Consider the following 143222-nt stretch of genomic DNA (forward strand, 5'->3'; position numbering starts at 1 on the left):
AACATCTGGAGAGCCGCAGGTTCCCTACCCCTGTTCTACCAGATCTCACTGCTCCCCCAATCTTCAACAGATCCTACTGCTAATTGTGGGCAGGTATGTGACAATGGAACTGATCGTCTCTTGAGAAGAGCACCTGGGCTAATTTAAACATGCCATTCAGCCTCTCAAGACAGAGCAACATTGTACTTGCAGAGAAGTATTAGAACAGTACTGATGACTGCTGAGGAAGAGAGTGCTTGGACTGAATCTAGGTAGCTTCCTCCCCCACCACAACACTGCTGGCCCAGGAGCTGAAAAATTAGGCATGAACCTAAAACACTAATCAAGTGGCCAGCCAGTCTAGCTACAACCCATCATGTAATTGTGCTGCTGCTTGTGTCTCAGGAGGATGGAACAGAAATGGAAAGCAGGCTGAAGACGATTACCTGCAGCTTCTTGCTCTTCAGAATGTTCTGGCTCGATGGATGCAATTGCATTATTTTGGGGTCACATGATTACTCTTGGGTGCTGTGTGGTTTCCGGGCTGTATGGCCGTGTTCTAGCAGCATTCTCTCCTGACGTTTCGCCTGCATCTGTGGCTGGCATCTTCAGAGGATCTGATGTTGGAAAAGCAAGTGGAGTATATATCTGTCCACTTGCTTTTCCAACATCAGATCTAATACAAACAACGTCAGGAGAGAATACTATAAATACAACCCGATACTCAGCTTCTTTGATCCGGCCGATGAAAAGCCTTCGACAATACAATGATTACTCTTGTTTGGAGATAGGTCTGGATTGTTTGCAAACATTTGTAAAAATGTTTAGGATTTGCAGTGTATATATTATTAGTACAACAGAGATAGGAGATCCAGGATCTTTGCTCAGATAAGAATAACTGTGCCAAGGCACAAGATGATTGTGAATTGAGATCTATATCTATTCTTTTATAGTTTTCATCTGGGGACAATGCATCTGAGCATGATGGATTTGCTTGGGACCCAATTATTTTTAACCTTGTTAGTTATAAATTGGCTCAAAATAATGCCTCTTCTGCAAAAAGATGGCAGAACACTTGAACTGTGAAGCTTAATAATATTACACAAACTTATATTGATGGAACAGTTTTGAATTACTTCACATAAACATGTATTATATTAAAAGATAAATCAATACTTCTGGGCCCCCTTCCAACATCTGGAGGTGTACAATGTACTCCATTTACATCTTCACTGCTTGCTTTGTTATTATGATTTTTGCTAGGTTTTCTTTTTGGGAGTTTTTCTATAATACCACACTAAAAATGGCAAAATTTACATCATGCTGTATCAGTTTTGTACCACTAATTTAAGAAAGCATACCAGTGTGTGAGGCACCCTTCAGGATTACTTATTACAGGGCAATAACTAATTAGCTTCGATTAAGACGCAGCAAACACACACACACACAGCAAGACATTTGGAAATGTGCCCAAATCAGAGATGTTGATGGGTGGTTCTGATATTGCTCTTAATTGTGCATGGATACATATCACTTTGTTTTTATTAAAAAATAAGAAGTTTACAAGGCTCATGATTTATTCCCATGCCTCTTTTACACAAAGGATGAGGTGGTGACACTAGTTATTCTTTCTACTAGTGACTGTCTTAATCCTACCATCTTTCTGCCTGGTTAAAGTTCATTCTGTTATACATTGGCCCCATTCCTGGGTCAAATATAGGTAAATACCATACAGAGAAGGTTCTTCCCTCCTGACTTCTCTGATATTACATATGTGGCTTCAGAGGCAAGCCCAGAAGAGTCAGCCAGAAACTGTCCCAATGCTTGCTTATATGATGTTATCACGATTCCTTGGTTTGCTTCAAGCTCTTATTTATTTATACGGTCAATAAGTAAATTCATATTTGGGATTAATAATAAAGGAGATCTTCTGTCATCTCAATGGCAGAGCAAGTGCTGTGTAATGTAAGGTGCTGGGGCACAGCGCCATTAAGTTAGGAAAGCCCTGTCCAAAACAGTGAACAAGAGAATAAGGCTATAGTGCTTTGGTATTTTCTGTGTTTTAAATAAATCAGTGGTGAGGTAATTTGTTCACAATACCAACAGTACAGTCCAATACAGACTTATTTCAGTATGATTACGCTGAGCTAACTGCATATGATTGCATGATGCGTTCAGTTACCAGCAGAGGCGTACCGGGGGTAAATGGCGCCCGGAGACAAATTGTCTCCAGGACGCCCCCCAGGCTCTGCCCCCCCAGCTCCACCCCCTGATGCCTCCAGGCTCCACCCCCACTTCCCTCGACCCCGCCCATGTCACCATGGACATGGGCAAGGTCTAGGGCCATGGTGGCGAACCTTTGGCACTCCAGATGTTATGGACTACAATTCCCATCAGCCCCTGCCAGAGGCGTACTGGGGGTAAATGGCGCCCGGAGACAAAGTGTCTCCAGGACGCCCCCAGGCTCTGCCCTACCACCCCAGCTCTGCCCCCTGATGCCCCCAGGCTCTACCCCCACTCATGTCACCATGGACATGGGCGAGGTCTAGGGTGCCCACCTCCCCCTGCCAGCTCAGCTCCCAGCTGGCAGCCCGCAGTCTCTTCTGACCTCCCCTCCAGGCAGGCCAGAAGAGACTGCAGTCCCAGCCTCGGAGACCTGCTTTTATAAGCAGTGAGGCTGGGGGATGGGGCTTGGGGAGCAGGAAGGGGTGGGACTTCCTGCTTCCCAAGCCCCCCCTGGCCTTAGTGCTTATTAAAGCAGGTCTCTGAGGCTGGGACTGCAGTCTCTTCTGGCCTGCCCGGAGGGGAGGTCAGAAGAGACTGCTGGCTGGGAGTTCAGCCGGTAGGGGGGGAAGGAATGGAGCGGGGAGTCCAGGGTGAGATTGAGGGCGCTTGGAGGCAGCAGGGAGTCCTGCTGCCTCGTCGTTTTTGTGTGCCTCAACTGACACGGATGGGGTCGAGGCATGCAAAAACGACAAGGCAGCAGGACCTCCTGGTCATGTGAGGGGGGGGGGAGGGGCTGATTTTGCGCCCCCCACGTGACTAGAAGAGTGGCGCCCGGGGACAAGGGGTACCCCTTGTCCCTAGGTAGACACGCCACTGGTTACCAGCAACAGCAACGTACGGTAATTCATTCTAAGTCTGCTTCTACACAAGTGAGCAAAAACATTTCCCTGCCATGGCAGCAAGTGATATGGGAATGGGAGGGAACAGCTAGCATCCATAGAAACAGCATCTGGTCATTTTTCTCTTACTGCTGCCCCCACCCTTCATTCCTGCCTCCATATCATGGCAGTGCAAAAGTGTAGACAACCCTCCCCCCAAAAAACAATTACTCTAGGACCCCCTCCAATGGCCCTGTAATCCCCCTCTCCCTTCAGGTTTCCTTTCCCTGCTAAGCAATGCTACAATTCTACAGTTCAGTGGGAAAAGAGAGAAAAGTCCTTTAAAGGGCTACAAGGGGGGGGGGGGTTGACCTTTTCCATGCTATTTTTAAAATGTTACTCTCAACTCACTTTAGTGGTGAACTGAAGGAGTGTCCACATGTGTGCACCCCTGCAACCACTCTGTAAAGTGACCTTGGTACTCCTTGGTGATCTCTCATTTAAATATTAGCCAAGACTGTCCCTGCTTAGCCTTCGAGATCTGACGAGATCAGGCTAGCCTGGGCAATCCAAGTCAGGGATGAGATAGTAATTCTTATTTAATATATGTTCCGATAATTGGAAACTAAAATTTCCCTACCTGCATGGAGATATAAATTTAGCAAAACCATGCCAAGTCTGGGTGACTGTAGAAATAACATTCACTCTCCTCTCCATCCCATAATCATAGTTACTAATTATTTTATTGTTTAGGTTCATACCTCATACTCACCGAGATGCTCTATGGTGGCGCTGCTTAACTATTATTCCCTACCTGCTGTTTTTTGCATGTTTGATTTATGTAAACATCTCTTCTGCGTTGCTTTCACCATATTATATAGTACACCATTCTTGATGTTATTCTTTGATGCCTGGGCTGCTTCTACACAGAAGTTTTGATCAGCACCCACTCTTAAACAGCAGAACAGCAGTGAATTTTTTTTGTTTTGGAAGATCCACATGGCATTGTCCCTCCCTGCCAATTCTCTTTCTATCACCTTCTGTAATTTACCTTCCTGCGCCCTAGATTTTTTCTTAATTTGAATACATGGAGATTGGGAGTAGAAGAGTGTAACTCAGTTCAGGGCTGCACTGTTGGGTTCAGATATGATTTATGCTTGGAGGGGGAAATGATTTGGGAGATAATATGAACCCCCTCTGTTATGGAAGGTAATCCCTCCCCTAGCACCAGACTCCTTTTATCTGTCTCTGCTGCTGTCAGAAACGATGCAGGGGAAAGGACAACAAAACAGATGTAAACAGCCTGTTAAAGAATTGAAAGGTGGCAATCAGATTCTCAGTTAGGTACATTATTGTGGAGCTTCATCTCCCTATGGGAAGGACAGCCAGCTCAAGGTTCGTTGCAGAATTGTGTGGAATAACTGGCAAGCATCCTTGAGGCTCCTTCTTCAGCTATATTCCATACATGTGCATAATTACTTGCCTACCTGGAAAACAGGGCAGAAGAATGGTTAAGAGCATAGGCTAGAGCAATGGGAATGAGAGAAGATCTTTGGGGTAATGTATTTGGGTTCAGCAAGATCAGATGGAACTCCCATGACAGATGGTTAGTGTTGCCTCTGGCAAAACTGGGAGCTGAGCTGGGTGTCATAATCCAAAGCCTTCTGTTATATCGGGCTCTTAAAGTGTTGGATGAATGCAAGTGCTGCCTTCCTGAATGCTCATTTGAACTATACTTGCTCAACCAGTTTTCCACAGAAGTTTGTTACAGGGAGTCCCTACCCTTTTTATGTCATGCGATGCAATCTCATCTTAATATAGGACATGCCTTTAAGCTGTGACACTCGGATCACCTTTACTTATGCATCACTTCCTGGCACTGGTAGCTTGCATTATCCTCAGATCTGCCCTCAGAGTTTACTTGTTCTTCTCAGCTGAGACAGCTTTCAGGATCCAGCTGGGATTCGCAGCTAATCTCTACCCACAGCAGGATAGCTTCGTAGAATGAAGCAGGTTCTATTGTGGTTTATTGCCTTGCAAAACCTATTGGAACTACTGACTATCATGAACAGCCTGTAGTCACATTCTTCCCTGTTTATTGACCTGTTAAACTTAGGATTTCTTGCACGGATGTTTTTTAATAGTTTATGACCGTGGGCAGGAATCTCATGAGTGTGTAGTAGTCTATAGAGCTAGCATTCAATATAGTTTTCTCAGTAGAGTTAGGAATTAATTTTTATTCATAGGCCTATGCCGGGGGTGGGGGAGAGTAGATTTTTGTTTTACAATGCAGCTGTCTTCTCTTTTTAAATCTATCTTTAACATGGAAATTTCATTACATTCCTATCGAGTTCTTCCACACCTTCATCCCTTGTAATTAACTTTACTCTTTTTTCTCTTTCTCTTTCAGTTTAGGGGGCAATCCTAGCAGCAAATAAATGCAAGGAAGCTTTAGTCACTCCGTCTGTAGATAAATGCAGGGTACAAATTCATAATTTATCTATAGCTGGGTTTACTGTACAGTTTGGTTTACTCTGGCCAGTTAGCAGGGCAGAGCCTGGTGGATCAGAGGGTAGAAATATTTTTCCTATTAAAAATGAAACACTTCAAACTATCTGGTTAGTCAACAAAATACCTGATCGTTAGTTACTCTATGTGGAATCGTGCGGGATGCCTCTATGGGTTTCAGCCTTCTACAGGTTGTCCTTTGTTGGGCAGAATACACCAAGTCAGTAAGAGAACTTCATAACCAAGAGACTCACAAGGATTTATAGGGCCATCACATTTCCCATCCCTCTATATTTCCTCTATCCCTTTCCTGAAAGCCCATATATCTTCATTCCTTTTCCTGCTTCTTTTTATCCTTCCCACTCACCAGCCAACTGGTTTTACCTGCTCTCCCTGGGAAAGTCTGGCCAAGTTGCATGATGCCAGCTGCTGGGCCAGTCCCAGTTGCACAGTAGAGAACCTGTTAAGGGAATCTCTATTTCCCTCTGTATCTCCATCTTACTATTTCTTATTTCCCTCCTCCTGGCAACCCCCAAATCCTTCTTTTGTTTTCTTCCCATCTGCCTACTTTTTGTCTAACCTCCCCATCTTCAGATATATATATTATATATATATTATATATATTATATATGATATATATATTATAGTTTATGACCAATAGTATATATATAATGTATTTACTTCATATTTACTTCACCTTTCTTCCCAGTAGAGACCCCAAAACTTGCTTTTTACTGACAGAAGGTAAGGCTTGAAGAGTGGCAGTACTGTAGTGGTTGCCTAGCAACTTATGCAATGGCCACTGGGTTTTCCTTCCTTAAAGGTACAGGCACTACTTCTATTATTTGGGAAACTAGTAACCTCAACCCTCTCCTCCACTCAATGCACTGACTTTTAGATTTCAGATTTTTCTGCAAACCTGGGGCTTTACTCAGGTTTGTAGAAAGAGAAGTCTTATTTGTTCATGGCTGATCTACATATTTATGTATCCAAACATTTGGCCACAATGAGAATTATTAGAGAACTTACATTTGACTGTATTTATTTGACACAGTCAGTTTTGAGAGTCCTTTGCTTATTCAGTTTAAAGGCCACAGACCCATACTGTGATACAACCAGGTATCAGTGAACAGAACAGGTTGTGCTAGGAAAAACCTATTCCTGGTCAGGGAATATAATCAGTTGTGCATAACATGGGCTGAATCAAAGGACTTAACCTACTAATTTTGTTAATTATTTCAAGGAAGATAGAATTCTAACATACCTATAGTGGCATATATCTCCATTTTATTTGTTTATACTACCAAAAGTTGCCTCTGAGGCTATACATTTCAGCCAATGAATGATGGCCTGTTGGCCATTATTCTAGCTGCTCTTCGGTCTGGGGGAAAAGCAAGTGCAAAGGAAGATGCGGAGCAGGAAATATGGCCAAAAGGTTTGTGACCTTTCTCCCTCTTGCCCCTCATTCCTCTGTTGCAATTCACAATGTTGGAAGCAGCTTTCCATTTAAAAATGAAAATTGAGGGCAAAAGGCATATATAGCTATGTATAATAAGCAGTCAGGTCTGAAACCCATGACCCGTTTTCCTGCATTCTGATATATGCAATATATTATTGTACAGAGCACTTTGCATATTCTCTTGTATGAATGTTTTGGTAATTGAATTCATTGAATTTCATTGCTATAAGGAGACAATGTACTGGAATGGAGAATTGCCAGATTTTTTTCTGTAAACTACAAAAAGTAATCACATCAATGTATTGCCTATACAAATATGTGCACAAGTTTAATTATTCAGTTTAGCTTAATTTTGGCCTTCACTGAAAGAAGCTAGGCCTTGAAGAGACAAAGTTAAGTATAAACTTTGTTTATTGTTTATTGTACAGAATATTGTACAGAAACCAAGTTAAGTATAAATATTGATTTTTACAAAAATGTACATGAACGAGCCCATGCAAATATACCTAAATTATAAAGTGGCAGTGCACAGTTTTGAAACATACATAGATACAAAATAGTTTGGGTCAAGATTAGAAAGAATAATTTATTTAAACGTACGAGATTAGGAGAAGGAAGGCAGCATGGTATAGCCCAATCTCATCAGATCTTAGAAACTAAACAGGGCTGGTACTTAGAAGGGGGCCACCAAGGAAGACTCTGCAGAGTAAGCCAATGGCAAACAACTTCTGCTTCTCAGTTGCCTTCAAAGCCTTTTACCCGGGTTACCATAAGTTGGCTGTGACTTGATGGCACTTTATACATTCACATGAGTTTCTGTTGCTTCAGTGGCAACTCCAGCCAATGAAATCTACCTTGAAGCCTGGTGTTAATAGAGTTGCCTTGAGCATGCCAAACATATTGATAGAAAAAATGATGATTCAAGCATAATTGCTGCAAATCCTCATAAAAGATGAAGGATTCATGGTATATATTTTGGCAGAGATCCCTGCACATTTGAATGAGAACCAAGCAGCATCAAGAGGAATCTTCATCTCATAGCTTTTCCATCATCAGCACCTCTCTGAGTCGGAGTTCTGCATGGGTTGCAAAAGTATAGTACATCCTATTATAATTAGTGTGTAACAGAAGTGCTGTAGTATGGCAGGAGGCAACCTGCTTGATTAGATGAATATTACTTCTTTGTTCCAAAGGCAAGGCTGACAAAATTCTCTACCAAAGGAAAAACAAACCATGTAATTACTACATGTGTTAGTGCTGATGGGGCAGATACAGGTGTAGGTGTATATCCCCTTCGGGGATAGGGTGGTATATTAAATAAATAAATAAATAAATAAATAAATAATTTATACAGGTGCTATGCATAGTAGGTGGCCACTGCTGTTTCTTAGATCATGTTCAGTGAAATTAGAACCATATCCCACTTCATTTTAGTGTGTGCACTGGTTGTATGAGGCTGTCTCTCCCTTGTGGGGATGAGGCTCTCTCTCCCTTGTAGGATACTGCATTGTGGCCAAATCTAAACCATGATGTACGAAGAAATGGCATTCTTGCCACTTTCCTCACAGATATTTTTTTTCTTTTGATATTGTTGCAGTGTGGGAAGTCAGTCTTCAGTCATGTATGTACCATGGGCTTTTGATGTGAATGGTGACACATTTACCCCCTGAAAAGAATCTTGTGCAGATTGTATTCTGCTCCTTTCTTGTTTTTATTTTCCTTTAAAAAAACAAAATTTGTTTGCAAGCTATGTAACATTTGTTGCATGTGGTACAAATCTTGTTCATCAGCCCTTATCAACAGACCTTTGAGAATCCTTTTAGCAATTCTGTTCATCTAGCTATATTAAAAAAGTGAACACTGGTATACAAAAAGTAACATTCAGATTTGGAGATGAGTTGTATGTTTAAAACAATTATACAGTTCTAGTATTAGAATTAAAGGTAGCCATTAGGAATTTCTAACAGGAAATCAATGGTAGGAAATCAATGTTTCTGTTACTTCTGTTAGTTTCAGTGGGGAATGTATTTCTGTCTATAAATCCCTCCCTTCCCAACTGACATTAAATTCTTAGGGATTCTGTAACCAAGACATCCTCCTTCCCAAATTTCCAGGAGCTAGAAGAAAGCATCTCACTTGCTGAGCAGGCACGAGCAGGCATGAACTGATGTATGATTAAACTTTCTGAATCCTTTCCCACAATTCTTAGGTGGGAGAAAGTAATGTGTCCAGTTTTTAAAAATACAAATCAGGTATACATGCAAGGGGAATGAAGCACTGTCTCCTCTCATGCCTTATCTGATGCACTATAACTTCTTTCAGCATTTTTCTTCCCATGCAACTGACTTCCTGCATCAGTCTGACAAGGAGAAAAATGCCTCAGACAGCAGATTAAGATACTGGATGGGGCAAGAGTTATCTTAATGACCGGCAAATTCTGGTTTTGTTTGATAAGAACCCCCCACCTTGGAGGGTTTTTTTGTTTTATAAGAACCCCACCACAGGTGGAGTTGCCTGTCTTTTTTCCATACAAGGTCTAATAATAACTACCCCGTATATACTCGTGTATAAGTCGACCCGCATATAAGTCGAGGCACCTAATTTTACCACAAAAAACTAAAGTTGAGGGTGGGAAATGCAGCAGCTACTGGGAAATTTCAAAAATAAAAATAAATACCAATAAAATTACATTAATTGAGGCATCAGTAGGTTGAATGTTTTTGAATATTTATTTCAAATAAAAACAGTAAACTAGCTCTGTAAGTGGAAAAGAGGGTCAACAAGAACAATAGGGTCTCAACAATAACTGTTTATGTTAGCAGTACCAACATTTTAGAGTATCTTTAGGAAACCCTCCTGATGATACCACCCAGGTTTGGCGAAGTTTGGTTCAGGGGGGGGTCCAAAGTTATGGATCCTCAAAAGAGTAGCCCCATCTACTATTAGCTGCCATTGGAAACAATGGGGGATGGGCACTAGCACGGTCCATAATTTTGGGACCCCTGAACCAAACTTCGCTTTCCTAACTGGCTGGTATCATCAAGAGCGTCACCTGATGATACCCTGAAATTTTGGTGCTGCTAGCCTAAAAACTGCACCCCCTGGCAGCCAACAAAGTAAAAACCTTAAAATATTTTTTAAATACACCTCACTCGTGTATAAGTCGAGGGGGGCTTTTTTAGCATGAAAAATGTGCTGAAAAACTCGACTTATACACGAGTATATATGGTATGAAAGGCATGGCTGCTCAATGTTTTTGAATAAAGATGTTGATAAGACCTTGATCAACAGTTTTCATCTCAAACAGAGAGTAGATCTGATTGTTCCTTATAATCAGTCTGACTTACCCATCTGGTTGGGAATGTTTGGGTGAGTTTTAGTGGGGGGGGGGGGAGCAAAACCTGAGCCTTGCCCTCTAACTGCCTTGACTGAGAGTGTGGCATAAAAGTACATTAAAGACATAAAATATCTCCTGTCTCATATCAATCTGCAGAGCCAGCGTACTCCCTTTTGTTGAGGGAACAAAAGTTGGGTGTTTGCCCTCTGTACATCCCAGTCTGCCTACTAGCAGGTGGAAGCAAAATTTTTATCTTTGTCCCCCAGAAAGCATGCAGTCTCTCTGAATACCTAATTATGTGTGTGAAAGCCATAACCTCTGTGTCTTTATAGTCCCTCCATATTCTGTGCACCCCTTTCTTCCTACCAACAGGAACAACAAGCAAAGCTTCTGTCAAGTTGGGAGAGTCATATCTGCTGTGCCCTCCTCTCCCTTTCTTACCTGCCCAGCCTATCTGTCAGCAGGTAGACGGAAAGCCTTGTCCTGCCTGCCTAGCATTCAAGTAGCCCCACGTAACATAACATTTCAAGAAATCTTGTTTACACAGAACCAAGAAATCTCCCAAAATTAATGACATGGTACAGTGAACAGTGGAAATGCTGAGGGTGGGGGGGTCAGTAAAGATTCTGTTCCTTATGTCCCTGTCGTGCATATCTCTGAGGCTGAGCCATTCCCTCCCACTGCCCAGGATACTGAAACAGTGGGGCGCTGGAATAACTACCAGGTCAGAAGATTTCTGAGGCCGTTTCCGCACGGCCCATTCATGACGACTGGGCGCAAAAAAGCCCCCAGGCACTTTCCCACGATACGAAGCCGCTGCTGCAACGCAGCAGCGTCAAGGCGGCTAAACAACAACCCTTGCCGGGTTGTTGCAGAGAAGGCGTCTTCAAATGATGCCGAACAGCTACCGCCAGGAAGACACTGTTTCAACCCCACTCACGGTGTCCTCCTTGTCGCCTGCCGGAGCCAGCACCCCACACTGTCCTCCGACCTCCAGGTCGGAGGGGCATGGCGAATGTGACGCCAGGCGGCAGGCCCGTGAACAAGAGGAAAACAGAAGAGCGGCTCGTCGCGGAGCCGCCTGCCGTCTACTCGCCCCTCGTCGCATGCTTGCATGCGAACGGGCTTCCGCCCCCACGCCGCCCGCACTCTTGGCGGCGTGGGGGCGGAAGGAGGCCGTGCGGAAACGGCCTGACTGTTAGAAATACTGTGACTGAATTTTTAGCATATCCAATATTTATAAATAGAACATTAATCAGACAGGACCATGGTCAGGAAAGTTCTGACAGCATGTTCCCTAGTGTTCTCTACCAAAGCTTTGTCCTCCCTAAGCAATACCCTCTTGTTAATCTTGTACTTATATAAGTTATTTTATTTTTGGTAGCTGTGATCTTCCTCTTTTTTTGTACTGGAGAACACATCTATTTGAGGTTTTTTTAAAAAAAAACCTAGCATGTATATGTAAAAAAATTACACAGCTACCTTCTTATCTAGGTGCAACTTTGAAATGGTGCTATTGTCCTTGAAAAAGGGCTTCAGAGAAAATCTTGCAAAGGCTTAAATGCAGTTGGAACATCCTTTAACTCATTGTATGGAATACCCATAGGACATGCAACTGTCCCTTTTCTTTCTGGACAGTTTAGTTGCTTCAGTAACTTTCCCACAGTAAAACAGCTGTAAGAGGCAGAGATGAAAAGATGTAGAGAAGTAAAGAGGGATGCTAAAGTTTTCAAAATCTGATTTTGGAAAGCACAAGGCAGGTCCAGAGCACTGGCAAAGCTCTATCTATTCTCTTCTATTGGCCTTCCCCCCTCCCCTCCCTTGTTGCAGCTTTGTAACACAGCTTAAATGGGATTCTAGAAATGAGGGGTGATGGGGGGGGGGGGAGAGTGTCGAAGTATACAAAGACAGCTCCCTTTGGTTCTTATAGATACTGTCAATGCTTTTCACTCTCACAGACACTGAAGCGTCACATGACCTAAGGCTGAGTGTATTCTAGCCCAGGGGCCTGATTGGCCACTGGCTCCTTTTTTGAAAGCCTAGGTGTCCGTGGCAACGAGAAGCAGGTCAGCCATACTTTCCTAGCCTCCCACAGAAGTGCAGCAGGGACAGAAGGAAGATCAGCAGCACACAAAGCAAGAAACACCACAGAAGCCAACAGGACTTTTTTTCAGGTACCTACCAACTGTTTGGGTTTGGGTTGGTGTTTTTCTTTTTCTGGTCGGAATGGTGCACAGCAGATAACTTTATGTGTGTGCTAAAAGTATCAAATGAGATGCTGTCGTTCTTGTCAAATACTTTGCGATTATGAGGCACAGCAGTTATGTGTCCCCACTCTCCTCTCTAAGGGCAGTTTTTCAGGACATCAGTGTATTCTTGGGAATTGCACCTGGACCTAAAGTCTGTGATGTTGAAACTCAAATGCACGTGTACATCACTGAGAGCATGCCAGCCAGGCACAGACTGGCTTCTACAATTTTACCTTGTTCACCAAAAATAAAATGTGTGATCATATATTGCACACTCATTATATTATCTAACTGATAATTAGGCACTGATGTCACTCCCAGTGTGTTAAAAACGTAGCATGAGAAATGGTCTGAAGAAATCTGATGTACATCCTAATCTGCAGCATATTTAATTAATCTGAAAGTAACTCTCATTGATTTCAGATGAATTTACTTCCAGGGAGCATGATTAGAATGGTAGCCTTGATATATCTAAAAAAATATTGTTTTTGATGGCCTCTTGAAACAAGCCAATCTGTTATTTACATAAATGAAAAGGAAATTTGGCCGCTTCAGTGTAAGGTGCATCTTTAAGTAAACTTACTGGAGAGTATATCTCATTGGATTTAATGTGGCTTGAGTCTGAGTAAACATTATTGGAGTTCTTGCTGTAATAATCTAATCTAAAGGTTCCTTGGAAGCCAGTTCTATTGATAAGGTACCTTTACCCCAGCCAGCGATCTCATAATGTTTCTATGTAGGATGCAATTCTCCAGTACTAGTGGAAAGTGGTTTTGCTTAGCTCAAATCTATATCCATGTCCCCAGCTAGCAGAACAGCCTTGTTCCAGGCAGACATGCATATCTATGGTGATTTACTTGGAAGAATAGAAAACTATTCCAAGCAGACTCCTCAGAAAAGCATGTTAGCATTTTTTTTAAAAAAATACAACTGATTGTATTCAGTTACAAGGGAAAATTATATATGGAAAACTGCAGTTTCTAAAATAATCTCCGGCCTTCAGTAACAACTAGAAAGAAACTCATCAGCACAAAGCAGTACTGTTCCCTGGCAAACCAGCAGAGGGATGAAGGGCTTTGTCAAAGCAAGGACAGGCAGTTCTTGCTGAGAAAAAGACTCTGGGATCTGGTGCTGCTGTGTAGAAATGTGAAAGTTAATCAAGAGGAAAGCAGTATATACTGAACTGCAGTAAAATTGAAGTCAAAGCAATGCTAGTGGAGAACAAGTGAAATTAAATATTTAAAAATGCAAAAGTTATTCTGGAATGTAAAGGTCAAATCACATAGTTTGCTTTCCTTGCTGCAAGAAGCATGAGTCACCATCCTCTTGTTCTGAGCAACTGCTTGAGTAACAACAGGCTCACACAATGGACTCCAAAGTAATCTTGGTAGGAGAGAGAGGGAGGCAAGCACAGAAGCAATGATATCATACCAACAGCAGGATGTAACTTCTGGTGAATACTTGGAAGTGACATCATGTCACTGCTGTGGCACCCTAGGATCTGGACAAACTCTAAGGTAGAACTATAGAGCATTTTGACCAAATGCTTCAGTGTCCCATCAGTATAATGATATCACTTCCAGGTATTCACTGAAAGTTACATCCTGCCATTGCTGAGATGAGGGCATTCCAGAAGTTTCTACCACTATCAACTACTGGAAGCAAAGGAGGAGGCCTGCTGCACCTTTGTGCCTTTGTGGCTGTCTACTGGGCAATTCCAGGTGAAGTGAGGCAAGGGTGGAAATAGAAGGGAGTTCCCCCTGTGGATGGTATCTCACCTGTCAGTGTGCTTTTGCCCACTGATTCACAGCTGCTCAGCCACACAACCTACCAAGTAAAATCGGAGGGAGGGCTTGGACACTCAGGAGGTGTGGACTTTGCTCTCCTGGGAGGGTTGTGGTGCAATAGGTCAGCCTGCGGTGCATAGTGCCAGCCTATTATGCGAGGAGCCAGCCCAAGGTGCAATTTTAGACTGACAGGACAAAGTGCTGGCTCGGAGTACTTGAATGACTCATTGAATTTGATTTTAATTTGTTGCTTGTGATCCTGCTTTCCATTTGTTTGTTTGATATAAAGGAGTCCTGCAAGTAATGACTATAATAGAAGTATGTGTAGTACAGTGTTTGCTCCAGCAGTTTAATGATGATGTGGTGTATCGATTAACTTTGTAACAGTTGTAGGTTTGCAGCTGAATTGACTAGAATGCAGTGATTTAAAAGATAAAGAGAGAACTGTCAGTGATGAACTAATGAATTGAGGAAGATTGGGTTAACCGAACAATTCCCCCCTCTGCCCCCCACACTCTTAATAACAATTTTGAGAGCACTGCTAAAGCACAGGAGGACATGCTTATACTTATGTCTCAGTTCAGAGCAAAGCAAGTACTGCTGAAACATTAGCAGTCCAAATTTCAAAGATTATCTATACAACTACATGTGCTAAAGGCTTGGTTTGTAAAATTAAATTTGAAACTTCATACATGTTCCTCCTGGTACAGTCTTGCTTATGGTGAGTAAAGTTTTCAAACTTAGAAATAGATACTTTCAAAGGCTTGAAACTTCAGAACTATGTGGTGCTGCTGTAGCAGCAGTGCACACACAGTGTTAGGCAGAACATAGTTACTAATAGACTTAATTTCCCAGGGCAGTCCCTTTAATTGCACATTTGTGCAATCCTCCAAAGGTGCCTCAACACCTCAGTTTTGTCCTGAGATTTGCCTTCCTGTATAAATATTTGCACTGGTTGTTCATAGTCAAACACTGCTTTGCTTTTCTCCACCCTGTGATAGTCTTGGCCAAGCAACACCAGAAGAGGTCAAGGTAGAAGGCAGCAGAAGCCCTTCCCAGGAGAAAACACCCCAAGACCCGCAGGAGCCGCTCCTATGGCCTATGCCACAATTATGGCCAAGCTGCAAACAGCTGAGCCACAGATGGAGAGCCTTTATGGCTGCAATGGCAGAGGCTGGTTGGAAAAAGAGGAAGGACCTGAAACTAGGGGTTAGGTCAAGGCCCTGGGCCACTCTGAGGAGCCTGGGGTAGGTGAAAGGGAAGGGAGCTCAGCATGGAAAGTGATGGAACTTTCCATGGAAGAAAGCCAGTTCCCCAAATAAGAATTGCATTAAAACCTGACTCCAGGCTACAGAGATCAGCTCCCCTGGAGGAAATTGCTGCTTTGGAGGCATTATACCCTGCCCTCCCCACGATCCCCCACAAATCTCCAAGAATTTCCCAACCTGGAGTTGTTAACCCCAACTGCGCCTCTGTGTCCAAGTATTCTTCCGAGCAGTCGAGTGGGGCATGGATAAGTAACTAGCACCAAACCTGTTGCACCTTCCAAGACTCTCCCACTGCCACTGAGTTCAGTAGGGTGTCCCCCTGAGTGAGATTGCAACCTTTACATCAGTGTTCTTGAAAATATCAGTTCAAAGAAATGTTCATTATTACAGCTAAACAATCTGAACTGTCCATATTGTGTTACTTCTCATTATTGTGGTATGCTATTTCACTTACCGGTATATGCTCTATATGCACATTTTTATAATTGTGTCAGCAATTTTTCTACCCCATCTAGTGATCTGTCACTGCATTTTCATTTTTTCTTGCACAAAACTGAATCATAGAATTATAGTGTTGGAAGAGGCCACAAGGGCCATTGAGTCCAACCGCCCACCCCACATGTCCACGTGGCCGGTATACCCCTGCACCCAGTCCCTGCATCCAGCTTCTGTTTAAAAACCTCCAAAGAAGGAGACTCCACCATACTCTGAGGTAGTGTATTCCACTGTCAAACAGCCTCTACTGTCAGGAAGTTCTTCCTTGTGATTAGGTGGAATCCCTTTTCCTGTACTTTGAATCCATTACTCCTTGTCCTAATCTCTGGAGCAGTAGAAAACAAGCTTGTTTCCTCTTCAACATGACATCCCTTCAAATATTTAAACATGGCTATCATGTCACCCCTTAATCTTTGCTTCTCCAAACTAAACATCCCCAGCTCCCTAAGTCTCTCCTTGTAGGGCATGGATTCCAGACCTTGGACCATTTTGGTCACCCTCCTCTGGACCCGTTCCAGCTTGTCAATATCCTTCTTGAACTGTGGTGCTTAAAATGACACAGTATTCCAGGTGAGATCTGACCTATGCAGAATAGAGAGGTACTATTATGTCCCTCAATCTAGACGCTGTACTCCTATTGATGCAATCTTGCATGACTGGCATAGACTGACTCTAAGATTAGCTTCCAGGTAATCATCTTCAGGAGCTTGTTTTCTTTTCCTTGTGAATGTACATTCCTAGTCATGGAGACATCAATATGGTTTGTTTGCATAAGTTAAAAATATGGATACTTTATGTTCCCAAAATTTAGTACCTGATAGATTATGGAATTTCTGATTTTTTAAAGAAACAACATTGTACAAGCATTTTCAATGGCTAGCAGTACATATCGATGGGAAATGTGCAAAGATTATCTGGCAACAATGAGAGAAGTTAAATTGAAACGATGTATGAGAGTGTTGGTGCAAACATATCCATCAGCTACTTTGGGTACAATCAGTGATCAACTGTACATACTTGCCTCGACTCCCTAGCAGCAGTGTCAACTGAAAATGCATTTTCTCTAAATGTTTTTCTCATAAATTTAAGCCGGCAGCTGAACGAGTCATCTGGAAAACTAGGTTGCAAACCTCACCTTCTCTTCTGAAAGCTTTCTATCTACAGAGTTTCAAGTTCTAACTAGCTTTCTTGGCTTCTGTCCTACATTTGAACGTGACTAAGCTTCACTGCACAAAAAGATGGCAGATGATTTCCCCCTCACACTCCTCATTCCCAGTAACTTTCATGGGAAATAAAACTGCATTAGAAATTCATTCCAGATTTCCAACTGTGAACCCAAAATCTGCTTTCCCATTGTCAAAGGGGTGGGAGGACCTTTGATATAATTTGACAAATGGGAGCAGTTGATTAACAAAGGTAGCAGCTCTTTCAGTGTATTACCTTTCATCACCTTTCCCTCCACACATGGCAACTTTCTAGAACAAAATTTCTTTCCGGGATTACATCACGGTCATCAAACCAGGTTCTGATACTAAACCACTGTACTAAAAATGCTAAAGAGGCACAAAAATTACCAATTTGAGGTAAGCATCACTCAGGTACAGTGTGCAAGAGAGAGCAATCCTACCACGTCAAGACTCTCAGGATACACCTGGGAGCCACCATGTGGCCACATTAGCAAAGCTTGGGCTGATAACAGCTTTTTATCTTGAGAAATGCCACAATACTCTTCAGCCATGGGACTCCTGTTAAATAACTCAGACATTGTGCTCTTGGAAAAAATAGCAACATTTATCTTAAAAGTGATGGAACTGTAAGTAACATCTAATGTTAGATACAGTTCTTCTGCCTTTGTCTTGGGGCCACTCCCCACTTACCTCTTCTAAGCGCAACGCCCCAGCGACCCCGCGTAGAAAAGCCTCCGCAGCTTTTGACCACGGAGACATTTGTTCCCCACTCATTTGCCATTCAGGAAATAACACGGGGGAGCAAGAGGAGGAGTTCCGTGGCAATCGAGCATTCTGATTGGCTGGCATGCTTGTGTGTCATGGACACGTGGAAGTGGGCGCCATACAAAGTCACATGGCCTCCATTTTGATTACTGGCTGACACGAGTAGTTGTTTTCTGATAGGCTTGCAACGCGCGACGCATCAATATCCCGCCAAGCAGCTTAATTCGATTGGGCAGAAAATGAAAGTGAAAATCAGTTTCCTGGTTTCCACCGCCCAACAACCTCGTGCGCTTCAGCTGCACTTTGCCGTGAATGTATGCTGCGCTGGCCGCAAAGCTCGAAAGTATAAGGGAGCAATGTTGGCATGTCATACAGTGCAATACCGCCTCAATTTCCGCGAAGCTTAATATCATTGTAAAAGAGGATGTGTCGCCCGTGTCTACATCATCACATAGCTTCATGTCGCCCACTTTCTGATGGGGACACCCTCCCTAAACAAAATGGAGGATCCTTTTTCCTGATTGGCCGGGAAGCTTTGTGTCACAGCGAATCAACCACGCGTAAACAGCCGAGGTTCCCCACCACCCCGCGGCAACCGCAGGGTTTTGGAAAATGTTGCTCTTTGAAGAGGACCCAACTTGACGCGCGGCAAGGAGGTGGGAGAGCGGCAAATTCTGGGCACCTGCGCAGTGGCTGCTGGTGATGTGGGGAACGTCCAGGATCCCCGTGTCTTATCAAGAGGTGACCCCGCGGCTTATGGTGAGTGGGGAGTGGGCCTTGATTACATTCTCACTCTGTACATCAGAAATTTTTTGGTAATGTTTTTATTTTATATGCCCAATAAAGGTTGCTGCTGCTATGGCTTTCAGCGTTCTACTCTTTTCAAATTCTCCTGTCCTTTCCACCTTAAAAAAAGTCTTCCACAATCTGATTGGAATACCACTTGCAGTGAAACAAAATGAGGGAAAGAAAACGTTATGGTGAGAACACTAAAGGGCCCAGTATTCTTGCCAATTTAGTCAGTGTTGCAGCTAATCAGGCAGCTCTGACCCCCTCTGATTGCTGTAGAAAATTGATTCATTATTTGCAATTATCCACATAGACCTTTTCTACTTCACTTGATTATTAAGAGGAAAGGAAGTATTCCTTTTCTCTGCTTAAAAAAGTGAGATTTTCCAACCTATTCCATAAAAGTCAGGGCTACAAATAAAATAAATGCAGAAATAACCTAATAGGATCGCAGAGAAAATATTTACTGCATAACGGTGCTGGTTGCTACTTAACTATATATGTCATTCTTTAACATCACTGAGTCCAAAATTTTTTGTTTATTTATCTGCAAACTGCTACTTTTGATTTATTGTTTGTTAAGTAAGATTGTTTGTAGGTTATTCCCATCTCATACATTTCATTTTATTTCCTCACATTTCCCCATGATTTTCTATCAGCTGTTTATCAGCACTTGGGGCAAAGTCTGCGCAGAATCCAGAGTAAACGTACCACCCCACAAGTTACTCCATCTTCCTTCAGACCTCCCCCCCCCTCATGACAATAATAATCAGGGTCCCCTTCCCCTGGAGCAGCACTTTAAGATGATCCATGAGTTTAACGGAGTAGAAAAGGCAGGGAAATTCCATTCTACTATTGGAAAATGTAATCTGGATCCAACTTTTGGTTTTTTAAAAATGTAAAAAGTAGGGACCCAGGAAACTCATGGGGGGTCCCATTTCCTCCTTGTGGGGGATTTCCATCCCCCGCTACCCCAACTGCTGCTACTGAGCAGGCCATGGCCTCCTCTTCCCCAGTCACCACTACCAATGATCCTGAGTCCAGAGAGGCTCTCAGCCTCTGTTTTGAGCCCATGTGGCTTCTTTCCATTCCTCACTTCCTCCCCCACCCCACCCCTAATTGCTTTCACTGTTGATCTTGGAACATCAAACCTTTTATTGGCATAATAAATAATACAGATTAATAATGTTCACAGAGTAATACAATCATGGTTGCAACTTAACGACATAACAGCGGTACTTAGCCATCGTTTCAGAGATAGTAGAAGAATCATTGTTTAAAAGATAAGAAAAAATTTGTTGGTCTGATAGACCTTTGTTATTAATGAATAGAGGGGTCAGCAAGTTGGACCTGATTGTCTTATAAAATGGGCAACGTGGAAGCATAGGAGTTACAGATTCAGTCTGTTTCATGCTGCAATCACAGATTCTGTCCTGGTATCTCCTGTCTGGCAACTCTTGAGTATAGGAATCTCTGAATTGGGTACTTTTTTGACATGTCTTTGTGGTACAAACCAGTAATCTGAAGTGGAAGCGAAAAACTGCTGAGTCTATTCTTCTGGCTTTGCAAAACAGCTCCTCTTCATTCTGCCCTTGAGCAAACTGACTAGTTCATTTCCTCCCCCCACCCCCCACCCCCACCTGCAAAAGGATAATATAATAATCAAAGGAGTGATGCAGAAGATCAGTTAATGAGATACTTGTGAAAATGCTTTCAAGGTGAATAGAGCAACAGAAAGAATAACTAGTGTATAAACTTAATATTTCCATTGCTCAGTAGCCTCCTGCTTACAGAAGGGAAAACACAAGATAAAAACATCATTGCATATGATATATAGGTGCAGCATTACTGAATCTTATTTCATAGTAATAAGACTTCCATATCTACCCCATCCTCTTTGTTTTTGCTGTTGTCGTTATGAACAGTGGCTTACATTCAGAGACTTACAACACCTCCATTAGTAAAACCAGAGAGCTACAAAGTATCATCCAAAAAACAATCTTAATTCCCCTGCCCTTTACTCACTTGTCCCTCAAGCATTGGAAATTTAAAAAACAAACAAACCAGAGAACTTTCTGACCTAACCACTATATTTTAGTATTCTGGAGAGTATGCTTTACAAACCTGGGATTTTTGTCTTATTCAAGGCAGCTTTTCAAATGGGCTGGTCTAGCAGAATAGACTCCCATTGAGTTGAATATGTCAAGATGCTGTGATTTCTTGCCAAATTTTCCTTCAGTTATGCCAAAATTGATGTGATCAGGTGATCAGATGACAAATATTTGATGGGGGAGTTCCCCATGTGAAAAAAAAACCCTAATAAGTATTTGTTTCTTCCTTGGGAATCCGTAAGCCTGTCTCATATACTGCAAAATGCAAATGTAAAAATATAGTTTTGTAGGATTGGTTGTATGGTTTGGAAATTCCCTTTTGCACCACTTCATTCATTCCATAAAATAAAATCCAGCACTGACAAGTATATGTAAAAGCATGTTACTGTAGATACTTAGGAAAATGCATGTATACTGGAGATATGTGTGTCAGTTTCACTTGGGTCCAGAATTACTCTAAGCCAAGTGTGTGAGAGAAATCTCTTTTCTGCCTCCTCTGTAACTAAGGAAGCTGCAAGTTTATGTCCTAAAACCCAGACAATGACAGAATAACACACACATGCACACTTCTAAGGGAGCAAGGGGATGAAAATCTGAGACAGATTTAGAAATCAAAATTGAGGAAATCAGAGTAATCGAGATAATTTATTGAAGAGGAGCAGGGCTTCTCCACACTAAGGAAGGGGAAAGGTTTTGAAACAGAGATGAAGTCCAAAACTGCTGCTAAAATATGCAGGAATTCACTTTCTGAATTTATCAGAACAAGTGGACTGGTTATAGGCCAAGAATGCCAACAAGTAATGCCAACAAAATGGATGCTGAAAAGTAATGGCAAGGGATGTGCAAGATCATATTTCCAACAACCTGCTGTAATACTGTGGAACTGTTGATGTGACCATATGCGAAAGGAACTCTTTGTACAAAAAGAACAAGTTTTAATATGGACACAGAAGAGATGGGATTTTGACCCAGGTAAATCTTGTTTTGCCTCTGTTATCTGGATTTGTAAAATGAAGACTATCTTAATTATTCTTTCTTGTGTTAGAAAGCATAACATCAAGGGATCAGATAAAGATCTATGTTCGCAGCTTTTTATGGTCTTTATAACATAGCAGGTAAATACCCTCCTTGGTTAGAAACGCCAAGGAGTTTGTCTTTACTAAAAATTGGCCAGGAAACGGGGGCATCTTGTAGAATGCATATACTATGCTAAAGACCTGCCAAGTGTGCTGTTTTCTTGGAAGCTTAAACCAAGATACTTTCATATACATAGAAAGGAAGCATCAAATACTACTCTGAGGTTATTTTTCTTGGACCAGTTCCAGAGGGATTGCTGTGCGATTCTGTTGCAGCAAAAATAAACAGAAGTCTAGTGATACTTTAGAGACTTAACACAATTTTATTCCAGCGTAATTTTTTACAACCCCTTCAGATGTGTTCAAAGCAGTCCATGGTTGCTTATGCGGGAATGAATTGGTGTTAGCCTTTAACATGCCACAAGTCTTCACCTGAATAGTGGCTTTTAAAAAAGAATTCATCCTTTTAATGAAGGTTTAGAGATAATTTGATATAGCATTGGGGGAGAGGCTGCTTCAGATCAAAGAGAAAATTCCTAAGTACACATCCTTTGGGTGAGCACAAACTCTCTGATACTCCTAAAAGAACTTTCTAGATTGTGACCACAGTGATCCAGCTTATTTGGGTTTTTTTTTTTTGCTGAATATACATACACTTCTGACAAAGGTGGTTCAAAGAAAGGAAGCAATGGCATCTTGTGGGTGTTCCTTCTGTCTTGATTGCTCATACAAATGTGACAGAGAGACAAACACTAGCTCTTTATGAGCAGAACATTGTCCTGTGCCCTGGGGAATCTTTCATGAAAGCTGTATATTTATTGCATCCTTTCTGCAAAACTGGGAAATAATTCTCCCAAGCCACTCTTTCTGTCAAACAGACGCTCAAGTCAGTGATGGATTGAGCTGCTCTTGGATAGAAATGCTATTAAAATGGATTGCAAGCAGCCGCACCTCCTTTATTTCCAGCTCTTATCTTCTCTGTTTCTCACCGTGTTGTTCAACGGGTTTTTGCTTATCTATAGACATGAGAATTTGCTTTCTAAAGCAAGAATTCTCTGTTGCCTGAAGGACCAAAAATGCATGCCTCAAGCAGAGACTGTGGCCTTTTCTGCATTCTGTTTCTCCTTGTCCCATAGTTCCTGATTCTTCGGGGAGGTGGGAGGGGGGGTTTAAAGTTCCACACATATTTTACTTCTTCTAGTGGTCCATTGGATTTAGCAGAAGAGTAAATCGAGCTTATTTCTCTGCTGATTTAAGCAGCAGCTTTTTACTACTGATAAAATCAGGTGTAATAGTGAATTGATCATTAGAGGGAGCAAAACATGTGCCGAACGTTTAAAAAATACTGATGAAACAGGAATTTAGAGACGAAGAAAAAGAGAATGCGGAAAACTCCTGTGTCAACAATATGGAAAGAAGCACTGACCCTTAAACCGGTCTTTTGAAAACTTTTATGTGTATCTAAGTATCTCTGCCTCGCAAGACCAAAGCCTCTTAAAGCCAGTGAAAAGGAGCATGATGTGTGGATTGTTCAAACGAGACCTTCATTGCATTGCATTGCCTGGTAATTTCTAAATACAGAATTTAAAAGGCAGTTAAAAGGGCTGCAAGGCCTTTAATTCGTAGGATGCAAATCTACCTAAGTTTATTTGGAAATAAGTCCCATTGAACCTATTGAGACTTACTGCTGGAAAAGCATGCATAGATTGAGCTGCACAAAATTAGGAGGTCATTTAAAAGCAGAATGACTGAGCGGTATTCAAACCGAATGGTAAAGCATCAGAATGAATTCAGTGTTAACTTATACAAACAAATGCACTTTGGGTCCGTTGGTCCCAACCACTTACATTTCTTCTGCCTTGGGTTGCCAGCCTCCTGGTGGTGCCTAGAGATCTCCTATTACAATTGATCTCCAGATACAAAATCAGTTCCTCTAGAGAAAGTGACCACTTTGGAGGGAGGACTGTATGGCCCTATATCCTGCTGTAGTCCCTCCCCTCCCTAAACCCCACGTTCCCCAGGCCCCAACCCCAAATACCCCCCCCCCCGTATTTCCCAACACATAGGATTCTACTTAACCAGTGTAATAGTTGCCGTGAAATTCACTGGGTGATCTCAGGCCTGTCATTGTCTCCTAGTCTAATCTTCTGCACAGAATTATAGAGATAAATGAAAGAGGGGAGAACCCTCTCTAGTCTAAAGCAAGTTCTTCAAATATTTTGATATTTAATAAGAACAAAGTGACCTCTTTCTGCCCCCAATACTGTTGAAATCATAAATGTTGGCCTCTGCAGAGTCTTGTTGCTTCTTTTGGACACAGCAACTTCCAAAGCATCCTGAGGTGCATGGGGTAGATTAGACTAGGACTATAGCCCTAGATTTCCAAAGTGAGTGGTATTGCCCACCTGGGGGGTACTGGAATCATCAAGAGGGAGAGCAGAGAATATTGGGGCAGTAGGGAGGTGGTGCAGGAATTCCTGGGCCAGCTAGTGGGGGGAAAAAACTCTTGTCTTTCCATTCTGGTGAGTCGTGAGTTTTAAAGAAAAAGCCTCAGCACTCTCCTAGCTGTGCAGCCGGGGGGGGGGGGGGCAAAAAGCCAGGGAAGAACCAGCAAAAGCATCTTTATTACTCAATTTCTGTGCCCTGTTTACATAGGTCGCTCAAAAAGACCTTCCTGACTGCTACCCTGCACTGTGGGACAAAGTCAAGATGTACTTTTGATAGCGGAGCCAGAAGTAAATTCGTTCCACTTCTGGACTTTTGTTTGACTAAGGATTAAACTATGTTTCATTTTTGGGTTAGTTAGGTAGAAGCCAACTGTATTAGATAGGAAATAGGATTTATAGTTTTCTCTGTATCTGTGACTGCGTGGAACCTCCTTGGCCCAAGGCAGGAATCCACCTCGGCCCCACCTGAGCTTGTCCTTTCACGTGTAAAGGTCCCTGATGGGCGCACACAAAAGAGGACCTCGGAGAAAGCGCCTGCGCCCTGCCAAATCCCGTCAGCAGGCAGATAAGGGGCCATAGACATCAAGCTCCATTTCCTGACCCCGAACACCTGAAGGACCCTTTGTGATTCTCCCGCCAGGGCATCACCGGCCATAGCTCCCCGCCTCACTCTACTCCAGCGGCAGAAATCCAAGAAGGGGATACCCATCGGACTCTGATTGGTTCCTGTATGTTGCAGATGCATGATTGGTTGTTTTGGATTCTGTTAATGAATGGTGGTGGGCTGTCTTGGGCTCTCCCGGACTCCCGACGGGAGAAAGTGTATTTAAGATGTTGTAAGGCTGCTAGGCAGCGCAGTGGCTGTGTGGAACGGAGGTGCTGACACTTAGGTCAGCATCTCAATAAACCTTCCTTTTTTATATATACTTGCTGTGTCGGGTCTTGCTTGGGTTCCTGGGCGCTGCCGAGAGCTGGGTACCTCGGAGTTTGTAAAAGTTACCAAGAGCGGCGCCGTAACACTTTAAGACTTCTTCTCAGCCCCTTGCAGAATGATGTTGAGAAGCTAATATCCCTGCACCAAGCACATCCATCGCATTAAAACTGTCAAGACGTAATGGGTGAGATGCAAACATACCCTTTCATACTGCTAAAATAGCTCAGTAAGTTTTTTACTTTTGCTAGGTCCTATTTTATTTGTGAAATATATACATATATTCAATGTTAGAAGTTGTTTTGAATTTGCAGTACCAAGAAAGAGGTGTGTGTTCATGTGTGTGTTTGTGGTGGTGGGGCACTAGGGATGTGGCTTGGGAGCCAAGCGGGCAGCAGCCCGAAAAAGTTTGGGAGCCACTGTTCTAGAACATAACATTTCATGTCTGTGAGAGGTAAAAATGTTGCTTTTACATATACCAAAGAGATGCTACTTTTATAAACATAAGTATACATGGGACAATGACAATGATTGCCTTATAAGTTATAAAAGAAGGTATCTTTAGGTGTTTTCATAAGGTGTAAGACTATATTAAGTTATCTACACACATAAACGTATTTTAGTGCACAGATATGGGATTTAGAAGTCACAGAGAATATACCCTTCACAGAATCACAAGATTTGGTAGGTGAACTCTGAATATAAAGTTCATGTATAGTATCTACACTTGAATATAATGAGGTTGAAAGCCTGTTAAGTTGGATGGAATCCAAAGAGAGATGGGAGTATGATGCTTAGTATATTCCATTTGACTTGTGTATTTCTTATCATATCCCAATTAAAAGCACACCTGCTTTAAAATAATGAGCTAGCAGAAGAAGAAAGGTCAAGGGTTAGAGGGGAATAATAGGTGATGTGGTGATGTAGTAGTTTTATAATCATGTTTCTTGTATATTTTGAATTGCTTTCTTATTGTAGCTAAATAATGAAACTTAAAGAATATGTTAATCACTCATGTCTTCAATATATATGTATCCTAATGCTTTCATGTGTAATGAATCCTCTTGCTATAAATGTTATTCTCTCAGTTTAAAGTGTAAAATAGCTAAAACAGCTTGCTTCTCTAAATCCTAATCAGTAGGTGTGCTATTAAACAGAAACTCCTTATCTCAGAAGCTTCTTAAAAGCCTCTAGCTACAAAGTCTTTTCTAAGATGCTTCTGAAGCTTGGTTTCTAATAGTCATAAATAATAAGGGAACATGAGTTCTTGTGCCAAACAGACACCCAAGCTGATAAGAGGGCCCCTAGCAAGCTTGGGATAGTGTCTTCAAAGCAGGGGAGTGGGGTCAAGAAAACCCAGATTCTTATTGTGCCAAGAAGTACCCGCTTATAGGAGGCTAAGATCCTGTGCCAAGATAGCAGGCAACTTTGGATTGAAGCGGGTAAAAATATGATGGTAAGTCTTCACAGTAAGATAAAGGGAGACCAAAGACGTGGCAGGTGCATCCAGAGAAGGGCATCCAGAGGAAGGATATATATCATGAAGATATATATCATGAAGACAAGGCATGGATATCTATCATGAAGGCACTACCGAAGGGTTGACAGTTAAGAAGAACCAAATATTAATTACAGGAAATGACCATATAGAGATGTATTAATTGGAGGAGATACCACCTGGTATATGACATAGATATGACTAGATAAATTGTGTAATAGGCTATGGCCCTCATCTCCTAGCCAATGGAGAAGTGAGGGAGGGATTGGGTGGTCCTGAAAAAGTAATATAAACTGTTGTAGAACAAAGGAAGGGTGTGCCTACTACTGGGTAGGCACCCGATCTTGCAAGACCGTAAACCAATAAAAGCTTTGTTATCTGCTTCACCAACTTTGTCCAGATTATTTTGAGGGTCCTTGGACCCACGTTTCTAACATGTCTGACAAGGATTGGGGAAACCTGGGTTCAGTCCTCATTCAACCATGAAGTTTACGGGGTGGCCTTGAGTCAGCTACTCTCATTCTTAGCTGACACTGCCTCAAAAAGTTGTTTTGTGGGCACTGGGGAGAATTATGTATACCACACAAACTCCTTGGAAGAAGGGTGGGATAAAAATGCAATGGATACTCTCGGGACTAAAATTATAATACTCAAGATACACTGCAAACATCAGCCAGCTGCAGTATAGAAAGAAAATGTCTTTTAGAAAATGGAAGTCCAGTTTGGCTGATGAAGAATATGAGAGGGAACACAAATGGTGGCAAAAGAGAAGCAAGTTAGCTGTAAGGGAGGCAAAAAAGGATTATGAGGAACGCATGGCTGCGAACATCAAGACCAGCAACAAACAGTTCTTCAAGTACATCAAAAGCAGGAAGCCAGCAAGGGAAGCGGTAGGCCCGTTAGATGACAAAGGAACAAAGGGTGTGCTAAAAGATGGCAGGGAGATTGCAGAGAAGCTGAATGAATTCTTTTGCATCTGTCTTCCCCACAAGAGGAGGTGCGAGGAGAGGAACATTCCTCGCACCTGAACCAAGCTTCTTAGGAGGCCGAATCCTCGAAGGGAACCTAGCAAAAGATAGTGGTAGACAAGGAAGAAGTTCTGGCAGCCATTGATAAACTAAATGTTACCAAATCCCCCCTGGCCCAGATTGCATTCACCCAAGAGTTCTTAAAAGAGCTCCAAGCCATGAAATTTTAAGTTGATCTTCTCACTTTAATATGCAACTTATCCCCTGAAATCAAGGCTCCATCCCTGAAGACTGGAAGATGGCCAATGTCACACCAATCTTTAAGAAAAGCGATCTAGGGGGGACCCGAGGAAATTACAGACCAGTCAGTTTGACATCTGTTCCTGGTAAAATTAGGTAGGAATCTATCATTAAAGATAAAATTATTAAACATGTAGAAAAGCAAGACTCTGCTGAGAAAAGAGTCCCAGCATGGCTTTTGCAGAGGCAAAATCCTGGTCTTACATGTAACTTACTAGAGTTCTTTGAGGGTGTAAACAGGCATGTGGACCGGGGTGAACCGGTGGACATTGTCTACTTGGATTTCCAAAAGGCTTTTTTGACAAAGAGTTCCCTCACCTCAGAGACTGTTGAGAAAACTCAGCAATGAAGGAATAAGAGGGGAAGTCCCTCCTATGGGATTAAAAAACTGGTTGAGAAACAGGGTGAAACAAAGAGTGGAGGTGTAAATGGGAAGTTCTCACCAATGGAGAGATGTCGGAGTGGTTTGTCCCCCAAGGATCCGTTTTGGGACTTCAGTGCTCTTTAACCTATTCATAAATGACCTGGAAGTAGGGGTGGAGTGAAGCGTGGTGGGCCAAGTTTGCAGATGATACCAAATTATGCTTAGGGTGGTGAGAACCACCACAAAGGATCATCGCGAAGAGCTCCAAAGCGGACCTTGATAAATTAGGATGAGTGGGCTCAGAAATGGCAAATGCAGTTCAATGTGGTAGCAAAATGTAAAGAGTATTGATGCACACAGGGGCAAAAAAATCCAAACTTCACATTACACACGCTACAGGGGTCCAGTGCTATCAGTCACTAGACCAGGTAAAAGGGGATTTACGAAACGTCTTTAGTTGGATAGTTCCATGGGAATACTCAACTCAATGCATGGCAGCTGTGAAAAAGGCAAACTCTATGCTGAGGATCATTAGAAAAGGAATTGATAATAAAACTGCAAAGATTGTCATGCCCTTATATAAAGCAGTGGTGCGACCGCACTTGGAGTACTGTGTCCAGTTCTGGTCGCCGCATCTCAAAAAGGATATTGAGGAGATAGAAAAAGTGCAGAGAAGGGCAACAAGGATGATTGAGGGACTGGAGCACCTTCCCTATGAGGAGAGGCTGCAGTGTTTGGGACTCTTTAGTTTGGAGAGGAGGCGGCTGAGGGGGGATATGATTGAAGTCTACAAAAATTATGCATGGGGTAGAAAATGTTAAGAGAGAGAAATTTTTCTCTCTTTCTCACAATACTAGAACCAGGGGGCCTTCATTGAAAATGCTGGGGGGAAGAATTAGGACTAATAAAAGGAAACACTTCTTCACGCAACGTGTGATTGGTGTTTGGAATATGCTGCCACAGGAGGTTGCAGTGATGGCCACTCTCAACCCTTTATAGCTTTAAAAGGGGCTTGGACAGATTTATGGAGGAGAAGTCGATTTATGGCTACCAATCTTGATCCTCTTTGATCTGAGATTGCAAATGCCTTAACAGACCAGGTGATCGGGAGCAACAGCCGCAGAAGGCCATTGCGTTCACATTCTGCATGTGAGCTCCCAAAGGCACCTGGTGGGCCACTGCGAGTAGCAGAGAGCTGGACTAGATGGACCTTGGTCTGATCCAGCTGGCTTGTTCTTATGTTCTTATGTTCTTAGTATGCAGTACCAGTTAGACAAAATGAGAGTTAAGATTGAGAAAGAGAGTGAAAATAAAATAGCAAGTTTCATAATGTCATTATGTAAGTCTGGTGCATGTCCATTTTTAGAATAATATGTACGAGCCGGGTCATGTTCATTCTCTCTGTATCTCCGTCTCTGTCTCATTCTCAAACATGTGCAGCCCTCAAGGTTACTAGAGAAGTTTCTGATAGGAGACTAAATTGATTATGGGCTGGATTATGTTGTTGATGAAGAAAATGTTAAACCGTTGGGGGCTTTTTAGCCAAGAAAGAAGGTGATTGACAGGGAACGTAATAGAGATTTATACAATGTGAATGGTATAGAAATAAATCATGAACGGAGAAAATTAGTCATTGCTGCAGATGGTGAGACTTACTTGCACAATAAATACACCACGACGACAGGCTGGAAAAGGAATGGGCCGCAGCCCGTTTATTGAAATATCAAACATAACAGCAATAACTATATACAAAAGAGCTGGGCGGCAAACGGGTCACACATCCCATCCCATCATATGGGACTGGCGGGAAGGGAAGCCCCAGAGATAACACTCCTTGCTTCCACCCTCTTCCCACGCCCATGCTGAGGGAGAGACGGGCATCGGCTAAGTTCCCGTCAAGAGCTGCATCACAGCCCGTCCCTCCTGGCCTTGCTTGCTGGGGTGTCCGGGCACCGGCTAAGCCCATGGCCGCCTACCGGCCCGACTCCAACCCCCCCACTCCCTGGGGTATGGCCGGGCAGCGGCCCGGCCTGCCTGCCTGCCAGCCTGCCCGCGCACCACCCCCCCGGCCCATAACAGGGCACAAGCCTGGGAGCCCTAGCCGAAGGCTCGTTCTCTCCCCAGATGTGCGTATGGCTAATCACCGTTGCAAACTCCGCCACGAAAGGCTGCCCTCCCTGCGCATGCCTTCACCACTCAAGCCTCCCTCCAAAGCCTTCGCTCGAGGCCTCGTCCCCTATTCTGCAAATCCATCGGAGGAGAGTAAGTTGAATGGACTGAAGCCACATGTCCAAACCCCATTGCTTAGGATTTCCAGGCCGGACGCCATCCGGCTCGAAGAAGTCTCTGTTGTCCCGGGAGATCTCGGAGGTGGTCTCAGCCACCGCTCCCCCAAGGGAGAGGACCACCTTGGCGGCCGCCTTGTTGACCTTTCTGCAGGCCCTGTCCTCACGGTGCAGGTGGGAAGTCCAGCAGCTCCCCTCCAGTGGACCCAGGCTGCAGCATCTCAGAACCAAACCAAGGTCATACCAGGCCGATGCCTGGCAAAGTTCCGAAGTGTGGTGGCCATGCGCGACACCGCCAGGTCAAGGGTCCCGACCTGGGCAGGGAGGTCCTCCTCCCCCACAATGAATGACCAATAGGTCCGGGTGTGTGCCCGACTTGGAAAGATATATTCAATTATTATGGGCTCCAGCTCATGCCACAGCATGTGCCCCTGCCCCCATCCACACACAATCCCTCTCACACGTGCGCCTACTCGAAGTCCGAGATGTCGTGCCCCAGTCCGGAAGGTGCAGGCGTATTCTTCAGCACGGTTGATTCGAGGCTGTGCCCCACTCTAATTCCACACCTGTCGATAGACAGTCCATGCGGCGTCCCTGGAGTAAACACCTGTGGAAAAGAATTAACAAAGTCGGGTGTGGGGCGGACTGTACGTCACCGAAGGCCCCGGACCGCCATCTGCCCCAAAAGCACAAATGTCTTCCCAAGTGCGTCCTACCATCCTGTGCCAGCGGCCGTGGGCGGGTAAACTCCCTATCCTGAAGCGAGTGCAGGCCAAATAAAGCTGCCGGCAGCGCCCAGCCCGGGCCAGGGTGCATGCCCGGAACACCGGGCCAGGAACTGGAACCTGGTGAGGGGGGGGACCCATCCTCATGCATCTAAGAGACATGCCACCGACCTTCGTGGCCTGGCTCCAAGCCGGAGCCACGTGATAGAGTGGAGGGATTGGGCAGGAGGCGTCGCCTCGGTAGGGCTGGTGCATGGTGACCCAAGCACCGCGACCCTCCTGGTCGGTTTTTCTTAAAGAGCCAGCCACGCACAGGACCATGTCCCCAGACATTGCGACCTCAGAGGTGCTCCCTTTGCAAGCCCGGTGCTGGAAGGCCCGATCCTCCCTGGTGGGGCGGCATCCAGTGCTCCTCGGGCCTGAAAGCCCCATGCTGGTGTGCCAGGTGGAAAGCTGGCTGTGAAGAGCAAGCCAGCCATAAGCTGCTGAAAGCGCACACCTGCCGCCAGCACCCCGGGTGACTGCCCGAAGCGCACCTCCCTGGTGACTGGGCGCCTGAGATCCCCTCTCTGCCTAGGGCCGGGCCACCCTGCGCCAACCAGCTACCAGCCCCGGCACGGCGCCGACACTCTAAGCGCTTTGGTAAACGTCCGGAAAACCCGAGACCCTGCAATAGAAGGCGATGCCCTCGGCCAGCTGCACCCCAGCCATGGTGCGGGGTGCATCCCCTGCCCATGGAGCCGGACAGGCACTCGAGGAGGAGGCCCGTGGTCCCACCCCCGGCCGCAGGGACATCCCTCCCGGTGGTTTCACGGGCGAAGCTCCCACCAGGGAAGTCCCGAACGGCTCAGTCACCGTACTGCCTGCATGTGGCCGGGTGCCAGTTCGAAGTTCAAAACACCTGTGATGACTGCTCGCTGCCAAGGTTCCAGAGGGACCGCCGGCACTGTCGCCGAACAGTCTCGGCCCCGGGGTGTAGTGTGGGTATACTACGAAAACGATCCACCTGCTGGCGTAGATAAGAGGCGTCAGCAATCTCATTCTGCAAACCTGGGAACGAAAAGCAGCTTAAAAGGAAATGTTAAAAGAGAGGCAGGTAAGAACCAAATTGCGAACCAAAGCCGATGACCCGTACGCCTTGGAGGACTGCCTGTTCACCTCCACGTAGACCACAGCCTGGTTATCACACCAGAAAAGCACCCTTCAATTTTGCCACAGAGGTCGGTACCCAGACGGCACCGGGCCACCAAGATGGGAAACAGCTCCAGAAAAGTGGAGATCCCTGGTGATAATTCCCACTGTGAATGCCCGGCCGGGGGCCAGAGGACCTTGAGGCCCACCGGCCCTGAAAGTAAACCCCAAAACCAAAAGGCACCGGAGAAGCGCCCAAGAGTGCACCCTGCAACTCCAGAAGCCCGGGGTTCCAGAGGTGCCTGCCACAGGGAAATGCCGTTGAAGCCCCGAAGGAACGCATTTCAGCCAGACCTGCAGATCCTCCTTCAGACCCCGGAAGGATACCCTGATGCGGTGATCCAGGGGCTTCGCAGCCCGACAAAAGCTGACCTAGCCAGCCGAGAGCAGAACAGCCCTGCCAGAAGCTGCCTACCACCCTGCAAAGCGAAATAACAATAAAAGGTGGCCCAGTAAGGGATTAGACCTGGCATGAACCCTGCATGTTTTTCTTAAAATGGAGCACGGAGTTGCAGCAGGGTGGTGAGGGCCAAGGAGCTTATCCGCTTGAGGGGAGCTGCAGGGGAGATGCCTTGAAGGCCGAGTCCAGGTGGAAGCCCAAATAGCAGAGAGAGAGAGGAGGCAGTGGAGGGCCCCTCTGCCTTGTTGGGAGCCAAGGGGACCCCAGCTCAGCCCGGCAGGGGCCTGGAAAGCCTGCAAAAGCAAAAAAATCACATTCCCTGGTGCCCTGCCCACCCGGATGTAGAACAAAAAAATCACCCAGATAATGAGTCACCCACCCGAGGGCACCCTCTGCTGAACGCCCATTCAAGGAACATGCATTGAGAAAGTCTCAAAAAAGCTGCATTGCAGGCAAAAGAGGCAGCCCATGGGCAATGGCCTTTGAGTCCACAAAACCAGCTCGCCTTTGGAAATGGATGCCCAGCAGCTCGCCAAGTCCAGGGGTGGAAATGGGCAGGAGCCGGGAAAGCAGATGAATGTCACATTTGCCAGAGAAGGGCACCTGAAAGAAGTGCCAATGTGGTGAGGACCCTGAGGCTGAGGAGGGGCGGGTGGCTGAAGGGGCACGCCATGTCACGACCGCCCCTGATTTTCTTGGCAAGTTTGTCAGCCACCACGCCAGGGAGTTCTCGGACCGACTTTAAGTTGTCCGCCTGGTAAGCCCTGCAAGGAGCCTCGGTAGGGGATTCGAAAAACCAGAGGAGAAACCTGCCCCCAGCAGGCACGCGGCACGCCTGTCTGGGTAACGCTGCAGCCACACCCAGCAAAGGCTGAAGGCTAACAGGTGTGGGAGCCAGCGACTGCAGTTGGGAAAAGTCGCCAATGTTTTATGGGGTCGGGGCACTGCTTTGACCAATCGAACTTTTTGTGTGGCCCGGCGCCGGAGACCGGGCCTGCCGCAGGGAGCGCCTACCGCCTTGGGGCAGCTCGCTCTGCCATGACTGCCAAAACAGTTGGAAACAACATGCTCAAACCTGCACTCGGGCCGCTGGCAAGAGCCCCGGTTGAATTCACAACAACGCCCTTTTGGCCCCGCCTCGAAAGCTCTGGCGGATTTTACGGGGGCAGATGGCTCGACGGCCCCTTTCACGGCCGGCTGGACGACGACCATCCAGGTTTGGTCGTGGATGAGATCCCAGCGGAACCGGCTCTTTGTGGGACGCGTTCTTCCGGATGGCATCATCGTGAGGGCAACGGCTGCTGGCTCGCCGTCAGCGCCCGTGCTCGCGAAAGCACGTGGGACATGTGGGCCGCCAGGTGCCAGGCCCGCAGGGTAGGCGGCCCCGATGAGGGCCAGGAATTCAGTGAAACCCTGCAGCCAGTTGCTAAAAGTACGCTCGGCTGCCGCCGGGTCCCGCCGCTTGTCCGCTTCCGACAAGCCATATACGCCCTCCCGCCGGGGAAACTTGAATGTATCGACATAGAACCCGCCGAGTGCCCGCTCCCGAGCTTCCTGGGAGGTGGGACCCAGGCGGGTGCCGCGGTCGCCCTGAGCCGGGCTGGGAAGGGTCGCCCGCGACCCCCCAAGCGCCTGCATTTTGCGATCCAAAATGGGAGAGCGGGCACGGTTCCCCTTGGAACCAGAATTCCCCAACCTGGGCATCGCTGCCCTCGGAGGACTCACCCGAAGATGAAGAGCTGGGAGACCGCCTGGGAGGACCCGGGAACGCCTCGACGACGCTTCCTCCTCCTGCTCTCCCGAACGGAGGGGCCAACGGATCGCGCCCACTCGATGTGGGACGCTGCTTGGACTGGCGGTGGCGAGAGCTGGAGGGCTCTCCGCCGCCCCAGCTGCTGAGGTGCTCGGGCCTCGGCCATTGCGCCCGGCAACCCGCTGACGTGGGGGGCTCCGGCTCCCCTGCCACCCAGCTGGGGACCGGAATCGCTGGCCACACCGCCGAGGGCCTGCGAGAGGTGCATCAGCGTGATCCGCTTAAGGTGCGTACCAGGAAAGGGATCAGTGCCCGCGTCGCTGGCCGGCCTCCGTAGAGGCCGCGGGAGAGCCCTCCCCCACTGGGAAGGGGTGCTCCACTGGGCCAGCGTGGGCCTTGCCCGCCAATGGGGGACAGGACTCCAAAGCCGCGAGCCAGCCAGCTGCCGCTGCACCTAATCCGCCTGACTTCCACCGGGCCGCCTTCTTCCGAGACCCCTGGGCCTGTCTGGACCCGAACCCTGGCTATTTAAGAGGGGCCCTCGAAGAGCCTCTGGCCCGAAGGTTCCTTGTTCTTTGGCCCTTTGCAGGACCCAAGCGAAGGCAGGAACCCGGTCACGACCAGCAAAAGGGGAGAAAGAAGGAATAAAAGTGAGAACAAAGCAAAGGTGAGGAAAAAGTCGGAAAAAAGGAAAAGAAAAGGCAAGTTTTAGAGGCGCGCAAACCAGTCTCCCTTCCAGGCCGCCTCTATGCAGGACGCTTCAACCAGCACACCCACCATCGCTTCTTTGCTGGGTCTACTTTACGCCGCCGAGGAAGCGGCGCGCTGGACCTGGAGAGAAGCGCCTATATATACCCAGGCTCCTCCCGCCAAAGCGGCTGGGAGCCAATCAATGCACCCGGTTCTGCAGCATGCAATTCCTACCTTGCAACCCCTTATTTTGCTGCGCTGCTCACCCCAGCAGCAATGGCTGCCCCTGGTTATTCAGGTGCATCTTATTTTTGATAATCTTGAATTCTTCATTCAATGCATAATAAACCAAGGGGATTGATCTCATTAAGACTAGCATAAAAATCGGAGGGCCACTTTGATCTGCTGCAGTGGCCAAAATAACAGAGGACCATTGTGCACAAGGAGCTTAACATGATCAGAAGGTAGCCTTCACCTGGCAGCCCTTGTTTTGGGGCATGTTTGTTGTAATTACCCATTGCCTGTTTTCCCCTGCCTGCAGCGCAGTGGCCATTACACTTTAATCCAGGCTCCAGCAGTACTTCCTGTTGCAGGGCTGAGACATCATGTTTTCTGGAAAAGACTAACAAATTTATTGTGGCATTGGCTTTCATAAGCCAGAGCTCATTTGGTCAGATGTGTGAATTGTTACATTTGGTAGGGAGATTATACAAACACAACAAATAGCAAGAAGGCAGAGTCACTACAAAGAGAGATCAGAATGTTTTTTTCCTCTGGACAATATATTACAGCAGGGGTCCCAAGTGTCTCCCCCTTGGGTTCCATGACACTGGCTGACACCTTTTCTAGTGCCTGGCAAGTGTTTTAGGAAGTGAGTGGGGTCAGAAAGGGCTGATTGTCTATTGGAGATTTGATTGGCTGTACAGATTTTTTAAAATGTTGCTTTGGCAGTAACAGTACAAAAATCTGCACTGCGTTATCAAAATTAAACTCTGGCAATCATTTTTTGGCTGGCTCTGCCTCCCATGGAAGCCATTTTGTGGCAGCCATTTTGTTGCTGTGCTCACCCTGCCATGTCAGAATTACAAATGTGCTTGCAGGCTCAAAAAGGTTGGGGGCTCCTGCATTGCAGAATACAACTGAAAATACAACCTAGTCAAAAACTATAGTCTCAGAGTGGATATGGGCTGCACCCAGCTATTGATTAATTGTCAAAGTAGAAGGAATCCTACATAAACTTGAAAGAAGATACAATTACTTTCTGTAGAGAACTTTCTCAATTCTTTTATTGCGTCAGATAGTGTCAAACCTGCTTATGAATGCCAAACTCAGCAACTTCTGGAGTCATCCTTTCAGATTTAAAAACAAAAGAACCACTGGTCCATCTAGTCTAGCAAACCTTCACACAGCATCTAGTCTAGCAAGTCTTCACACAGCAACACTTTGGAGAGCCATACAAATAGGGCATAGTGGCTAGCTTGTAGCCACCGATTTACCTCTCCTCCATGAATCTGGTTAATCCCCTTATAAAACTTTCTACACTTGTGGCCATCACTACCTTCACTGGCAGTGAAATCCACAGTTTAACTAGTCATTTGTCCATTATGCATAGAAGGCTACCTTGTGCCTCTTCTCGGTGCAGTGGGCTAGTTTGTCTGTTTACACATGAGGAGGCATTCCCTTCTGGATGTGCACTTTTTCTGGAAGGAACTCTCCCAGCCTGGTTCTCTTAACTCCGCCCATCAATTTATTCTTAAAGACACAGATCTTAAAGGCACTTATTCTTAAAGGCACAGACCTTACTACACTCCGGAGTTAAAATTGCTGGCTTAGCTTTTTAAACTGCACTTTTATCCATATTATTGTTCCAAAAATAATTCCCCCCCCACACACACACATAAATGAAAGAGCGAAACAACTCCCTGAACCACACACTGCCAAAGAAGGGGACATTGTGCAATATTCTTTCCCACCCCACTTCCTGCTTCTGTTGCTGGAGGACAGAGAGGCTTGTTATTTCCAAGCACTCTCTGTTCTTATTATGTCAAGATATCAATCTATCAATATGAAATGCAGAGGTTGGTGTGTTTTGGTTAAGTCCACGAGAGTGAGCTTCTTTTCTTTCACTTGAAGGAGCCGGCAACATGGAAAAGGGCTGAAGGCATCAATGGCAGTGGGAGGGAGTGGGAAGGCTGGCTGTGGGCAGAGGGAAGATGTCTGGGGCAAATCTGTGCTCACTAGCAAATCTGCCCACGCTAGCAGCAAAGCAACATTAAAATCATTCTAGAAGTAATCTTGCTTGCCACAGAGAGAATGAAAAGCGACAACAGGGCTTGAAAAAATATGTCTGAACAAGAAATCTTGCTGCAGTGGACATTTCCCCCCACCATGCAACAAACATGTTATACATAATTGGCCATCCAGAATTATTTCCTTTTGCCTCTCCTGAACCTATCTTCCGACAATTTCATTGGGTGCCCCTGAATTCTGTACTACGGGAGAGCAACTTCTATGCTGAAGTACCATAGCATTTAAGTCTATTCTTGAGTGTCCAGGGAGGCTGAAATAATTCCAACTGTTTTCTGAGCGTTAGAAGAAGAAGAAGAGTTTGGATTTATATCCCCGCCCCCCTTTCTCTCCTGTAGGAAACTCAGAGGGGCTTACAATCTCCTTGCCCTTCCCCCCTTACAACAAACACCCTGTGAGGTAGGTGGGGCTGAGAGAGCTCCAAGAAGCTGTGGCTAGCCCAAGGTCACCCAGCTGGCGTGTGTGGGAGTGTACAGGCTAATCTGAATTCCCCAGATAAGCCTCCACAGCTCAGCCGGCAGAGCGGAGAATCAAACCCGGTTCCTCCAGATTAGATACACAAGCTCTTAACCTCCTACGCCACTGCTGCTCCTGTTTAATGAGTGATTCGTGTCCATTTATTTTCTTATGCAGAGTCTGCCAAAGTGGCAGAAGGGCATTGCTGGCACACAATAATGTATTCCATCAGAGGGTGTGCAGGTGAGTGAGCTCTTGATGGATCCTTCAAAAAACTGACAGAATGGACTCATGGAATCTTTTGCCAAATAAACTGATACCGCCGAACATTTACCTGTGAAGGGAAGGACAGCATATAAAACTAATGAAATAAAACAAAATAAATAAATACTAGCATAAATATGTTGTTCGAAAGGAGCAGATAAATACACAGATTATAGGTTTAAAAAGAGGGAAATGTGTAGGGGAGGGGAAATCCTCTTGTTGCTCCTCTTCCCCACTGCTGCCTTTCTCCATTTGCTTCCTCTGTTGCAGGCCCCCTCTTTCCATTGCATGTGGTGCCCCCTACTCCCCATTTCACCTCTTTCCCAGTGCGATTCATGCCATTTCTCAATACTCTTTCTTTCAGGTCCCATTAGTAATAGCTGTGATGTCCAATTCAGAGAAGGCATTTTCACCTTTTTAATATTAGATCTTCTCTGCTTGCTGAGTAATGCTAAATGGAAATTGCTGTAAACAAATTAGTCATGTTTTTGTGTAAGGAGCAACATTACTACATAACCCCGCTACTGAACTGAAATAGCTACCAAAAACGGGTGTCTAATCTAGAAAGCACTTCTTTTGTTGGAAGAAGAAATGAAGTGAAATTGTTGGAAATAATGTAGCATAGCAGCAAAGGTTATATGCTATCTACTAAGTTATTAATAATACTTGCCTATCGTAAAATATAATAACAATAACATAACCCCTAAATGCTCAGGTTGCACCTTGCATTACATAATGTTGAACAGTGTAATAAACACTTCTTTTCTGGACACACCCATTTAGTAAGGTCAATAGTGTATCTATTTTTTGATGAGGAAACTGACTCACACATCAAACAGTCTTTGAGATGACCTCACTCAGCACTCCCTGCCTTCTGTGTGTAAACCCCTTCCAACATGCTCACTTCACTCTGTTCTATCTTGAAAAATCAATGCTCCTGGACTATTGCAGTCTCTTGCTCTCTAGTCTTCTGTTGTTGTGCCTCAGACCCCTCTACTCTATCCAGTATTCGGCTGTCAGAATCATATAGTGCCCTTCTTAATATCTCTACTTCTCAGATCCCGTAAAAACTCCTGATTCTTCAACTACTTCCCTTTGGTCTCTTTACTCTCATATCCCAGTACATCTATACTTGTGTCCTTTGCTCCAATGTCACCACCTTCAACCAACCAGAGAGCTCGTGCTTTCTCAAAATTCTGATCTTTATTACATTCTGGTCTTCATGCCTACATCTGCCTACTTCTTTGCTGCCATCTCCATCACTTGCTTCAGATCCATCCCCAGAAACCACGTTTTCCTTAGAGTTTATAGCAAATGGTCTCTTATTGCCTCCTTCCTACTAAAACCATGTGTAAAGGAAATGAATGCATATCCTCTCCCCTGATTATCCCTGCCTGTACTTCCCTGTCCTCCCTTCATTGTCTTCCTTATGACAAACTTTAATTTGTGAGTACCTTTGGCCATAAGCCTGTCATCTTGTTTTCTGTACATAAAGACAACACTGTATATAGAAGAAGAAGAGGAGGAGGAGGAGTTTAATTTATATCCCACCTTTCTCTCCTGTAAGGAGACTCAAGGTAGCTTATAAGCTCCTTTTCCTTCCTCTGCCCACAACAGAAACCTTGTGAGGTGGGGGGTGGGGTGGGGGCTGGGGGCTGAGAGAGTTCAGAAGAACTGTGACTGTCACCCAGCAGAAATGTAGGAGTGTGGAAACACATCTGATTCACCAGATAAGCCTCAACCTCTCAGGTGGAGGAGTGGGGAATCAAACCCGGTTCTCCAGAGTAGAATCCACCTGCTCTTAACCACTACACCACACTGGCACTTTAGTAAGACTTTAGTAAGAGAACTGATGCAGTGTCTTATTTTCTTTATTTACAAAATGTATCCCACCATTCTGCTCTCACCAGGGCCACTGAGGTACCTAACAATTTAGATCATGAATGATAAAATCACATTAAAGTGTCTTACAAATAAATGCCAGAAAATTTAAATTAGCCATGGTGTTTACAAGTTCAACCACAAAGAGAATAAATAGAGGTTTATTTCTATGATGTTTCTTAAAAGCTAAAATGCATTGTGGCACATTAGGACAATTCTGTTATGAGTCAGCAGATACCACAATCTCCCTTAACAGAGTATCCAAGAATTACAATCTGGTTCTCTGAAAACCTCTCCCTAGGCACATTTCTTAGCACTCTTGTATTCTTGCTTGGAGCTTTCAAACCTACTCTCTACATAACCAAACCCACCTGTCTAATACACCCAAAGAGATGACATAAGCATCCCCAAGAACAGTGGCGTACGAGGCCTAAATGGTGCTTGGGGGCATGATCGGCTCCCCCATGTCCCCCCCATGCCTGGCTCCCCACACCCCACTTTCAGGAGCCAGCAGGGAGGCTGGGGGAGGTCAGGGTTTGGGGGTGGCTCAGACAGGCGTTGCAGCAGCAAGCTGGCTCAGCTCCACCTGCTGCTGAGCCCCCTCAGCCTCCCTGCAGGCCAGCTCCTGCCCTCCCCAGCCTCCCGGGGGGAGGGGAGCCAGCCTGCAGCCGCAGCAAGCAGCTCGGACTGGTGAGCGACGTGGCCCAGTGGTGGGATTCAAACATTTTAAGAACAGGTTCTGATGGTGGTGGGATTCAAATAATGACTCTTAAAAAGTATTTTTAAAAATATTTTTCATATCACTTTTTTATTTTAAGTATTAAAATATTAATACTTAATAAAAATATTTTAAGTATTAAAAAAGTGAAAAGGGAAATTTTAGGGGGGAGCCACCAAGCGCCGGTTGGGTCGCCATACCACAGGAGAGGCCGGGCACTGGGATCCACCCAATGCCCGTCACCCCCCCCACACATACACACATGACAAAACGGCATGCGCCTGGGGATATGGGTTATCACATGTCCCCATGGGTGGTATGCCTCTGCCCAATAATCAAAATTGCCAGATCAACAATACAAATGTATCGGTCAGAAGTTTCACAAAAATGTTAAGGTGTACAATTGACTGCTTAGGCCTGGGCGGTAAGAAGCCACAAATGAAAGGTGAAGCCAAGATGATTTCCTTGGACCACTTGATGTTAATTATATAAAAAATAAGGCATTCATTGGTTACAGTCTTGTGCATCACAATCATGCTGCCACTCTCCTAGCTTTCTGAATCTCCCCCACCTACCTGTGATGAACTTACTGCATTCAGTTGCATCCGTCTTCTCAGTGGTGTGCTAGCCTCAGCAGTAATTCTTACCATTTTGTTGCAACAACCTTCCTACTGCCTGACATCTCTTATGACTAAGGTTGCCAACATCAGCTTGCATAATTCCTGGAAATTTGGTGGCAGCACCTGCAGAGGGGGTGGGAATTTGGGGTGGGACTTCATCTGAAAAATTACAGTGGATCGTAAAGTTCACCCTCTGAAGCTGCCGTGTTCTCCAGGGAATTGATCTCTATAGTCTGGAGAGCAGTTATAATTCAGAAAGAACTTCAGACTACACCCCTGATTATGGTCCTGTGGATACTGGCCAGTCATGGATACTGTCTGGCAACAAGATGAAATGTGCATGGAGGCTGCCTGCACTGTCTGCAGCTTCTTCTTGCATTGAAGTTCCACAGTGGAAAAAGCTACACAATTTCAGACAAGAACTCCTTCTCCATGGAATTCTAACAAATACCCTAGCAAACCTTTATGCGGTAGGGAATTTTCAATGTACCCCTCAAAGAAAAAAAAATGCTCTAGAGAGAGATATTTTTTAAAAACCCACAGGTTTTACTCCTACATTGCCATGGATTGGATTTATAGTGTGTTCTTGATGAATAGCGAATTATGAAACTTTTATGGGAGTTGTGTAGATTTCCTCTCAGAGATTCCCACTCGCTGTAGAGAAGAATGGTAGAACAAAAGAATGGAGAACAACTGTCACTGATTTCTGCCCCGTCCCCTCCTCGTCCGCATAAATGTGTAAAGTTTTCTGTGTTAGAGAGATGGGATTCCAAGTGCCATCTCCTGTTAATGTTTTGTTTTGTTGTACTCATCCCACTTCCACGACTGATAAGTTACAGGGGCATTTCCTTGGATGGGAGAATACTACAATTTTATTGTGTGTCGGTCTTTTACAAATATACAAGCAGATCACAGGACAAGTGGAAACAAAGAGGCAAAGGGCAGCAGACTTGTCACCTCCTATCTCCAGAGAGAGAGAGAGAGAGAGAAAGAGAGAGAGAGAGAGAGAGACTCCACTGTGTTTCACCTCTAGTCAACTCACTGAACCTGTCTCTTTGGGGTTATTTTCTCACCCCACCCCTCCACCATTCTTTTTCTCCATAATCTGGTTGTTCTTAAACAAGAGTAAGAAAGCAGTCAGATTACCTTCTCTTGACAATTGGCTCTCATTAAGGAAATAGCTACAGCCACTGTTTTCTCCCAGGCCTGTCCCAGGTATGTCTTCAGGCCAAACAATAGAAATGACCCATTCACAGTAACCAGTCATCAAATTCACAATATTGCTGTTACCTCATGTATTCCCTATGGCTTGCCCATATGCAGGTAAGGAGCTGAATATCCGTATGAACAGTAAAGTGAGGTAACTGACCAAACTGCAACCCTGTGCAGTGTTTCACTGACAGAGGATCAACAGTACCTTTTGTGTTTCAAAATAACTGTGAATTGCTTTTTACTTTTTGTTTGGGTGCTAATTTTTTTTCAGGGGCAGTTAAAACAGCATGGCTGTCATGGAAACATCTATATAGCTAATCTGCATCTATATAGCTAATTTCTAATTTCCTAGGAGTTCCATAGACCCCACCTGGAGGGTGACAGCCTTAGAAGGAGAGAAAGGAGGAGGAAACAGGGAGATATTATGGAGGCTTTCAAGAAAGATTAAAAAGAAATGGGGGGAGGGGTGAGATGTCTCCCACACGTTCTTGTGGTTTTCCACTTGTTACACTGATTTTCACCCATTTAATGGGTTAATATTTTACTCAGGTTCTTAACTGTAACAGGTTTTGAGTTTTTACATTGCTGCATTTTATCTTGATTAGTAAGCCTAAACTGCACTGCTGCCTGGTCAGTATGTTCTATATCTTTTGTTCACATTTGGCATTTTGTCTTCTGGCCTCATTCTGTCCCCTTGCAGGATTGTCCAGCGAAAAAGTATTTCAGGCATTTTGGGATGGTGCCACAGGTTGGGACTTACCTTTGTCTATTTTGTTCATTTTAAAGGCTATGATCAAGTTTTAATTGTTTGTTTTTGAATTTGATGACAGAAGGAGCAGTGCTTGAATTCTAGACAACCACAGTCTTTGGGTAACATGAAATATCACTTCCCCTAGTTATATGGTAGATGAAGGGAATGCTGTGGATGTAGCATACCTTGATTTTAGTAAAGCTTTTGACAAGGTGCCCCATAATATTCTTTCAAGTAAGCTAGTGAAATGTGGACTAGGCAATGCTACTATTAGATGGATTTGTAATTGGTTGACTGACCGAACTCAAAGGGTGTTCATCAATGGCTCAACTCATCCTGGAGAGAAGTGACTAGTGGAGTGCCACAGGGTTCTGTCCTGGGCCCAGTGCTATTCAATAGTTTTATCAACTACTTGGATGGTGGAATAAAATCAGATTTGCAGATGACACCAAAATAGGAGGGGTAGCTAATACCCCAGAGAACAGAGTCAGAATTAAAAATGGCCTGGACAGATTAGAAAACTGGGCCAAAATAAACGAAAAAGAAATTCAACAGAGATAAATGTAAGATACTACACTTAGGCAGAAAAAATGAAATGCACAGATAACAGGGTGACACCTGTTTTGACAATACTACATAAGAAAGGGATCTGGGAGTCTTAGTAGACCACAAACTGAACATGAGTCAGCAGTGTGATGTGGCAGCCAAGAAAGCTAATGAGATTCTGGGCTGTATCAATAGGAGTATAGTATCTAGATTGAGAGATGTAATTCTACCTCTCTATTCTGCATTGGTTAGACCTCACCTGGAATATTGTGTACAGTTCTGGGCACTTCAATTTGGGCACTTCAATATCCTCAGCACAGTGCATCTGCAAATTGACAGCTTTTTTCATTACCTCACTTTGGTTCTATAGTGAAAATCTGATTTATTAGCTCCATCTTAATGTAAGATCTGATAGCGGATAAGTGTTTAACAACCAGAGATGGAATCTGAGAGAATGCAAAACAGTCTCATTCTGTGCTGCTATTAAGCAGCTTCTTTATGTTTAGAGAAGGGAGGTCAGAGCTAGAGAAACACTGAGGTGGTTCAATGGCCTCTGTCTTCCCATTCCTCTATCACTAGGGAGGAAAGAAAAACACTAGCAGCTGCATTCTGCATTAAAACCTAACTATAACAGAGCGGGTCAGTGGGTCACCAATGGCAGCACTACTAGGAATGAGGAAGCTTCTCTTAGAAAGTCTTTTAAACCCTTAACTAAATTAGTGTGACAGTATTGTTAACTGCTTGAGAAATCCAGATGGCTAAGGTCACAGGCTCCCTTGCAGGCAGAAGCATTAAAAGCTGTTTGAATTCCCATACCCAACAACATAATAAATGGTGCTATATTCTAGGAACTAAAAGAGAGAGAGAGAGAGAGAGAGAGAGAGAGAGAGAGAGAGAGAGAGAGAGAGAGAATAATTGCTGGTACCTGTGAAAAACAAACACCAGTGGGCTTGGAATAATGCAGAATTTTACCAACTGTGTTGCTGCAGCTTTCTTGTTTTCACAAACTGGCTTGATCCTAAACACATCTATGTAAAAGTTGAATTGTACTGAAAGTAGTGAGTTTTATATATTACGTAATTTCTAAGCCACGGCACAGTCCACAGAGTACTTTAAACCAATTATCTTCTTCATCCATGTGAGGCTGGATATTCAAATAATATACGCATAAAATATGCAAGTTGCAGGTACTGTCCATTTCCCCCAGCAGAGATTAACTGCAGCTCATGGGTGGCTTTCTGCAGCGGGAAAACAGCAGGGGAGCAAAAATTAAAGACCCCCTACAACCTACATTGTCCCCTATCCTTGAAAAAACAGTCCTAATAGCTGTTTTGGAAAATGGAAAAATAAACTTTTTTTAAAATTATCAGAGAATAATATATATCTCTGGCTACCTAATTTGCAATATACTTCCAGTATGGTCTTAAATGCTTGAACAAACTTCTTCCACTTACTAGAGATAACCACAGAATGGTAGAATTCCTGATCATCACCCTTGATATTTTGGTACTTGGGTTCAAGGTCTCCAGTTATGAACATCACATCAATTGTAAAGAACAAATTTGTATTTGTCCCTTTAAGGTGCCTTGAAGAAGAATAAACTTCCTTTAAAAATCCTTAAAAACCCCTCAACATAGCTTTTCACGACCACAAAGTTTTTGGGAGGGATTCTGTGAATACAATTTGTCATCTATGTCATTTTTTTTGACCAGGTACAACCTCCGACAGAAACAGAAGACTACAGCCCTTCACATAGATGCCCTCAGGGAGCATCTTTAGCCACTTCGCCCAAATAAACTTTCTTTTTTTCTGAAATGCAGCATTACCATCAGAATTAGGCCCTAACATTTACCCTGAATAGAAATATAAATAGTGTGTGGTGCATAGATAGTCTCAAAGTGTCAGCAAGTACAACACAGTTATTATTTTTTATACAGCACCATCAATTTACATGGTGGTTTACACAGTTTCAGATGGAAAGCATCCTTGACGTGGGGACACGGTGAGCAAATCCATGAAACACTGTGCTTACCTAGTTTATGCTTCCTATAATATTATATTCCAATAGAAGTTGGCAAATCTTTGGATATCTATGACTGGAGCTGTCAATGGGCAAGGCAGATCTTTCTACGAACCTGAAAAGAGACCCAGGTTAGCAGAAAAATTGAAAATCTAAAAAAAATATATTGGGGAGTTTTTAAAAGCCAAAAATGATAAAAGGAGCTTCTGTAGCTTTAAGCAATAGATTCCCTCACTGGCTGTTGCTAGGTAACCAATGCATTCCTAAGCCTGGCAGCAACTTCTGAGTTATTTGATACCACCTGACTTACATGACCGGACTAGACTTGGCTGCTTACTACAGTTCAACTGCAGTCACCCTATGAAGGCCAGTGGGATATAGCACTTAGAGGTTCTGTGCAGGGTCTGGGATACCCAGGTTCAAACTTCCACTTTGCTGTGAAAGCTCACTGGGTGATTATGGACCACTCGTATATTTTCAGCCTAGCCTACCTTACAGGGTTGTTGTGTGGAGGACAGAAGATTAATTTCGCTGCTTTGGTCCCCGCTGTGTAATTTTCCATGGTATAGGCTGAAAGGGGGTAGGAGAGGGAATGTAAGACAGAAGGACAGATATATGTAGGTTGGCTGTTGAATCACAGAATCAGTTGGAAGAGACCCCAAAAGCCATCAAGTCCAACCCCCTGCAATGCAGGAACACACAATCAAAGCCAGCGGGTTACCATTTGTAACATCTGTTTACCTGAAACACAATGGCAGTTTAATGACTGTTATTTTTTAATAAAACTCAGCTGCAAATTCCTTCTCTTATGTATTTTACCCAAAAGACTATGTAATTTACCATACCATTTTAAAAGAAAAATGTTGCACCGTGAAGAATAATGAATTTTGAGAAAAGGTACTTTTGTGAAAATTATTTCCATGTGTATTCTAAGTAATAAGATAAACACTTAGAAATGTTTGCTATTTGGCATTGTTGGATGACCCAAGCTAGTCTAATCTCATCACATTCAGATAGTACTGAGATGGAAAGCTATGCACAGGCAGGCAATGGCAAATACCTCTGAATGTTTCTTGCCTTGAAAACCCTACAGGGTGGCCATAAATTGGTTGTGAATCGATGGCCAAAAAAGAAGTGTGTATCTTCTAGATTACATATGCTCCATTGCCTTTCACCTTGCCTTCTGTATTACTGCATATATTATTTAACAGAAATTAACAAATAAAGAGTAAAGAGAATTAAAAATGAAAGTTGTTGATTGACATTGAATATATATATTGCAAAGTAAGCATTTACAACAGAGACAGTAGCTTTCTGCAAGCAAAGTATAAGCCTGATGTTGCCCCTACAATAAATAATTTTTTTCTTTAAAAATATTGCATGTGTACCAAATGTAATAATCTTAGAAAAAAGTAACCTAACCAGTTATCTAAGAAATGGAAGCAGAATCATTAAAAAAACAGAAAATTGCTGCTTCTTTTTCTTGTTATCAGGTCACTGGAGGGATTCTGCCTGCAAATAGCCAGTGAAAAACTGCCCTCCTGCAGACCATTTCTTTGCTGCTTATTTATCTTGATACTTTTTCAGAGAGCGCCAAACAATGACCTTGGGGTCTCGGCATTCTCTCATCCAGCTACTGGCCAGGTTCTGTAAGATTATGCTAACATTTTGGCACAAAGAAGTGGGGGCTTTGGGGGCTGCTTCCAAAGACAACACTTCCTTTGTGCATCTGCCAATCAGTGCCCAATAGGAAGCTCTGGCCTCCATCCATTATATTTATCACTTGTGCTGGCAATCAAGGGTATAGTCCTCAAACTGTTCCAGCCTTTTTGCTTCCCACATGTTTGGAGTTTATGTAGACATGCCCCTATTTTTGAAGGGTGCAGCATGTGTAGTCAAAACATTACACATTTTAATTAGATTGAAGCATGGCTAAATAAATCCAAGTTCTTTTAAGGTGGATGTGCTGGCTCAGTGTCTTGCAGGTTCTGATGTAAGAGTCTCAGCTGGAGAAAGAACACAAGGTGCTTGCCTTGAGGTTTTGAGATATAACATGGCCCCTCACCCCAGCACTGGAACGTGTGGCCAGCCTTATTGTTCAATAAGGTGAGATGGACTGTCTCAGGTGGAATACTAAGAGTACTATTAAAGGGCAGTGGGTGGTCAATCATTTCGATTACTACATGTTACTATAAGTGTGCTTTGGGTTTTCCTCCACAGGAATTAAAATATTTTGGGCAAAATTATCTGCTGGCATGATACAAGGCTGCTAAATGGGGAGGAGGGGGGGGAGGAAGGGGGGAGAAGGAGGATCTACATTTTCGGAAACGTGTTTCTCCTGTCTTCCGGTCTGGGTCTAAATGTCTTTCGACTGCTTGATTCCAGAATACCTGGAATTAAGGGCCAGCCCAAAATTGTTTGAGTTAGGGCTCAGCTTCTTTTAAAACCCTAATCCTTAAGGGCTTTAGCAAAATTACTAGAGTTTAGAAAACATCAAGTAGACACATTTCATTCCAGGCAGTCCTCAAAATAGATTTTCCCCTCAAAACCCCAGGTTGATTGCTGCCAAGAAAGGCAACAGTTTTATGGCAAAGCCTTATCATCACTGGAAGAACACAGGCTTTTAATTATTTGTATAAAGCAGTTTTATCTTGATGCATTCAACGGAAACTCCGCATTGGCTTTTCCTTTCATTTATAATCTAAATCTAGAGGCAGCATGGATTTCCCCTTTGAAAACCAGAGGTTATGGTTTGTAATTAAGGAATCTAAAATCTTGCAAACCAAAAAAGATTTAATCATCCTGACATTTTGACACTGTCTCATTCAAGTGGTTTTTCTGAAGTATCCTGGCAGAGCAGGGTGACACATTACTCCCTCCACGGAAATAAATAATGTGATCCAATGAACCTAAAAGGAGGCTAGCCTAGCCCTGATCTGGCATGTGTATTATATACATGTTTTGTTTTAGTAGCATGAGTGTTTCAGTTGTAGACAAACATTAATAGTGCTGATGAGTTAAGCCCACTAGTTTGTTATATATCTGAGAATCACAGCTGCATGATTTTTCAGTTGTTCAAATATATATACTATAAGGTAATTTTGGAATTCCAGGTACAAACCTCAAATTCAAGGAAAGTGAGGAAAATCTGGGGCAAGAATTCACAGCTTCCAAACTTCTCAACCATTCTCAAGCAAATAAAAAATTTATTCTTAAGATTCATCTTTCACTAGTGGCAGGAAATCATATAATTACACATGGCACCTTAGCCAATAATTGCTTAGAAAATAGCTCTGGATAAGTCACTGGATCTGAACCAACAAATACTTTCATATGTTTGCTCCCGAGATGATAGATAGATGATAGATTGATAGATCGATAGATGATCAAACTCAAAAAGAATAACCTGGCCTCCGGAGAGGGAGCAGGAATGGAGGTGTCAGTTGATTAGCTCACAGAGGTTCATGGGGCATAACAGGTTGTTTCTTTATAGATACTGTTAGGATTACAGCAGACTGCTCCTCTTGTGTCAGGTCACATCAGCTTCAATGTCATCTGGTTGTCAGTGGCATCCTTAGCCTTAGCTGTATACAGTGGACCTTTGGCATTGGAACCAGTTATATAGAACCAGTTGGGGGTGAGGATTGGCAGCACCTATATAATCATTTGTACAAAATCATTAGGTTAAGTGATGTTTAGATGAGACAAAATTGTTAGGTTAAGTCTGTCTAGATGAGACAAAAATATAGCTGGGTAGAAAAACAGTTTTTGAGGTGTTGTGGGGTTTCCGGGCTGCGTGATCATGTTCCAGTAGCATTTTCTCCTGACGTTTCACTTGCATCTGTGGCTGGCATCTTCAAGATGGGGAATTATGTATACCAGGAAGATGGGGATAAAATATTTGAGAAACAAACTGAATTATGTAAAATGAAAAGCAATAAAAAGTCACATCATAATAAATTTAAAAGTGGCTCCTTTTTTAAACAAGAAATGTCATTTTAATTTCACCTCCCAATATTTTCACCCTTATTACAGCAAAAAAGAAAGAATCCATAATCTCTCCTTAGCATTCTCTCTTGCCTATGTAAAGTTTCATTCAATTCCTTTTGATTTCATTGACTCATTCATTGGATAAAAACCAGGTTGTTTGGTCAACTTTAAAATGTGTAACAGATCTATCATTCTCCTCTTCCAAACAGGGTTATTGTTAAAATCAAATAACTGAAGTGAAGAAACATGATGGTTGACCCAAAAGATTTTTTTAAAAGAATCATATTATTTTTATTTTTCAAGAGAGTGAATTCCTATGTATGTTTACTTAGAATTAAGTTCCACTGTCCTCAGTATGGTTTACTCTCCAATAAATCTTGAGACTCGCAGCATGAATTGTTGCCAGCAGATATTAGTGACTTTTTTTGACTAATTCAGCTTGGTCAAGAAATGTAGATTGCTGTTCATTTAGGACACTGCCCAGGTAGATGTTACTGTTATGCGTCTGATTTGTAAAGTAGTTTCAAGATGCAAGAAAGGTTCAGTTATTAGAAGGTAAGAAGCTTGTATTTTTGAGCTGATATTATGGTATGGTTATCTAAAAGATGGATATCAGATGTTGGAGGGCACAATTTAAGAACATGCCCTGGGTGCCATTTTCTAGAGATAACCCCCTGCGAGCCTGCTGCAGGCTCACCAGCTGAGGCAGCCCCCCCACCCCCCCCCCCCCCCCCCCCGGCCAGGCCTGACCCAACCAAGTCATATTTATGTCATATCCAGCCCTTGTAACAAATGAATTGGATACCCCTGATTATGCAGAATACTCTGCAAAACTGAATGAGTGCTGGGTTAAGCTAGTATCAGATAATACCTTTGGCTTTCTGAAAGGGAAAAGGTGAAAATAATGGCAGTATCCAATTGCAATAATAAAACCCAATAGTTAATCAAATGTCTAACATGAAATGAGACCCTTTAAAAACTCATCAGCAGAAGTTAATCAGCAACCTAATAAAGAGTTTTGGGAAATCAAAAGCTTTCATGTTGGTTTGTGGAGCTTTGGCTGATCTCAGTTACATAACTTTTATTTTACTTTTGCTTTGAACCGGTGTACTACCTGCAAACGCTGTCTATTTTCATAGAGATTCTAGAAATGTGGGGTTGATAAACTAATCTTTAATGATATTGAAGGATCAGCATTCTAGGATTGTATTTCTTTTTAAAGTTTTTTTAAACACTGTTTAGTAATATTAAACAAAACTGAAAAGCAGCAATATTTGTGCCATAAAAAGATTGGCAATTTCATCCAAGCAAAAGAAAACTTTTAAAAGATGGGGGGTTTGAGATGCCAACAATAGGCTACAGCTAAATGTAATTAATATTTGCTAGTATGAAAATGGCACTGCTATAATACAGGGGAAGGAAATTATTGATTTCTGTTTTGGTTCTAGATCCTGGCCTAGAATATGTTTGAGCAAACAGCTTTGTGAGTTATTTTGACTGCTTGTAAACTACAGAACAATGGAATGCAAGTTTGGATTGCTTTTCCAATAATTTCCCTGAACATGCTCTTAGACTGTATGTGGAGGAAAAAAATAAAATGAAATATGACTTTTTGACAAGCACAAAGTAGTGATTTTACTTAGATAATTTAGGAGTGAGGGCCCACCACTGCTGCACCCTCATACCCAGACCTCAGCTTAAATGCAGTGGGTATTATAAAATGGTGTCCTTTACAAAACACAGAGATACACATGTAAAATGTGAATTAAACCAGTTTGTTCATAAGACACTTGGATCAAAAGAACTCTTCACATGACTATGTTCAAAACTGAGAGAGCACAAAACCCCCTTCTCAAATGAATTAGGCTTCCAATCAAGTAAGCCACGCTCACTCCAATCTAGGTGCACCTCTGGGCATCACCTTTTCAGCTGAAGGTGGTCACAAACTCAGCAGCAGTACTAGAAAAAAAGACCTGTTATTCTGGAAGTTTGGAGATTCCAGTGTATTGTCAGAAGCTTTTATGGCTGGAATCAACTGGCTGTTGTGGGTTTTCTGGGCTGTGGTACGGTAGTTTTTGCCCACATCTATGTCCGGCATCTTCAGAGGCATGTCACAGTAAGATGTGTTTCTCTCCATGTGTTTCTCTACTGTGCCACAGAAACATATCTTACCATGACATGCCTCTGAAGATTATTTATTTATTTAATTTGTATACCCTCCTCCCCTCCCTTGCATGCCACCCCTCCCTCCCCCTCCCATAGTTTGGCCTTTAATGTTGACTCTGCTGGCCCAGGTCCTGATGCTAGACTTCCACACCAATGTTCTTCACTATTCCCTATCCCCCTCCCTTCCCTCCCTAGCATGTCACCCCTCACCCCTCCTCTCCCTCCCTCCTCTTCCCTTGCATGCCACCCCTCTTCCTCCCTCCCCTCCCCCTCCCTCCGCTAGTGTGGGTGGGCCATGTCCAGATGCCGGGCCCCCTCCCTTGCAATGCCACCCCTCACCCCCTCCCTCCTCTTCCCTTGCATGCCACTCCTCCCCTTCCCTCCCCTGCTAGGGTGGGCCATATCCAGATGCTGGACCCCCTCCCTCCCCCCTTCCCTGCCACCCCTCCCCTAGGTGCAGGTGAACCATTAAGAGCAAAACCTACCAGACCACAGTCACACAGCCTGGAAAACCCACAACAGCCAGTTTGCAGGGACCAATGGTTTTGTACAACAGTTGCTACCCCATTCTCCTCCCACATGCTGAATTTCCTGGTAGATTTTAAATAAAAATGATGACTACTAACAACACCCTGGTCTTTGGTCTCTCAGCATGCTGGCTGCCTACAGGTGTGCTAGGGTCACCGAAGAAGAGGTCAGAAGCATCTTAAGGTGCCACACAGCAGGAATTTATTGTTGTTGCTTCGCTGCTTCAGAGCAGCCACATGGACTGTTTGTCCAGCTTTCTCTTGACTCACTCATGAAAATTTTAACACCCCTGACCGAGAACATGGCAGTTATTTGACCAAACCCTGTAGAAGAAATCCACCAACGTTGTGGTCCAGATTTCCCACGCGACAGGGAAGTCTTTTTCATCTTGGCATTAAAAAAAAAACTGGTTCTGAAGTAGGCCAGGCCAATTCCCACGTTGGTGCTTAAAAAAAGGCCGAGGAAAAAAGAACTTGGAACACCTGGCCGGGCCGTGCGATGTTGGGAAAAACTTCTGGTGCAGATTTACATGAAACACAAAAGGAAACAAACGAACAGGATCCTCCCCCCAACTGGGAAAATTAACTGGCTGGCAGAGCCCGGGAGGCAAAGAGCGACGCTCGAGCGCTTCCTGGTTCTGCTGTGGCTCCACCCCTACCTGGCAGGGCAGGTCTGGAGGAGGAGCTGAGGTCGGGGCGCGGCTGACCAATGGGCGCGCGAGAGCCGTGCGCTCCGGCCGGTGTGCTGAGGCGAGGCTGCAGGTTGCCGAGAGAGGCGCGTCGCATTCCAGCCGGGAGTGGAGCGCGTAGGGGCGCGCGCCTCGAAGCTGCTCTCGAGGCCGAGCGCGCAGGCAACTCGGTGCAGCGGGGCGCTCGCTTGGCCAGAGGAGCCGGGAAGCGGACGCGAAGCTCTAGGCGGCACCGGCGCAAGTTCGGGGACCACAGGGGAGCTGTGATCTTGTGCCCCGGAACACGGCAGCAACCGCGAAGAGCAGGAGGAGCGGGTCCTCGCAGCAGCTCCAAGGGGAGCTGCAGTAAAGCAGAACTGAACTGGCCGCTGTCTGCAAAAAGGATTTTCTTTGCTCTTTCTCTCCCGGCTTATGGGAGTGGAGACTGGCCCAGGTAAGCCTTAAGGTACTAGGGAAGGAGAGAGTGCAATGGACTCTGAGGCCGCTTCTGTTCCTCCCTTGACCGAATGGTCCCCTCGAGCAAGTCTGCGCCGCTATCGTTTACTCGGATTCTACCCCAAAGACGTCTAACAGCCTTCTTTTGCTTGCCATTTCCCCTTCGTTTAATAAGCCCCGGCCAGCCCGCCGGCTTTCTGCGACCCACAGAGTAATGTTTTGGATTTCCCATCGACCCACCTGTCCGCTCCACTTGTGTGTCTTGGATTCCCTCTTCTTCTTTGGATCAGCATAGTATCTAGTTACTGTTAAGACAGGGTCACCTCTTGGGAAGGGCTCTTTCCACAAGTTGCAAATCACTCTTTTAGGAAAGAAGTATTCGTCTCCTGCCAAGGGAGGGTGGGGCCATCTGGCAGTCCTCCCCCCCCCCCCCAACTTCTTTGGGGAGAATCTACTCACTCACTCTGTGGAGTGGCTCAGCTCGTTGAACCAGCTTGTGGCTCTTGGTCCCTGTAACAGTTGTACATTCTAGTGATTATGGGAGGTCTGAGTCCCAGTTTCATCTTCTGTTCATTGACTGCTGTGTTCAGTCAAGTGTAAAATCAGCTTATCTGAACTTCCTGGTTTATGACAGCAATGTGGAGTCTCCCCCCAACTCTCTGACACATACATAGAAACCTGACAAAGGCTTTGTAATAACGTTGAAATTGTGGTATAGGTTAGCAGCCGAGGCTGTAATTGCACAGTGTTTACCACAGTGTAGTTGTGATTTCCGTGTGGCCCAGTCAGCTGAGACTCAGATATTCATGCATCTTCCTTGTTGCACTTGGTTTATAATCATGGAGCCTTTTCCTTTAAGGCTCAGCAAATACATCAGTGGTCAAAATAATGTAGTGTTTAAAGCATGTAAAATCTGTTAGAAATTTTTAAACAAGTATCTGACTCTGTTGCCGGAACACAAAACTAGTAAATTAATGTTCATCTTGTTGCTCCACAAAGACTTTATCAGATAGCTACCAAGATGTCTTTCATTAGCAAATTAAAAGGCTACATTCATGTGCATGCTTACTTGGGAGTAAGTCCTGTTGAATTTGATTATTCTTTTGAGTAAATATGCTTAGAAATGGGCTGAAATGCTAACTAAGCAAGTCCAGTGGAATGTACTTCTGAATGAAAATGTCATGTGGACAAATCCAAAACATTTGTCTTTCCTCTGCTGGAGGAAATGCCAGTTCTGGTTGCAACAGGTTTTTTGTTAATCACATACCTGCTGAAAACTGAACATAGAAATGTTTTGCTACTAACTTTTAGTTTTCAGCTTTTCTCAAAGCGTTAGGTGGGATGTGACATTGAGTAGGCACAGGCGATAGCAGCAGCTCAGTACACTTAGTTTTCATAGCATATGTTGTATTTACTTACACTAAGCTTGGAAACAGGATTTTCAGCCTTCCCATTGCTCCCTCTAAAGTTAGAGATGAAGCAAACATACTTTTTATTATGTAACTTTATCTGCTTCTCTGTGTTCACAGTGCCTTTTGTACTAGTGCTGAAAATCCAATTGCGTTCTATTTGCTCTGATATTTGGACTGGGGAAGTTGTCAGTACAAGGGGCGCATTTTACGAAGTTGAGCTGATGCGGTAAAACCTGGGCCTTTTCAGTGAGGGCTGCACTGCATGGGATGTGTGTTCTGTAGTTTTTTTCTAACATAAGGTCTTTGGTTGTACTCCAGGGGTGCCACTACTTTGTTCTGCTTCCTGTGTGGAGGTTATCTCTGTAGGATCTGTAACACAAGGTGTTAAGGAGCCCAGGGCTGTACTGCTAGACCTGTTACTTAAATCTGGTTGCTCCCTCAGGACTTGTCCTATGTTTACCCCCTTTCCCTGGTGATTTTCTGTAATTTGGCATTGTTAGGGCTGGACCTGCTTGTTTCTGATCTCACTCCCTTCACTGACTTAGCTTGTGTCCTCAGGCAAGATTACAGTGCCAAAGTAATGTGCATCAAAAAGGTTTAGTTTGAATTGCTCATACATTTTATTGAGTTCTAATTATAATCAGCTTGAAGAAGGAGGCTTGCTTGTTGCTATGGTGGTTCTATCAGCAAAAGCATTGGTGCAACCTGCAGTGGCCATTTTTAAAGGGTATAAGAGTTTGAAATTATATACATACATACATTCATAGTGTGTGGACATCCAGAAGTGAAAGAAGTATGATTACCAGGGAGGTGTAGCACTGGAATGTATCCCAGAAGTCTCTGCTTTCTGAGTTACTCTTGTAATTGTTTTCAAATAACAGTTTCCTGTTAACTTGGTTGCAAATGAATACTAGATTCATTGGGGTGTGGAAATCATATCAAATTTCAGTCTTATTTGTGTTCTCCAATTATGAACCATAGACTGTGGAAATGGGTATATTTTCTGTCCCATTTTTTTTAGTTTGGGCACTTTGGTATGTCTTTTGGCTGAAAATTGATGGTATCACACTAGTATAATAATGAATTCTGGCCCTAGTTATTTAAGAATAATATATTTCAGTTAGTCATTCATGAATTAAGGTACAGAAAGCAAGGCTACATCAATTACGACAGTGCAGTAGTGGAAGGTTAATGCAAGGGAAATCTTAGCGCCAACTGTCCCATTTTTTACAATTTGATGACTTTGATAGACCTAAGGATCAGGCAGAGGCAGAAAAACCTGAATCTAAATCCCTCACTGAGCTTGAGTGTGTGAGTGATAGGCTGAGTGGGTGGAGTTAGGAAGGCAGTCAGAGTTTCTGACAGGATTAGGAGTTCAAGTTTAAGCTGCAGAGAAAACAGACTTGTTTAGTATCTGGAAAGATCTGTGGTGTTGGAGGGAAGAAAATATTGGAGGAAAAGGGACCTTACTCTAGCCTAAAACAAAAATTTACTTCTAGGGAGAGGAGAATTCCTAGCCCTGGTTCTAAGAGCAGAGCTAGGTCCATTCTGGACAGAGTGGGTATAATTGAGGGAGCTGACAGTGAAAGAGTTTATGTCAGAGAGGGACCATTTTCTAATCAAAAACTGAATTTACACTGCATATAGGAGAATTCCCATCCCTAATTCTTTTGAAAGATTTATTTCAAATGCTGAGAAGTGAACCTAAAGTTTGGGAAGTCTGAGGGGAAAGTGAGTTAGAAGAATACTTTTTTTCCATTTAGTTTACAGGCACCAGAGTCAACACCTGAGCCTCTGAGTGCTATCCTGGGTAAAATCTGTGAAACTTCTTGAAAGTCTATCATATGTTAAAGTGTTAAGAACTCTAAGTCCAAGTGAAATCTTAACAAACACCATCTATCCTGAACTTTGAAAACAACTTCATGTATATTGAATTGCTTCTTTCCTTATTGCCAATGTTTCCCTGTTATCCTATTCCCCTGAAGTGGGTATTAAAATTTTGCTGTTTATTTGTTAAACTTTGAAAAAGCTTCTTGCGTGGTTATCTGAGGTCAAATAGAGAGTGGGAAGGGGAAATCTAAGCTGCTTCAAATATACATCTATTTAAAGTGGTACTGAGAGGGATGGGGAGAGAGGAAGCTGACCAGCAGCAAAGTTCAGAAGAAAAGAAGATCCTAGGAGAATTGGGGAGCATTATTTGCCTTTGGGTATAAGGGTGGTGGGAGTTTTACCCCTTGTAATTTCCTACCTTTACAATGCAGTAGTGAAAGGTAAATCTTAACTCCAAATGTCTCATTTTTAGAATATTAGAATACATAATGAATTTGCAGAAATATTTAAATTCTTATGTACGTCATATATAAATGTATTTGTAGAGCTGGTTGCTATAATATATTGTCAAAGAAGAAAACAGGGAAGTCGTGGCAACTATTTTTAAACTTCTGTATGCAGCTACTGTGATAAATGAGAAATGTGTTTTCTACTAGGAATGAGAAGAGTCATAAGGGAGGATGCTTATGGCGGGACAAGATAAAACCGCTGGATGACTAGGCTGAAGGGCAAGGCTTGTATCAGATTGTACGTATTGAGCATGCTTAATAGGCTAATGCATATTAACTTTTCCTCCTGCTCTGACGACAAACTGTATTATAATGAACATACAGAAAGTATATGGGAGGGGGCCACATACTACAGAAAAACATGTAAATAGGTGGACTGGAAAGTTGTGACTCTAAGTATCCTTAGCCAGTGGGGAAATAGAGAGGATGTGGTAAATTTGGGAGAAGGAAATAAACATGCTGTGGATATACAGTTTCGGCAGAGTCTGCCTATGTGGGGATGGTTCCCCTTTCTTTGCAAATAAATCTACTTAAAACTCTCTTCTGTTGGCTTGATATTTGGTAAAGAAATATTGGGCACTACACTACTGGTTCAGGTCCATTTGGCTCAGTGATAAGAGTATCTGCTTGACACAGAAGCTGCTAAGTTCAACCAACAGCATCTCCAGAAAAGGATTCATGTAGCAGGTGATATGAAAGGCCTCTGCTTAAGAGTCTGGTGAGCCACTACCAGTCTGAATAGACCATACGAATATTCATGGACCAAAGGTCTGATTCAGTATAATGCAGCTTCATGTGTTTTCAAGATCAATCAAACCATGTGACTAGTGAATAGTTTGCTCTGAAAAGAATTGATAGTTCATGCATTTATTGCTGATCATCAATATGGTTACAACATCTAGCTCTGTATTGCATTATCTAAATACTATGGGGAATCTGCTTGTGTCTTGAACCAGTATGTGTAAGTCCAGATTGAGTTGTGAGGGCTAAGGAACAGAAACTGCATTCAGAAAAGATGGTCATAATGGGCCAGTTTAACTGAACTAACTTTTCTGTAGTTGCCATGAAAAACCGTTATTCTGCATTGCTATGAAACGGGGGCAGTGCATGGAAAGAGAAGTTCTCTGGATACTCATTGTGTATGGATTGTCAGTATAGAGAGGAACTTTCTAGAAACAACCATAGAAGCCGGAAATTGTGGTTGACGTGGCCTGATGTTCAGAAGGACAGTGAGGTTTTCTTGGAAGGTGAATTTGATGGATTACCTTCTTGAGGAAGTAGTCGATAGATATATAATCCCTAATTTGGCTTTACTACTAAATGAATAGGTATGTGCCAACTGATGACATTGTCTCAAATTCCTAGGTCCATGGCCAACATAGTTCCAATGAGTCTCTTTCAGCAGCTTCTTCTTGAGATTTGATTTGTCTCACACTTTCTACTTATTAACTATTACTGAAATTTATAAGAATCGGTGCCCTTTATCTTTATGGAGAAAGTTACAAGGTGGTAGTTTCTTATTAAGTTAGGTCCTTTGGAATGTCTGTTAATGCAGTCTGAGAATTAAAATTCTACTGAAACCAAGTCAAATGATGCCTGTTATTCTTGCTTCCTGTAATACCTTGTTCTACAGGTTTTAATTGTTCTTTCTAAAAGGAGCAGTAAGACATTTGTTTGGAGAAGTTGCCTATTTATCTGGTGTTTTATCTTGCTCAGGATAGATACCAAACTGCTTTTAAAAGTAGTTCTAGTTAAATCTTGGTTGCTAGATGTCAGCACAAAGAAGCACCCATGGTATTGTGGCTGATACTAGTGGAGGAAGAGCGTGATAGGCTAATAAACTGCCTGCGAATTCCTGTTGTGTGTGCTTGGCGTGAGCACTGCTCTTGGTCAGTCTTAGAAATTGCAATTAAAAAGGACGGGAAGTGACTTACATGTATAGATAACATGAAAGCAACTTATTGGTCATTGTATACTTTAAAATATTTTAATATACTGCTTGCAGGTGTTCACTGCACTTTACACAATATATGTTATTTCAACAGTGGCCTTGGAAGCTGGATTGTTGTTATTCCTGGCTTGCTAATCATGTAAAGATGTAGATTGATTTGCTTTCGCAATACTTGCTGTCAAGGGATAGCTTGAGCTAGCAACTGCTGTGATCTTCTGCTAAAGAACTAAGTGAACACATATTTATGGAACTTTTTTAGCAGGTAGGATACCAATAGAATACCTGTTTCTGTAGAATACCAATAAAGTATTTAGCTATTCTTAGTCTTCACTTGCTTAACAGAAGTCTATGATAATGCTGTAACATGATAGAGTTGAGAATGTGTCCTTAATTACCATCTGTATAGTGTTTACATTGAATGTTTTGCTCGGGCATATATAGACTTAACTATGCTGTTTATTACAGGTTCTACTTATTCATGGGTGAATTGCAATAGCTCTTAGATTGAGCCTTTAAATTATGACAACAGTACAGGGTATTGTCCACACCAGTGAAGAAGCACTTCCTGTCAAAAATGATGGAAGAGTGCAACTTATCTACCCACTGAGGCCTCAAATCTCCCCCAGAAAAATGCTGCTGGGGGGGCACCAGGGGCAGATGGGGGGTGGGAATCAGAGGTCTGCTGCAGGAGAGTGGAATCCAGTCATTAGGAAACACCTGCTCTTTGCAGACAGAAATTACCAACCCACATTCTTACAAGCCTACCATGTTGTGAAATAATGTTAAAATGAGTATTCAAGACATTTTTACTAGCATAATCATAGCAGTACCTTTTAGCCTTTTAAATACATTTCTACCTTTAAATACATTTCTACTCTTTATATAGGGGTGTCTGTATTAATATTTTGCAGATGTACTAGCACTTGAACTATACTTTGTATAGAACAGTGATGGCGAACCTTTTCAAGACCGAGTGCCCAAATTGCAACCCAAAACCCACTTATTTATTGCAAAGTGCCAACACAGCAATTTTACCTGAATACTGAGGTTTCAGTTTAGAAAAAACAGTTGGCTCTATGGCACATGTTACTCGGGAATAAGCTTGGTGTAGCAACCATGCAACTCTTCGAACGGGTGAATCATGACCCTAGGAGGGTTTACTCAGAAGCAAGCCCCGTTGCCAGCAACTGAGCTTACTCCCAGGTAAAGGATCACACTTTAGTTCTTCTCCCCCCCCCCCCACATGACAAACTCTGTGCGCGCGTGCCCTCCCTCCTCTTCCCTTGCATGCCAAAGAGGGCTTTGAGTGCCACCTCTGGCACCCGTGCCATAGGTTCGCCACCACTGGTATAGAACTTACCTGTCCTGTGCCTTAATAGTGAGAGCATATTTTCTAAGAATAATTAGGTCTTTCACCGATCCAGTTTTATTTTCATACGAACAGCCTGATCAAGTCATATTAAGACTTATCCATGATGCTGGCATAAAAGAAACAGCATTCTGTGCCTCTTTCTGGTCGGCATGAGAGAAGGCTATGCTAATTTACTCCTAAAGTCTTCCTTATGATTCTGTTGAGCTCTCTGTAAAACACATTTTTATTTCTAGAAGGAAAATAAATTTTGAAGAACCTTCAGAAATGCAAATTATGTACTACTGTATTGATGGGTAAATGTTGAAGCTGTTAGTGGTGTTAGATCCCTTTGAGTGAAAAAAATACATGGCTCTCCCATGAGATAGGGGTGAGAGCTATGTGGTGCCAGCAGTTGTGCAAGGCCAGAGGGCAAGGATGAAAGCTTGGAACTTGTGCCTGCTGGAATGCCAGGAATTCTGCTCTGTACACTGCTGCTTTCCCTCCCTCATGGACTTGGTTGAGATATCTCTCAAAATTATCCTTCTCTGCACAGAGAAAGGGTATTTGTGTGGGTTTTCGGGGTTTTTTTTAGAAAGAACTGTGAGTTGTAAATGTTTTCCTAGTCACATTTACAAATAATTAGGCTGTGGTCTTTGTGACTAATTACATAGCTGTGGAGTTAAATGAGTGTGGCATTAATATGCAAATCTGTTAAGTTAAAAATAGTTAAATAAGTATATTTTGTGCTGTGGTCCCCCATTTCATTTGCACGCTTTGGCTTTGTAGTCTGCACACTGCAGTTCTCCTTGGATAGAAGTCCACCTTTTTTGGATATGCAGAGTTGTGGGAAATAAGTGTTTATCACCATTGGCATCCTCTTTATGCAGTGATCAGTGTTTTGCAAATGTTCATGTATGAAAAGATTGAAAATCAGAATAAAAATCCCCCCTCCCCCAACTGAGCAGCGAGTTGGAGACAGTTTCTGTTTATGTGCTTCTTCTGCAGAGCATGCAGGTTTGATCAGTTTGACAATTTATCTGTTTGGAAGAGTGGGTGCAACTTAGAAATGGTCTAATTACATAGCTGTGGAGTCAAATGAGTGTGGCAATTCCAACCTGGGGCTGGAGGACTGTACAGATATTGCAAATTGATCTGTGAATTCAGGTGTGTAGTAAGTATTGTCATTTTGCTCTTTCTGTCATTTTTTCTATCAACAAGTATCAGTAGTACAATTATTATTGTGTGTGTCGAGGGGGTGGTCTACAAAATGTTTTTGGTATCAGAATGGGTCCTCATGCACTGGTCTAAATCATCTGAAGCAGCAGTAACCTTTACTTCAGGAAAAAAAGATAAAATTCTGGACTTTAACTGGTCAGTCATAATTCATAATACTGATGAAAATTGCTCCATTTCTGTGTGATTATCCCCTCATCTCCACCCCTTCACTACCAAAAACTTCTGTGTTTGCAATATGTTGTATTCATTTACTTGGAAAAATGACCAACTTTCGTTATTAATATCTGAAGCAGGATATGATCATGAACTGACCATACATTATTAGAGTTTTTTCTTCAACAGTTCTAGCTGCACCATAGTTTTACCTCAAAAACACTCATGGCAACATTTACTGGCAAGGCAGTTTGGGGTTATGAAAGGGAAGTAGCACAATGATTTGTGTGTGTGTCCATCCATGCAGCTGATATTTGATTGTACTCTAGTTTGGATTAATCTCCACCCTGGTTAGAGTGAGACCCAGGGAATGGGGCTGAAACCTTAATAGAACTTTTGGCATCCCCAAGATCTTTTATTTCTTTTCTCAATGGACAATTATATATAAAATAAACAAATAAACAAACAAAATATATAATAAATACATTCGTTCCCTAGTGAATAGGTATGCTTGGAGCATAAACATCTGTGATCCTGCTGCCATTTTTTTTTCTTTTCCCCCTCTGTCATCGATTGCTAGGGAAGGTGCAAAGGGTCAGAAGTGAAGCCTTGTGCAATAAGGGGACAGATTAAATTCAAAATAGCTCCCTCTGGACAGTTAGTTGTAAGTGCTGTTGTAAAAGTCATAGCCAGGTTACATGAGCAGAAAGTGTCAAAGATAGAGGAAAAATAGGGTGAAGTTAAGTGCCCCCCCCCCCCCCCAATCTTTGGAAAGATTGCTGTAAAAGACTTTCTGGCTGGCTAAAGCTGTTGTGGAGAGTGAGATAATCCTTGGTGTTTTCCCTATGAACAAAATATCCTGGGATAGACCCAAGATCATATATCCCAGAGTGTTTTTATCCCGGTTTCTCCCTTCGCACGGCTGCCCATCAGTGCTTTCAGGTCAGGAGGAAGAACTCCAGTGAATTATGCATAAGTCCCCGGTTTATTTTCATTTTCCACATGAAAATTTATGTTTACGTAGATTTTGTTTTTCCAATGTTCTGATTGGCTGCAGCTAAGGGGCAGGGAGAGCAGGTGGTAAAGCCAGAAAAATAAACGGGCCCAACTCCCGTGGTGCTAGTATGGGAGTGGGAGCGGCACCGTGGTGTTTGCATGAGAGAACCACCAATTTCATCATTTTTTGAAAGCCACGGGATAAGGGAAATCTTGCGAGGCAGCCTTGAGTTAGACCCGGAAGCCATGCGGAAGCTATGCCCAAATGGGGATATTTCACCTCCTTATCCCAGGATATTTTGTCTGTGGGGAAAACACCCGTGAGCTTTTCTGAAAGTTAAGAGTCTGAATTGCTTAACTGTGTGAACAGTTCGCTTTGAAATTTAGAAAGGAGTTATTATTGTGTGTGTGTTGTCAGGTTTTGTATTGTACTGCCTCTTGACAAAGAACATATAAAGTTACAAAATATGCCAGAGTTGTTATCAAATATTTCAACCTGAATTAATGGTTAGCCCCTTGTTTTATTGCATGTAGGCATGGGTACAGTTTCTATTCTGTAAAAATGTTGAGGCATAAGTAGATATTTGAATAAATATGAATGAAAATAAGTGTACATGCTTCATTAATAGACAAATATTGTAAAATGCTTTCTTCGGACACAAGATGCAAGTACTTAAAAACATTATTTCTCTTTTTCAACAATCCTGAATACAAGATCATGAAACCTGACTCATCCTTGCTAGTTTAACAGTGCCATCCTATGCAGAGTTACTCCAGTCTGAACCCTTTGACTGCATTGTAAGAGGTCTATAATGTACAGATTTGGGGGCTTTCTGGACATTTACATTTATATAGCAGAGGTGGATTTATATCCCCCTTTCTCTCCTGTAAGGAGACTCAAAGGGGCTTACAAACTCCTTTTCCTTCCCCCCTCACAACAAACACCCTATGAGGTAGATGGGGCTGAGAGAGCTATAAAGTTATCTGTTACTAGCCCAAGGTAACAGCTGCCATGTGTTGGAATGCACAAGCTAATCCAGTTCACCAGATAAGTCTCCACAGCTAAAGTGGCAGAGCAAGGAATCAGACTCAGTTCTCCAGATTAGAGTGCACCTGCTCTTAACCACTACACCACACTGGCTCTCTGGTGTGGTTAATAGAATTGTCTGGTGTGGTTAATTCATTGTTCTTACATCAAGAATCACTGGTTCTAAATACGTGGGAGCAGCATACACTGTCATAAGCATAAAAGATTTGACTAGTTCCTTTGCCCAGCCATTGGTTTTAATATTTTTCATTGAATATACTGAAATTTCAGTGTATGATTCCTGTAACAGCTAACTTTATTAAAACAATAGTCTTGAATAAAGTAGTAAATATCCAAGTAGCACTTTGTAACAGAACGATTAAAAACTGTGTTAGAAGCCAAAACAGCAGCCAGTCTTAGTGCAAATCAATGAAAATCTGGTGCTATCATCACACCAGGTAAAAAGCCAGCATAAAATTAATATAAGGATAGTATATCTAACAAAATCAAACAACAGTGAGGCCCTGGGTTAAAAGTTATATCTTCACTTAGCACTGACAACCAGGGCCGGAGCACCCCTGCCACGCCACTGCCCGCCCATCCTAGAACGGCCCCTCCATGCTGCTGCACTGGCTCGCCCCCCCATGCGTCATGCACCCCCCCCCCGTCCCCTTGGCGCTATGTCACTGCTGATAACACATCATATTTAATGTCATGGAAACATCTGTGCAGTGCTGAGATTCCATAAAAAAGAAGGCCCTGCCCCATGTAGCCACCAACCCACCTCTCTATGGAAATTTGGAGCACTCTGAACAGTGTCCCTAAAAATAATTATAGTTGGCAAGTGAGCTAATATATTGGCATAGTGTCTCCAGTACCTTCATCCTAGACTAATGACCAGCACATAAAATTGGGCCTGAAAGAATGTGAGAAGTCAGTGTAACTTATATTTAGCATCAGGTGTGGCTTCTCAGGCAACATTTAGCTTAACTGTTTCCAAATAGTATAAACCTTCTAAAAATGTAGGGCGATGCTTTATAGGTAATGCCTTTTTGTATTGCACAGTGTTAGTAGAAGCTATTCCCTTTATATCCAGCATGGTCAAAGCAATGAAACTGCTGCTTTATTTAGGACTCTACGTGCATATTCTTCTCTGTGTCTCAGTGGTAATTGTGAGCCAAGCATCAAGAACTTTTTTTTTTCGGATGACATGGGAAGTTGATGGTGAAAGTGTGAAGTAAATCATGGGGGTGGGATAGATAACGAACTTGAGATTTCAGAAGCAATTAAATGCTGCAAAAACAAAATGCCCTAGTCAATTGTAATTTTAAGGAGCCCACAAACATGAAATCTAAAATGTACTGGAACCTTAATGAAGCTATTATCTTTAACCAGACAGGAAATAGCTAATCATTTATGTGTCTGACTCGTCCTTAAAATAGAGAATATCGTGTTTCCTAGAACAGCTAGAGGGATTAGTAATACATAAGTGCAGAATACCATTTCTCTGACACTGTTCTACCTGGAAAATCCTGATTCACAGTATCGATGTGCCATTGTCACATACTGTTAGGTGACATGTACATTTTGTGATGAAGAGAGACTCAAACCTCACAGTGAGCACAGCCTTAAATTTCCCTGTTAAAATGTGGCCAGATTCCTGCCTTTGTTGAAATTGGAATAGTGACTTCTTTTGGTCAGTTACACAGGACGGGGTTTACTGTTTCTGCAACAGCTTCTGTTTTATGGTTGCTGCTTTTTTCTTTGAATTCTGTCTTTGTTAAATGTGCAGAGATTTCAAGATTTAGAATGTACAAACCAGCCTGAGACAAGACATCTACACAGCATGCAAGCATCCAAATTGAAGGGCTATCCAATGCAACATTATAACTGAGGGAGAAGAGGACAGATTCTAACACAGTGGAGTTGCTTTTGTACCTCTCACAGTATTTTGCCATGCAGGGCCTTTTTAAATGGCAGGAAATTATCTACCTGTCTTCCTCACTTCTCAGCTGAGAATTTTCAGGCATCTCTTATTTAATAGGATCTGTCATGTTTGGGAGTTGATATTTAGCATAACTGCTAAAAGAATGAACTCTGACCCAGGAGTGCTAGTTCAGATCTCTGCCCCAGACTTACTGGGTGGCCTGAGGTGAGCCACACTTTCCCTACCTCAATTCTTCATTTGCATTATGGGGATAATATTAGTCTATCTTATAAGAGTTATTTGTAAAGATTCCTGTAATGATATGTGAGGAGTACTTTCAGAGTTGAAATGCTAATGATTTTTTCCAGAATACTGGAATCCTTTAGGTAACCCAATTCCTAAGTAAATTTTATGCAAACTCAGAGCAGTCATCTGCTCAAGATCACGGTGGAGTATGCTTTCTGCATGGGAAATGCAGAGTCGTGTCCTGTTTGTACTCTAACACAAAGATATTTTTCCAATTAATGTTCTGCCCTCTTGCCAAGCATCAGGGATTGAACCATACCTGTGATCTTTTCGTCACTGGACATACGTTATGTACATTACATATCTGTTAACTGACATTCCGTGTTTAGCACAACAATATAATTTTATTATTGTAATGGTACACCAGATATTATGGAAGAATTTTGTAGTGGAAGAATCTATGTCAAAGATAAAGCACTGCAGAATCAACTCTCCTCAGTTAAACTGCTCCATTTTCTCCGTTTGTGATTCTTTGGTTTATTTCAGTCTCTGCTTGGAAGACATCCATTCTATATTAATTTTATTAATGGAATGCTGAAACATTTGAGCCAATTGGCGTCAGGTAACTGAGCCTATCAAAATACTCTAAACAGTGATTTAAAATCCATAATAGTACATCTGAACAACATGTGGTTAACCTGCTTCCATAAAAACTGCTATGTTCAAAGTATGTGCACATTAATTCAGGTTCCTATCTCTTGTTTAGAATGGAAGCTTGTGAAAGTGTTTTCCAGCACATCGTTAAAAGGAGAGGATATTAGATCTACAATTATTGTATTTCTGCTAGTATATATTTTAATTGTTTTACTTCATTTATAGTCTGTCTTTATGTCACTGAAACTCAAGGAGGGTTGCAAAACTTAGAAAGCAAATCAATCAGACACTGTAATATATTCAATAAGCAATTCAATAACACTAGGATTATAATGTGGGAAAACCACAAACAAATAGCTATCTAAGGCAATACATGCAATAATACAGAAAGTGGATTACAAAGGTAGAAGACTGAAATATCGAGCCCAATAGCATTTTAGAGACAAACAGCATTTTTCAGGGTATTTGGTTAGTCAAAGCTCACTTAGTTGGATATGAAAGTAGGAAACAGTGCAGTAAAAGAAAGATGGTATGTACATTGATACAGGCGACAATTTTATTTCCTTAAAAAGTGTCCTGAGTGTTTCTGATTCTTTTATTAAAATACCCTTCTGAACATATATGCATGTTCATTCGATAAAAAGACAGAAGTGTAGGGGCCTTCATGATATTCTTTTGCGCACCATTCCACAAAGTAGAAGTCACCCAACTAAATACAAGTGTGTGGGCGATGCTGATCTTTCCCATTTTCTGGATGGCACTCTCAGCAGGTTTTGTCAGCAAAACTGACATGGTAGGCAAGGTAGTCCTGCAGACTTGTGAGTTCAAGGCCATGGAGGGCTTAGGAAGTGATGATCAGTTTGTTGAACTGAACCTGGTAATTGAGTGATTGTAGAGTGGGTGTGATTTGCACGCTCTGCCTGACTTCCAATAGCAGCTGAGTTGTGGCATTCCAACTGTTGCAATGGGAGTTTCTGAGATGACTTTAAGGGCAGGTTCTTGCAGATTACATTACAGTAGTCTAGCCTCAAGATTATCCTAGCACTGACCCATAAATAAGGTCATATCAACCAAGGCAAGGTACCAGTTCAGTGAAGATGAAATAATGCACTTTTTGCAGCTGCATTAATATGCTTCTCCAGTACTAATGCTAGATCCAGTATAAGTCCCTTGCTTGGTGTGCCAGTTGAACCCCATCAAATCTTGGTCGGAAAAGGGTGGGATACAAATCTAATTAATAAAAACAGATGATGAAATAAAATGTGGGGAGCTCAGTGTCCTTCAAGAGCTCAGTTTTCCCAGCCAGCATCAGCTCTATCTATCTAGGTATCTCTGAACAATTTATTGACACACAATTTTTGTTTTTGTTCTGTCTTTTTGTTCATCATGTTAATATCATTGGAAATAAATAATGCCTCCTTGTTTCACTGGATCTTCTATTGTCTTGTCATTACAGTACTGTCATTTCTGATTTCTTTTTCTACCAAAAAAAATCCATCTTTTTTTGTTAGACACTTTTGAGTTAAGTAAGTGTGATTTTCATTCAGTTCCCTGGAGTACTACTGCAGCCAAAACTTCCAGCCCTCTGACACTTTGTGATAATAAAGAAGATATTACATCAGGTCTTTTCCCTTTATTATTGCATTTTGCTACAGATGGAGCAAAACCAGGAATGTTTAGGAAGTCAAGGACTGCCTCTGTGGAACTGTCCTGACTTTGGATCTTTGCCAGCAAACATTAGATGGGGAACTTGGTAGAAAAACTAGCTCTGACTTAGCTGATCATTAAGATCATTAATGAGCATGCTTTATTGTCTCTAGCTTGTTTTCCTTATGTCTCATGGCTACATTTCTAAAACCCTAGGCTCATACAAACTTATATTTATTAAGCTAAAGGTATGTTTGTCTTTAGAAATTTAGACTCTTGTAATTTAGGCAAATGTTTACATATGATTAAAATATTAGCTTCTGTTCAAGAGGCTTGCTGACTTCAAGCTAAATGGTAGTATATAAGCACAGTTTTAATGCGCTACTGTAATCTGCTTGTATGGCACAAATAAACATGGCTTGGTGATTCAAAAATGTACATATCAGCTTGTGGAAATAAATATTTAATGTATACCCCAAATGTATACCCCAAAATTAACATGATCAGAGATAATTTTTTCAGTACTTTCATGTTCTGTCTCTGGTCTCTTATAACCCAACAGGTAAAATTATGAAGGAAGAAGTCATAATATAGCCAGTTTTTCTATAAAAGAGGAAGGGAAGGAGAAAGTATAGTCCTAAGAAGTTACAGCCTTCTAAGCACCTTGACTTCAATAGATTTAGACTCTGTTTAGGTTTGCACTACAGCTATATTCCTTGAAAAGCCCCCTCAAAATAAAAATCCTACCAATGGAGCCACTGCTGTAGGACAATTTTCCAGAATCTGTTATTGAAGGGCTCTTTGTGTTCAGAGAAAAGTTATTGTATTGAGCGAATAACTAGGTAGAATAACCTTCAGCTTGAGTAACTGGATAAACCGGAGAGTAAATATGAGCTGGATGAATGAGCACTTTGTAGTTGAAAAGAGATCATGCTGACCTCCACATACGTATGCACACAGTGTACTGCAGGGTTTTTTTTTTGCTGCATGCTCTTTGTGTGTATGAATAAAAAGCAAGCCGTATTTGAGGTAATAAACACAAACCTGTTCAAGTTGGGTGTGTTATAAAGTTGGGGCAACAGACTGCCATGTAACTTAGCCTACATAAATTTGGAGGATGGTGCTTGCCCACCCAGCCAGAGCTGTTTCTAATTAGTCTGCAGTGTTAACAGTATCTGCATGTATATTTACTGACCGAGTTTTAAAGGGCAAGTATCTCTTTTCAGTCCAGAGTGCGTGTATGTGCACACATTCATAGGTTTGAGATCTATGAAAAACAAAATTATGCTGCAGTGCAGAGACATCTTAGTTTTTAAAAGTTTTGTCTTGCTTTTGACATATGCATCTAAAGACAGGTTCCCTAAAACCCAACCATTCATATTGCAGTATTTTAAAACTTTATTTAATTCAGTTAAAGCTGCAACCTCTTTTGTTTAAAAGGATAGAGAGAAGAGTAGTTGGAAAAATAACTTGGCATTATGCAAAAGGAAGCCTTACACATTAGTTACCTGCGAAATTCTCTTCTAGGCTTGCAATTCTACACTTAGATTTTTGGAGTTGGGTGACTGGCCTTTATTGTGGTATAAACACTAGAGTGTTGAATGTGCAGGTTTTCAAGAATTTGCAACTGTCTTTTAATATCCGTGTTAACAAAATTAGAATACAAAAATTTCTGAGCACTGCTGCCCTAGCCTACCTTATTGTTTAACAACATAAATTTTGGGAAAACAAACTTGCCATTTGTGTAAATGAGGCTGGTCATAAAGTGAGTCATGGCTATGTAAAGAAACACCTTCCAAACATTTTTCCCTTTGGACTGATCTATACTAAGCCTGCATATGTGCTCCACAAATAAAATTCTGCACCAAAAGAAGTTGAATACTAATGTGCATGAATTGTGTATATTTTGCATAAAAATAATGGATTGTATTATTTTATTTCTTTAAGGTCTGAAACTGTGTACTATGAAGAAAATTACAGATTTTGCTAAACCTGAGGAGTTTAAAATGTTGTTCTTTTTTATATATAAAGGGAAGGTTAAAACCTGTTAATTCTACTTCCTTACCCCTCTCCATGACCAAAAGGTATTTGAAAACCTATTGTCTCAGCATTTGGTTAGCAGGGGCCAAGTGCCTTTTTAACCTCTGTGCAGTTCCTTACCATGTAAATAGCAATTGCGTAGTTGCCCTAAGAGGGCACCAGCTTAATTATTTTAAATGCACATCGTGGAATTAACCTGTAATTTCCATGCAGTAGAGGATTAACTGCTAAACTGACTTTCAGGGCCATCAACTAACTGCACACATACAGAAATCAGCCAGCCCTGCTTTTAGTTGTCATGAATGCATTTTACTGATTTATTTTTAAGTGCTTTAAAGAATACCGTTGGCCATACAAAGGACCTTAGATTAAGGGGCTGAATTCCCACTCCGTTTTGAAATAACCCAGGTGACAATCTGCTGAAGCTGTTGTCTTGTACAATTAACCAGGAAAGTGGGATTGATTAGATAAATAGAACATGAACTTTCAGCTGGCACAAGGGATGCCTTTCTAGGCTTCTTAACCTCCTGTGGCTATGACGTGCATGTGCCTTTCTACTGAACTACACCATGTTCTACTGTCCTCTCCTGCCCTGGTGTATGTGGCTGCTATTGATGTCAGGATGGCTTGAGGAATCCTAATGTCTTATGGTGTATCTTGTATCTGTGTGCTCAGTTGGGGATGTGGTTAGAGCACTGTTTCAAGTGCACATTAATTGTGGTTCTTGACTGACCTCTTCCCCCTGTTTTGCTGTTGCTGGAACTGTTGCTGTTTGCCTGCTTGCCAGCATCCCCTTCATGCTTGGCAAAAGGTTGGTGCTCACGAACTCTGCCCACTCCAGTATTTGAACCCTTGTGCAGACAAGACTGTTGCCCCAATTTGTTTACTGGAGAAGCATATGAATGCTGTGGCTAGAATGTTATGTATCTGGTAGAAAGGAACCAGGTAGAAGAAGTGGATTCACTCCAGGGTTCATTCCAGTCATGCCATGGTGCTGTGTTCTTTTTCTTTCTTCCCTTGATCTGCTCAGCTCAAGGGATGGGAAGGCGACCTGGGGTTTGGTGGGTACTGGTTGGCTTTCTCCATCTGTCTGTCACCAGAGCATTGTTGACATGCTGCTCTGTGACTGGTAAGTTTCACTGGCGTTGCTGTGGACTCCAGTGTAATTGCTATGTTGTCTGACAAGGAGTGTTCATTCATGATTCCCCTCAACTGGACAAGTATAGGATTATTGTTAGCAGCATTGGTGATGTCATTGTTAGTCGGTTTTTCTCCCTTCTGTAAAACAGACAGACCCAAAGAAAAATGCAGAAACACCCCCTGGACAGTAAATGAACAAAAAACTGTTACAATAAAAAGCTGAATTGCAAATAAACTTCTTGTGTGAAGTGACAGCAACATAATGTCAGATGTTGCGGATTTGGGGTCAGGGTTTAGAGTTTTTCCAATGCTGTCCAAAAGTGATGTTGTCATACTGGGAGTGACATTCAAAAACTTTGTGATTAACCATAGCGTTTTGCTTGAATGCTAGAGCTTCACATGCCATGATGGCATCATTTTTGTGTCACACAAGAAGCAACATCATCACATTGGGGATTCTGATTGCTTTCCATTTCACTGGGGAATTTCCACTTACTGCCCAGCTGAATGGAAGCAAACGGTGGAATGTCTCCTGCTGTCACTGGGCAGCTGGCAACCTTAAAGAGATTTGTTGTCTGATCTTCAGGCTGCTCTCAATACTGCAGTAAATTTTGGCCTAAAGGCAAGCAGGCTTCTTTGTTTATCCTTGTGTTTAATTGAGTGTATGGTGAGTACTTCAAGAGAATTCCTTTCATGTGTTATTTGCACATGGTTTGTGTGTTTTCTGCACATACATCCATTTGCTTACCTACTGTATTAGGTAGCCACAGGTTATTTCTTCATCTCTGCCCCAGATATCAATGTCTTGATTTTACTTACTCGTTAATTTTTATTGTAAAATATGCAGAGTTTCTCTTGTTATGGTTGGCGTAGCTAAAAATAGTGTGCATAATAATGCGGTCTGGGTTCAGAATCTATACAGTACTATTTAGATCTAGGCTTGATTTTATTTGGAACTTGAATGCATAGGATGCATAGGAATATTTTTTCATTCCATTTGTTGAAGGCTCCAAAGTGAACCTTAAACCATACTTCGTTTCCTTATATTACTATCAGTGCTGATTGTCCATTCACTGCCAGGCACTAAACACTGGCAGAATGAAACTGAACAGTCTGGCCTCTCCCATTTTCTTGCACGTCAGCCATTTGGAGTGCTGCTTGTGTGGGAGGTTGAGCCAAAGTTTGCTGCTTGGCTGTAGCTTTCCTGTGAGCATCCTGTTGGTTTAAAATAGCATTTTGGAGCACTAAAGAATTATAGTCTAGAACACTTTAGATTGCTTGGTTTTTTTAATGAAACATGGTGGAGGTTTTTTTATTTAGGGAATTTTTTCTTCACATCTGAAGGCATTAATATCTGTATCTTCAGAATCTGAACAAACCAAACCCCAAGTAGTGTATAAGACATCTTATCATCCTTTGTTTACTGCATGGGCCTGTTAAATTGCTAGTGCAAAATAAGTAAACATTCACTGCCAGGCACTAAACACTGGCAGAATGAAACTGAACAGTCTGGCCTCTCCCAAAATAAGTAAACAAGGATATATAAAATATACAGAAACTTTCTCCTCCTCCTTGTTCTGTAACATTTTTGTTATTTGAGGTGACCTTTGGTTTTGGCCAACTGCCTGGATTGCATGGGAAGGTAACATGCACCTTAGAGTGTAGTTCTCCTGACTGTTAATTCCTTATATTATGTTATGACACAATGCAAGGGGATTGTATATTTTATAAAAACACAGCTGATTAATACAGTTTGTTTGAAACAGAAATAACATTGATCAGCTAAATACCAAGTAAGATGGCGATGGAGCCATTGCATTATGTGTCCATTACCTGAAATAACCTAGGCTATTAGAGTTACAGGAGCAGAATCTCTTCGCGCCCTCTATTTTTAAAAATCAACCATATAGCAGCGCTGAAGGCAGAACGTTGAACCTAGCCAATGATATAGCTGTCCTAAGGCTAGGGTTCAGCATTATGCATGTATAATCTGCTATGCATCCTCGTTCAAATGGTATTGAGGAGCTAAGGGGTGAACGTGTTTTGGATGCTGCTGCAAATAGGTTTTGAGATTGTGTTTTTACTAATCTTTCTTTCAAACTGTTATAGGCTTCAGGATGGGACAACATACCCAAGGATTCAATAGAATTGCCAATTTCCTCAATTTTGTTTGTAATTAATGGGAGCCAGTTGGAAAATTTGGATTCTGTTATCATTAGATATAAATAGCTTGAAGGGTCCTGTTGAAAATGGACACATAACCAGAACCAGGCTTTTGTTTCTAAGGTTGATCCTGTAACTCTAATCAACTGGACACTTTAACCCATTCTCTCTTCTAATGCACTAAATATGAGGGAATTAAGGGAAAATATGCAAATCCTCTTCCCTTGAACTGTGATAGGATTTCAGATACTCAAAAGATCTTATACTTGCTAAATAACCCTGATCTTGTAGTTTGTGAATTGGTGGCTTTTACTGGAAATTATACACCCTAAAGGATAGTTCCGTTTTTAAACTTTGTTGTGTCACTCTGTAATTAAGAGCTTCTTTGTTATCATTCTCTTTGGGAATTGTTTTAAATCTGGTTTTTATTTTTTCCCCTCTGTATCTTACCTGTATTGTCTTATATGCCAATAAAGGCTTATTGCTACTACTACCCAGGCTATTTAGGGCACCATAAAGCCAATGGGGCGTGACTCCCTGGGGAGTGTTTTACCTATGTCTTGCATCAGCATAAGCATGATTAACTAGACCTGATCTCAGTGTGTACTGCAAGAAAGCATCTTTAGAAATTGTAAGTTCTAGAATAACTATTTTAGTGTAAGTTCTAGAATAACATTTTTAATAACTGAAATATGACATAGTAGAACTGAAATATGGATCTTATAACTGGTTCAAGCCAGGATGCTTTACAGAAGAAGAAGAAGAAGAAGAAGAAGAAGAAGAAGAAGAAGAAGAAGAAGAAGAAGAAGAAGAAGAAGAGGAAGTAGTAGTAGTAGTAGTAGTAGTAGTAGTAGTACCACCACTACATTTTCAGATAGTATGTCATCAACCACGAAGCAAAGTAGGTGGGCTGCATTGTAGCGTGCAGAATAGGTGAATTGTAACATTACTGTTTTATAATTGACTTTTCTACTGTAGACTGGCTTTGGGGTAGCATAGGATGGATGTGTGTGTGCGCTAAGCTGTTCCTGCATGAACTGAGATCATTTCCTTGCAAAAACATTATGAGCCTTAGGTTCCGGGGATCTGCTTGTGGATACTACACAGCATCGAGTCTGTAACTGTGGAATAAAATATGATTTCTTGAAAATCTTAAGTGTGGTATTGGTGCTACTTTGACATGGCATGTAGATTGTTTTGGTACAGTGTCAGCCAATTTCATTTCAGTCCTCAACACAAAGTCATCTGGTTGTTTGCTTGTGAGCCAGGTTGACAAGACATTTCATCTTTCAAATGTACATAAAAAGTCCTATGCTATGACTACTGTGAAGAATCAAATAGATCTACGGGAAGAATTTATCATTCTGGGAAGATAAATGCTTTACTTCTATGCCTTTTTAGAGGGTGTGGGAAAGAGAACAAGACTGCCTTGAATAAGGAGTGACCCTTTTTGAGGATTAAGCATACAGAAAGTAATATAGCTGAGAAAAGATAAGGAGGTCTATGTTGCTTGTGAAATGGTGGCTTTAAAAAGGGTAGGCCCTATCTGCAGTGTCTTGTTTCTCAGCAACCTGAAAAACCTGTTTTTTGAAGTAGAGTCGTGGGCTTTTATCTGTATAAAAAGCCCAGTTAAAATGTAAACACACTAGCTCATTTGGTTTGAGCAATACTTTCCCATATCCAGCTCTTGATGAAATCCTCTGCTAAGATTCCTAACATAATGTTCACTGAGGAATGAGCATGGCTTTTCCTGCCATTTGGGAGTTTTTTAATTAAACCCCAGTGATAGCAACATTGAAGATGAGCCCTGGATACATTTGCACAGGGATTAATGGTCCTTGTATTCTAATTGTCCTGCTGATTAGTTGCAGGGGAGAAAAAAAGAAAAACAGTAGCCTTGTAGAAGATGTCAGGAAATATGATGGAGGCAAAAATGAGTATTGTGGCCTGTGTTGGAGAGACTTGGCTGCATTTTGGAGTATTGCTGATGACTTTTCATATTTATGAATATGTACCATGGTTAGTATTGCACAATATGTTTTCTGGTAGCGGTAGTATAAGGTGGAGTGGAGAAATGAAAGCCAGACATGTTGAACATTTTTCATTACTGTCTAAATTAAAGTTTGAGAAATGTGATTGGAAGTATTTGTTATAGTATATTATCAAATTGTTTAAAATGTCGATTTTTGTAGAATAGTGAAACTGAACCATGGAGTAAGAAAATGTGGTTTTTCTATGGTTTGGGGAGGAAAGGGATCTCAGCAGGCTACAAAAACAAGGAGTCATTTCTCTAGGAGCCATTCCTCTAGGTTGGCAATCCTTGAGGAAGCAGAGGGGAAGAAGATTTGTCACTAAGAACATAAATAAGCAGTGAGTGAATTAAACAAAATGACTTTGTAAAAAGCCAAATGAAGAAATTATGCATACGCACTGTTCATCAGGGGAGGAACAAGGGAGGAGAGGAAGGAGAGGAAGGGAGGGTCGTGGAGCTTATCTATTTCACTGTCGCTGCCCTCAGTGTTAAAGAGTCCACCCTCTTCAGGGATTTCTGAAGATCAGTTGTAATTTCCGGAGATCTCCAGGACCCAACGGAAGACTGGCAACCCTTATTCACAATTGTGATATGTTAAGCCAAGTGTGATTAGCCACAGCTTAAACCACTATGGGGAGAACTCAACCTGGATTTGCTACAGCTTAAACCAATCAAATTAACTGCTATATCACAGCCTTCAAACAATATCATGTTCCCGAGCTTGTTGCTGCTATTAGTTAACGATTTGGTGTCAGTGAAAAACTCTCCTAGACATCTGCTCTGTCATCTCTTAAAATTCTTAAGAATATTGGGGCAATTGGGAAAGGGGCAAATGTAGTCAACGAGATAATGTCTTTCTATAAATCAGGGATGCATCTGCACCCTGTAGCATGTAGTATATATAGTACCTGTTCATCTCATCTTGGAGCTGCAAAAGACAGATAATCAATGGCATGGAATTCTTTTCAAATGTGACAATGCCAGATTCATGAGGATGATTTGGTTCGGAAAAGAGATGGCACAGGGGGAAGATTTAGTCCAAGGACCTGAATCCATGCACTTTTCTAGAAAATAATATAATAGGCAAGCTTCCTGTTCACATGATATACAAACAGAGAAGCCCTATTATTAATACATACAAGTTTGTGCACCTTTGGACCTTCAGGCCAGAGCTTTCCCTTTTTGTAAGCCATACCTTGACGTTATTAATTATATACAATATGAGCAATAACAGCCCAGGACTCTGTCCAGCCCTGTCTGATAACTAGAGATGTTGTATGGGTCCTTGTGACTGTTTACCCATCAGAAGAAATCTGGATTAAACAAAACCTGGAGAAATGGTGTCATCTCGCTTTCTGTCTCATTGTAAGGAATTCCATAGAAGCAGAAATAAAAGGCTTTTTGGGTGTAAAAGACCGTTTATTAAGACATCTTAGAAAGCTCACGTACACGCAGTTGTGCTTGGGAATGACACTTCCCGCCAGAAGCACAGGTTATAACTCTATCCATCCCATCCCCCTCCCGGCTTCCCATGGGAACGGAGATCTCATCTCCCTCGCAGAGATAAGGTCTCCGGCGGAGGAGCTGGCCCATCGCCTGGGCTGTGGAGATGTAGTCCAAAGGTCCAGAGCAGGCCCGACCCGACTCCACCAACACCATTGAATCCCTTTACACTCTGCCTCCTCTTTAAAGAAGACCCCTCCCCAGGTTTGAAATGCTTGGGAAAGAGCCCGATGGAAAGCAGAAATGAGGAAGCGGGGGCGTCAATCATTTTCGAATAGACCCATTGATTATACCCAGAGGAAATTACCCTTACCCAAGAGACCAAAATATTGTAAGCGCTTTGGCGAATTAAAAGCGAGAGTCCAGGATGCAAGCGTCAATCTCGTGAATGCTTGTGGCCATAACAATAATAATAGTCGGTGGGGGTCTCTCCGGCGGGTCGTGCACAGGGCTATCGGAAACGGGAGCCTCCTTGAGTAAACTGGAATGGAAGACAGGATGGATGTTACTAAGAGAATTAGGCAAGTCCAATCGGGCAGTGACATCATTAATTACTTTGGTAATCCTGGAAAAGGTCCCACAAATCTTTTGCCTCAATTTTGAAAATTTATGCACGATCTCTGACGATTCTTGGTAGTGAAGCAAATACACCCAGGCGCTACACGCAGAGGGAAATCCTCGAGTGATTGCTTATCTGCTTGAAGCTTTTGGGAGTCCTTGGCCTGCTGTAAAGCAGTCTGGACCATTTTCCACCCCTCGGCCAGAGATGAAATCCATTGCTGAAACTCCGGTTGGGTCCAATGCTTCCGCGAGATGGTTGCGCAACGGAGGGAAGGAGCGACCAGACACAATTTGAAGCGGGGTCTTTTTTTGTACTGCTGTGAACACGCGATTGTTATAGAGCGTATTCTGCCAACCAGGGATCCCAGGCCTCGCACTCAATGGTGTCTTGGTGGTAATTGGTGTAACAGCATGTAAATACTGCTGCCAGGGTTTCTGTTGCGTTCTCTCTGGCACCTGCCACCGTCACTTTGCACGTGGTAGGGGCTGAAGACTAACGCCGGGGCGGCCCCTAACAACCTCTAGAAAAGCTTTCCAAGAACTTAGAAAGTGAATTGGGGCCCGCGGTTCGGAGAGACCACCTATACGGGGGCGGAGATGTAGGAAGCCCGGTAAACTTATGCTTGAATGAACAGGCAGCTAACTTAGGAGGCGGAGGGGATGGAAGTTACAAAGGGCGATGAAATATAGAGGCTTGTTTAGAAAAATAAGTCCCACCACCACCCACAAGAGACCGTGGTTGCCATGGACTTTCTGGCAAATCTGTAATAAAAATCCATGGAGATGAAACTCTCCCAAGGGCGGGAGGCCACCGTGGGAGAGGTTTCAATAGGCCATGGGGTTTTCCTGGCACGGTCTTGGCTTCCGCACAAACAGAGCAACCTTTAATATATGGTCTGTCAATGTCCTTATGGCGCATTAGCAGCGCCACCAAAATTGGACGGGCGCGGGCCAAATGTAGAGTTTTGAGAAAGCCAAAATGTCCAGCTGAGCGGGCATCATGACAGAGCCCTTCGAGAACCTGCTTGCGGAGGCGGTGCGTACCAACATTCCCCGATGTCGCCAAACACCCATTCTCCAAACGCACTGGTGGGAGTCACCTTCACCTTCCGCCCGGTGGCTGGGTGCAGCCCCGGGCCTCCTCGAGTTCCCGTAGGAAGAAAGGAGAGAACCAGGCTGGGAATGGGCATGGAGGAGGAGAGTGGGCGGAAATCTGAGATCGGGGTGACAGCCAGCCCCAATGGTGGGAGGGGGGGGGAGAGAATGGATGCGTGGAATGTCCCGTGAGGCAGCTCACACCCCTCCTCTCGGGCGAAGCGAGAGCGCGCATCAGCCAGTTTTATTGGTGTTTCCGGGGAAAAAATGTACCGTGAAAGAGAAACGAGAAAAGAAATCGCATTGCCCAACGAAGTTGCTTCAGCGAGACATCTTGAGGGGTGGAGAGAGAGCGTGCCAAGTTCTTGTGATCCGACTCCAAACTTGAAAGGGGTGTTTAGCCCCTTCCAGCCAGTGGCCGCAAGTGGAGAGTGCAAGCTACTTTGATGGCCGCAGAAGTCTCTTTATCCCTACAGTCCAGTTGGAGCTCAGCACCGGAGAATTTCTTTGATAAAGGTCAAGCACCACGGAACCAGCCTACCATCTTTATTTTTTCTGCAACAGGGCTGCCCCAAGCGCTTTGCATCCGAGGCATCCACGTGGAACCACAAATGGGAGATCGGATCCAGGGTGCTTCCAGGATAGGTTCGGGTGAAAGTAAAAGCAGATTTTAAAAGCTGAAAGGCTGTCTGAGCATTCTTTAGACCAGGAAAGGGGGGCCCCGGGTTTGGCAGTCAATGGATCTTTACCCTTGCCCAGTGCGTATTAAAGAGAAGTCTGTGGAGAGTGGGAGAGTCAGTTCAGCGAATTGGGGTATAAAGTCACGATAGAAATTAGGCAGAAGACCCAGTGAAAAGATTGGAGCTCCTTTCGGTTTGGTAGGGGCAGGCCACTGGAGGACTGCAATCAATCTTAACAGGATCCCATCTTAGAGGCCCCTCGGGCGAGATCCGGTAACCCAAATAGTCAATAGAGGTTTGGTGGAAACAGCATTTCGAAAGTTTGGCAAAGAGGGCAGTTGTTTGAGCAAAGCGCTTTCAATACTTCTCGAACCAGCGCCTCATGTCTTTCCTCCATGGTTTGCGAATAGATTAAAAGCGCTTTCATCCTAAGTACACAACTAATTTCTAACATGTACAATAAATCATGGAGAACTTAGTTTGATAAGGGACCATAAAGCTCTCGGGAGGCCCCAATTAACCCGAATGGCACTTATTAAGTATTCAAACTGTCCAAACTTCAGGTGTTAGAAATGCAGTCCAGGGTGTTTCCATAGCCTTCAGCAATTTCACAGTGACTCTATAATGTAAAGCTTCTCTCAAGTCCAACCTTAGTAAAAGATGCGTCCCTTGCTCCAATCGCAACGTCTAAAAGGTCCTTGATTAACGGCAAAGGGTATTTATTGGACAGAGAGACTGCATTGAGTCCTCGATGTAATCGGGTGCCAAGAGCCGTAAAGAGCCATCTTTCTTTTTTTACAAACAATACAGGAGCAGCATGTGTGTGTTTGGTAGCCCGCCGATTGCATGGTGAACCGAAGCGAGGTTCTTGTCTAAGAAGGCACGAAGTTCCTTCTCCTCATTGGGACTCATCGGCGGTAGATTCTACCTTTGGGTAGCTTCATGCTCTGGCTGTATTACGATTTTGCAGTCAGTATGTCTCCTATGGGGTGGACAACTGATGCAGCATTCTTGCTCCCCTGAAGAATACTCTGTGCCCAAATCTTGGTAAGCCGCGGTGGAAATGTTCGGTAGAATCGAGAGAACAGTTAAAGCGGGCATCGCTGATAGAAGCCAGGGGTGTGTGTGTGTCAGGAGAAGCCGAAGTTTTCCCCCCAATTCATGTGTTCACCGCAGGGAGGGTCAGTGAATTCCCTAAGATCCTTTCTTTCCAAAATGAATTTTTTGGTCTTCGATGCAACAACAACCATGGCATGCCCAGAACTATGCAAGTGTTTGGCCACTGGCGCCAGAGAATAAAACTAATTTTCTCCCCAATGGTCGGCAGCAGCGGGAGGAGGACCGGTTGCGCTTTTGAACTTCGAAGGCCGGTCCTTCGGCTCCCGAGAGGACTGCCGATCCATTTGGGTGAAGATGGTATGGAAGCTTTAGCCAGGGGACTTGGTCTAGACCCAGTTCCTCCATGCCACCTGGGGCGCATTAAGCAATGGGAGCAGCCAGAATCTACAAGGGGCTGAGGCTATAATCTACGCAGTATGCTTAAGCGGGTTGGCCAGAAGCGCTTGGATTGTGATGGGGCTGCCATTTCACTCACCAGCGTCTGAGTCGAACTCCATGTCCCCGAGGGGCTGAAGAAAGGCAGCACAGCTGCTTCCCCACCTCTGGAGTGCGCCTTTCAATACCTGCCTTGAATCTCTCGCTCTGTTGGGGCTGTCCCGGATTTCGCGTGGTGGCTTGGCAGATGGGGTGCTTGGCGCAGCCGGAGGCGGTTGGCTATTTCTGTTTTGGGCAGTTGGCCGGCCAGATGACCTGGTCCTCCGCAGTAAAGACCACAATCCCAGCCGAGGCAGACGGCACTGGTGAGGTGGTCCCGGTAGGGGCGGACTGGAGAAGCTTGGCTTGGTGGTCAGCGAGTGGTGAAGTGGTAGTGGCGGGTTTTACGTGGGCGGCCCCCGGCACGCAAGCGTATTCCAAACAGAGCGCCACCTGCCAGGATCCCCAAAGTCGATCCAATCAACAGCTTAATAGATGCGGGGGGATCCGAATTAGAAACACCTTTTTCCGCGCGAAGTTTGCCCGTCGACAGCATCCGAGAAGTATTCACATATACTCTCATGCGCTCCAGGCCACTCAGGGAGGGAGCTCGAGCAGCCGCCGCATCGAAATTCACGAGGCAAATTCATAAACGAAGCGGTTGCCTTGCTGGATAGATTTGATGGTGCGGATAGCTTCATTTTCAGCACCCGGATCTTGGAAGGCGAGCCCTTAAGGCTTGGAGGAATCTGCAAGGGCACACGTAAGCAGTATCCTCATCTTGCAGGGTTCAAAAGAGGTCACAAACCAGTCGGCTGCCGCCACTTCCATCCAGGGACTGAGCCGATGTCCCGTATTTTTTCGCGCTCAGACCGGTATAAATCGTCATGAAGTCTCCTCCATGTGGGCATCGAGTTGCAAGATGAAGTAGAGGAAGTTTGGAAGCGGTCCCATCGAAGCGGGCAGGTATTGGAGGCCTGTAGTATCCCCTCTCCACGGCCCCTTGGCGCCCGCATGGGCGGTGGTTCTGCGCCAGAGTTGAGGCAGCGGTTGCGCAGGGGGGGCCGGAATGCCGGGTGGAGAATTGGGAGGTACCAACGCCGAATTGCCAGCTGGCGTTCTGGGTGGGATGCCGGTCCTTGGAAGGTGGTAGGACTCCAGCTTAGCGTCGCCCCTCTGGCGCCCGGGCTGTACCCAAGTGACCGTGAGACTCCAACTTGGGATGTCCTGCGGTTCTGCCTGCTTCTTCCAGTTCCCCCCTCCAAGCGCAGCCAGCTCTCTCTCCTTAGCGTAGTCAATGCATCCCGGGTCTCTTTGCAGGTTTTCACGCTCTTGCTGCAGCTGCTGTTTCTGCGTTCCCCTCTTCCCATAGCTGCCGGTTCACGGGCCCAAGCTTCTTGGGCATCTCCAGTAGTCGGCCCCACTTCCTCATCCCAGCTCTCTTCCGATGGGAGAGGGGTAATAGATCCGGAAGGGAGTGCAGGCTCCTCTCCTCGACTCCTCCTCTTCCCTCCTGGAACGCCCATGGGACGTACGTAAGCCCACCGGGTGGCTCCACAGGGCATCTCAGATCCAGCGCTGCTAATCCGGGATCTGGGGGGGCCGCGGTGGATTCTTGGGAGCATCACCAAACAATCACGAGTCCAGGAATGCGTTCAATGGACTCCCTGCGCTAAGTCGCGCATGAAAGGTGGTCAGACCCGTCTCCCCTCCGTGACAGGCTGCACCTGAAGGTTTGTAATCCACATGGAAGCGGGCAGCAGATATCCGATCCACAGGCGCTCGAGTCCATAGACAGGCGCTTCAAGCGACTCCATGTAAGTCCACATGATCGCCTTCCCTCGTCCCTCGATGCCAACAGAGTAAGGGAAGACTCATGCTTCGATTCTGCAGGGAGCGGGGAAAGAGCTACCAGAGAGACCCGGATTCTCTCCCGCGGGTTCCTCCAAATCCCAGAAGGGAAGGCTGCGGAGCCCTCTTTGGGGGCTACCGCTTTTAACCTTCCACAGAAATAGATTCCAACCTCTCCATGCCGAGGACACCAGAGGTCCACACGCCGGTAGGAACATCATAGATGAACTAAGATTCCTGCCACAATGTAAGGAATTCCATAGAAGCAGAAATAAAAAAAAAGGAAAAACTGGGTTTTTTTTTGGGTGTAAAAGAGGCCGGATTTATTAAGACATCTTAGAAAGCTCACGTGACATTGCGCAGTGGCAGGAATGACACTTCCCGCCCGAAGCACAGGTTATAACTCTATCCATCCCATCCCCCTCCCGGCTTCCCATGGGAACGGAGATCTCATCTCCCTCGCAGAGATAAGGTCTCCGGCGGAGGAGCTGGCCCATCGCCCGGGCTGTGGAATGTAGTCAAGGTCAGGCAGCCGACCCGCTCACCAACACCATTGAATCCTTTACACTCATAAATTCTAGCTAGATGCCTCTGAGGACCTAACTGTGTAGCTTGTTTGTCTGATGCTACTGTTTGCTACTTACCTTCTCCATGTACATCAACTTACCTATGATCCTGAGCTTGTCACCCTGTTTTCTCATTTCAGCTGGTTAGTTAACAGCTTCTGACTGCCACCACCTCCAGAGGAGGGAAGTGCAGTGAGTTGGAGCAAGGAGGTTTGAAACAAAAAGGAATATTCTTTTCAACACAGCAAATAAAACTGAAAAACTCACAGCTGTAGACCAGCAGTAAAGGTAACCTGAAAGGACCTTTAAATAATACAGATTGATGTATATACAGATTAATTGTCTTGAATGGTGTACAACTTTCTAAAATTAGCTCATTTTGATGGCATTAATGTATCTGCTAGAGGCCTGGGTTGCCTGTACACATCAAAGTGATAGAATGTATGTCATATTTGGTAGTATATTTGGTAGTAAGTTCATATTCTTTATGCAGTATCAGAGGAAATAATTTGCAGTAACGAGTTTACAGTAGCAAGTTTGCAATAGCAAGTTAATGACTATCAAAATATATTCTATCATGCATCTTTGAGTTGGAATGCACTTCAGTATATGCCTTGTGTTTACTTGCCCAGAGCTATGAAAGAGAGTACTTCAAATTCCCTGCAGTTTCATTTATCTGAATGGGTCAGCTATTTACAAAATACTTGAATGCTCAAAAGTGCTGTTTCAGTAGGGCCATATTGGCTTAAGCTTGCCCTTAATCCTCGTAACTATGTTCATTTTGTTTTCAGCCCATCAAATTAAGAGGCTACGCAGTTGTTACACACTCACACTGTTGTCTTTAGGGCTGTGTCACATGAATCAGATCTTTAATTTTATTGTTCTACACTGGGATCATAATATTAATGTGAAAGTTGGACTTTGCTCTTATCTGCAATATTTGACAGTTGCCCTGCCCACACACCTTTCTCACATTCTAACAATTGATGTGGAATGTGGCTGCCTGTGGCAAGGTCATAGCGTAGTAACCTTACTGAGATGCAGGGAATTCTGCATATAATTCAGGAGTTCTTTTTGCTGCTGTTGATGAAAAATTACAAGTGTTGTCTTTATTCTGATAAAAACTGTACCAGTATTTGCTGTCTGATAGTGATGCAGAACTCATCCATACATTTTAAAAAATCATTAGCCCCAATCCTGGCTTCTTCCACTGCCCGCCTCAGCAGGTGCCTGTTAAAATCTGAGCACATATCTAGGGCAATATAGTTATACAAGCGGATGTATTCTTAGCGCATTTGATTTAAAACATGTTCTGCCTCTCAACTGTGTGAAGGACAGTATGAAAATTGTGTTCAAATAGTAATTCCAGATGGGTAGATGGCTCAGTCTGTTGCAGCAAAAATAGTTTTGTGGTGCCTTAAACTAATATTTTTGTCCCATCATAAAACTTAGAATCTACTTGACAAATTGACTTCAGTTCAAGAAATCTTTTACAAAGGAATCAAATTTTCTTAGTCTTTCAGGTGGCTCTTTATGGTCACACACCTTGTCTGAACACATCAGGCTGTTCATGTTAGTTTGAAAATATAAGACCCTTGGGAATCCAGAGAGAGAGAGAGAGAGGTAGTCATTCTTCCCCTTTCCAGGAAATAATAGTATACTTCAATGTGTGATTTGCTTCTCCTTCTATAGTATGCTTTACTAAAAAAGTGAAGCATCTTTAAAACAAAGACAATATAAATAATGTAGAGCTTGAGAATACGACATAATACAGTTTATTGATCTGTATTTCTCATTTATTACTTGGGGGAGGGGATAGGTTTCTTCTTTAGTTGCTTTTTCTTATTCTCAGTGTTAGAAACGTGGGTCCAAGGACCCTCAAAATAATCTGGACAAAGTTGGTGAAGCAGATAACAAAGCTTTTATTGGTTTACGGTCTTGCAAGATCGGGTGTCCACTCAGTAGTAGGCACACCCTTCCTTTGTTCTACAGCAGTTTATATTACTTTTTCAGGACTACCCAATCCCTCCCTCACTTCTCCATTGGCTAGGTGATGAGGGCCATAGCCTATTACAATTCATCTAGTCATACTATGTCATATACCAGGTGGTATCTCTTCCAATTAATACATCTTTATATGGTCATTTCCTGTAATTAATATTTGGTTCCTTTTAACTGTCAACCCTTCGGTAGTGTCTTCATGATATATATCTTCATGATATATATCATCCTTCCTCTGGATGCCCTCTGGATGCACCTGCTACGTCTTTGGTCTCCCTTATCTTACTGTGTGAGAGACTTACCATCATATTTTACCCCTCTCATCAAAAGGCCTTCTATCTTGGCACAGGATCTTAGGGCCTCCCTATAAGCGGGTACTTCTTGGCACAAGAATCTGGGTTTTCTTGACCCACTCCCCTGCTTTAGAAGACACTATCCCAAGCTTGCTGGGGGCCCTCTTATCAACAGGTGTCTGTTTGGCACAAGAACTCATGTTCCCTTATTATTTATGACTATTGAAACCAAGCTTCAGGAAGCATCTTAGAAAAAAGACTTTTAGTACTAGAGGCCTTAAGAAGCTTCTGTATGGAGTTTCTGCTTAATAGCACCTACTGGAATTTAGGATCTAGAGAAGCAAGCTGTTTTAGCTATTTTACACTTTTAAACTGAGAGAATAACATTTATAGCAGGATTCATTACACATGAAGCATTAGGATACATATATTGAACATGAGTGATTAACATATTATTTAAGTTTCATTATTTAGTTACAATATAGAAGCATTTTAAGCAGATAAAAAAATGTATTATGAACTTTCCCCTACTAAACTCTTAAACCCTACTAACGGACTTCAAAAGAGGAGACATAATAACCCTTGGAGTCAACTGGACTTCTAACATCTTTAAAGTGAACTTTATATGAACTCTACATACACTTTTATAAAGCTAAATTATACTTAGTGTTCAACAACCTTTATATTTTCTGTGAAGGCTATATTCTTTGTGACTTCTAAATAATGCCTATATTTGTGCACTAAAATATGTTTATCTGTGAAAATACTTACTATAGGCTTACATTTTAGGAAAACCCTTAATAATACCTTCTTTGTGTAAAAGCAACATTTTGCCATCTCTCACATCAGGAAATGACTCATTTCATCCAGACATTTAGACCTCACATTTAGACCTCAAAACGTACAGTTAAAGCCAGAAGTTACTGTCATACCTAAATTATAGCACCCAAAAGCTACCACATAATAAATACAATGTTGACCTCTTAGTGGCTTGAATACTTGTGGTGCTGCTGATTTTAATGCAGCAGAAGGAAAAATTTAAGTCAACCAGTTCTAAGAAACTGAAATTTGAAGTGAGTAGGAAATAGTTCAGTTTGCATTTGTAAGTCCTTTTCCTGTCAGAATACAGTTTAGCCTCTACACTATCCTTTCCCCATCACTTGAATTTAGTATTTCACTTCCCTAGAGAGTCTGCAGTGTTAAGAAGATAGTTGTTGCTTGCTTGTTCCCAGTTGAGTAGAGGATGTAGAAAGGCCCACTTTTTCAAGGAGAAAACTATTTCCTCAGCAGAAATAAATGAACTGTTCATGCTTTACATGTGCCTTTGTTTATCTTGACCATAAAGGATGAATTTCATTCCATTCCTTTTGGACAGGCTTTGTTTAACCAATAATAGATCTAGAAAGGGTGCAGAAAATAGAAACACAGTGATCAGACACATTACACTTTCAGTGTTGGGAAAATCTGGGGGGAAAGGAGTGTTTTTTAAAAAGAGAAATTGGATCTGCAAAACAGGATTTGGGGGTACTTCTGCAGCATATCATATGATACAAGAACTGGAGATCACCTAGAGCCCTTCCGGACACACGAGTCGACTCAGGTTTGACTCGTGTCGGCGGAGTCTTACCTTGACTCGAGTCCTCCCGTTCCTCCGCACAGCAGCCGACTCGTGTCTCCGGAGCCGAGCTCAGTGGGCGGGACCACCTCCCTGTGCTGCGTTCCGATTGGTTGCTGTGTCCCCCGTTCTGCGCATGCCCAAAGCTTTTCGCGCCGCCACGAGTCTCCCCTTCTGCGCATGGGCGAAATACTTAGTTGTGATTGGCTACATGGCAGAGTCGAGTGACGGAGATTCCGCACTCCGTCGGCTTCGGCTCGAGTGCAACCCGAGTCCGCCAGTCGACTCAACTCCCCAGTAGAGTCGAGAAATTCAATGGCGAGAGGGAGGTGAGTCGAGTCAGACACGAGTCCGACGCTACGTCTGTGCGGAGGACTCGGGTCGGACTCTAGTCGATCTCAGGTCGAGCACGACAATGCGGAAGCACCCCTAATGACGTTAACATAGAGAAAATACGAACAAATAGATATAGGAAAGTCCATTCCTCCCCCACATCTTTAGAAATATATGCTAAAGGATATCTTGGGGGGAAATATACAAAAAAGTAGAAGAATGCAAAGGTTTTTGGGTAAGGGAGTGTTTACCAAATATCCTGAGCATATAGCAGATGTATTATCTTTATCTTTTGTTTTCCTTTTCATTCCTCATGAACACATTTGATTTTTTACACGCCATCTAGATGCTTTCATATATTTATTCAATTTTAATCAACATTTTAAATTATTTCTAGATTATCCATGTTGCCTTGTTTATTGGATATCTTGTGCTGTCTGAATTTTTAAAAGTATTTTGTAATCCCCTTGAGTCATGGCAAGAAAGTTAGGCTATACATGGAGTAAGCAAAAAAAAATGGTTTTACATTTGGTTAGAAAATATTGTTTTCTATAATATAAATTGTTTGGCTGAAGAGAAGAGAATCCAGGAAGAACTGGAAAAAATCGTTTGATTATAAGTTTTTCCCAGCAAATTAAATGCCTTGTTCATCATAGCTTTCTGCTTAGAAAAAAAATCCTCCTTGTTGTGCTTATCTAGTTAGGTTTTAACTTACAGGTGTCGTAGGTAGAGTTGGGATAGTCACAAGCCCTATCTGTGCAAATACCTACTCTTCAACAAACATCCTGATTTTGAAAGAAATAATTACATTTCTGCTCTGTATTATTAATTATACATATCTGATGGCCAGAGATGACACCCATGAAGGAGCTGCCTACCACAATTATGTAAACCTCTGAATACCATACTAGAGGCAACATTGTGGGGGAGGGGGGTACCTTGGCTCTGTTTGCTGGCCCTCCAGGGCAACTGGTTGATCATCACCGTGTGAAACAGGATGCTGGGCTAGATGGATCACTGGTCTGGTCCAGCAGGACATGTCATATATATAGGAAAGTCCATTTATATATATATATAAACCACCATATTCTTGATATTCCCTAATTTATAGTGATTCAGCAGGAGCAACTGCTGTCCCCTCTACATTCTGCCTGGGGCAGCTGCCTCCTTCACCGCCCTAGATCCTGCCCTAGGAATCCTTAGGTGTGAGACAGATGAGTGTACTTGATGAGCTGGCTATGGAAAAAGAAGCCAGCTGGGAGAAGCAATTGAACTTTCCAACAATGCAGGATAACGTCCACAAGGAATTTGGGCAGCGGGGACACTAGACTGAGCCATCTACTCATTTAGTTTTATGGATAAACTATAGCAGTATAAAATGAAAATTGAAAAATGAAAAGTGGGCTAGAAGTTTTAAAAAGCATGAATTGAACTGCAAAAAGGAGAGTTTAGGAGAGGCTACATGTCCCCCAACTCCATATTCAGCCCTTATAATGAAAACAAACTCCTGAATCCATCCTTGGTGAATCTGGGCACAACTTAATTATTTAAAGGACCAACAACAACCCCCCCCCCTCCTTGCCAATTCTACTCAGCCTGCTCAGTTCCCTCCTTTTTAATAGGTAGCTATCATCCCATGGAGGTAATTCTGTGATTAGATTAGCAGACGTATGCCTGCTGATTTTGGCAGAGATGGTTTCTGATAGTACCCAGTATTTTTGGCTTGTTTTGCTTTGTTGTGTGGTGTTGTGGTTAAAATGTCAGCCTAAGATCTGGGAGACCCAGGTCAGATCCCTACTCTGTCATGGATGTGTGCTGGGTGACCTTAGGTCAGTCATGTACTCTCAGTAAAACCAACCCTGCAAGGTTCTTCTGAAGAGAAATAGAGGAGAATGGAGGTGGGCATCAGTGCTGAAGAGTACCTGTGGTTTAAATTTATGTGGCACATATGTCACTACAGTGTAAGTCTTGTAATCCTGAATATGGGGCCGGGAGGGCTACATTTGCTGTTTGGGTGAATGCACAATATGTTTCCTTATAAATAATTATGAAATGGCTTCAGTTAAGATTTTTTCCCTTATGGATTCTGTGATTGATCTTTACCCAATCTACAAACTAATTCCCAATTAGGACGAGGTTTGTCTAAATTATGTAAATACATCATACTATCTGCATGCATACATATTGTTTATTTTTCCTTTGCCTTGTAGTCTATAGCTTGCTTTTCAGGGTGTGTCATTTGGAGCCATCATTTTGAATATACGTTTGGTTCCCATTTTACACTTGCAGCACATTTAAGTAGGTTGGGTTTGCCATTGCCCTCTGGATGGACTTTGCCCTTAGCCCCACCTACTCATGCACAGCACTGGCTGTTTTCATCTGTGAAATGGTTGGAGGCAGTGGTGGGATTCAGCAGGTTCACACCACTTCGGTAGAACCGGTTGTTAAAATGGTTCTTGTAAACAATCAGTTGTTAAATTATTGAATTCCCACTACAAGAACCAGTTGTTAAATTATTTGAATCCCACCACTGGCTGGAGGGAATGTGTTTACACTGGTAATTCTTACATTAAAATGACATTTAAATCACACTTCAGTTTCTCTGTCTGTGGCAACTGAGTATAATCAACCTTGTAAAAACTGCATGTAAAAGTCAAACAAATATTTTACATGCTGCTTGAAAATCTCCAACAATCTGCTTCCAGATTTTAAAGTTAAAACTCCAATTAAATAATTAATGTTCCTCAGTCAACAAAAGTAACAAAATTATCACTTCATCAAGCAGTTCCAAAAGATTTCTTTCCATCTCAACAGGTGGTAAATAGCAAAGGCTGATTCTGCATCCCTTTATCTTCCCATACCAGCTGCTGTTGTGACATTTTTAGTCTGGGTAGCATGACGTTTTGTTCTAGCTGTGAGCTGAGAACTGCTCAAGTGAATGAGATGTACATAGTTTTTGAACAGTCTATTTATTATGAGATTTATTCGTTTAGAGGTCCATTTCAGGCTAGATGATGCCCAGTTCAAAATCCATTTGGGAGAACGTCTAACTGGTTACACAGTTTTGCTCATTTAGTATTGGGCAGTCAAATGACTTTTTTTAAAAAGTAGAACTTAAGCTGATTTTAAGGAAGACCATCTTCATTGAATGGATTGTCAAATGAAATGCTAACTGTTTGGAACAACCCTTAACTGTCACTTACAACTGTAATTCTCACTGTCTGTTTCTAGTACGGCTACAGAGAATCTTAAATTCCGTAAATGCCTTTTGTGAGAAACCATTATGATATCCTTGGATCAGGTGAGCTGTATTGCTTCCTTGGCTCCACCCTTTCCTCTCAGCATCAGGATTTGGATATTAACTGAATTAGGGGGTACAACCAAACTTCATTCAGACCCACCTCCACATCCCAGCCTTCATCGAATGTACAACTTAGAAAAGGATGTCTCTGTTCCTGTCCCTGTTCCTGTGCTGACTTCTATTCCTATCCTGTCATTCATGTGATGTTTTGTACCTATTATAATGAACTGAAGAATGCATCTACTTAGGACAGTTTGTAGAATGTGGGATTTTGCCTCATTAAGATCCTTTTATTTTTTATTAGTGATGTGTAATGTGCTAGGCTGAGACCCAAGAATTTGGTCTAATTTTTAATTGCTGTCTATGCACAAAGCATAAGACTGCTCATTGTTTTGTTTCTGAGCATGTGGGCATTACTAGTAGGAAGTATAGTACAGTAGAAATTTGGAATTGTTAGTATTCTTTCCTATTGCCAAATTAGAAAAGTGTTCACTATTTTGTGCATCAATGACAGTCTTACCTTTAGGGCAGTGATGGGTGTCCACAACTAGTGGGGGCGATACACTATATGACCTACTGAAGAATCAATAATTTACATCACCCTGTCTATAAAAAGAAACATCTAATAGTGTTTTCATCTAGTTAAATTTCTTTTGATAGCAAAAACTTCTAACAACTAATTCCAGATGTTTCCTTGCCCTATGGAAATAAACTGTTCCACTCGTGTTTGCAGATGGTATCTTTTAATAACACCCATATATGATTTATCTGGTTCGCACTATTTGTTAGTCTTAACCAGTTTGTTTTTTATTTTTGCTTTTTAAACGGAACATAGACATGCGCAAACTAGCTAGTGTTATCTGGATGATTTCATTAATGTTTGTATGCCACCCTGAGCCTGACCTTGGCCAGGATAGGGCAGGGCATAAATATAATAAAATAAATAAAATAAAATAACGTGATAAACTACCTTGGCAAAGTTAGCCAGAAGTAATGAAACAAAGTCCAAGTGGCAACCAAACAAACCGCACTGTACCCAGGCTCCTAAATTCACTTAGATTAATACATGGTGTAAAGCAGAGGCATTCCTCCCATTGGGCAAAGTGGGCAGTTGCCCAGGGCGCCTCCTTTTGGGGGGCACAAAAACTGCAGGTTTGTTTGTGGGGCTTTTTTATTTTCAGTGGTTTTCCATTTTTGGCCTGCAGAGGGCGCAGTTTTTAGGCAAGCAGCACCAAAATTTCAGAGATGTTTCAGGAGACTCTCCTGATGCTATCACCCAGGTTTGGTGAAGTTTGGCTCAAGGAGTCCAAAGTTATGGACTCCCAAAGGGGGTGCCCCATTGTTTCCAATGGGAGCTAATAGGAGATGGGGCTACACCTTCGAGGGTCGATAACTTTGGGCCCCTGGACCAAACTTCACCAAACCTGGGAGGTATCATCAGGAGAGTCTCTTACTGATACCACCCAGGTTTTGTGAAGTTTGGTCCAGGGAGTCCAAAGCTACGGACTTCCAAAGGGGGTGTCCCCATCACCCATTATTTCCAATGGGAGCTAACAGAAGATGGGGTCTACACCTTTGAGGGTCCATAACTTTGGACCACTGAACCAAACTTAACCAAACCTGGGTGGTATCATTAGGAGAGTCTCCTAAAGATACCCTGAATGTTTGGTGCTGCTAGCTTAACAATTGCACCCCTGACAGCAGGCACCCTCCAAATTTCCCCAGATTTTCCTTTTAAATCCCCTCCCCCTTTGGCATGGATTTAAAGGAAAAATCTGAGGTCCCCAGTTTAAACATTGCAAGTGATGCTGTTTCAGGTTGGGGGAGAATCAACCCCAAAATAGCATCACTTTCAATGTTGTTTAAACTGGGAACCCCAGATTCTCCCTTTATGGTGGATTTAAAAGGAGAATCTGGGCTCCCTAGTTTAAACACGACTGAAAATGATGCTGTTTGGGGGTGGATTCCAGCATCACTTTTTAAAACGAGGGAACCCAGATTCTCCTTTTAAATCCACCTTAAAGGGAGAATCTGGGGTTCCCAGTTTAAGTAACATTGAAAGTGATGCTGTTTCCCCCAATGGGAGGACTGGATACAACACCATAAAATGTTTTCATAGCAGTAATAAAACATTTTGAAAGCATTTTGAAAATGTTTTCAAAAAAATTATTTCTGCTGTGTGGCATGGCCTATTGCTGTGTTCAGATTTGTGAGTTGGGGCAAGTTCTGTAATGTGATGGTGACTTTGAAACGACCTGGTGTAAAAAATCATTGCTTGGTCACAGTGGGGGAGGGTGGCTGCCCATGGAGGGGCACCAAACTCCAGTTTGCCTAGATACGCCCCTGGGCATAACTACAAGGGGGAGGGGGGTGCACGTTGCACCGGGCACATGCCTGGGGGGGGGGGCATCAAACTGAGGTTTTGCCCTGGGCTCCAGTTTGCCTAGTTACGCCACTGGTGTAAAGTGACTTAATAAAGCAAACAATGCAAAAAGTGAAGGTCATTATCCACAAGCAGCAATTAAGCACTACAATCACATCAGAGAATCTCAATGTGCATAACTGGAACTCTCAAAGCTGTAGACTAGGATTTACAATGCTTAAAGTCCACATGCATTTTTGTTGTTAGTTATCCTGTATCTTTGGAGGTGAGTTTGGTACAGTTTTATTTGGCTGTGACTTTACACTGTATCCATATCTTTTAGTGTAGTTTATTTTTTACAAAATCCACGTGGGGCAGAAAAACAAAAAAGCAGAACGAAATTACATGACAGTTTACAAAAAGTTATACTAGTGTTCTGTGTGACAATTCTGAACAGTGACATGTAGACCCTTACATATAAATATTAGCTGTGGATTGAGAAATCGAATAAACACAGCCACAATGTCAAAATCAACTTAGGCATTTTGTAGATTGTGTGTCAACTGTTCTGTTCCTATCCCCCTCTTATCTGGGTGATTTACTTCTTTCCCTTTGCTCTGAAAAAAAAAAAGAACATTTGTCAGCTCTGGTATTGTCAGCCAAAGGTGGCTTTTAAATGAAGGCCAGATTCTAACAACCCTGACCTGGATATCCCCAGGCTAGTCTGATCTCACTAGATCTCAGAAGCTAAGCAGAGTGAACCTTGGTTAGTATTTGAATGGGAACCTCCAAGAAACACCAGAGTTGTGATGCAAAGGCAGGTAATGGCATACCACTTCCCAACATCTCTTGCCATAAAGTTCTATGGGTCACCGTAAGTCAGATATGATTTGATGGCACACACATACAAAAAAAGTTTAACATGCTAATAAACGAATCAGTAAAATCCCAACTCAGATTTTTTTCCATATGTTTAGTAGGTTTAGTCATTCTGTACCTGATCTACAGGATTCTTATTTATTGGTGTCTGGGCAACTGGTTGCACACAACTATATGATGGAGGTCATCTTTAGCTAAACATGCAACCCTAAATGCTTTCTAAACAGAGTTGGATTGCTGTTTGCATTATCGAAATCTTAGTTTCTAGTTTCCAGTAGTTTCATTTGAACTGTTTCAATGTCAACAGGCGGCTGGAGGCAGTTTTGGGAAGGATGAGGGCTAACAAACTGAAACTTAATCCTGACAAAATGAAGGTGCTACAGATGGGGAGACAGTTTGACCCAGGAATGAATTTTTCCCCTGGTAACATTTAGATTAGATTACCACAATGTGTTCTACATGGAACTGCCCTTGAAGACTGTTCAGAAGCTACACAGAATGCTGTGGCCGGAGTGTTGACTAGAGTGGGTTGTAGGAATGGTCTTTTCTAAGCCTAATTCAAGGTGTTAGTATTGACCTTTAACACCCTATATGGCTTGGTGCCAGCATACTTGAAAGATCATCTACTTCCATATATTTGATTACTCCTTTTTTCTTCTTCAGAGGCCCTGATTCAGGTGCCATACCATCTAAGTGTAGATCTGGGTGGGAGCCCAAGAAAGAGCTTTCTTGGCAATAGTACCAAAATCTGGAACTCTCTTTCCAGGGAGATATATTGATCTTCCTCTATTGTAGTTTGGCATTCCCTCACTAACTCTTATTACTTCTCTTCCCTATTTGTGTGTTTTTATGCATACATGTGTTTTATTTGTATTTTGTATACATTTGTATATTAAATGCTTTTTATTGTCTGAAATGTTCTAATGTTTACTGCCTTGGGAATTGTGACTTGGGTGGGAAAGCAGCATAGAATGTTTTGAATAAAGAGATGTTGTGGCAACACACTATAACATGGTTTATCTGGGGTCTCTCAAGCTGAATTTCCTACATATTTCCCAAGATCACCAATGTTTCACATCATATCTATATATATATATAAAAAGCAAACTTTGAGTTTGTGCCTGATGGTCTAGAACAGGAACTGCTGGGCCAATTCCTCTGAAAAGTCCCAGCAACTGTGGTCAGCCAGGCGAGAGTGTTCTTAGATGTTCACATACCTGAAATTTCACACCTGGCCCAGGTAAAATGCCTTTTTCCTGGCGCTCCATGATGAAGGACATGAAGCTGCCTGTGTGTGTCACCCTTAGAATGTTTGTGCCCTTAGAATGTTTGCTCAGATGGCCAGATATGAGCAGTGAAAACAGTACATAGGTAATAACTCGAGTGGAAGTGAAACACACACACATGTTGCCATGTGAGACGTCAGGTGGGGTTCCCCCCCTCGCACGCAAGTACTTTTCACTTTCTGTGCCTCACCCACTACTACCACACAACACACATACTCTCATACACATCCAGCTCATCTTCCCACTCCTCACTCTGCCCTCCCTCACATCCAACCTCCACTTAACTCCTCACCCATATTCCACACCCATATTGAACAAGCTTGAATGTAAGACAGCTGGAGGGAGGGAGAAGGAAGGGACGAAGGGGAGGCATGCAAGGGAAGAGAAGTGAGGGAGGGGAGAGAGTGAGGGGTGGCAAGCAAGGGAGGGGAGGGAGAGGGCCCAGCATCTGGATATTGCTCACCCACCCTAGCAGAGGGAGAGGGAAGGGAGGGGAGGGGTGGAATCATGGGAAGAGAGGGAGGGAGAGGGAAGGGATGGAGGGGGAGGCAAGGGAAGAGAAGTCAGGGAGGGGAGAGAGTGAGGGGTGGCATGCAAGGGACGGGAGGGAGGGTCCAGCCAGCCTAGATTCCCTGAATACTGAGGTTACAGTTCAGAAAACCAGGCACGCGTTACTCAGGAGTAAGCTCGGTAAAGCAACCGTGACATACTTTGAATTGTCTGCTGCGCACCCCTCAGAGGGTTTACTCAGAAGCGACACCCATTGCCACCAACCAAACTTACTCCCAGGTAAAGTATTGTAACCAACCAGCCTAGATGTGTGGGAGGGGTGCCTTTCCATTTCCCCCCAAGGAATACGGGCACACACATCAATGACATCGCACAGTATCAGGCTGCGCGTCTCCATGAGCACGTACAGCTGGCCTCTGCAATTGATTTGCTGCTACTTTTCCTTTCCCATTTCATCACAATAACCCACAGCAACGCGTGGCCGGGTACCGCTGGTATTAACATGAAAAGGAACATTATCATGTTGATAGCCTAGTATAGAGAGTTGTAAGAACAAGAGCTGTTCCTGATAGCCCTGTGCATCATGCAATTCACTGGTATGCAGTACAAACATGCATAAAGGTATGGGAGTGAATGTGCTGGTTCCACCCCTGCCTGTATTTGTGTGTACCGCATATGCATTCATGACCTTTATGCAGAGGCTCACACCCTGTGAGTTCCTGAAGGGAGCCTAGACACATACAACTTGTACATTTAGCAAATGTGTATAGGAAGGGATGGGACCAAGTCAGTCATGAATGGACCCAGCTCACGCCTTCTCTGGCTCTATGCACATTGGCCCTCTATAGCACTTTGTTGTGCATGCAGCATACCACTTCAGCCAGGCATTATTTGAAAAAAATGGAAAGGGCAAAGCTATTTTTACTCATCTTTCAGCTAGTTAATCATTCAGCTGCTTTGCAGAAACCTTATTCCAACCAATTAATGGTACAGAGTCTAAAGTAAATACATTTATGTGGTATATTGGTGTGATTCAAGTTGCATAACTTCAGCGGGTTCCCCCCTCCCAGGTATTGGGTAGCTTGTCATGTGACTGCAGATTTTTCCTACCTTCATATTGACTAAGAGCAAACAGAAGGTAGTCACTACGTTGTGTGCGTGCTTGTGTGTGTACTGAATGGTTATTTATGGTTTTACTTTTTCAGCAGTTCCACCCTTTTGTGGCCAAAGCAGTCTTAAATGGAATATACTTCCTGATCTCATTCCAGTTCTGTCATGCTGGTTGGTCACATCTACGCAGTGTATAATGTTTGTAATTGATAGCTAAATGGTTATGGAAACAGAACTACATCTTAAACATCTTCATTGATTTAAGCCTCTAGGTGCAGGCAGTCTTAGAAAACCAGATGCTTAAAAAGGCAGGATAATTGTACTTGGTAACATGTATTTATTAGTATCTGACTTTTGAGGTCAGTAGAGGATGATTTGCTTGAGGTCAGTAGAGGATGATATTGTAGTAACACATCATATCTGCATGTGGTGATTGAGCAACAGATAGGAGATCTAGAAAACTGAAACTGGGGGGAAAGGGGAGAACTAAGTTTTTGTTCTGGTATGTGGCTGTGCTAAGACTTGAGTTAGACATACCTATTGGGGCTCTCAAATTAAAGTAACATTGTCAGTTGCTTTTCTTTTTGAAATAAGTTTTATGTAGCTTTGAAATACTCATCTGGATTATTTGGTGCTCAGGATGGCGTCTCTGAAGTTCAACTATTTTGGCCTCTCTTTTTTTAAGTGACATAGAACAAAAAGTGTTTCTGAGCATGACAATCTAAAAGCTTGCTTAAGCATTCTACTGTTGCCTGTAGATGGCATTTTTTTGCTGCCTTTCCTCCAAGGAGGTTAGGACCGTGTACATGCCTCTCTCGGCTCCATTCTCCCCTCAACAATTCAGGGAGGTATGCTAAGCTGAAGGGGGCAGCATAACTAACTCGAAGCTATCCAGGGAGGTTTTATGATGAGTGGAAGTCCTAGGTGAGCATTCCACAACACCGCACTGACTCCCTTGGGGTCTCTAGCACACAGACCAATCCCTTTCCCTGGGATGTCGCTATTTAGATGATGGCCTTTAAAAGTATTTGGGTATTTTGATCAAACTGACTTGAAAGTGTGGTGATTTAGCAAAACTTGAATGAGGCCTGGATAGGTTATCAAACTTCTCATCAGGCACCCACTGGGTGATTTTGGAAACAGAGAGGGAAAGAAGAGGCTCAAATATCCCAAGACAGTCCTGTATTTCAGCCAGGTAACGTTCTTGATTGTGAAGCAGACAGGAGCCAGGAGATTGTGGGAGAGATTAAAACTGGACAGTATCCATACTTACCTTCATATTTCTTTTTTTTAAGTAATCGCTGCAGGGAGGACTTGCTGCAATGACCCAGACAGTCTAATCCATTGGTCTTCTTGTGATGGAGCTGAAAGTCTGGGTGGATGGGATCCAGCGGGTTGTATGTGGCGTCTCAGATCAGACCACTTGCCAGGAGATTGTCATAGCATTGGCACGTGCTATTGGTAAGTCACCTTTTCTGCTGTTTTATCTAAAAATAAGTTTTACCCTCCTTTCTAGGCTTCTTTGATGATGAGTTTCTTGATAGTATTGAAGTAATGTATCCACATTTGTGCTTCTTCATTTCCCTCATTCATAGACAAGCATCATTGCCCTTATGCAGCAGCTGTGTAGTGATAATTACATAGCTCACTGCTGTAGTTCTGCAACTACTTTGCCCGTTTGGATTTATTGTGCAAATGCAGAAGTCATCTTTGTGTCTCAGCATGCAGGTGATTCGTTCCCACAGTTTTATAGTTGCTGCTGCGGCTTCTGTTAAAAAACCCAGTCCCTGTTTTGCATCTTTTAAAAGAACTTTGGTCAGTACTCTTTTGTTTAGAGGAGCTGTCAGGTGTGAGGACAGGAAAATAAATGCAAGTGAAATGGAACTGGACAATGGGGCTAAAGAGGACATATGCTGGTTCTATTACAGCCATTGATAAAATCCTTGAACATTTTATACTGTCATTGAGTAAAAGTACTTAGCATGTTCACCCCCCAAAATTTCCCAGTGAAAATTAGGAAGGTTGGGAGCAGCTGTAGGGGAGAACTGATGAGGAAGACAAGCGCTGAACTTGTCTTACAGATTTCCCCCTGCAAATGCCTTTTGACAGTTCCTGCCATGTGAGCTTACTTCTGGTTTCAGAGACAGATTGGAGAACAAAAAGGGAAAGTTGCTTGGGTAAAGGATTAAAGGGGTAAAGGATTAAATACCCCCAGCCTCCCGGTCATCTTTTCCCTGCAACCCTCCCCATTCCCATGTTTGCAGTATGAGGTCAAGGTCAGGTTTAGAAACCTGTGTTTTCCTTATAACATGCAATTTTGTCCTAAGGTTAAAGCTTCTAGTTGAGAATACTTTTCTTCCCAATAACAGCCAGTACTGCCTTGGTGGATATGCACAGTCAGGTAAGCGTAAACTCCTCCTATGCCATCAGTCTAGTGCAGCCTATGAATGTGTCATAATGGGGGTGACAAAGCAATTTAGGTATATTGGTTTGAATCATCATCCCTCCAAGTTCAGTATTTGCATATTTTATTGTTTATCCCATATGTTGGATTAACTTACTCTGCAATTGCCTTTATTTCATTGACATAAAAATCTAAAACTGTGTTTTATTCTAATAGTCCTATAGTAGTGTATTGGTAATTTACAAATACTTTAGCAACTGCTGTGGTATTTAGTCATATGGCAGCTAATGCTTCTGTGTTTGCATGTACATCTACTCCAGCTCTCTGAACTACTAGCGTCCTGGGGGTGAGGGGGTTGAACTTTAAAGAATTATAATTGTAGCAGCTCAGTTTTAACAAAATTAAAAGCCAAACAAAGATGATCATACTGGTTTGCTAGCGACACCTGAAAACTGTATTGGTAAACAGGGATAATTGGAGTATCTGAATGGACTTCCTCTGTAATAAAACACTGTGGCTCAACTTCCTGGGTCTTGTGCAGTGGCCAGCTGCAGAGGTTACAACTGAATGATACTGTTAAGCAGAAACCCCAAGAATCTTTTGAGATCATCTATGACCTTTTCTGCCCAAATGGTTTATAAAGGGTCTTGCTGCCAAATGCTACCATTTTTTCCCTTGGAATTCCACACATTTTTTCCCCTCTACTTGTTTCTGGAAATGTTTTCTCTTCATTTTCCTCTGTTGTTTTCCTGGGCACTTTTACGTTAATGTTTTTTCTGTCTATTTCCAGACCAGCTTCTGTTGAGCATGAAATCATCTTGAAATGGTCTTTGTTCTTCACACTTCCAAACACCTAGCCCTTATCTATGTCCCTGTGTAGTCACCCAATCTCCCCTTCAGCCATTTTCTCTCCCCCCCCCCCCCGCGCCAATCTTTTACTTTTGAAAGGAATTTAATTTTTTTCTCTGTCATATTGAACTAGTGATTTTCAGGCAGAGGTAAAAAGCAGTGCTGAATGGATCAGCTTTGTCAATTTCACGTGAAGCTTGCAATTTTAAGGTTAAGGTGAAGATACACTATGTTTGCAGTTAGAAGTGAAATTGACAAGGGACTTCCACAGTAATAATTGTGGGTTACTGCAACTCTAATTTGGCTGGAAAAATGTGTTGTGAGAGGTTATGTGTTTCTATTCCTTCAAGTAATAGCACCTGCTCTTGTAGGTTATTTTGTGTGGGTAGTTCTCAATGGTAAAAATGGAGGCTGAGAAATTTTAATTTGCCACTTCAAAATGTAACTGTGCAGTAACACTAGAGTGCCTGCACAAAAGAAAAAAGGGGGAGGATTGTTGTTCATCTGGGATGACATCCCATCACCATTAGGAATACTGTTTTCAGCAGTAGAATATGGAGTAAATGCAACTGAAGAGACAAGGGTAGAAATAATGGGCTAATGGAGATGTGTGGAATGATTTTATTAAAAAGTTTCCAAGTCACAAGGTTTGACCACTGGGAAAATCAGTGGTAAGCTGTGCATGTGAAAAAGGTCTGTGTTTGGTTGATTCTGATTCATGCAAGTTTTTTTCAGAGTGATTGTGTTGATTGTAGAATTGCTTTTGAAACAGGCAACAGGAGTCCCTGTGCTTTTGAAATACTATTCAGTAAGCCTGGAGTACTGGTTCTTGGAAAGTGCAAGACAAACAAAAAATGCTACAGATCTCCTGTCTTGGTGTTGCACATATGAATCAGACCCCTTTTTTATATAATTATATTTGTATACATGCACACTCCTTCTGTGTCTTTCTCCCAGCTGTCCTGCTGTGTCTGAATCAATCATAGAATCATAGAGTTGGAAGAGACCACAAGGGCAATCAAGTCCAAACCCCTGCCATGCAGAAACACACAATCAAACCACAAGGTTGTCATTCTATCAAAAAAAGAGATAAAATTAGAATGAGAAAACGTGGTGCAATTCTTTGCTCTTTTAGTCCCTGATGAAACACTTAATCCCCACAGCATAATGTCCTGAGTAAGAGAACGTGAGATATGCATTAATTTGTTGGTTGGGTAACTCTGGCGTCAAGTCTATAAGCCCACTGTCATTAAAAAAAAAAAACACCAACCAGCCTTGGTTACTATTTGCCACCTCCCTGTTCTGAAAACCATGCTGTGCATTTGCTTCTTCATGGGCAGAGGAAATCTCTGGCGCAGTCTGTGGCATAGAAGCATGACTCAGAGCTCTGTGTGTATGTGCTTTACCACCTTTAACTTTTATATGGGCCCATCAGTGCTGATTGTTCTGCTCGAGTATCCTGACACTTTTCAGCAAGGGCTGGCTTTATCTTGTGATGCGGAAATACACTACAATAGCAAGTGAGGTTTGCGTTAACCTCTGCTTCTGCCTTCTGACCAGATTTAGGGTACTTCCATCCTGGCTATGCATGACTGGGTTTCAGCTGCAGCTTATGTAAATGTTCCATGAGCTGGCTGTTGAGGCAGAAGCTTCATAGGCTAGAAGCTTGTTGCGCACTAATCAAAGTGGCAACGCTGACTCAGATGCAAAGCTCACTCAGATGTATTCAGAAGCCCTGCTGGCTCATGAAATTTTTCTAAATATAACTTGGACAGAATTAAAATACGTTTTCTGAAGTAATTCCAAATACAGCATGCATTTTTTACAAATCTGAAGCTTTTCAGTGGGAGACTGAAGAGGGGAAAGAGAAGGAGAAGCAGCTGCTTCTCGTGGGGTAGTAATCATTTGCAAAGGCCAGCTTACATTTCCTAGAGTCAACCACAGTCTTCATTGTGTGTGTGGAGTGGGGGGTGGATTTCCCTGTTAAATTTGAAGTGAAATTATATGCCCTGGGTTCAGAAAGGTATGGGAGCTGCATGGGGTGGTTACAAAGTCACTTGCAATGTTGCCTATTGCTCTTGATTATGGTAGGGATGTTGAGTTTCACCTGAATTGGAGCGCTTATTGCAGTGAATAAATTGTTCTTTGATTGTGATGTGCTCTGCTGCTAATGACTGTACTTCTGTCTCTCTCCTCAGGTCAAACAGGCCGGTATGTCCTCATCCAAAGACTGCGGGAGAAAGAAAGGCAGCTTCTCCCTCACGAATGCCCTGTAGAGTCTCTGGCCAAGTGTGGACAGTATGCCAATGATGTGCAGTTCATATTGCAACGCACCGGCCCCAGCCTCACAGAGAGACCGTCTTCAGATAACGCCCCTCAAATACCCGAGAGGACGTTTGTCAGGGCCAGCCTGCCTATCAAACCTCGGCCAGCTAGCACAGAAATGCCCAGGTCTAGGCCGCCCAAAAAATCCTTAACCTTCAACCTGGGTCCTATGAGCTCAAGTGATCTGCTTGCAAAGAGTAAGCTGAGGCAGTACAAAAAGGACACGGTGAGCTTGAGGGATGGTGCCAATGGGGGCTTTCTTTCCAAAGAGGATCTGTTCAAGACTGTATTGCACCAACAGGAGCATCTCTACACCTTAGAGATGAAGGGGGATGACTTGGAAATGGATCTCAGGCACTGGGAATACAGCAGAAACTCCAGCCCAGAGGGAGAGATTTTGCATTTGGAGCAGCTGATCCGGCAAAATGAGAGTGAGCTGAAGGAGGAAGAGTATTGGCAGAGTGAGCTGCGATCAGAAAAGGAATGTGAAAGAGAGCGGCAAGAGAAAGTGCGCAGCCTGCAGGCCACCATGGAAGAGTACACGCAAAAAATCCACGAGCTGACACTCAAAACAGAGGCCTTGGAGAAAGAAATCCAGTGGGAAATTGCTGAGAGGGCCAAGAGGGCAAAAGAAGCTCCTATTCAGAGTCCTGCTGAAATGGAGAAGATGGTTGCCATGATGAAAAGGGACCTGGATGTAAAGGTCAAGCAGAGCGTCCAGCTGGAGAACAGTCTGGAAACTGTAGGGAAGGCTTTGGAGGAAGCAGAGCAAAGCTTTCAGGTACGTGCTCAGTATTGTTCCTACCTGAGGGGGACCCATTGGTGTACTATTGCAGTACCTTGCCTATTCTTTTTGACTTCTACATGTTTTTGGATGCAGTTGAGTGCAAGGAGGTTCTTTGAAAGGCAAGCCTGTATTTTATATTTACATTTTAAAGGAAAAGGTAGGCATTGAATGCAGGTGCAACTGAAAATGCCTGCCTTATTAGTCTAATTCCAGATGCCAAAAATGGCTCCTCCTAAGAGGTAAAATACTCCTGCTTGAAAGGTTTTTCTGAACTAGACACTAAGCATCAGGATCTCCTTTGCAGCTTTGAGTTCTCCCTAGCATTTAGTAGTAGACAATGTGAACTCTTGAAGCCTTTGTTTCATAAACCTAGAAAGGGTGCTGGCTAGAAAGGTGTAGGTATTACAGCGTAAGGAACGGAACTAATCCAAGCAAGTTTTAAATGGTCTGAGACTGGATCATCCTGTCACTAAGCTTTTCAGGTCAGCCATGGAGAACTGCTTCTATAGAGAGTATGATAGAAGAAGGGAGATGAGCATTCTGCAGGGTTATCATACTCAATGGACGTAAGATTGTTCTCTGCTAGAATTGATAGGACTAATGAAGTCCTACTGCAACTATGACAGTCAAGGAGTGAATCTGGCTGTGATGATGGTTGCTGCTATGATCAAGCAAGATATTATGGTGTAGTGTTTGTGTGAAGCTGAGGACAACATTGTACTTAGTGTGCTGTGCAAAAACTGGAAAAATACAGGGAGCTATGGCAATATAAGCATCAGGTCAATGCTGAGTGCATGTTACCGCTGAAAGTGATTTCCCATTGTGTACTAAGGACACCCGGATGTTCTGCAAGAAATAATTTAATTGACAGATTATGTCCTGTGATCACAAAACACACCTCCCGTCCACAGAGGTTGCCTGTTGCATCTCAGTAGGATTTCTTGTTTTGGCTCTGCCTCCTTCCAATCTGGCTCTGTTTCAAATATAATCAATCTGATTTGATCTCAGATCAGCATCTTGTGCAGAAATGTGAGGCAGTACCTTCTGAGGATTGGTAGTTCTAACTGCACGTATTTCCCCATCTTTTTTCAGCATAACAGTGAAGCATGTGTCCTGTTTTAAAAAATAATTCCAATGCTTTAGCAATTAAAAGGTTGGGGATGGGGTGTTTAGAAGCCGTGCAAGCATTTTGCTTCCATGTGTGCACCTGGTGCATCAGGAACAGCTATTCCTTGCTTTTCTGTTAGCCCTGCTTTGCAGGGGTCTGCAACCTGCGGCTCTCCAGATGTTCATGGACTACAAATCCCATCAACCCCTGCCATTGAACAGACAGAAAAACCACTTGATGGGATTTGTAGTCCATGAACATCTGTAGAGCCACAGGTTGCAGACCCCTGCTTTAGGCAGAAATAATGCTAAATCGTCTAATCCAATCTTCACTTGTTTATTATGCCTTAGTGCCCTCTTATGGACCAGTGGAAGAACTGCTGGTTCATGTTTGTGTCTCTGTGTGGGTAAAAATTCGAGAAAGTTTTTATTTACACACACGTGTGTAATGCAAACAAACTCTCAAACAGGAGTTCAGTGACTCCTGGGGTTTGTAAGACCAAAGTCAGAGGGCAAGCGCCCCTTCTCCCTCCCCCACCCCCAGTACTCATCCAGATAACAAGAGCCTTCACAGATTTCTGGGAATGGGAACATGGTTTCTCCATCTCTGGAAAAAGGCAGGCACTCATAGAGCTGCTTTTCCTTGCAGCTATCAGGCTTGCATATAACCTCCTAACACTAATCATGAAACATGCCGATTGGTTGCTAGGATCCTGTAGCTTAGCCCTAGGAAGCCTAACTGGTTGAGTGGCATCAAGGAGGTGTGGTCCGGTGCCGAGCAATGAGAAAGAGAGACAGATGTCTATATTCAAAAATAGCCAATCACAGTATTGGCTGAATAACAAAGGTCAGGGTTTGTGCAGTGCTGGTGTTTTTCTATTTTTATGAGAAGTTTAAAACTTCTACCTGTTTAGCCAACTTCTGGCTAGGTGTTTCTTGCTAGAAGTTTCTTGCTGTGTTCAGTACAAAGTCCCTTCTAGTCAAAGAATATGGTTAACTGGAACTTAGGTTAGGGCTTTTTGTATGCCTCTGCAGTACAGGCCCCCAACCATTTTGAGCCTGCAAGCACCTTTGGAATTCTGACACCGGGTAGTGAGCACATTTGCTAAATGGCTGCTGCGAAAAGCAGAGGCACGCATAAAATGGCTATTTCAGGAGGTGGAGTTAAGCACAGAATTTTAGTGACTGACGTTATACATAACTTCTATATTAACACTTCAATATTTCAAACAGAAGCTATGTTTAACAGGATTCCTTTGAAAATAAACATCTTGTTTTAAAATATTTTCATTCATTCACACAGCTTACCTTCATTCATGTATTGAAAATCCTTAGGCTTCAGTGGCAGTTGCTGCCAAAGCAATATTTTTAAGATATCAGCACAGCCAATCAGAAGCCCAGCTGGGCAAAAGTCCTGTCTTGGCTCCCAGAAAGGTCTTGGCAGGTGCCATGCTGGGGACCAGTACCATAAAAATCAATCACCCCTGTAACCTGACCTTGAAGACCATGTGCAGACAATACAAATGTGTAATTTAAATCCACTTTTTTAGTGTAATTAGGGCTGGGGGTGGGAACATGGTGGGTTACCATAGAGTTCCAGGCAATTTCTAGAGCCCGATTATTGTAACTTCCAGGTTGTACCTGGAAGTAACATCACAAAGTTGCTGGGAAGGGGGGGTGTTCCTGGTGCTTTTTGTAGTGGCGAGCTTCAGTGTAACTGATAAGATTCTGACTGTGAGGGGTTTTGGGGGGAGGGGTTCCTGTGGGACAGTAAAGGATGGAGACCTCAATGGGGTATGCCCATTTTGCCATTTATTTTGAAAAGAGGCTGATCTTGTGGTGGGCACCAGTGAAGGAGGACAGGCAGGGTTTGGACAGACTCTGCAAAATTCTTAAAATCAAAATGGATGGTCTTAAGCTTGTCAAAGTTTGAGCTCTGATACATAATATATCTGAGATTGATTATAAGAACATAATTTTGTACTTAATTAGTAAACCAGTATATTAAGATTATTGCAGACCATGAGAGATTATGTTACTTTGTGAACCAAAGGTAATGGTGAGATTTGAGTGTAGGCTTCTAGAACAAATTGGGCTGCTTACATTAAGTATTGTGGGAACAATGAGCTGCAAATCAGAAACTAGACAATGAGACCATCATCTCTGGGTGAAACTTCAGCCCTTAATGGAGTCTTCTTCACTATGAGAAAGCCCTTCGGGGATGGGGCGGTATAAAAGTTTAATAAAATAAATAAATAAATTTCTTCTACTTGCTTAACCATAATTCTGATCTCAAGTAATGTCCCACTGCTCTGTTATAGGGTATGGTAAGTTTGTTAACAGACTAATAGCCTGTTCCCAATGGATTTGCATGCATATTTAAGTTTAAACTTAAAATATTGGATCTGGTGGGGAAAAAATTGCTGACATAACAAGTAGGCTTGGTGATTTGCTAAACCTGAATCATGGAAAAAAAATCTGATTAAAAAACCCTGACCCCCAAAATTTAATGACAATTTTTTATCAGTGCTCATGCCTAAAAACTTGGGGAGGGCTTTTTTCTTGTTGAATCCAGTTTCCCTTTGCAGACCTTCAGCTGTCCCTTGAACTGTACCCAGGGGCGGAGCAAGGGGGAATTCTGCCCATGGCACATATGCGCCCTGCCATGCCCCCGCCCGCCCTGGAATGCCACGCCACACCCCTGCAGGGGCACAAACCTGGTGCGTAGTGCACACCCCTCCCGCTACACCACTGGCTGTACCAGGGCAGTCGCCTGTCTCTTAGAAGGCCATTTCAAGGGGCATTTTGGGCTACAATGAGCGGAGAGGGTGAGGAAATTGTTCTACTGACAGATTCCTTATTAACTGTGAGGATAAGTCAATTGGTTTCTCTGTCTGTTCGTAATCTTCATATTCTGACCAGATCACATTGCTTCACAAGCGTGACTGACTAGTGACATCCCTCCCTTTTCTGTACGCACTGCATCCTTAACTCTTCTTTTCTGATGAAATCTAATTCGTTTCCCAACCTAGTTTAGAAAGAAGGATGTGCAGAAAGTCTTATTATTAAGTCCTAGAATGGGAAGATTTTCTCTGCGTTGTCCATCAATGTAAGATAGGCAAGACTACCCTTGTCCCCATTTTCAGAAAAAGCAGCCCTGGCCTAGGAGGTTAAGGGGTCTACAGGGCATCATGATTCATTCTGCTCTTCCATCCAGCCATGTATAGAAAGAATAAGAAATGTGCTGGCAAAGAGGAACATGGAATGGAATGGAATGGAATGGAATGTAGGGGAATTGGTCATGTGTTGCTAATGTGACATCTCTGGATGAACCTTCAGTGCTGTCTCCATTTTGGGTTGGGGGGGATTAAATGATCCTTAGCTTTTTCAGGGTATAAGTATCCAGGGATGAATATCTAGCTTTCACATTATACCTTCCTCAACTCTTACCTAGGTCACCTGTAACCTCTGGTGACTTTCTACTCACTGATGAGGAAGGCACAGAGAAGTAATTGCCTGTGAATTGAAATGTGAGGGAAGGCTGGGGCAAGATTATCAGACTGTCTTCTGCAGCATCTTAGTTTGGATGAAGCGTTGCAGATTTGGAGCTCACTCTTGCCTGTTCCGTCCTGTATTTTGCAGACCCAGAACCAAGAGCTGGAGGAACTAAATAAGGAGCTGAGGCAGTGTAACTTGCAGCAGTTCATCCAGCAGACAGGAGCCATGGTGATTCTCCCGCAGTCCAGATCAGAGGCGGAACCCCAGCTGGATCAAACTAGCCATGAGCTGCTGGCTCAAGAGAGAAATGGAGGTCAGAATGCTTCTCAAAGAGTGGATGGACAGAAAGGGAAGGGAAGAAAGGAGAGATGGCTTTAGTTAGTACTTCCCATTAGGCCATAATGCTTCCTCCCATTTGAAACTGGTAGGAAGAGCTGCTGCTGGTGTTTCGCTGGTTGCTTTGGCAAAATGTTAGACTCACAAGTCCAAAGAAATGAATGGTTGGCTGAATGGCAGACTGCACATTATATGCTTTAAGAGAGGAGGAACAGATGGCCAGGAAACATTTATAGGAACTTGTCCATAAAAGTATATACTGCAGTAGCTGACAGTAGCAAGAGAAAGTTCCAGAGAAATTGCCTGGGCATCTGGTTGGACTGCTTTTTGTGTCCTGCATCTAAACACTATTGCTTTCATGAGCATTTGCTTGTTGCTATAAACTTCAACTTGTTAAAGTTAGGATTTGCACATGTCATCTCACACTTCTTACAAAATGTGTTATTTTAGAAAAGACATTTCTGTTGGTTTTCCATTTTTCTTCTCTTCGGTGAGCTGGTAGTTAACAAAAGCATTGTGACAGTCCAAAGGCACAGCAATGATAGTGGCACCTGAAAGTGGCACTTTCTGACAGAAGAACTTTGCCAATGCTGATGCCATGTAAACAATCTGTAGTAAATGATCTAGCAGTCTTGTCTGTCACCCCTGTTCAAGCAGAGCCTTTGAAGACTGATGCCATTATTATGATAAAAGTATTTGTGGGTGAGAGGTGTATTGGATTTCTGTTATGTTTAGCACTTTAGATGCTTCAGCTCAAACTGTAAGGGCAAACTATATGTTAAGATGTACCATATGGTCCCCATCATAGCCATATGACAAGCTGTGACTTCCTTGTGGGAACCCAGTTTGGAAGCATCACAGGGTCCTGAATTAGATTAGGACTGCAGTATACAGGGAGGAAGGCCTTCTGTCTTGACCACTATACTGTTTTCCTAACATGAAATGGCAGTGGAATGTTGTTTGCCCTATCAGAGTTTGCAGAGGCTGTGAATGTTTGTCCATGCAACCCTCCCTACTCCACTCTGGGGAATTTTGGGTTGTGAAAACGATGTGGGAGGAAGGCAGGAGCCCCACCCACCCAATGTGGCCCCAATCCAAATTTGGCATGTGTAGTACTTCTGGATTGAGTTCCCATCGGAAACTTGCAATCATATGGTGTAAATAATACATTGTTTGGCCCTAAGACTGTGGCACTCTTTGGGGAACGGGTCTCGTCTTCCTTACAGATAGCTAATTTGTTATTTAACATAGACTGGCTTCTAGGTGTTTCAGACTAAAAAGACAACATTGTCGACTAGAAAATAACAGAGGCATAGCTAGGAAAAATGGAGCCCGGGCAAAATCTGAGTTTTGCACCACCGCCCCCCGCGCCCCTCCAATGGGTGGCCGCCCTCCCCCACCATGACTAAAGGCCACCCTCCCCCACTACGATGTACTGATCTCTATTGCCTGGAGATCAGTTGTACTCAATTGTAACAGTGAGTGATCTGCAGCCACCACCTGGGTGTTGGTAACAGTGTTGACAGGCCACATGAATATTCATCATGCCTCGTATTCCAAAAGCGTGTGACAAGCCCCATCAGCTCCGGGCCACTTTGGGCTACCGCACAGACAATTGCCAGGAAATCACAGGCACCTTAGGAGGAAACCAAACAAGACCAAGAACTGTTCGGAACCCGAGATTGGCGATGTTGACTTGGGATCGGGTAATACGTAAACAATGCAAAATTGTAATTAGTATCCAAAGGCTATCACCACAGCCACGTGGTATATTTTAACAAAATAATCAGTTTATCATTGAAAGTTTACAGTTAAATGTTGAGAGCATCTTCCAGTGAGTCGTTTTCTCTTTTTTTAATAATATGTTTATTAATTTCCATTTAGCAATAAAAATATCCACATGGACACAAACAAAACCGTTTATACAAACATTTCATTCTAACCTTATACCCTCCTTTTCTATCTTGATCTCTCAATCTATAACAGTCCTACCTTATTTACAAACATTTATTATATCACCCTACCCTTCCCCTAATTTTACCTCCCACTTAACCCAACTGAACTAACTATAACCATACAAAACTAAACTACTCTATCCCCCTTAAATATCCCCTTCCCTCCTTAATTTCCTTAATCCTATACCCCTCCCTCTTATTCCCTCTAACTTAAAAACATTCCACTTACTCTGATCTAACTAACACAGTGGTGGCGAACCTATGGCACTCCAGATGTTCATGGACTACAATTCCCATCAGCCCCTACCAGCATGGCCAATTTGGTGGGGTGGGGGGGGGGGGGGGGGGGGGGGGGGGGGGGCGGGGGGGGGGGGGGGTGGGGGGGGGGGGGGGGGGGCGGTGGGGGGGGGTTGGGGGGGGAGTGGGGGGGGGGGGGGGTGTGGGGTGGGGGGGTTGGGGGGTGGGGGGGGTGGGGGGGGGGGGGGGTGGGGGGGGGGGGGGTTGGGGGGGGGGGGGTTTGGGGGGGGGGGGGGGGGGGGGGGGGGGGGGGTGGGGGGGGGGGGGGGTGGGGGGGGGGGGGGGTGGGGGGGGGGGGGGGTGGGGGGGGGGGGGGGTGGGGGGGGGGGGGGGTGGGGGGGGGGGGGGGTGGGGGGGGGGGGGGGTGGGGGGGGGGGGGGGTGGGGGGGGGGGGGGGTGGGGGGGGGGGGGGGTGGGGGGGGGGGGGGGTGGGGGGGGGGGGGGGTGGGGGGGGGGGGGGGTGGGGGGGGGGGGGGGTGGGGGGGGGGGGGGGTGGGGGGGGGGGGGGGTGGGGGGGGGGGGGGGTGGGGGGGGGGGGGGGTGGGGGGGGGGGGGGGTGGGGGGGGGGGGGGGTGGGGGGGGGGGGGGGTGGGGGGGGGGGGGGGTGGGGGGGGGGGGGGGTGGGGGGGGGGGGGGGTGGGGGGGGGGGGGGGTGGGGGGGGGGGGGGGTGGGGGGGGGGGGGGGTGGGGGGGGGGGGGGGTGGGGGGGGGGGGGGGTGGGGGGGGGGGGGGGTGGGGGGGGGGGGGGGTGGGGGGGGGGGGGGGTGGGGGGGGGGGGGGGTGGGGGGGGGGGGGGGTGGGGGGGGGGGGGGGTGGGGGGGGGGGGGGGTGGGGGGGGGGGGGGGTGGGGGGGGGGGGGGGTGGGGGGGGGGGGGGGTGGGGGGGGGGGGGGGTGGGGGGGGGGGGGGGTGGGGGGGGGGGGGGGTGGGGGGGGGGGGGGGTGGGGGGGGGGGGGGGTGGGGGGGGGGGGGGGTGGGGGGGGGGGGGGGTGGGGGGGGGGGGGGGTGGGGGGGGGGGGGGGTGGGGGGGGGGGGGGGTGGGGGGGGGGGGGGGTGGGGGGGGGGGGGGGTGGGGGGGGGGGGGGGTGGGGGGGGGGGGGGGTGGGGGGGGGGGGGGGTGGGGGGGGGGGGGGGTGGGGGGGGGGGGGGGTGGGGGGGGGGGGGGGTGGGGGGGGGGGGGGGTGGGGGGGGGGGGGGGTGGGGGGGGGGGGGGGTGGGGGGGGGGGGGGGTGGGGGGGGGGGGGGGTGGGGGGGGGGGGGGGTGGGGGGGGGGGGGGGTGGGGGGGGGGGGGGGTGGGGGGGGGGGGGGGTGGGGGGGGGGGGGGGTGGGGGGGGGGGGGGGTGGGGGGGGGGGGGGGTGGGGGGGGGGGGGGGTGGGGGGGGGGGGGGGTGGGGGGGGGGGGGGGTGGGGGGGGGGGGGGGTGGGGGGGGGGGGGGGTGGGGGGGGGGGGGGGTGGGGGGGGGGGGGGGTGGGGGGGGGGGGGGGTGGGGGGGGGGGGGGGTGGGGGGGGGGGGGGGTGGGGGGGGGGGGGGGTGGGGGGGGGGGGGGGTGGGGGGGGGGGGGGGTGGGGGGGGGGGGGGGTGGGGGGGGGGGGGGGTGGGGGGGGGGGGGGGTGGGGGGGGGGGGGGGTGGGGGGGGGGGGGGGTGGGGGGGGGGGGGGGTGGGGGGGGGGGGGGGTGGGGGGGGGGGGGGGTGGGGGGGGGGGGGGGTGGGGGGGGGGGGGGGTGGGGGGGGGGGGGGGTGGGGGGGGGGGGGGGTGGGGGGGGGGGGGGGTGGGGGGGGGGGGGGGTGGGGGGGGGGGGGGGTGGGGGGGGGGGGGGGTGGGGGGGGGGGGGGGTGGGGGGGGGGGGGGGTGGGGGGGGGGGGGGGTGGGGGGGGGGGGGGGTGGGGGGGGGGGGGGGTGGGGGGGGGGGGGGGTGGGGGGGGGGGGGGGTGGGGGGGGGGGGGGGTGGGGGGGGGGGGGGGTGGGGGGGGGGGGGGGTGGGGGGGGGGGGGGGTGGGGGGGGGGGGGGGTGGGGGGGGGGGGGGGTGGGGGGGGGGGGGGGTGGGGGGGGGGGGGGGTGGGGGGGGGGGGGGGTGGGGGGGGGGGGGGGTGGGGGGGGGGGGGGGTGGGGGGGGGGGGGGGTGGGGGGGGGGGGGGGTGGGGGGGGGGGGGGGTGGGGGGGGGGGGGGGTGGGGGGGGGGGGGGGTGGGGGGGGGGGGGGGTGGGGGGGGGGGGGGGTGGGGGGGGGGGGGGGTGGGGGGGGGGGGGGGTGGGGGGGGGGGGGGGTGGGGGGGGGGGGGGGTGGGGGGGGGGGGGGGTGGGGGGGGGGGGGGGTGGGGGGGGGGGGGGGTGGGGGGGGGGGGGGGTGGGGGGGGGGGGGGGTGGGGGGGGGGGGGGGTGGGGGGGGGGGGGGGTGGGGGGGGGGGGGGGTGGGGGGGGGGGGGGGTGGGGGGGGGGGGGGGTGGGGGGGGGGGGGGGTGGGGGGGGGGGGGGGTGGGGGGGGGGGGGGGTGGGGGGGGGGGGGGGTGGGGGGGGGGGGGGGTGGGGGGGGGGGGGGGTGGGGGGGGGGGGGGGTGGGGGGGGGGGGGGGTGGGGGGGGGGGGGGGTGGGGGGGGGGGGGGGTGGGGGGGGGGGGGGGTGGGGGGGGGGGGGGGTGGGGGGGGGGGGGGGTGGGGGGGGGGGGGGGTGGGGGGGGGGGGGGGTGGGGGGGGGGGGGGGTGGGGGGGGGGGGGGGTGGGGGGGGGGGGGGGTGGGGGGGGGGGGGGGTGGGGGGGGGGGGGGGTGGGGGGGGGGGGGGGTGGGGGGGGGGGGGGGTGGGGGGGGGGGGGGGTGGGGGGGGGGGGGGGTGGGGGGGGGGGGGGGTGGGGGGGGGGGGGGGTGGGGGGGGGGGGGGGTGGGGGGGGGGGGGGGTGGGGGGGGGGGGGGGTGGGGGGGGGGGGGGGTGGGGGGGGGGGGGGGTGGGGGGGGGGGGGGGTGGGGGGGGGGGGGGGTGGGGGGGGGGGGGGGTGGGGGGGGGGGGGGGTGGGGGGGGGGGGGGGTGGGGGGGGGGGGGGGTGGGGGGGGGGGGGGGTGGGGGGGGGGGGGGGTGGGGGGGGGGGGGGGTGGGGGGGGGGGGGGGTGGGGGGGGGGGGGGGTGGGGGGGGGGGGGGGTGGGGGGGGGGGGGGGTGGGGGGGGGGGGGGGTGGGGGGGGGGGGGGGTGGGGGGGGGGGGGGGTGGGGGGGGGGGGGGGTGGGGGGGGGGGGGGGTGGGGGGGGGGGGGGGTGGGGGGGGGGGGGGGTGGGGGGGGGGGGGGGTGGGGGGGGGGGGGGGTGGGGGGGGGGGGGGGTGGGGGGGGGGGGGGGTGGGGGGGGGGGGGGGTGGGGGGGGGGGGGGGTGGGGGGGGGGGGGGGTGGGGGGGGGGGGGGGTGGGGGGGGGGGGGGGTGGGGGGGGGGGGGGGTGGGGGGGGGGGGGGGTGGGGGGGGGGGGGGGTGGGGGGGGGGGGGGGTGGGGGGGGGGGGGGGTGGGGGGGGGGGGGGGTGGGGGGGGGGGGGGGTGGGGGGGGGGGGGGGTGGGGGGGGGGGGGGGTGGGGGGGGGGGGGGGTGGGGGGGGGGGGGGGTGGGGGGGGGGGGGGGTGGGGGGGGGGGGGGGTGGGGGGGGGGGGGGGTGGGGGGGGGGGGGGGTGGGGGGGGGGGGGGGTGGGGGGGGGGGGGGGTGGGGGGGGGGGGGGGTGGGGGGGGGGGGGGGTGGGGGGGGGGGGGGGTGGGGGGGGGGGGGGGTGGGGGGGGGGGGGGGTGGGGGGGGGGGGGGGTGGGGGGGGGGGGGGGTGGGGGGGGGGGGGGGTGGGGGGGGGGGGGGGTGGGGGGGGGGGGGGGTGGGGGGGGGGGGGGGTGGGGGGGGGGGGGGGTGGGGGGGGGGGGGGGTGGGGGGGGGGGGGGGTGGGGGGGGGGGGGGGTGGGGGGGGGGGGGGGTGGGGGGGGGGGGGGGTGGGGGGGGGGGGGGGTGGGGGGGGGGGGGGGTGGGGGGGGGGGGGGGTGGGGGGGGGGGGGGGTGGGGGGGGGGGGGGGTGGGGGGGGGGGGGGGTGGGGGGGGGGGGGGGTGGGGGGGGGGGGGGGTGGGGGGGGGGGGGGGTGGGGGGGGGGGGGGGTGGGGGGGGGGGGGGGTGGGGGGGGGGGGGGGTGGGGGGGGGGGGGGGTGGGGGGGGGGGGGGGTGGGGGGGGGGGGGGGTGGGGGGGGGGGGGGGTGGGGGGGGGGGGGGGTGGGGGGGGGGGGGGGTGGGGGGGGGGGGGGGTGGGGGGGGGGGGGGGTGGGGGGGGGGGGGGGTGGGGGGGGGGGGGGGTGGGGGGGGGGGGGGGTGGGGGGGGGGGGGGGTGGGGGGGGGGGGGGGTGGGGGGGGGGGGGGGTGGGGGGGGGGGGGGGTGGGGGGGGGGGGGGGTGGGGGGGGGGGGGGGTGGGGGGGGGGGGGGGTGGGGGGGGGGGGGGGTGGGGGGGGGGGGGGGTGGGGGGGGGGGGGGGTGGGGGGGGGGGGGGGTGGGGGGGGGGGGGGGTGGGGGGGGGGGGGGGTGGGGGGGGGGGGGGGTGGGGGGGGGGGGGGGTGGGGGGGGGGGGGGGTGGGGGGGGGGGGGGGTGGGGGGGGGGGGGGGTGGGGGGGGGGGGGGGTGGGGGGGGGGGGGGGTGGGGGGGGGGGGGGGTGGGGGGGGGGGGGGGTGGGGGGGGGGGGGGGTGGGGGGGGGGGGGGGTGGGGGGGGGGGGGGGTGGGGGGGGGGGGGGGTGGGGGGGGGGGGGGGTGGGGGGGGGGGGGGGTGGGGGGGGGGGGGGGTGGGGGGGGGGGGGGGTGGGGGGGGGGGGGGGTGGGGGGGGGGGGGGGTGGGGGGGGGGGGGGGTGGGGGGGGGGGGGGGTGGGGGGGGGGGGGGGTGGGGGGGGGGGGGGGTGGGGGGGGGGGGGGGTGGGGGGGGGGGGGGGTGGGGGGGGGGGGGGGTGGGGGGGGGGGGGGGTGGGGGGGGGGGGGGGTGGGGGGGGGGGGGGGTGGGGGGGGGGGGGGGTGGGGGGGGGGGGGGGTGGGGGGGGGGGGGGGTGGGGGGGGGGGGGGGTGGGGGGGGGGGGGGGTGGGGGGGGGGGGGGGTGGGGGGGGGGGGGGGTGGGGGGGGGGGGGGGTGGGGGGGGGGGGGGGTGGGGGGGGGGGGGGGTGGGGGGGGGGGGGGGTGGGGGGGGGGGGGGGTGGGGGGGGGGGGGGGTGGGGGGGGGGGGGGGTGGGGGGGGGGGGGGGTGGGGGGGGGGGGGGGTGGGGGGGGGGGGGGGTGGGGGGGGGGGGGGGTGGGGGGGGGGGGGGGTGGGGGGGGGGGGGGGTGGGGGGGGGGGGGGGTGGGGGGGGGGGGGGGTGGGGGGGGGGGGGGGTGGGGGGGGGGGGGGGTGGGGGGGGGGGGGGGTGGGGGGGGGGGGGGGTGGGGGGGGGGGGGGGTGGGGGGGGGGGGGGGTGGGGGGGGGGGGGGGTGGGGGGGGGGGGGGGTGGGGGGGGGGGGGGGTGGGGGGGGGGGGGGGTGGGGGGGGGGGGGGGTGGGGGGGGGGGGGGGTGGGGGGGGGGGGGGGTGGGGGGGGGGGGGGGTGGGGGGGGGGGGGGGTGGGGGGGGGGGGGGGTGGGGGGGGGGGGGGGTGGGGGGGGGGGGGGGTGGGGGGGGGGGGGGGTGGGGGGGGGGGGGGGTGGGGGGGGGGGGGGGTGGGGGGGGGGGGGGGTGGGGGGGGGGGGGGGTGGGGGGGGGGGGGGGTGGGGGGGGGGGGGGGTGGGGGGGGGGGGGGGTGGGGGGGGGGGGGGGTGGGGGGGGGGGGGGGTGGGGGGGGGGGGGGGTGGGGGGGGGGGGGGGTGGGGGGGGGGGGGGGTGGGGGGGGGGGGGGGTGGGGGGGGGGGGGGGTGGGGGGGGGGGGGGGTGGGGGGGGGGGGGGGTGGGGGGGGGGGGGGGTGGGGGGGGGGGGGGGTGGGGGGGGGGGGGGGTGGGGGGGGGGGGGGGTGGGGGGGGGGGGGGGTGGGGGGGGGGGGGGGTGGGGGGGGGGGGGGGTGGGGGGGGGGGGGGGTGGGGGGGGGGGGGGGTGGGGGGGGGGGGGGGTGGGGGGGGGGGGGGGTGGGGGGGGGGGGGGGTGGGGGGGGGGGGGGGTGGGGGGGGGGGGGGGTGGGGGGGGGGGGGGGTGGGGGGGGGGGGGGGTGGGGGGGGGGGGGGGTGGGGGGGGGGGGGGGTGGGGGGGGGGGGGGGTGGGGGGGGGGGGGGGTGGGGGGGGGGGGGGGTGGGGGGGGGGGGGGGTGGGGGGGGGGGGGGGTGGGGGGGGGGGGGGGTGGGGGGGGGGGGGGGTGGGGGGGGGGGGGGGTGGGGGGGGGGGGGGGTGGGGGGGGGGGGGGGTGGGGGGGGGGGGGGGTGGGGGGGGGGGGGGGTGGGGGGGGGGGGGGGTGGGGGGGGGGGGGGGTGGGGGGGGGGGGGGGTGGGGGGGGGGGGGGGTGGGGGGGGGGGGGGGTGGGGGGGGGGGGGGGTGGGGGGGGGGGGGGGTGGGGGGGGGGGGGGGTGGGGGGGGGGGGGGGTGGGGGGGGGGGGGGGTGGGGGGGGGGGGGGGTGGGGGGGGGGGGGGGTGGGGGGGGGGGGGGGTGGGGGGGGGGGGGGGTGGGGGGGGGGGGGGGTGGGGGGGGGGGGGGGTGGGGGGGGGGGGGGGTGGGGGGGGGGGGGGGTGGGGGGGGGGGGGGGTGGGGGGGGGGGGGGGTGGGGGGGGGGGGGGGTGGGGGGGGGGGGGGGTGGGGGGGGGGGGGGGTGGGGGGGGGGGGGGGTGGGGGGGGGGGGGGGTGGGGGGGGGGGGGGGTGGGGGGGGGGGGGGGTGGGGGGGGGGGGGGGTGGGGGGGGGGGGGGGTGGGGGGGGGGGGGGGTGGGGGGGGGGGGGGGTGGGGGGGGGGGGGGGTGGGGGGGGGGGGGGGTGGGGGGGGGGGGGGGTGGGGGGGGGGGGGGGTGGGGGGGGGGGGGGGTGGGGGGGGGGGGGGGTGGGGGGGGGGGGGGGTGGGGGGGGGGGGGGGTGGGGGGGGGGGGGGGTGGGGGGGGGGGGGGGTGGGGGGGGGGGGGGGTGGGGGGGGGGGGGGGTGGGGGGGGGGGGGGGTGGGGGGGGGGGGGGGTGGGGGGGGGGGGGGGTGGGGGGGGGGGGGGGTGGGGGGGGGGGGGGGTGGGGGGGGGGGGGGGTGGGGGGGGGGGGGGGTGGGGGGGGGGGGGGGTGGGGGGGGGGGGGGGTGGGGGGGGGGGGGGGTGGGGGGGGGGGGGGGTGGGGGGGGGGGGGGGTGGGGGGGGGGGGGGGTGGGGGGGGGGGGGGGTGGGGGGGGGGGGGGGTGGGGGGGGGGGGGGGTGGGGGGGGGGGGGGGTGGGGGGGGGGGGGGGTGGGGGGGGGGGGGGGTGGGGGGGGGGGGGGGTGGGGGGGGGGGGGGGTGGGGGGGGGGGGGGGTGGGGGGGGGGGGGGGTGGGGGGGGGGGGGGGTGGGGGGGGGGGGGGGTGGGGGGGGGGGGGGGTGGGGGGGGGGGGGGGTGGGGGGGGGGGGGGGTGGGGGGGGGGGGGGGTGGGGGGGGGGGGGGGTGGGGGGGGGGGGGGGTGGGGGGGGGGGGGGGTGGGGGGGGGGGGGGGTGGGGGGGGGGGGGGGTGGGGGGGGGGGGGGGTGGGGGGGGGGGGGGGTGGGGGGGGGGGGGGGTGGGGGGGGGGGGGGGTGGGGGGGGGGGGGGGTGGGGGGGGGGGGGGGTGGGGGGGGGGGGGGGTGGGGGGGGGGGGGGGTGGGGGGGGGGGGGGGTGGGGGGGGGGGGGGGTGGGGGGGGGGGGGGGTGGGGGGGGGGGGGGGTGGGGGGGGGGGGGGGTGGGGGGGGGGGGGGGTGGGGGGGGGGGGGGGTGGGGGGGGGGGGGGGTGGGGGGGGGGGGGGGTGGGGGGGGGGGGGGGTGGGGGGGGGGGGGGGTGGGGGGGGGGGGGGGTGGGGGGGGGGGGGGGTGGGGGGGGGGGGGGGTGGGGGGGGGGGGGGGTGGGGGGGGGGGGGGGTGGGGGGGGGGGGGGGTGGGGGGGGGGGGGGGTGGGGGGGGGGGGGGGTGGGGGGGGGGGGGGGTGGGGGGGGGGGGGGGTGGGGGGGGGGGGGGGTGGGGGGGGGGGGGGGTGGGGGGGGGGGGGGGTGGGGGGGGGGGGGGGTGGGGGGGGGGGGGGGTGGGGGGGGGGGGGGGTGGGGGGGGGGGGGGGTGGGGGGGGGGGGGGGTGGGGGGGGGGGGGGGTGGGGGGGGGGGGGGGTGGGGGGGGGGGGGGGTGGGGGGGGGGGGGGGTGGGGGGGGGGGGGGGTGGGGGGGGGGGGGGGTGGGGGGGGGGGGGGGTGGGGGGGGGGGGGGGTGGGGGGGGGGGGGGGTGGGGGGGGGGGGGGGTGGGGGGGGGGGGGGGTGGGGGGGGGGGGGGGTGGGGGGGGGGGGGGGTGGGGGGGGGGGGGGGTGGGGGGGGGGGGGGGTGGGGGGGGGGGGGGGTGGGGGGGGGGGGGGGTGGGGGGGGGGGGGGGTGGGGGGGGGGGGGGGTGGGGGGGGGGGGGGGTGGGGGGGGGGGGGGGTGGGGGGGGGGGGGGGTGGGGGGGGGGGGGGGTGGGGGGGGGGGGGGGTGGGGGGGGGGGGGGGTGGGGGGGGGGGGGGGTGGGGGGGGGGGGGGGTGGGGGGGGGGGGGGGTGGGGGGGGGGGGGGGTGGGGGGGGGGGGGGGTGGGGGGGGGGGGGGGTGGGGGGGGGGGGGGGTGGGGGGGGGGGGGGGTGGGGGGGGGGGGGGGTGGGGGGGGGGGGGGGTGGGGGGGGGGGGGGGTGGGGGGGGGGGGGGGTGGGGGGGGGGGGGGGTGGGGGGGGGGGGGGGTGGGGGGGGGGGGGGGTGGGGGGGGGGGGGGGTGGGGGGGGGGGGGGGTGGGGGGGGGGGGGGGTGGGGGGGGGGGGGGGTGGGGGGGGGGGGGGGTGGGGGGGGGGGGGGGTGGGGGGGGGGGGGGGTGGGGGGGGGGGGGGGTGGGGGGGGGGGGGGGTGGGGGGGGGGGGGGGTGGGGGGGGGGGGGGGTGGGGGGGGGGGGGGGTGGGGGGGGGGGGGGGTGGGGGGGGGGGGGGGTGGGGGGGGGGGGGGGTGGGGGGGGGGGGGGGTGGGGGGGGGGGGGGGTGGGGGGGGGGGGGGGTGGGGGGGGGGGGGGGTGGGGGGGGGGGGGGGTGGGGGGGGGGGGGGGTGGGGGGGGGGGGGGGTGGGGGGGGGGGGGGGTGGGGGGGGGGGGGGGTGGGGGGGGGGGGGGGTGGGGGGGGGGGGGGGTGGGGGGGGGGGGGGGTGGGGGGGGGGGGGGGTGGGGGGGGGGGGGGGTGGGGGGGGGGGGGGGTGGGGGGGGGGGGGGGTGGGGGGGGGGGGGGGTGGGGGGGGGGGGGGGTGGGGGGGGGGGGGGGTGGGGGGGGGGGGGGGTGGGGGGGGGGGGGGGTGGGGGGGGGGGGGGGTGGGGGGGGGGGGGGGTGGGGGGGGGGGGGGGTGGGGGGGGGGGGGGGTGGGGGGGGGGGGGGGTGGGGGGGGGGGGGGGTGGGGGGGGGGGGGGGTGGGGGGGGGGGGGGGTGGGGGGGGGGGGGGGTGGGGGGGGGGGGGGGTGGGGGGGGGGGGGGGTGGGGGGGGGGGGGGGTGGGGGGGGGGGGGGGTGGGGGGGGGGGGGGGTGGGGGGGGGGGGGGGTGGGGGGGGGGGGGGGTGGGGGGGGGGGGGGGTGGGGGGGGGGGGGGGTGGGGGGGGGGGGGGGTGGGGGGGGGGGGGGGTGGGGGGGGGGGGGGGTGGGGGGGGGGGGGGGTGGGGGGGGGGGGGGGTGGGGGGGGGGGGGGGTGGGGGGGGGGGGGGGTGGGGGGGGGGGGGGGTGGGGGGGGGGGGGGGTGGGGGGGGGGGGGGGTGGGGGGGGGGGGGGGTGGGGGGGGGGGGGGGTGGGGGGGGGGGGGGGTGGGGGGGGGGGGGGGTGGGGGGGGGGGGGGGTGGGGGGGGGGGGGGGTGGGGGGGGGGGGGGGTGGGGGGGGGGGGGGGTGGGGGGGGGGGGGGGTGGGGGGGGGGGGGGGTGGGGGGGGGGGGGGGTGGGGGGGGGGGGGGGTGGGGGGGGGGGGGGGTGGGGGGGGGGGGGGGTGGGGGGGGGGGGGGGTGGGGGGGGGGGGGGGTGGGGGGGGGGGGGGGTGGGGGGGGGGGGGGGTGGGGGGGGGGGGGGGTGGGGGGGGGGGGGGGTGGGGGGGGGGGGGGGTGGGGGGGGGGGGGGGTGGGGGGGGGGGGGGGTGGGGGGGGGGGGGGGTGGGGGGGGGGGGGGGTGGGGGGGGGGGGGGGTGGGGGGGGGGGGGGGTGGGGGGGGGGGGGGGTGGGGGGGGGGGGGGGTGGGGGGGGGGGGGGGTGGGGGGGGGGGGGGGTGGGGGGGGGGGGGGGTGGGGGGGGGGGGGGGTGGGGGGGGGGGGGGGTGGGGGGGGGGGGGGGTGGGGGGGGGGGGGGGTGGGGGGGGGGGGGGGTGGGGGGGGGGGGGGGTGGGGGGGGGGGGGGGTGGGGGGGGGGGGGGGTGGGGGGGGGGGGGGGTGGGGGGGGGGGGGGGTGGGGGGGGGGGGGGGTGGGGGGGGGGGGGGGTGGGGGGGGGGGGGGGTGGGGGGGGGGGGGGGTGGGGGGGGGGGGGGGTGGGGGGGGGGGGGGGTGGGGGGGGGGGGGGGTGGGGGGGGGGGGGGGTGGGGGGGGGGGGGGGTGGGGGGGGGGGGGGGTGGGGGGGGGGGGGGGTGGGGGGGGGGGGGGGTGGGGGGGGGGGGGGGTGGGGGGGGGGGGGGGTGGGGGGGGGGGGGGGTGGGGGGGGGGGGGGGTGGGGGGGGGGGGGGGTGGGGGGGGGGGGGGGTGGGGGGGGGGGGGGGTGGGGGGGGGGGGGGGTGGGGGGGGGGGGGGGTGGGGGGGGGGGGGGGTGGGGGGGGGGGGGGGTGGGGGGGGGGGGGGGTGGGGGGGGGGGGGGGTGGGGGGGGGGGGGGGTGGGGGGGGGGGGGGGTGGGGGGGGGGGGGGGTGGGGGGGGGGGGGGGTGGGGGGGGGGGGGGGTGGGGGGGGGGGGGGGTGGGGGGGGGGGGGGGTGGGGGGGGGGGGGGGTGGGGGGGGGGGGGGGTGGGGGGGGGGGGGGGTGGGGGGGGGGGGGGGTGGGGGGGGGGGGGGGTGGGGGGGGGGGGGGGTGGGGGGGGGGGGGGGTGGGGGGGGGGGGGGGTGGGGGGGGGGGGGGGTGGGGGGGGGGGGGGGTGGGGGGGGGGGGGGGTGGGGGGGGGGGGGGGTGGGGGGGGGGGGGGGTGGGGGGGGGGGGGGGTGGGGGGGGGGGGGGGTGGGGGGGGGGGGGGGTGGGGGGGGGGGGGGGTGGGGGGGGGGGGGGGTGGGGGGGGGGGGGGGTGGGGGGGGGGGGGGGTGGGGGGGGGGGGGGGTGGGGGGGGGGGGGGGTGGGGGGGGGGGGGGGTGGGGGGGGGGGGGGGTGGGGGGGGGGGGGGGTGGGGGGGGGGGGGGGTGGGGGGGGGGGGGGGTGGGGGGGGGGGGGGGTGGGGGGGGGGGGGGGTGGGGGGGGGGGGGGGTGGGGGGGGGGGGGGGTGGGGGGGGGGGGGGGTGGGGGGGGGGGGGGGTGGGGGGGGGGGGGGGTGGGGGGGGGGGGGGGTGGGGGGGGGGGGGGGTGGGGGGGGGGGGGGGTGGGGGGGGGGGGGGGTGGGGGGGGGGGGGGGTGGGGGGGGGGGGGGGTGGGGGGGGGGGGGGGTGGGGGGGGGGGGGGGTGGGGGGGGGGGGGGGTGGGGGGGGGGGGGGGTGGGGGGGGGGGGGGGTGGGGGGGGGGGGGGGTGGGGGGGGGGGGGGGTGGGGGGGGGGGGGGGTGGGGGGGGGGGGGGGTGGGGGGGGGGGGGGGTGGGGGGGGGGGGGGGTGGGGGGGGGGGGGGGTGGGGGGGGGGGGGGGTGGGGGGGGGGGGGGGTGGGGGGGGGGGGGGGTGGGGGGGGGGGGGGGTGGGGGGGGGGGGGGGTGGGGGGGGGGGGGGGTGGGGGGGGGGGGGGGTGGGGGGGGGGGGGGGTGGGGGGGGGGGGGGGTGGGGGGGGGGGGGGGTGGGGGGGGGGGGGGGTGGGGGGGGGGGGGGGTGGGGGGGGGGGGGGGTGGGGGGGGGGGGGGGTGGGGGGGGGGGGGGGTGGGGGGGGGGGGGGGTGGGGGGGGGGGGGGGTGGGGGGGGGGGGGGGTGGGGGGGGGGGGGGGTGGGGGGGGGGGGGGGTGGGGGGGGGGGGGGGTGGGGGGGGGGGGGGGTGGGGGGGGGGGGGGGTGGGGGGGGGGGGGGGTGGGGGGGGGGGGGGGTGGGGGGGGGGGGGGGTGGGGGGGGGGGGGGGTGGGGGGGGGGGGGGGTGGGGGGGGGGGGGGGTGGGGGGGGGGGGGGGTGGGGGGGGGGGGGGGTGGGGGGGGGGGGGGGTGGGGGGGGGGGGGGGTGGGGGGGGGGGGGGGTGGGGGGGGGGGGGGGTGGGGGGGGGGGGGGGTGGGGGGGGGGGGGGGTGGGGGGGGGGGGGGGTGGGGGGGGGGGGGGGTGGGGGGGGGGGGGGGTGGGGGGGGGGGGGGGTGGGGGGGGGGGGGGGTGGGGGGGGGGGGGGGTGGGGGGGGGGGGGGGTGGGGGGGGGGGGGGGTGGGGGGGGGGGGGGGTGGGGGGGGGGGGGGGTGGGGGGGGGGGGGGGTGGGGGGGGGGGGGGGTGGGGGGGGGGGGGGGTGGGGGGGGGGGGGGGTGGGGGGGGGGGGGGGTGGGGGGGGGGGGGGGTGGGGGGGGGGGGGGGTGGGGGGGGGGGGGGGTGGGGGGGGGGGGGGGTGGGGGGGGGGGGGGGTGGGGGGGGGGGGGGGTGGGGGGGGGGGGGGGTGGGGGGGGGGGGGGGTGGGGGGGGGGGGGGGTGGGGGGGGGGGGGGGTGGGGGGGGGGGGGGGTGGGGGGGGGGGGGGGTGGGGGGGGGGGGGGGTGGGGGGGGGGGGGGGTGGGGGGGGGGGGGGGTGGGGGGGGGGGGGGGTGGGGGGGGGGGGGGGTGGGGGGGGGGGGGGGTGGGGGGGGGGGGGGGTGGGGGGGGGGGGGGGTGGGGGGGGGGGGGGGTGGGGGGGGGGGGGGGTGGGGGGGGGGGGGGGTGGGGGGGGGGGGGGGTGGGGGGGGGGGGGGGTGGGGGGGGGGGGGGGTGGGGGGGGGGGGGGGTGGGGGGGGGGGGGGGTGGGGGGGGGGGGGGGTGGGGGGGGGGGGGGGTGGGGGGGGGGGGGGGTGGGGGGGGGGGGGGGTGGGGGGGGGGGGGGGTGGGGGGGGGGGGGGGTGGGGGGGGGGGGGGGTGGGGGGGGGGGGGGGTGGGGGGGGGGGGGGGTGGGGGGGGGGGGGGGTGGGGGGGGGGGGGGGTGGGGGGGGGGGGGGGTGGGGGGGGGGGGGGGTGGGGGGGGGGGGGGGTGGGGGGGGGGGGGGGTGGGGGGGGGGGGGGGTGGGGGGGGGGGGGGGTGGGGGGGGGGGGGGGTGGGGGGGGGGGGGGGTGGGGGGGGGGGGGGGTGGGGGGGGGGGGGGGTGGGGGGGGGGGGGGGTGGGGGGGGGGGGGGGTGGGGGGGGGGGGGGGTGGGGGGGGGGGGGGGTGGGGGGGGGGGGGGGTGGGGGGGGGGGGGGGTGGGGGGGGGGGGGGGTGGGGGGGGGGGGGGGTGGGGGGGGGGGGGGGTGGGGGGGGGGGGGGGTGGGGGGGGGGGGGGGTGGGGGGGGGGGGGGGTGGGGGGGGGGGGGGGTGGGGGGGGGGGGGGGTGGGGGGGGGGGGGGGTGGGGGGGGGGGGGGGTGGGGGGGGGGGGGGGTGGGGGGGGGGGGGGGTGGGGGGGGGGGGGGGTGGGGGGGGGGGGGGGTGGGGGGGGGGGGGGGTGGGGGGGGGGGGGGGTGGGGGGGGGGGGGGGTGGGGGGGGGGGGGGGTGGGGGGGGGGGGGGGTGGGGGGGGGGGGGGGTGGGGGGGGGGGGGGGTGGGGGGGGGGGGGGGTGGGGGGGGGGGGGGGTGGGGGGGGGGGGGGGTGGGGGGGGGGGGGGGTGGGGGGGGGGGGGGGTGGGGGGGGGGGGGGGTGGGGGGGGGGGGGGGTGGGGGGGGGGGGGGGTGGGGGGGGGGGGGGGTGGGGGGGGGGGGGGGTGGGGGGGGGGGGGGGTGGGGGGGGGGGGGGGTGGGGGGGGGGGGGGGTGGGGGGGGGGGGGGGTGGGGGGGGGGGGGGGTGGGGGGGGGGGGGGGTGGGGGGGGGGGGGGGTGGGGGGGGGGGGGGGTGGGGGGGGGGGGGGGTGGGGGGGGGGGGGGGTGGGGGGGGGGGGGGGTGGGGGGGGGGGGGGGTGGGGGGGGGGGGGGGTGGGGGGGGGGGGGGGTGGGGGGGGGGGGGGGTGGGGGGGGGGGGGGGTGGGGGGGGGGGGGGGTGGGGGGGGGGGGGGGTGGGGGGGGGGGGGGGTGGGGGGGGGGGGGGGTGGGGGGGGGGGGGGGTGGGGGGGGGGGGGGGTGGGGGGGGGGGGGGGTGGGGGGGGGGGGGGGTGGGGGGGGGGGGGGGTGGGGGGGGGGGGGGGTGGGGGGGGGGGGGGGTGGGGGGGGGGGGGGGTGGGGGGGGGGGGGGGTGGGGGGGGGGGGGGGTGGGGGGGGGGGGGGGTGGGGGGGGGGGGGGGTGGGGGGGGGGGGGGGTGGGGGGGGGGGGGGGTGGGGGGGGGGGGGGGTGGGGGGGGGGGGGGGTGGGGGGGGGGGGGGGTGGGGGGGGGGGGGGGTGGGGGGGGGGGGGGGTGGGGGGGGGGGGGGGTGGGGGGGGGGGGGGGTGGGGGGGGGGGGGGGTGGGGGGGGGGGGGGGTGGGGGGGGGGGGGGGTGGGGGGGGGGGGGGGTGGGGGGGGGGGGGGGTGGGGGGGGGGGGGGGTGGGGGGGGGGGGGGGTGGGGGGGGGGGGGGGTGGGGGGGGGGGGGGGTGGGGGGGGGGGGGGGTGGGGGGGGGGGGGGGTGGGGGGGGGGGGGGGTGGGGGGGGGGGGGGGTGGGGGGGGGGGGGGGTGGGGGGGGGGGGGGGTGGGGGGGGGGGGGGGTGGGGGGGGGGGGGGGTGGGGGGGGGGGGGGGTGGGGGGGGGGGGGGGTGGGGGGGGGGGGGGGTGGGGGGGGGGGGGGGTGGGGGGGGGGGGGGGTGGGGGGGGGGGGGGGTGGGGGGGGGGGGGGGTGGGGGGGGGGGGGGGTGGGGGGGGGGGGGGGTGGGGGGGGGGGGGGGTGGGGGGGGGGGGGGGTGGGGGGGGGGGGGGGTGGGGGGGGGGGGGGGTGGGGGGGGGGGGGGGTGGGGGGGGGGGGGGGTGGGGGGGGGGGGGGGTGGGGGGGGGGGGGGGTGGGGGGGGGGGGGGGTGGGGGGGGGGGGGGGTGGGGGGGGGGGGGGGTGGGGGGGGGGGGGGGTGGGGGGGGGGGGGGGTGGGGGGGGGGGGGGGTGGGGGGGGGGGGGGGTGGGGGGGGGGGGGGGTGGGGGGGGGGGGGGGTGGGGGGGGGGGGGGGTGGGGGGGGGGGGGGGTGGGGGGGGGGGGGGGTGGGGGGGGGGGGGGGTGGGGGGGGGGGGGGGTGGGGGGGGGGGGGGGTGGGGGGGGGGGGGGGTGGGGGGGGGGGGGGGTGGGGGGGGGGGGGGGTGGGGGGGGGGGGGGGTGGGGGGGGGGGGGGGTGGGGGGGGGGGGGGGTGGGGGGGGGGGGGGGTGGGGGGGGGGGGGGGTGGGGGGGGGGGGGGGTGGGGGGGGGGGGGGGTGGGGGGGGGGGGGGGTGGGGGGGGGGGGGGGTGGGGGGGGGGGGGGGTGGGGGGGGGGGGGGGTGGGGGGGGGGGGGGGTGGGGGGGGGGGGGGGTGGGGGGGGGGGGGGGTGGGGGGGGGGGGGGGTGGGGGGGGGGGGGGGTGGGGGGGGGGGGGGGTGGGGGGGGGGGGGGGTGGGGGGGGGGGGGGGTGGGGGGGGGGGGGGGTGGGGGGGGGGGGGGGTGGGGGGGGGGGGGGGTGGGGGGGGGGGGGGGTGGGGGGGGGGGGGGGTGGGGGGGGGGGGGGGTGGGGGGGGGGGGGGGTGGGGGGGGGGGGGGGTGGGGGGGGGGGGGGGTGGGGGGGGGGGGGGGTGGGGGGGGGGGGGGGTGGGGGGGGGGGGGGGTGGGGGGGGGGGGGGGTGGGGGGGGGGGGGGGTGGGGGGGGGGGGGGGTGGGGGGGGGGGGGGGTGGGGGGGGGGGGGGGTGGGGGGGGGGGGGGGTGGGGGGGGGGGGGGGTGGGGGGGGGGGGGGGTGGGGGGGGGGGGGGGTGGGGGGGGGGGGGGGTGGGGGGGGGGGGGGGTGGGGGGGGGGGGGGGTGGGGGGGGGGGGGGGTGGGGGGGGGGGGGGGTGGGGGGGGGGGGGGGTGGGGGGGGGGGGGGGTGGGGGGGGGGGGGGGTGGGGGGGGGGGGGGGTGGGGGGGGGGGGGGGTGGGGGGGGGGGGGGGTGGGGGGGGGGGGGGGTGGGGGGGGGGGGGGGTGGGGGGGGGGGGGGGTGGGGGGGGGGGGGGGTGGGGGGGGGGGGGGGTGGGGGGGGGGGGGGGTGGGGGGGGGGGGGGGTGGGGGGGGGGGGGGGTGGGGGGGGGGGGGGGTGGGGGGGGGGGGGGGTGGGGGGGGGGGGGGGTGGGGGGGGGGGGGGGTGGGGGGGGGGGGGGGTGGGGGGGGGGGGGGGTGGGGGGGGGGGGGGGTGGGGGGGGGGGGGGGTGGGGGGGGGGGGGGGTGGGGGGGGGGGGGGGTGGGGGGGGGGGGGGGTGGGGGGGGGGGGGGGTGGGGGGGGGGGGGGGTGGGGGGGGGGGGGGGTGGGGGGGGGGGGGGGTGGGGGGGGGGGGGGGTGGGGGGGGGGGGGGGTGGGGGGGGGGGGGGGTGGGGGGGGGGGGGGGTGGGGGGGGGGGGGGGTGGGGGGGGGGGGGGGTGGGGGGGGGGGGGGGTGGGGGGGGGGGGGGGTGGGGGGGGGGGGGGGTGGGGGGGGGGGGGGGTGGGGGGGGGGGGGGGTGGGGGGGGGGGGGGGTGGGGGGGGGGGGGGGTGGGGGGGGGGGGGGGTGGGGGGGGGGGGGGGTGGGGGGGGGGGGGGGTGGGGGGGGGGGGGGGTGGGGGGGGGGGGGGGTGGGGGGGGGGGGGGGTGGGGGGGGGGGGGGGTGGGGGGGGGGGGGGGTGGGGGGGGGGGGGGGTGGGGGGGGGGGGGGGTGGGGGGGGGGGGGGGTGGGGGGGGGGGGGGGTGGGGGGGGGGGGGGGTGGGGGGGGGGGGGGGTGGGGGGGGGGGGGGGTGGGGGGGGGGGGGGGTGGGGGGGGGGGGGGGTGGGGGGGGGGGGGGGTGGGGGGGGGGGGGGGTGGGGGGGGGGGGGGGTGGGGGGGGGGGGGGGTGGGGGGGGGGGGGGGTGGGGGGGGGGGGGGGTGGGGGGGGGGGGGGGTGGGGGGGGGGGGGGGTGGGGGGGGGGGGGGGTGGGGGGGGGGGGGGGTGGGGGGGGGGGGGGGTGGGGGGGGGGGGGGGTGGGGGGGGGGGGGGGTGGGGGGGGGGGGGGGTGGGGGGGGGGGGGGGTGGGGGGGGGGGGGGGTGGGGGGGGGGGGGGGTGGGGGGGGGGGGGGGTGGGGGGGGGGGGGGGTGGGGGGGGGGGGGGGTGGGGGGGGGGGGGGGTGGGGGGGGGGGGGGGTGGGGGGGGGGGGGGGTGGGGGGGGGGGGGGGTGGGGGGGGGGGGGGGTGGGGGGGGGGGGGGGTGGGGGGGGGGGGGGGTGGGGGGGGGGGGGGGTGGGGGGGGGGGGGGGTGGGGGGGGGGGGGGGTGGGGGGGGGGGGGGGTGGGGGGGGGGGGGGGTGGGGGGGGGGGGGGGTGGGGGGGGGGGGGGGTGGGGGGGGGGGGGGGTGGGGGGGGGGGGGGGTGGGGGGGGGGGGGGGTGGGGGGGGGGGGGGGTGGGGGGGGGGGGGGGTGGGGGGGGGGGGGGGTGGGGGGGGGGGGGGGTGGGGGGGGGGGGGGGTGGGGGGGGGGGGGGGTGGGGGGGGGGGGGGGTGGGGGGGGGGGGGGGTGGGGGGGGGGGGGGGTGGGGGGGGGGGGGGGTGGGGGGGGGGGGGGGTGGGGGGGGGGGGGGGTGGGGGGGGGGGGGGGTGGGGGGGGGGGGGGGTGGGGGGGGGGGGGGGTGGGGGGGGGGGGGGGTGGGGGGGGGGGGGGGTGGGGGGGGGGGGGGGTGGGGGGGGGGGGGGGTGGGGGGGGGGGGGGGTGGGGGGGGGGGGGGGTGGGGGGGGGGGGGGGTGGGGGGGGGGGGGGGTGGGGGGGGGGGGGGGTGGGGGGGGGGGGGGGTGGGGGGGGGGGGGGGTGGGGGGGGGGGGGGGTGGGGGGGGGGGGGGGTGGGGGGGGGGGGGGGTGGGGGGGGGGGGGGGTGGGGGGGGGGGGGGGTGGGGGGGGGGGGGGGTGGGGGGGGGGGGGGGTGGGGGGGGGGGGGGGTGGGGGGGGGGGGGGGTGGGGGGGGGGGGGGGTGGGGGGGGGGGGGGGTGGGGGGGGGGGGGGGTGGGGGGGGGGGGGGGTGGGGGGGGGGGGGGGTGGGGGGGGGGGGGGGTGGGGGGGGGGGGGGGTGGGGGGGGGGGGGGGTGGGGGGGGGGGGGGGTGGGGGGGGGGGGGGGTGGGGGGGGGGGGGGGTGGGGGGGGGGGGGGGTGGGGGGGGGGGGGGGTGGGGGGGGGGGGGGGTGGGGGGGGGGGGGGGTGGGGGGGGGGGGGGGTGGGGGGGGGGGGGGGTGGGGGGGGGGGGGGGTGGGGGGGGGGGGGGGTGGGGGGGGGGGGGGGTGGGGGGGGGGGGGGGTGGGGGGGGGGGGGGGTGGGGGGGGGGGGGGGTGGGGGGGGGGGGGGGTGGGGGGGGGGGGGGGTGGGGGGGGGGGGGGGTGGGGGGGGGGGGGGGTGGGGGGGGGGGGGGGTGGGGGGGGGGGGGGGTGGGGGGGGGGGGGGGTGGGGGGGGGGGGGGGTGGGGGGGGGGGGGGGTGGGGGGGGGGGGGGGTGGGGGGGGGGGGGGGTGGGGGGGGGGGGGGGTGGGGGGGGGGGGGGGTGGGGGGGGGGGGGGGTGGGGGGGGGGGGGGGTGGGGGGGGGGGGGGGTGGGGGGGGGGGGGGGTGGGGGGGGGGGGGGGTGGGGGGGGGGGGGGGTGGGGGGGGGGGGGGGTGGGGGGGGGGGGGGGTGGGGGGGGGGGGGGGTGGGGGGGGGGGGGGGTGGGGGGGGGGGGGGGTGGGGGGGGGGGGGGGTGGGGGGGGGGGGGGGTGGGGGGGGGGGGGGGTGGGGGGGGGGGGGGGTGGGGGGGGGGGGGGGTGGGGGGGGGGGGGGGTGGGGGGGGGGGGGGGTGGGGGGGGGGGGGGGTGGGGGGGGGGGGGGGTGGGGGGGGGGGGGGGTGGGGGGGGGGGGGGGTGGGGGGGGGGGGGGGTGGGGGGGGGGGGGGGTGGGGGGGGGGGGGGGTGGGGGGGGGGGGGGGTGGGGGGGGGGGGGGGTGGGGGGGGGGGGGGGTGGGGGGGGGGGGGGGTGGGGGGGGGGGGGGGTGGGGGGGGGGGGGGGTGGGGGGGGGGGGGGGTGGGGGGGGGGGGGGGTGGGGGGGGGGGGGGGTGGGGGGGGGGGGGGGTGGGGGGGGGGGGGGGTGGGGGGGGGGGGGGGTGGGGGGGGGGGGGGGTGGGGGGGGGGGGGGGTGGGGGGGGGGGGGGGTGGGGGGGGGGGGGGGTGGGGGGGGGGGGGGGTGGGGGGGGGGGGGGGTGGGGGGGGGGGGGGGTGGGGGGGGGGGGGGGTGGGGGGGGGGGGGGGTGGGGGGGGGGGGGGGTGGGGGGGGGGGGGGGTGGGGGGGGGGGGGGGTGGGGGGGGGGGGGGGTGGGGGGGGGGGGGGGTGGGGGGGGGGGGGGGTGGGGGGGGGGGGGGGTGGGGGGGGGGGGGGGTGGGGGGGGGGGGGGGTGGGGGGGGGGGGGGGTGGGGGGGGGGGGGGGTGGGGGGGGGGGGGGGTGGGGGGGGGGGGGGGTGGGGGGGGGGGGGGGTGGGGGGGGGGGGGGGTGGGGGGGGGGGGGGGTGGGGGGGGGGGGGGGTGGGGGGGGGGGGGGGTGGGGGGGGGGGGGGGTGGGGGGGGGGATGCTGGCAGGGGATGATGGGAACTGTAGTCCATAACATCTGGAGGGCCGTGAATTTGACACCTGTGGTCTAGAAGGTAGGTTTACAGCAGCAATTGCCTTCATAGCCATTTGTATAAAGTTTTCCTTCATCCAGCGTGGGAGCCAGTGTGGTGCAGTGGTTAAGAGCAGGTGGACTCTAATCTGGAGAACCGGGAAATGATCAAGAAGATGACTAAACAAACCGATGATCTCAGATGGAGATGTCAAGAAGAAGTTGGATCCTTCTTCCCGTATGTGGTGAACTTGCAATTTTTTTAAAAGAAGTATTGAATAGAAGTACACATGAAAATGCAAAAAAATATATAAACAAAAATGTCCCTTTACTGCCAAAAAATGTTACTGTGCATCCTGTTGGAAAATCTTCCTAAGAAGCTTAATGAACTTTTTTCGTACTTCTTATCAGCAGCAATCATCAGTAATAATTGCATCTCACTGGAAAACTGATAAAATATTTTAACACAGAACTTTGGGAAGATAAAATTAGAGAATATGCTATAATGACTAAACTAAAAAACCTCATCAACTGATGGTAAAAACATGAATTTGATGAGAAAGGGGAACTTTATTTCTTATTTGAGGCTGAATAGACTGTAAGACTAATAATAAGAACATTAATTTGCTGATGATCAAGATACAAGAGATTGTCTAGCAATGATGCTGTAGAGCCATTGGAGAGAAGGTAGTGAACTTTAAAACTGCAATGTTTTCTCTTATAATATCAGTTTTATAATCTCAAGATCCAATGTGTTAGAGCTAATATTCATACCATTTTTGAGTAGCTGTATTACTTTTCTTTGTTTGTTCTTTGTTTTTGTTCTTTTCTTTTTTCTTCTGTTTTATATTTCTTTTCTTGTTTGTTAACTATATTGAAAAAACTCCACATGAATGGTGGACTCTTATCTGGTGAGCTGGATTTGTTTCCCCATTCCTACTAGGTGACCTTGGGCTAGTCACAGTTCTTTGGAACACTCTCATCCCCACCTACCTCACAAGGTGTCTGTTGTGGTGAGAGGAAGGAAAAGGAGATTAAAAGCCCCTTTGAGTCTCCTTATAGGAAAGAAGGGGAGGGTATGAATCCAAACTCTTCTTCATCATCCCCTTAGAAGAAGACAGATCATGCAACCAGTTAAATAAAGGTACTAAAAATAGCCACCAAATGTGGCTACAAAATAGGAAAGAATCTATTGATGGGGTCATACATTCAGGGATGTGGGGAATACTCAAGTTGAGCATGGAGTGCAAGCAGAGGCACAAACATTTTATCCTTCAATCCATATCAGAAGATACTGGGGTGTATAGATAGGCACATTTTTCAAAGCGGGGAAGAAGTGTTTACAAAACAACATGCCCATTTTAGCTCAGTGGCATTCAGAATAATGGTGCTCCTTCTCTCTCCCTGCAAAAAAGAAGGGGGGGGGGTGGAAGTCATCTCTCCCAAAGCCATTCCTTAGTAAACTCATGAGAAGCAGTTTGTTCTACAACCCCTTGGGCAAGAGAGAACACACTGTTCGCTCCCCAAGCTGGAATGTCACATTATCTTCTAGGCATTGCCAGGCAATACCAGCCGGCCAACCTTTGCCATCTAGACAAAGAAATGATGAATAGCAGCAATTCATGATTATGCAGAGGTGTATTCTCTGGCCCTTCCATTGATGAAGTCGGATTGCAAGATGTGAGACCACCAATGGATTCTCTTTTTATTTTTATGCAGAGTGCTACTTTCAGCTCCTAGCAAAAGCTGCAAGCTTATATTCTGGATATCAGCTGACTTTGAGTCATCTTCTGTTATGGAAGTGCTTTCTGAGTCAGTGCAAGCTGAAAATGGCACATTGCATGGAAGAAAAGGAGCAGCCTGTTATATGTATTGGCATTAAGCAACGTATTGAGATGCACTTAATAACAAGTCTTCCTTCACAACAGAGGGAAATATTTTAGAAGGAAAAAGGGGAGAAACATCCCCAAAGCCAATGAAAATGCTACCACAGTTTTTTTTTTTTTTTGGGGGGGGGGGGGGTAGGGGAACCATGAGAATATGTAGTGCCAGCTCTTTGTGTTGTTGGTATGTCCTGTTTTCCTGTAATAGGTTTTTAAAAATACCTTTTCCAACATACCAGACCACTTAACAACACCCCCTTCCTCATAATACAAGTGTTTCATTTATGCAAGGAGCAAAGTTTTGATTTCCCTCACAAAAACAGCATAATATTTGAAATTAACCCAACTGAAACATCTAAAACAGAATATTTGTCTTAGGTAAAATAAAATATTTCTGCAATTGTTCGTTCCTCTCCAGGCCTAGAAACAAACTAGGGAAAAGTCGTTCTTCAAGAACTGCCCATTAGAGAAATGCAAGGTGTTAAAGCCTGTTGACTCTGTTGCCTTTCCCTTTCCCACTGATGTACAAACACTATTCCACATTTATGAGAAGGCTACAGGAACCAACCGCAAGATTACCAATCCTGGAGCAGTCTCTTTGCGTTAAACATGCGCCAATCAAGGAAGTACAAGTACTACCACAATTTACATCTTTGTCATCTGTGCCCCAACACTGCATCAACATGCTCTTTTTAAAAAATCAATCCGCCAGATCATCCAGATAAGTGAAATTTCTTTATATATATTCTAATTCCATGGAAGATGTGTGGTATGCTGCAAGGAAACTTAAACAAAATAATCTGAAAAGCCTTGTTTGTCAGGATAAAAGATGTTCTTTCCCAAGCAATGGTAGATGACACAGTTTTCAGCTTGCCTTATTTTTAGTAGCTCTTCTGGATCAGAAGATTCTGCAGTTTCTGGATGAGCAAGTTTTCTCTCCCAGTGGAATTTCCTGCCAACTGATTTTAGGAGGTATTATATAAACCTCTGCTTACATTCATGCAAAAGCACTGTGATTTTCCAGTGCTTGAGAAGAATGCTGCTGTCAGTCCAATGTGGCAATAATGTTCTTCTAGGATGTAACCGGCAGACTTACAAACTTGGGGGACATTTACAAGGAAGACAGACCACTGTGCTTGGCCTTGGACAGGTCCCTGCTGACCACCACCAGAAAGATGAGAGGAATAAAATTAACATACCTTTAAAAAAATTAAAAGGCATAAGAAAAATACTTTTATTTCAGTCTTCCTACATTTAAAGCATTACTATCCCTCCTTCTTGGACAGCACAGAGAATATTCATGTTTTGCATAAGCAGCTAGCACTTTGATCTGAAACATTTAGTGTTATAACTGAACAAGATTCTAGAAATTAAATGTTCCATAATACATAGCTGTTAATACTCTCAATTCCAAGTGTTTATGTGCTGGTGACACAGCAAGTATTAGGTAAAGCTAACAGAAGTTAAGAGTATAGCAGTCCTTATATCTGAAGATTTGTGACTTATGCCATGAAAAAGTCAACAGAGAAACTCAGCACAGTTACCTTATTCAGAAAAGCAAAAAACACTGAATAGCATTACAAAACTTCATTAAGATGTCCATTCCACATTGTCCATTAAGCTACCAACATACCATTTATTGTTCATAACTATTTATCTATGCAGAGCAAAAGTAGGCATCCAAGAAAAGAATAAATGCAGTAATTTGCACATTCAACTTGAAATAACACGAAAAGATTAAACTACATTTTTATCTACTGTAGTTGTTGTGATACTCAAACATGGTACACAGACCAGACATCATAATAATGACCAAAATAACTTCAACAAGCAATGGGATTTGTTAGACAGTCATAACATTTCTCCAAAAGTAAATATGTATAAAATTAGATTGCAGAATATTGGATTCAGCACAGTAGGACAAAGCTGATGTAACAGATTGCTAGATCTCTCCCACATGTGCCAAATCATACACTTTACACATTAGTATTCAAAAAGAAAACAACACTGTTGTTATAACCTGCTTTTATTTATCACCCATCTTTTGTTTAAGATCTTGAAGAGGGCTGAGAAAAAAGTGCATGAGGTCCCAAAGTGTGAACTCAGATCACTTCAAACTGCAAATAAAAGGCACAGCAAAGAGGCGATAGCAGCAGTTGTTCAAATCAAGGAAGTTAAGACATCTCAAAAGCTTTCAACTTAGAGCCCAAAGGTTGCAAGAGTAGGAGCAAGGAAGATCTGATCTGGACGGGAGTTCTGCAGTTCCACTGTCACAACTTCCTATATACACAACAAGTTGTTACACATTTGGGCTTAATTTTATATACTCTCTTTGTAAAGGAGTAATCAACCCACCCAACTTCATGCTGACTTTTGGTAGCCTTTAGGTCACATTTGCCATTTTATGCAATGCTGGACTACCTTCTCGCAGTAAGCCTGCATTAGATCCAAACAATTCCCATTTTGCAGGTGGGCCTATCAATTCAGGGCCTGTCAATTTTGCAGGGCACATTTTGCAGGGCCTATCAATTCAGTGCTCAATGCAATAAAAAGTTCACTGGTAGGAAATGCCCTAGAAAGGAAGACCAATAACTATATATTAAAAAGCTGCAGAATTTATGGTTTATGTTGCACAAAAGCCTCCTATTGAACAGTAACATTATATACAGGCAATAAAATTATAGATCAGATGCAACTGGCGTGTTATGTAAACCCATGTACAATCCAATAAGATACAGAAATTGTTCAATATCATATCACCTCTCTTGTAACAACAGGGTCACTGTCAATACTAAAGTGAACATAAGAACATAAGTGCACATTTAAAACCTTATCTTTATATTATTTCAGTATTATTTTTATTCACATACTACTTTTTTTCTGAGCAGGACCCCAGCTGCTTATGACATCATTTTCTTCTCATCCATCCTATCCTCATTTTTGAGATAGTTGATACAAAAAGACTGTGGTAGACCTAGGGCACTGATGGTGAGCCTTTTTGAGACTGAGTGCCCAAATAGCAACCCAAAACCTACTATTGCAAAGTGCCAAAGCAAGAATTTAACCTGAATAACCCCCTCCAGCAGGGGCCAGCCTGCCGTAGCCTCCAGGAAGTCCCACCTGGCCACTCTGCGCCTCTGCCCCCGAGACAGGCAGCCACCCTATGGAGCACAGGCACCAGGCCCGCCAGCCGAGTCCTCCCTGCTCGCTGAGGTGCACGCACATCAAGTCCAGCGACCCAGGTCATCCCTAGATGAGAGCGCGATTTCCCCTCCCACATGGCCGGAACTCTGTGCGGCTGTTGCCCACAGAGGAAGACCTCTGAGTGCCACCTCTGGCACCCGTGCTATAGGTTCGCCACCACTGACCTAGGGGCACCCAGTGAGCTCCCATTGCAAAGCAGGGTTCAATTCCAGTTGCCCCAGGTCCTATAACTCTCTATCCATGATGCAACATCAGCTGTCATACATATAATCAATTAAACAAGCCATTGCTAAAAAACAGATGGAAAGCATCAGCCTTAACAGATTTCACCTGGGCAGACAGAACAGCACAAGATGCAGCCCTCTCTAAGGCAGATTCCACATGGGCCAAAAACAGTGGTGTGAAAACAGTGTGAAAAAGGTATAAACCCTTTTATACTGTTTTAAACCATTTTACACCATTTTCACACCGCTGTTTTTGGCTCATGCAGAATCTGCCTAAGAAACTCTCCATAGCTTACGAAGTGCTTGGCTTCTCTCATGAGAAAACCACACAGAGGGACTGCAGAGATGCTTGCAGGTATCTTGATGTATACTGGAACACTGGGGAGGGGGGGCTGAAATACAAAATACATATGATGAAGACATCCTTTCTCTCCATGCAGCTGGGTTAAAACTGCAATGCTTTCGACTAAGCCAGGCCAGGCCAGGCCAGGCCAGGCCAGAAAAGCTGTAAATAAAGACCTAAAGAAGATGAAAGAGAATAACATGTGACCAGTATATATTCATTATGAGGTCAGAATTTTAGCACTATGTAGTTGTTTAACAAAGTATAGATTTTGCTTTCCTATTTAAGGTGGTTTCTGGTGTTCCGTGCATGTGTGGCTGAAGAAGGGAATGATACATCTGAAAATTTACGGATACTGCCTTGTTTTGTCAATATTTACACTTTCAATAGTGTGTTCCTGAGTGATGAACATCATGGTGGAAAGAAAAAAGAGCTGAATGAATCAATCTACTAGATGGAATCACAACCTTGGAAACTTGGGTTCATGTTGTAGTTTAGTTGGAATTTGCTATGCGTCTCAGGATATCTCACAGTCGGATTTGGTTGCCCATCAGTGAGACAGGAACACATTGACTTATTTACTAGGAGTCTCATAAGGACAAAGGTCATAAGGGATGGTGCAACATATCACGCATGAATGAGTGTGAGATGCAATAAATAAAGCTGACAGAAGCCCACAGGAACTTGATACTTTGTGCTTGATATACAGGAGAAAAAAAGATATAGACACATATTGCCTATCTGGTCAGGTCAGATGTTCTACAGGCATGCTCCTCACCTGCCTCACTGTCAGTCCCTTCACTGTATCCTGCTGTGCCCTCCAGTGAAACTAAAAAGGCCAGGAGAAAGCTGTGACAATTTCATCAAAACCCTTGTCAATTTCTCAGTTGTTACTGCTATTTTTTAATTAAAGGCTACTATGTGGATATAGATGCTCTTTTGAAAGAGAAGAAAACCCTCCAAGAAGTTCCTCTCTCTCCCTTGAGCAACAGCAGCAATGGCGTTAAAAAACAGATGGCTGGGGTAAGGTTGCCCCTGCATCACTGGAATCAATGAGATATCCCCACACCCCTTACATGAGAGATAGTAAAACATTACAGCAGAAGCTTCTCAAATGAGTATAACCCAATGGGAAAATGATTAGAGGAGGATTTTAAAAATGCAACTCAGACTGAATACATTTGTTCTCAGGTGGCACAAAAATGCAACAAGAGTCAGACATGACTGTAAATGCACTGTCCTGCATGACCATCAAATAGATGGAAACTTTGACACAAACGCATTTTAAAAATCCATCCTCCATTTATTTCTACGAACAGCAGGGTAACGGCTCAAAAGTGCTTTGAGTGGTAACGTGTGAAACCTGTGCAAGATCACAGGTCACTGCTTTCCTCCTTGCTGTTAAGGAGAACAGCCCGCCTGTCCCCATTTGCTCTTACATGGAAGGTGTGCTGAGATAGAAGCAGAGGCCACATTCAGCAAACCGATCATCTTGAAAAAGGAAAAAAAATGTCCAAAAGATTATAAAAGACCTCTGCACTGGCAAGTGGCTCACAGCAAAAGCAAGCTGAGTTTCACCCATTAACATCCTTATTGTAAGAGGAAAACAGACAACCATGCCCCATACTCAGACTCATCCATACTTAGGATTCCATACAATTTCCACTAAGATCCAAGAAGTGCCTTGTTCAGGGTTCTCAATTATTTTGGTCCACTGCTCACTTATTTTTTTAAAAAACAGATTTTCATCAGGGCACAGGCAGTCTGCCGGGTTGGACTTGAGGAAGAACCCAGACCTACAGTGTACTCCTGAGCAGAATTTACACCCTTCCCAGCCTGCTAACCTCAAAATGCTTAGGAGGGTGTGACTCCAGTTAGGACTGCCCTGGTAAATCAGCATGTCTTTGTACCTTCGGGGGTGGGCAGTATAACAAATCTAATTAAAAATTATTGTTGTTGTTGTTATTATTATTCCTCCTGCCCAATCTAGAGATCCCAGCAAAAACTGAAGTCAAAGCATTTCCATTTCACATTGCATGTTTATGCTCTTTTGGGGATGGGAGGGGGAGGAGGGATGTACAAGTCAGCTTGTCATTGTTAATGCAGAATGCTCAAGCTTGGTGGTGGTTTATGCTGCAGATGTGAACGACTCCTTTCTTCCTGTGCACCCAGGGAAGTTGGAAGAATGATCAGCAGGCTCCAATGCATTGCTTCTTCTTGAGGGCAGGGAGTTACGGAAGGGGATACAGTGATATCCGAAAAGCAGGTTAGCCGCTGTCACACGCACAGTGGGGTCACTAGTAGCACAATGTGCGTTAGTCAGTGGCTCACCTGCTTCTGGAGGGTTAATCCATCATAGGCAGACTCTGCTTGTGCTTCTAGGATGCCAGCAACAGCCTCCCCATCCCCCCCTGCCCCTACCACCCCAGCTACCTAGAACACACCAGAGAACTGAATCCAACTGCAGAATTGTTACCATGCTTGGCTCACTAAGATCTCTTTGCATTTGCCTTATGCAAAGATTTCCCAAATGTGACATGTACCTCTAGATAAATACAGAAAGCTTCTTATTACAGCACTCAGGCCCATTAAAATCCACACAAGGCTGAAGAAGAGTGTCACAGAAATAGTTTATCATCGTAGCCAGGCATTAGCGCTAGCTGTTTTTAATTCAAAGTATTCCCACCTAGTACCATAATTCCATTAAGAACCACACTTAGATTTTTCTGTTGCTTACAATCAACTGCTTGCTATCCCATCACCCCAAATATAGAAGAGCAAGTTAATTTTGGAAAGTTAGTCAGGAATATCTCATCGAGAACGATGCTACATTCGGAACGATGGCAGAGATGCTCCTGTTCATTAGGAAGCTCTTCTCCAAGCTAACCCCATTTGGAAAACACTCTCGCTCCTGCAGACTAAAACAACAGAGCCTCCATTCACTTTCAGGGAGATGGAGTGAATCCAGGGCCCCCAGAATCTCTTAAACTTTTCCCCAGGCTTCTCTATCACTTACTTAAAAGTTCCCGATCCAGTTGTCATTTACCTTTTAGAACTACGGAATAAATGCAAACTTGACCTCCTCCTTTCACATCCGAAAATATACGAGATGCAAAAAAAAAAAAAAAAAGCCAAATCCAACCGGATGATTTTCCACGGGAGCAAAAGTGAAACCACTTCTCTGGTCTCCGCGATGGGTCGGCAGCACTTTCATTATGCAACGGAGAAACATCTTTTTAAAAGTGCCACAGGAAAAGTTCAGCGCCCTTTTTCCTGAGGAACGAAGAGCGTCGTTGACATAAGCACGAACTTGGTCCGGCTCTTCGGAGAACCCTCCCGTACTTTTGACAGCGGATCTGCCAAGACCGCTCTTTTTCCGCCCTAAGCGCAAGACTCTGACATGCAGTTTAATATACTTGAGAATAACAGCGACGCTCTCTGCCCCCCTCCCCCCCAATATTTCCCCCTCGTTACAGCCAGGCAGCATCACATCCACTCATATTCCCATGCCACGGCCGCCTGCACACCCAGAGCTGACTCCAAGCCTGCGACCCGACTTACCTGAACTTCGCCGGCTTTGGGCGCTGCCTGCAGATTGGGCGTCTTCCCGCAACCTTGGTCAAAACAACGCGAGCTTCGCGGGCTACAATCTGCGCGGGCCGCTTTCCGCGAGAGGACAACGGAGCCATCGCGCACAGGAAGAAAGCGCGGCAAGTTCTCTCCTAGCTCTACCCATGCCGCCGCGCAACCTGCCCTCTCTCCAGCTTCCCTACCCCGCCCTGACTTCATGCAAATCAAGGATTGTGACGCGTCGTGGCGGATCCTCCAATAGGGGCTGGGCCCGGCTGCCGGACAGCCGCGCCCCAGGCGGCGCTGGCCAATCAAGAGCCGTCCCTCCTAACAGCGGGCCTGGTAATTCCCGCCTTCCCTTACCCGTGAGTTACAGTGTGGGGTGCGGCGCGTTCGGTTCTGCACGTCCTTACTTTAGGGAGGAACCAACTGTACTTGCCCGAGCGTCCCGGCTTCTTCCCCCCGCCCCTCCCCGCGATGGATGCCGCCAGCTCGGCTCACTTCCAGGAACGTGGCTATTGAGGAAAAGGATTCACTCCAGGGCGAGCCTTTGAATTGCAAGGTTCGGCCCTCCTCCTCCCCTCCCCGTTTTGAGGGGTGCTCAGTGGTACAGCCCAGCTTGGGCTTTGCCATGAGGACAGTGTCAATGTGCACGTAGCAAGCGCAGAAGCAACAGCAGGACGGGCCCCAAGTGGCGCGCGGTGCTGGCAGGGCGGGCGTGCGCCGCTAGATGTCCCTCGCCCGGGCGCCGTTGCAGCTGCTGTTTGCAGCTGGCTCGCGCTGTCCTCAAAGGCTCTTTGAGCCCCGGCGCTGAGAAGTCCTGCCTAACCCTCGTCTCCTCCTCCTCCCTCGCAAGGTAGGAGCAAGAGAAATCCCGCCCTGCTCTTTTACCTCAGTGCTAAGGATGCTCGTGGGGGTTATGTGAGTGTGTGTGCGCGCGCGTGCAAAAAAGCCCGGAGGATCTGGATATCTTTAGCACTGGAACAGTACATTCAAGACTATGTGGGAAACGCTCCGAGATCTTGCACGCAGTCTGGGACAGCGCAAATCAAAAGACACTTGTGCACCTGAGCTTAGCGAACTTCGAGTATCGGTCGACCTATCCTTGGGGCCTTCCAGATTTTTTAAGGGATTTTTAGCTTTTGTTTCAAAAGAGTTGTTAATGTAGTTTTCTCCATCACAACAGAGGTGCACTTGAAAAAGTTCGTAGGAATGTTCTCAATGGAAACAAACATCTAAATGCTTTCAAATTTCATCCACTGTTAACAAAATGCAGTTTTGAGATGCTGTCACATGAGAAGTGACAAAGGAACACAGTGCAGGAATTTCAGCTTGAATCTCTGCTGGAATTTTCAGGTTCTAGAATTATGGACATTTGGCCCAGCAGGAGTTTTAAGGGCTAACGAAACAGGAATCCAGGGGGCAGCTCAAAGTCAAAACCATTGTTCCAGCATAAGTTTTCAGTGCTCACTTCATCAGATGCATTCCAGGCTAATTCATTAGGCTGAAGTGTTTATACTTAAAGCTGCAGAGAACAGGAATGGGAGTGCTGCATGCCAGTGCATGATCCAGGGTAAAAATGTGGATTGTAATGGAGACTTTAGTTTGTTTTATCCAAAAACAGCCTATAAATTAATGTTTCCTTCTTGTATGACCTCTGGTGACATGTGAAAATGTAAAACATTTAGTAGCAGTGACCTGGTATCCAACATGTGTTGCATTAAACAGATTTCTATTTTAGGTGCATAATTTTATGCAGATTAGCTATGTTACTTCCATATGGTTAGTAATGTGGAATTCACCACCCATTCTGCATTATCATGACCTCAGCATCTAGGAACGTGGCTGGATTAATGGCATAGAACAGTACACAACTGCTTCAGTAATCCTTCCATGCAATATGTAAAATCCCTTATCCTCTCCACAGTTTTTATGATGAGATTTTCATCAGTTGAATGAATTTACTGCCTCTGCAGGCACCTCGATTCCTCGGTAGGAGAGGAGCGTACTGAATGCCTATAGCACTTCCTCTAACTGCACACAGCAGTGTAGCTAATGTGTTATGTAAGAAGAGGATCTTGGTATACAGTGGAGGATGCTGTGTCCCAGAGGAAAGGGAGCATGGCAGAAGGCTCTTCAATCAAAAGACCAACTATACACAAAGAAATTGTGTAGAACACATGCAGGCACTGCAGTCAGTAGGGTTGCCAACCTCCAGAGAACTCCCAGAATTATAACTAATCTCCGGACTACATAGACAATGGCTGCTTTTGGAGGGTGGATTCTGTGGCTTTATACCACTGAGATCCCTCCCCAGACTCCATCCCCAAATCTCCAGTAGC

At 50.2% G+C, this 143222-nt stretch overlaps 1 protein-coding gene and 1 long non-coding RNA gene across 2 annotated transcripts; one reads left to right on the forward strand and one right to left on the reverse strand.

The window, feature by feature from the left end:
• Positions 1-12471: 12471 nt before the first annotated feature.
• Positions 12472-110917, forward strand: RASSF7 (Ras association domain family member 7). Its single transcript, XM_048484564.1, has 6 exons — positions 12472-12561; positions 84492-84639; positions 99337-99502; positions 103493-104400; positions 109156-109324; positions 110865-110917. The coding sequence occupies exons 3-6, from the start codon at positions 99400-99402 to the stop codon at positions 110915-110917; spliced, it is 1233 nt and encodes a 410-aa protein (XP_048340521.1). The 5' UTR covers positions 12472-12561; positions 84492-84639; positions 99337-99399.
• A 23835-nt stretch (positions 110918-134752) lies between these two features.
• LOC125426983 lies at positions 134753-139562 on the reverse strand. Its single transcript, XR_007243614.1, has 2 exons — positions 136908-139562; positions 134753-136513 (listed from the first exon to the last, which is right to left on the reverse strand). It is a non-coding gene; the product is annotated as an uncharacterized LOC125426983 (long non-coding RNA).
• Positions 139563-143222: the final 3660 nt, after the last annotated feature.

This window comes from Sphaerodactylus townsendi, linkage group LG02, assembly GCF_021028975.2.
Source record: "Sphaerodactylus townsendi isolate TG3544 linkage group LG02, MPM_Stown_v2.3, whole genome shotgun sequence".
Taxonomy (NCBI): Eukaryota; Metazoa; Chordata; class Lepidosauria; order Squamata; family Sphaerodactylidae; genus Sphaerodactylus; species Sphaerodactylus townsendi.

Coding starts and splice junctions, on each gene's coding strand:
- RASSF7 (XM_048484564.1), top strand. CDS start 99,400: ATGGAGCTGAAAGTCTGGGTGGATGGGATCCAGCGGGTTGTATGTGGC. Junction 104,401..109,155: donor AAGCAGAGCAAAGCTTTCAG/GTACGTGCTCAG, acceptor TGTATTTTGCAG/ACCCAGAACCAAGAGCTGGA. Junction 109,325..110,864: donor GGCTCAAGAGAGAAATGGAG/GTCAGAATGCTT, acceptor TGTTGGTAACAG/TGTTGACAGGCCACATGAAT.